Raw genomic sequence first — 128,633 nt, forward strand, 5'->3', positions numbered from 1 at the left:
CATCTGGAAAATGGAAAGTAGTGGAAAAATGCAGTGTCATGTGGTAGAAAGAGCACTTACGGTGGAATTAGGAGAACAGGATGTGTTTTTTAAACATTTGCAGATGGTATAATCCTGTCCTGAAACCTGAAGCAAATTAACTAACAGGCTCTTGGAAGCAACAGGAATGTTCAACGAAGTATCAAGTTACTAAGTAGAAATAAATATAATGCAATATAATCAAATAGAAAAGTAGCATAACAGAACTGAAGATGTTATTCAAATTAGCAACCAAGGCAGTTTGTAAAGGATTAAACTGAGCAAAAAAAGGCAGAGGGTCTCAGATTCTCCTTGGAGGCATAAAGGATGAAGGGTGGGAAGACTCATGATATAAAGATGTCATTTCTGGACTTGCAGTCAAGATGGAAACATAGGTAGACACACTTTGCCTCCTCATGCAACCGCAAAAAGAATTACAACTAGCCCTAGCTGGTGTGGCTCAGTGGATTGAGTGCTGGCCCGAGAACCAGAAGGTTGCCGGTTCGATTCCCAGTCACAGCACATGCCTGGCTTGTGTGCCATGCTCCCAGTAGGGGACACTCAAGAGGCAACCACACATTGATGTTTCTTCCCCTCTCTCTCTCCCTCCCCCTCTCTCTAAAAATAAATAGATAAAATCTTTTTAAAAAGGATTACAACCAAATCTCAGAACAAATAACATCCACAACTGTCAGAAAATCTGACTGTATGGAAGTCCAACAACCAAGGATTTAAAGAAGCCACAATCATCCAGATGGGTAGGAGGGGTGGAGACTCGGAGATGGGGCAGAGAGGCAAGGAGAAGTCGTGTAGCACGGAGAGGTGGCAATGGCGAAATGGATACAGGTGGTTCCACATTCATGTGTGGTGGATAAAAATCAATAGGGATACCTTGGGAGCAAGTAATCCCAGCCCCAGGCCAGACTGCACAGCCCAGGATTCCAGTGCCAGGAAAATAAATCCCCATACATTCTGGCTATAAAAACCAGTGGGGATTGGCACAATGGAAGAAACTGCGGGATTTTCAGGAAACTGCTTAAAGGGCCCTCACAGTCTGAAAACATACACAAACCAGCCCACTCTGGGATTTAATACCAGGGCAATAGCTGGAAGGGTGCCGGTCACATATGGGGAGTGGGTGAAGTGACTGGAAACTGGGCAAGTGCAAGGCAAACCCCCAGAAGTGAGGCAGCAGCACAGTCCCCTCTCTGAGCCCTCCACACACCTCAGAGCCACAAAGTGACGAAGTGGGTTGCCCCGCCCTGGTGATTACCTGAGGCTCTGCTCCACACAATTTATAGGTGCCTTTTACAGGGAGTCAAAGCAGCTGTACCTAATACACAGGAACAAACACAGGGAGGCTGCCAAATCGAGGAGACAAAGAAATATGGCCCAAATGAAAGAACAGAACAAGAACTAAATGAAATAGAGATAGTCAACCTATCAGATGCCGAGTTCAAAACACTGGTGATCAAGATGCTCAAAGAACTCACTGAGTACAGCAACAACATAAAGGAAGAAATGAAGGTTACACTAAGTCAAATAAAGAAAAATCTACAGGGAACCAACAGTGAAGGCTGGGAAGTTGGGATTCAAATCAATAATTTGGAACATAAGGAAGAAATAAATATTCAACTGAAAGAGAAAGAAGAAACAAGAATTCAAAAGAAATGAGGAGAGAATAAGATGACTCTGGGACATCTCCAAAAGTGCCAACTTCTGAATCATAGGGATGCCAGAAGGAGAAGAGGAAGTGCAAGAAATTGAAAACTTATTTTAAAAAATAATGAAAGAAACTTCCTGAATTTGGTGAAGGAAATAGACATATAAGTCCAGGAAGCACAGAGAGTCCCAAACAAGTTGGACCCAAATAGGAACACACAAAGACACATCATAATTAAAACGCCAAAGATGAAAGATAAAAAGAGAATCTTAAAAGCAGCCAGAGAAAAGCAGAGAGTTACCTACAAAGGCGTAGCCATAAGACTATCAGCTGGTTTCTCAAAAGAAATTTTGCAGGCAAGAAGGGACTAGCAAGAAGTATTCAAAGTGATGAAAAGCAAGGACCTACAATGCTGATTATTCTATCCAGCAAAGCTATCATTTAGAATGGAAAGACAAAGTGCTTCCCAAACAAGGTAATAAAGCTAAAGGAGTTCATCGTCACCAAGCTATTATTACATGAAATGTTAAAGGGATTTATTTAAGAAAAAAATCAAAACTATGAATGTTAAAAAGGCAACAAATTCACAACTATCAACAACTGAATAAAAAACTAACTAACTAACTAATTAAGCAAACAATTAGAACAGGAACAGAATCATAGGTATGGAGATCACATGGAGGGTTATCAGCTGAGAGAGGAAAAGGGGAGAATGGGGGAAAAGGTGCAGGGATTAAAAAGCATAATTGGTAGGTACAAAAAAGACAGTGGGGTGGTGAGAATAGAATAGGAAATGGAGAAGTCAAAGAACTTATATGCACAACCCACTGACATGAACTAATGGGGGGATTGCGGTAGGGAAGGGGGGAGGTACCAGGCAAATGGGGGGCAAAGGGGAAAATATTGCAACAACTATAATAACATATAAAATATACTTTAAAAAGGTCATTTCTCCTTAAATTAATTTATTCAATGCAAAAATCTCAGTAAAAAAATCACCTCAGCCCATAAAAATCTTAATTGATTTTTTAAACTTGAAAATAGGAGTCTAAAATTCACAGGAAAAGTCCCTGTCCTTGGAGGTCAGGCCCTCATAGCCAAAAGCTTCCTTCCAAGGGACGGCCTCGGTTTGGACTCTGGCTCTGCCACTTAATGGTCTGTGAGACCTTGGGCAAGTAATGTAATCTCTTCAGGCCTTAGTTTCCTCATCCACAAAGTGGGATAATCGTACCTTCCTGCTTCACAGAGCTGAAACAGAATCACACGGAAGTATTTGAAAGTGTTTCATAAATTGTAAGGCACTCTTTGTGCGATAACTATACTTTTTAAAAAAAGACGTTATTTATTTTTAGAGAAAGGAGAAGGGAGGGAGAAAGAGAGGGAGAGACACATCAATGTGTGGTTGCCTCTCCCATGCACCCTATTAGGGACCTGGCCTGTAACCCAGGCACGTGCCCTGACTGGGAATTGAACTGACGATCCTTTAGTTCATAGGCCAGCACTCAATCCACTGAGCCACACCAGCCAGGGCTATAACTACACTTTTTAAAAAATCCCTCAATGTTGCCAGATAAATTAGACAATCACAATAAGAAATGTTTTCATTACACTCATTTTGCAAAAAGGCATACCCCTTCTCTCTTATTCAACTCGGCTACTGATGATTTGTAACCACTTGATTCCTGCCAAGGAGAGAGAAAGTCTTATGTGAGCCGCTTGTGGCACTGGAGGGGCAGTCACTCACTTGGCCAGTCACTGGTCACGTGAACCAAGTAAGATGCTTATGCCTCCCAGCACCGGCTCTACTCCATCCCCCTCACCCTGAGTTCTCACTTCTCATCTGTAGAATGAACGGTTAAGGACTTCATGGAGTTTGAAAATTCAAAGTTTGGAGTTTTTACAGATCTCCGTTTGAACCCTGGTGCCAGCATTTACCCTGAACAAGTCATCTTTTGTTGTCATGGGTTTCAAAATCTATCAGACAGAGTGATAATACCACCAACAAGACTTGAGGATTAAATGAATAATACATACAAGGTGCCTGGAACATAGTAAATGCTCACTAAGTGGTAGCTGTTGCAATTGTCATAATAATAACAGTTATTATGTTAATATGATTAGTATTATTATTACTACGACTACCTCTAATGGCCTTTGCAGCTCTGAAATTTTAGGATAGTGTGTCAGGAAAAAGCTAAAACAGGGAGAAAAGAGAAAAGATTTCCTTAAGAGGACTTGAGTCAGTACTGCAAGTGGGACATATTTATGGAAGGCCGGCCATGTCCTCCCAGAGCCTTGTTTAACCTTGGTGACTCACGGCCACAGCTCAGCTGGGCCCTGCCTCTCCTGGAAAAAGGGGGAGAGAGCTGGGCAGAGCCAGATGGGGCCGAACAAGGGAGGCTACAGCTCATGGCCCCTTGGAGAGTCTAGTCCAGGAGTTTTTAACTCTTATAAAATATATATTCAACCGAGGAATTTCTTCTTCTACAGGTAATTTTTGAGATAGGCGCCACTGGTGGCCAACCCAAAACTATGCCCCTCCCCTTCCTTGGGGGTGGAACCCTGCTTTGGGTAGGCTCAGACAGCTATGAGGGTCAGGAGAGAATGACGCAGCCCCAGGGCAAGGGCTAAGTACAGGGGTGTCCAGCGTGCAGCCCAATACAAAATTGTACATTTACTTACAACATTATGAGATTGTTTTGTGATTCCATGTCGCAATATATTTAATGTGTGGCCCAAAACAACTCTTCTTCCAGGGTGGCCCAGAGATGCCAAAAGGTTGGACACCCCTGGTAGGAGGAAGCTTGATTATGAGTGGCTATGTGACACAATTCTGGCCTATGAGATACGAGGGCATGTCTGCACTGGGGGCCTCTGGGGAAATTTTTCCTCATTTCCTACCTACACTTTTGGTGGGACTACAAAAACAGGCCAGCCTCTATGGAGGGTATACTGGTTTCCAATTATGACAAATTACCACAGATTTGGTGGCTTAAAAGCAACAGAAATTATTCTCTTGAAGTTCAGGATGTTGGCAGGGCTGGTACTCCCTTCTGAGGTTCCAGAGGAGATTCTGTTTGTTTGCCTTTTCCACATTCTAGAGCTTCATTCCTCGCATTCCTGGGCACATAGCTCCTTCCTCCGCCTTCAAGACCAGCAATACAGCACCTTCGAAACCCTCTGTGCTCTGTCGCCTTACAGCCTTCTCTTACATGGTAAAATCTCCTGCTTTCCTACTATAAGGACACGTTTTCTTGTATTTAGGGTTTGCCTGGGTAATCCAGGATGCTCTCCCTCTCAAGATTTTTAACTTAATCACACCTGCAAAATCCCTTTTGCCGTATAAACTAACATCCAGGAATTAGGATCTGGATGTCTGTGGGAGCCATGAATCATCCTACCATGGGGGAAATTTTGGCACTGATTAGCAGAATTGCCTGTGCATTTATCTTTTTTTTAAAGTTAGGTTTATTGAGGTGTAATTTACATATCATAAGAAGTCACTCTTTATCATGTGCAGTTCTATGACAAACACACCTGGTAGAGTGATTACCATCACAGTCAAGATGTACAGTAGTTTCATCACCCCAAGAAATCTCTTCATGCTGCCCCTTAGAAGTAAAACCATCTTCTGATCTCAGTCGCTGGCCACCACTGATATGTACTCTGTCCCTACAGGATTACACTTTGGAGAATGTCATGTAAATAGAATTAGGGAGTGTATAGCTTTTAAAATTGGGCTTCTTTCTCTTAGAATAATATATTTGAAATTCATTCATATTGTAGTGTACTGTAAATTTGTTCTTTTTCATTGCTGGGTGATATTCAGTTGTAGAAATGTGTCACAGTTAATCCATCAGATGAAGGACCCTTGAGCTGTTTCCAATTACTGGCAATTATTAATTAAGCTTTTATAAATATTCAGGTACAGACAGTGTTTGTGTGAGTATACTTTTCATTTTCTTGAATAAGTGTGTAGGAAAGAGATGGCTGGGTCATGTTGTAAATATATGTTAAACATTATAAGGGACTGCCAACCTGTTTGCAAAGTGGTTGTACCATTTTGCCTTTCCACTAGTAATGTTTGAGAGTTCCAGCTGCTCTACATCCTCATCGGCATTTGGTATTGTCTTTTTTTCTCTCTCAATTTTAGTCTTTCTGATAGGTGTGCAGTGATGCAGCAGTCCCACTTCTAGAAATCTGTCACAGGGACGCAGTGGCAAAAACGTGAAAAGACGTGCTTATGAAGCTATGCAATGCAGCTCTGTTGGTAAGCCCTGGGGATTGGAAGCAACCCAAATGCCATCAACAGAAGACTAACTGGTCACTTCCAATCTCTTACGATTCCAGACAGAGCTGCATCATCTAGTTGACTGAGGCCAAATGGTGAGGTTTAGAGTGGGTACAAAGACTGGGGAGACTGATGACGTGGCCAGGTTCTATTGGTTGAGCAGGGAAAGCAAACACGCAGTGCAGAAGAGGGACATGAGACAGGACGCCAGTGAGGGGATGCAGCTCCTTGCTGCCCCTGAGTCCGCACAGGGGCACGCTCAAGTTCATTGGTCAGTGCAGTCTACCTGGGGAGTCAGGAATCAGCCAGACCACAGGTGCTCAGGCCATGGCCCTGGCAGAAAACCTGTGCCAGCACTCAAGGGTCCATTCACTCCCATGTGGTGAGGGACCCCATGCTGCATCGTGGTCCCGCCTTTGTCCCACACTGTTCTGTTTCTTACCAGGCCAGCACGTCTGGCACAGGCCCCGCCTGGTCTACCAGACAAGTGCAGCATGACAACTGTAGCCCTCCATCTGTGCAGCTTCTTGTTTCCCTCTGCCTCCTATTTTGGTTACATAGGTTTGAGAAAACCCTGATTCACACAGGTAAGTAGTTGTAAACTGAAGCGGTTTTTCACCATCTCCCATCGCAATGGTGGACTCAAGTCACTTTTCAATTAAGCTGATCCAAAACATTAAGAGAGAAGTGAGTAGAAAATTTTTCATTTGAGTTTATGTCCTTAATATAGTCCTGTTTGTGGATATTTCTTATTATTCATCTAAATCGGGAGAAAAGGAGCACCTAAGATTTAAAAAAGAGTACAAACGTATCCAAAATAAAATAATGTCATTAAATATACTCACGTGTTACACTGCAATCCTAATGAACCCCAAAGTCAGGCCCGTCTGACTCACAGGGTTCTGGTAACGAGTCACTGATGATACATAACTAAAGCTGCCTCAGGCCCCCAGCCCTGCCCCCTGCCCTCACACCCCCACACCGCTAGGGGGTTCTGACCAATGAGGGGGGTCCACTAAGACTGCAGTCTTCAGTTAGTCGGGGGAATACATGCTACACAATGGCCAACTCGTAATAACTAATAGTTTCACGAAAGTGAACACAGTGGCCCCATATTCTGTCCTTTATCTGACCTCCAGCAAGCCTGTGAGTTGGGTAGGACAGATGTAATTTTACAAAGGAGGAGGCTGACTCTCAGAGAAGGGCCATAACCTGCCTAAGTTAGTCAGTGATAAATAGTGGGAAAAATAAATATTACAACTCAGAACCCTTGGTCTTTCCTTAATGCATCCATCTATCCTCGCTCCTTCCTTCCCTCCCTCCATCCCTCCCTCCCTTCCTTCCTTCTTCCCTGCTCTCTTCTTTTTCCTTCCTTCCCTCCCTTCCTCTTCCCTTCTGCTTTGTACACTCCCACTTTGTGCACTCCCTTCCTCCTTACATCCTCCCATAAGCATCTGTGGATTCCTACTGTGGGCAGACCCTAGGCTTGGAACTGGGGATTAAAGATTAATGAGACATGATTACTATTCTGAAAGAATACAGCAGGGGAGACACATGTATCCACAGCCAAAGATGGACACAATGTGGGAGGCACCACAGAGGGAGGAAGGACCTCTGACTGGACCTTGAAGGGTAAGTGGCATCACCAGACAGAACTATTAGCGAAGGGAAGCGCATCCCAGGGGGGGGAAATAGAGAGCAAATGCTTAGGAAGGCATGAAAGCATAGCCTGCTGGTAGGAAGGGTAGGAGGAAAGTCCTGGTTCATAGGAAAGAGAAGAGGAAGCTGGTACGAGATCAAAGAGGGCCTTGAAGGCGGTTCCAAGAAGCTTGGAAGGTGATGGGGGCTGTTAAAAGAGTTTTAGGGCCCTGGCTGGTGTGGCTCAGTGGGTTGAGTGCTGGACTGTGAACCAAAGGGTCACAGGTTCAAATTGCAGTCAGGGCATATGCCTGGTTTGGGCCCAGGTTCAGTTGGGGGCACAGAAGAGGCAGCCACACACTGATGTTTCTCTTGCTCTCTTTTAAAAGAAAGGGGGAAAAAAAGAGTTTTAGGTAGAAACATGGTGGAATTGTTTGTAAGAAAGATCCTTTGGAGGCCATCTGGTGGTGGATAATTGGAATGAGGTTAGACTGGAAGCTCTGAGCCCAGTTAAGAGAAGAGCTGCAACAGTCCAGCCCGAAGATGTTAAGGTAGCATCTGAGGCAATGGAGAAGGTGAAGGAGTAGCTATTTCACAATGGTCTGAGAGCTAGAATTGATAAGACCTGCAGGGAGATACATAGGAGAGTCAGAGATAGCTCGGACGTGGCTCCTAACATTTTAATTCCTCCCCAAATAATGTGATCTTATCATCCTTTCTTTTCAGAGGATAGATTTATATTTATATGATCTCTCTCTGAAGCAGCTTTCTCAACAATCGTTCTTCCTCTTCCTGATTTCAGTGAACCCTAATTGCTTCTTCTTCCCAGTCCCTGTTTTCTGCTGCCTGGTCCCTGCATCACGGCCACGGTGGAAAATAGCCCTGCCCGGGGACTTTCCACTCTGGTCTCCTGTGATTGGAGCATCTGGGTGCGGGAACAAGCTGGGCCAATCAGAGTCCTTCTCTGGGGTCTTGAAACTGGGTCAAAGAATATGGCTCCCTGGGAGGGAATTGGAAACTTCCAGATGTTGGCCGATGGTTCAAGTTCAAATGGTTTTTTTTCTGAGAAGTAAAGAAAGCTGCTTTTTAGTGAGAGGGAATAATAAAGTATATGTTAGAGAAAGAGATGAAAGAAGTAAAGAGGGCTGTGTGTGTTCCCCACGGCCCTGATTCCCCTTGATCCTGAGGCCAGGATGTTTCTACCCGTGGGGTCCCTTTTGCTTCAGCTAGCTCTGGCCGGTGTTCCTGCGCCCAAAGGAACGTTAATACTTTTGTCAACAGATGCTGTTACAAAACTCACACACCAGTGATTGCATCTTCCAGAGGTGCCTTTGTGTTTGTGCAATTACCCTCTAAATACTTCCCTTTTCTGCTTCTTAATTCTTGTTTTTTGGGGGTAAATTTTTAAATTGAAGGATAACACACACAGCTGGTTCCATTTGCAATTATTTTGAAGTCACCATTCAAAAGTAAATAGAAGGCAAATTAATCAATTCTCTTCCAAACATTTACTGAAAAAATGTCCAGTGCCAGTAGGTAATAGGGGAATGGAGATACAATGTCCAGCCTGTACCATCCAGAGCACACAACCTATGGGAGGGGAAGGGTGGGCAGATGGGTGTGGACGAACACAAACAAAGTATTATTTGGAAAATTCTAAAGTAGGAACATTTATTTGACAAATATTTATTTAGTGTCCACTGTGTGACAGGCTCTGTGAAGGGTGCCAGGAAGTCAGCCCCATGGACCCTAAGTGCTGATGGAAGTACAGTATCCAAACTGATAAGTGGCTGAACTAAAAATCAATGAATCTGAGCTGGGCTTCCATGAAATAGAATGTTGGCAGGTGGGAAAAGTGAAAAGGGGCATTTTATGTTCAGGAACCAGGATAAGCAAAGGGGGAGCAATGGTTGGGAGGCTGAGAGAAGACTCCAATGACCAGAGGTGGGTTATGTGTTGGGAAGCAGGGCCGTGGCAGGAAATGAAGCTGGATGAGACCCTGGGGCCAGATCACTAAGAGTTTTGAGACTTACTGCTCACCAAACACCCATCCACTCTCTACATTTCCCAGTCTCCTTGCAGTTGATGGGAACCATGTGACTAGTTTCACCAACATGCTGTAAGTAGAAGTGCCATGTGTCAGTTCTGCGCTAAAGTATAAAAAAGCAAGCTCTCCCTTAGCTTTCCTGCCTTGCCACAGTGACCAAGGAGGCCACATGTTCTGCATGGTATGGATCCATGACAGTGACCCCTCCATCAGTCTGGGTCCATGCGTGATTCTGTGGAGCATATTCATGGGACATGTTCCATGAACAGGAAATAAATTCATGCTGTGTTAAACCATTAGGCTTTGGGGGTTAATTTGTTACTGCAGGCTAACTTAGCCTATCCTAACTAATACACCAGGCTGAAAATTGTGGCACTTACCCTAGAGTTAGAGTTAGAGAGTAGCTCTTAAAAAGTTTTGAGCAGGTTAGTAACATTGTAAGATTTGCCAGACACTGCCACCCAGATTATCCCTATCCCTATTGTCCCTGCATGACAGCAGTGTCATTAACCACTGTCCCATCTCTGGAGGGTCTGAGCTTGTTCAGTTTGTCTCCTACTTGACTCGTTCCCTTTCCCCCACCAGAACTGATGCCCAGAGCTTTCTGATCAGCACTCCACTGGGTCCAGGGCCCCATTTCCTTGCTTTAGGCTTATGGGTTTTGTCCTAGGCCATTTTGTCACCTGGAGTAATGGAGCAGGTTCATGTTGAAGTTCTATGGTATGGGTGGGCATCTGTCCAGCTGGGCAGGCATCCAGTGAGTTATCAATGCTAATGAAGGGACCTATTCACCAGCTGCCCATAGAGGAACAATGTATATGGGAAAGTTTGGTGCAGGGAATAGGAGGTTCTCTCTCTGGTCATGGGTGAATGATTTGTGACAATGACATAATTCTTGCCCGGTCCCCTTGTTTTTCAAACAATGTCCCTTGTAGCCTTCTTTGCAAGTTCCATTCACCTGGCTTAACTGAGCTTCATGTCTTCTTTCTTTTTGTAAACTGCCCCAGACGAACTCCCAAGACAGTGGGGTCCTCATCACTTCCCTCTCTTCTCCCTGTTCTCTGACCTCCTTCTACTCTTAAGAAAATCTTTCCCAGCCCTGGCTGGCGTAGCTCAGTGGAATGAGCGCGGGCTGGGAACCAAAGTGTCCCAGGTTCGATTCCCAGCCAGGGTACATTCCTGGGTTGCAGGCCAGAACCCCCAGCAACCGCACATTGATATTTCTCTCTCTCTCTCTCTCTCTATCTCCCTCCCTTCCCTCTCTAAAAATAAATAAATAAATCTTAAAAAAAAAAAAAAGAAAATCTTTCCCTTTTCCCGGCCTCCTCCATAGTACTTCCTCCTCTCTCTCTTCTAGTTCCTGTGTTCTTCCCTAGCTCTTTAACAGAAAACTGTTGATCTATTAAATCTAGAGCCTGGTTCATCAGCAATTAGTACAAACAAACCAAAAAAGAATAGGTTTCCCTTTGCTTAAGGGTGGGGAGGGCTCAACATTCAAAATGCACAGTAAATGAGGAAAAACAATTGTGGTAGGTCGGCAAGAAAAGGGAGGCAACTGCAAACCCTTTTAGTATGAAAACGGTCCAAGGCTTCATGTCCTGCCACACTCATCCCAGCAAGATTTGGCTTCCTCCCCGAAACAGTCACTTATTCTAAAAGCTTTCAGCCCTACACGTCTATGGAGAGCTTCTCAGTGCTGGAGGCTCATTCTTGTTTTTTATTCTTATTTAGTTCCTTCTCTTTCCTTTTCTCTCTGCCTACTTCCCAATGCCCCCAATGTCCTTCTCTCGGGTCCACCCCCAAGGAGATGAAGAATTACTTAAAATCAGAACTACCTTTTCACCTGAAGAAATCATCCTTTACTTTCCAACCATTTGAACCTTTCCCCTCCAGACTGGGCTCCGGGCTTTGGCTTTGCACACCCAAAAGGCCCTTAGAAGGTTTCTTCCCTAACACAGGAGCAGTTTTCTCCAGGAGATGAATTCTCCTGCCGTCCCTTTAGCAACAGTATTTTGGTGTCTCCACAAGTGTGTTTTCTGTTTGTTATTGTTATTATTTTGAGTACATACTACAGTTACATGGTTTAAAATGTAAAAGCAGCAAAGGGTGTATACAGAAAAATCTCCTTCTTGTCCCTCTCCACCAGCCACCAGTACTCTCCCCAGAGGCGACTGATGTTACAAGTTTCGTATGTATCCTTCCAAAGTGCTTTACACAAGTACAAGCAAATGTGTGTCTCTTCTTTCTGTTATTTTTATTCTTCACACATGCTGACATGCCATACACATGGCTTTGTACCTTGCTCTTTTCAGTGAAAAGTAGAGATATAGCTTGGGAATGCCCCATCTTACTATGTAAAGAGTTTGACCTGTCTGCGGTATTCAGTGTGTGCATGTTACATAATTTATTTAAATAATCCCCCATTGATGAACACTTATGTGATTTCCCATTTTCTACTACTATAAGCAATTCTGCCCTGATAATCTCAGATATTCCATTTTGCACCTTTTTGAGTACATCTGTAGAAAAAAATTCCTGAAAGTGGAATTGCTGGATCAAAGAGAATGACAAATATTTTAATTGCTTATCTTTGTGCCAAATTACAGTCTTGCTTGTTGTTAAGAGACTCTGCTTTCCCACAGAGAACATGTGTTTCTAGAAACTCCCTCCTGGGGCCATGTGGAAGTGGGAGGGGAGGGAGGGGACCTAGGAATGCCTATGAGGGAGGGGACATTTTAGGTAGACAGTGGCAGGGAGACTCCTTCTCTTTGGGGGTTGAGAAGGCTTTCCGAAGGTGAGGCTTTGGAAGAATCAGGAGCTCACCAGGCAGAGAGAGCAAAAGACTGTGTAGTCGTGCTGGTTGGTCCTGGGAGTTGAACCTAAAGGGAGAATTTGGGGGGAAGAAAAAACTGTGTGCTGCAAATGCGCATTGTCGAATTACCTGTAAAAGGAAGGGATAGGAAGCCATTTGGTAGGGGGTAAATGATGCTGATCCATGACCTCAATGGAAAAGTGAAGAGTAACAACAACAGCAATAATAATATGAGCCACTGTTTATTAAGAGCTACTGTGTGTCGAGCACTGGAATAAGTATTACACATTCGTTTTTTAAAAGCCCATTTAATCCGTATACCAACCCTCTGCATAAGGCACTATTATTTCTAGTTTACAGAGGAGAAAACCGAGGATCAAAGGTGACAAGTGACTTGCCAAAGGAAACATAACAAAGAAGGGGCAGAGCCAGAGTGCCACAAAGGTGTGTGTGACCCCAAAGCCTACGCTCTCGCATCCACTAGAATGCCTCCTCCCAAGGGCTCTGGGGGAGGTGTCATCGGAGATGAAGTGATTGCAGGTGAGAGAACAGCGGCTCAGGAGGGTACTGACTTTTTTTGGGAGGAAATGTAAAGAGGTTATTGCACCCTGGAGAAATGTTTGCTAAGTAATATAATGAGAGAAAAAAACGGGTGTATAATTATTTAAATATGATGTTCACAAACTATGTAAAAATAGAAATACTTATGAGTGTGCTGGCTACCCATCCAGAATATTCTAGGGCAGTCCTATGTTTAAAGTTTCCGATTGTTGTCCGTCTTCTATCAAGCGCTATGCTCTGACTTTAGGAAGCTGGGGGCGTATGGTTACTTTACTTACAGCTAAGGACTGTACTGAAGACATTTAAGTAGTTACTGCATATTTAATACCATGAGCATTTAAATATGTATCTATTATGGAACAAACACTGTGATGTTTTCCTAAGTAATAAAAGCAACATCTTTGGTTGTACTAGTTGGTCTTTGATCCCTGTTCCTGACACAGAGCTCCTCAATTCCTTGGAATTTCTTGAGTGACAGGAGCATTTGTTGTTCTCATGAAGACACTCCGGATGGACTCCTCGATAGCTGCAGGGCGGGGTCTGTTCACCAGAAAGGCTGAGCCGTGATTAGACGCTTGGAACTCTCAGCCCTCCTCCCCCATCCTCTGGGACGGGGCAAGAGCTAGCCAGAGATTGTGTTAATCATTGATCATGCCTATGTGATGAGGCCTCCATAAAAATCCCTGACCCACGGGGTTCGGAGAGCTTCTGGGTTGCCGAGCACACGGAGGTGGCACGACCAAAGAGGGCCGGAAGCTCACGTCCCTTCCTCCACACCTTGCCTGATGCGCCTCTTCCCACTGGCTGTGCCCGAGTTCTCTCCTTGGTAAGAAACTGGTGCCCTAGTAAGTAAACAGTTTTCTTGAGTCCTGTGAGTCATTCTAGCAAATGAGGAAACCCGAGAAGTGGTCACGGGAACCCTTGATTTATAGCTCGTGGGTCAGAGGTGTTGGGGGCCGGGACTTGCGATGGGCATCCGAAGGGGGAGTGGGGACAGTCTCGTGGGACAGCGCCCTTGACGTGTGGGATCTGAGGCTCTTTCCAGGTAGACAGTGTTAGCATTGAACTGAATTGTAGGTCACCCACTGGTGTCACAGAATTGGCTGGTGTGGGAAAAAAATACCCACCTACTTGGTGTCAAAAGTGAAGTTTTGTGGGAGTAGTAGAAAAGAAACAGTAGTTTCCCCTTAATACACACACACACACACACACACACACACACACGCTCACACAGTTCAGTGTTGCTACAGTGACTCAAACTTTTTCAAAATATGAAACTCGGAAACACCAAGAGGTGATATTTGATACAAATCTAGAAGGTTAAGGAAGCGGACATTTTGAGAGGGCATCTTAGCCTTACTAATTAATGTAAATTGATATCGATGTCTTGCCTATTCATGAAAAGGCTACTCCAGTCATTAGATTTCTGTGGTGATTGTTTTTTAAAGGTTAGCCTTGACCAACTCCATTCTTAATTTTTTTCAGCAGTGCAAGTGAACAGAAGCAAGGCAGGAGGCTTATATTTATTTCAAACAGTGAAAGTCACAGCTATCAACTTGTTTCAGAAAGGTTACTTGGGATCCCTTTATGTGATCATTTGCTCACCCTGCCTTCACGTTAGTTCTTCTCTTTATTCATTTAATTCACTTAGAAATGCACTTATTCCACATTGGCTAGTCTCCTCACGTGTGCTGAATTCTGTGCTGGGCACAGGGGGTTTGCTGGTAGAGCTAGAAACACACAGATGACTGTGACACAGCGTGATGCAGTGCCATTTCCGTTCAAGACGTGCGTGTTGAGGGTCTGCTCTGTCCAGGGCGCTGTGCTGGGCACCTTCACAGGCAGGAAGGAGGGAATATCTGGCCCTGCCCTCAGGGAGCCCACAGGCTAGTGGGGGAGACAGGAAACAACCGGGTAGCTAAATCGTTACAAACACCACCATTTATAGGGGAATTAATGGGGTTCTGGGACGAAGAGTAAGAGGACAGGGGAGCTCATTTTGGTAGGGTGGTCCAGGGTGTGCTGTGGATGCAGTCGTCAAAGGGGACTGTGGGAGCACAGAGGGGCAGCTAACGTTACGGCCTCTGGAGGAGGCAGGGGACGCTTTGCCAAGGAGGCGCCTCGAACACTGAGCCCGCAAAGGTAAGGAAGAGTTGAATAGGTTAAGATGGGCAATCCTAAGAGACAGAACTGGGGTACAAAGGTTTGGAGGTATCAAGGTGACAGAAAACAGGGTCTGTTGGGGGCGGTCAGCGGGGTACGGGGTTCAGGTGGGGCAAGGTGAAGCTGGAGAGAGAATGCAGCTCCAGGTCACGTGTGGCCACCAAGGCCAGGCTACAGAAGCTTGGCATTTGTCTGACTGGTGATGAAATGTGGAGCTCGCCAACCTCTGGCCTGGGCACAGAAGGTTCCCAGAGCTTTCCACAGGTGCCTAAAACCAGACGGTATCAGTGTGTTTCATGCCACGATTAAGTCGTATACTTTAACAGAGAGGGTGACAGGTTGCCCGCTGAAGATTTAACTTTTTCTTCTTTGACTCCAGGGGAAGATGAAATTAAATGTCCTTTTGCAGTAACTCACCTTTAACTACCTAAAAGTTGCTCCCTCGACCCTGCAGGGGGACATGTAGGGCACCAGGAGACAAAAATGGGGGAGGTTTGGAGTCCCTAATGATGTATATGGAGACACGTTTTGATGTGGAGCTCCAGGCAGGCTGGAACTCGGAGAATGGCTGTGTGAGAAACTGGACACAGGGCCTGGGCCAAGCGGTGAGGCTGCTGGACAGCTCCCGAGGCACCTGGCGTCTGCCCAAGGACTGGGCCTGTAGGGTCAACCGCCTGAGGTCAGGGTCAAAACAGCAAGACTGGTGCACAGGGAGAAAGTGACACTTCAGATTGCCTGCTCGGTGTGGGTGCAGACTGACCCGCTACTGGGGCTGCATCGGCCTCTGAGTGTGGGTGCCTTCAGGAGAAGACGAAAGCTCCTCCCAGAAAACGTCTCACTTCTCTTAATCAGGCATTGGGTTTCTCAAGCCCGTGGTTTGATTTGAGGAAAAATTGACTCAAAGTGATTGCATTCGCCCTGAGAGTTTTTGGAGACATTCTTATACATTAGAGATGTAAAATAAGGCCTCTAGTGACTTGACTTAAAGTCAAATGCTTTGAAGGACAGTCTACTAGACCTCACAGGCAGATGCCCTCTGGCTCTCCTTGGGCCAGGACATGCATGCTGAGCCCCGTGCAGTAGAGCCAGGGACTGGAAAAGCTCCTGGTATTATGAGCCAGGCATAACCTCTTTTAGAAATCATTACCTCTGTTGTCCCACTTTGCAGATGAGACAGTGGAGGCTGAGAGGAGTGTGACTTGCCCAGGATCATCCTGTAAGAAAGAGGCAGGTAGGGAGTAGACTTGGAGGTCCTAATTCCTTGGGCGAGGATATTTAGACTCCAGCAAAGTGCTGCCACTGCTGAAATAGTGATAAGAAACAAGGAAGAGGAAGAGGGAAGAAAAGAAAAAGGGAAGCCCAAAAGACTGGGGAGAAGGGAAAGGAGGAGGAGCAAAGTACAAGAGGAGGAGAGTGGAGAAGGGAGATTAACTTTTGAAAAGCCCATTGTTCCGTGTTGTGATAATATAGCTCTGTAAACGCTGCAGTCCAATGTGCAAGTACTGGCCCCTCCCACTCCACTGGTGACCTTCAGAGACAGCTGAATGCCTTCTGGTCGCTGAGCCCAGAGGAGTGGGGCAGGGCTTTCAGAAACAGCTGGGCTGATTCATCCAGAACAAAAGCTAGCTCTGCCTGCTAAATCCCTGGCAGGCCCGGGCTGCGAGAAGGCCAGCGGGTCCCTGTGCCCCTCTGGAGAAACTTCTTGATCAGGCTCCAACAGTGTCAGTCTCCTGCAGGAGAGCCTCTGACAGCTTCCCCCCAACCCCGTCCCTTCAGTCCGACATGTTCTCAGCCCCACGTGGGAGACGGTGGCTTTGCAGCGAATCTGGGTTCTCAGCTCTGCCATTTCCCAGCTGTGCTACGTAAGCAAGTGACTTCACCTGGCTCAGCCTCAGTTTCCCCATCTGCAAACTGGGAGTGAGAGTCGTTCAACCTGAGGAATTTGTTGTCAGATTTGAAGGAGATAAGGCCTGGGGCAGGCCCCCCTAAATCCTGTCATCCTCTTGCTCTCCTGAAATCCTCTTGCTGTCTGGTTTCATCTCCCTAAGTCAGTCCATGTGCCCTGCATCCCAGACACCCGGGACACGCTCACTCATCTTAACACCTCTGTGCCTTTCCCAACAGGACAGCATTTCCATAATGACGCCAGCTACTGTTCACAGAGCTCTTTCTATGCCCCACTCTTTGCAGCAAGCAGGTGACAGGGACAATCTCCTTTACCCACAACTCTCTGAGATGGACATGATGATCCGATCAGGAAAATGAGGCACAGAGGGGCATCCTCCAAGGCCCTGCTCACCTCCTCCTTTGCAGTCTCCGGGGACCCTGGCTGTGCCTGGGCCCAGTCTCTCATCCCCACCAGAGCTTCCTCTGTCTCAGTTCCCATAACACCCTATTGTAAAGGTCTGTTTCCTTGGCCACAGACCCTGCGAAAATTGAGTCTGCGGCTGATTCATTTGCATGCCCTTAGCGCCGAGCACAGGGCTCGCACATAGCTGGTGCTCAGAAAAGCAGTAAGTAAACAATAAGTAAGGAAAAGACAGAGAACATGAACTTCTTTTCTGGGTCCAGTATAAAAGAATACAAAAATAGCACTGCCTGGAAATTGTTTTTGGCGCATGTTGAAGGGGTTTTATGAATAACTTTTTAATTTTACTTCTACAGCACAGGAGTTTATAATCTTTCTTAAAATAGGTCTACATTTCTTCAACGACTCCAAATAACGCCCATATAAAGAAACAGTGGCATGCCATACATCAGTGCATGAAGTGTGGAGGGAAGGGACTAACCTCAGACCCTAATGCTGTCGAGATGAAATTAAGTCATTCCTGATCCTGAATGGGAGGCGTGGAAGAGGCCTTACCTTCCTCTCCACTCTCTTCCACTTTCGCTGTTGAAAGGCTCTGGGCTTTGGCAACTGACCGGTGTTCAGATCCTAGTGTACTGCTCACCCGGATCTGCAGGCTTAAGTGGGTTACTTACCTGTTTATTTATTTGAAATATTGGAGATTGTACCTAACCTAAAGGCTTAATTGAAATTATAATGCAGCCAGCATATAATAAGTGTTTAAAAACTGGTTGTTATCATTACAATTTTAGTTGTTTTTACCATGAGTGCCGTTATCATAGGGCCGGCTGCGTGTAGCCGCGGCCAGCAGGGACGAGCCTGGTGGAAAAAGGAAGGGGTCTGGGTGCCTTTGCTAGTTCCGTCAGGCTCAGGCTGCCCGGCATCTGACTGGCGTTTGTTATGGAGCACAGCTGTGGGATCGTGCCTGCTAGGAATCCAACCGTGTGGAAATGCAACAACTGTGGGATTTATGGCTGAGCTGACAGCGATTGTATGGAACCCATATTTCTAAGTTCTCATGAAAATGATGGGACAAACACATTCCTGCCCGGAGAGTCAGATGTTAGGATTGGCGGCTCTTGGAACTCAAAGCACAGCCCTCCCCTGAGTCCTTCTGATGCGTCCCAACTCACATTATCTGATCAAACTCAGCTCTCCTTTCCCTCATGTACTGATTAATTCAATACAGATTTCCTAAGCATCCATTCTGCGTTAGGCAGTATTTGACACTAGCGATGTATTAAAACACCAAGCAAACACACTCTCTTCTTTTTCCGAGCTCCCAGTCAGTGAGGGAGAGATACACATGAACAGGCGACCTCCATGCAGAGGGGATACATGGGGGAACCCAGGTATTGGGGAGTGGTGTGCTGGTAAATGTTAACAGCAGGCTCGGGGGTCAGGGAGAAGGAAGCCCTGATCTGTAGCCTTTGCTGATGTCTGTGGTGTAAATACTCCCCCCATGGCTGATTTCGGGTTCCCCGTGTGATGTTACTGAGGATGGAATTGGGAAGAGATGTGCAGTAAGTAGCATGCCATTATGTGGCATTTTTACTATATAGATAAATAGCTAAAATAACCTGAAGAGCATAGATAACATTATAGTAAAAATATTTAGGTGATTAGTTTTGAGGAGGGATTAGCTATATTTTATAATTTGTTTAATTACAAGTTCATGTAAATTAATTTTTGTTGAAGGCTGTGTTTAACAACTAGCTGTCAAAATCCCTGAAAGGAACATGTATAAAAGACCCATGGACAAAGTCAAAGGGGGGTAGGATTGAGGATGGGAGGTGGGGTTGGGTGAGGCAGGGGAAAGTGGTGGTGGGAGAATGGAGACAACTGTACTTGAACAACAATTAAAAAAAAAAAGAAGGAAGGAAAGAAAAACTCCTGGAAATTTAATAGCCGCTTCTGCAAGCTGGTTCTAGCGCACCTCTGAAGGGGCCCAGGCCAGGGCCAACAACGCGCTCCTTCCCTCCTTCCAGGCCCGTCTTCCTCCAACCCGCACACCTGTGCTTGTTCTGTGTCCTTAGCAGAAGGTGCCATCCCATTCTTCACCTCCGTCCTTCTGCTTTCCTTCCTTCCAAGGCCAACTGCCCCTTCTGCACAGCGAGGCTTGTCTTCTTTGCCCGGTGTCCCCTCCCATTTTCTCTCTATCCGTAAGTTCCGGTGCGAGCAGCCAGGTCCGTGCAGTGTGACCCTGCCCCTCCGGCTAGAGTCCATTGGATAACAGGTAGGCCTCTGGCCCAAGTTAGCCTGTAGGTCACACACAAAGATTTCAGCTCCCTGCCGATCAAAGCAGAAGTGCTTGTCTGATGTGAGACAGAGAGACAGCTGGGGTGAGAGTCCCGGCACCTTCTGGGGTTCCTTTAGTACTCAGGTCCTGCTTCCGGTCTGACCCTGAGGCCCGGCTGCATCTGTGCCCTAGGGTTCTGGGGGTACTCCAGGCTCTCCCGAGAGCACTCAGTTAATCCTCGGCACAAAATTCCTGCCTTGTGCTCTGCTTCTGGGATCTTGCTATAAGGCATTCGATGCTCAATAAACACGTATCCTTTCTGAAGCTAGCTTCTGGAGAGGTCTGCACCCAAAAAGCCCCACGGATCCACAAGTCTCCCCTGGCCGGCCCAGCCTTCTCTGCTCTGAGTTTCTCCACACCTACCTAGCTAGACATTTAGCGAAGGTCGCACTGGGTTTCTTTGCGGATGATGCCTACTTCAGAATGGTGGCCTTAGCCTGCAGAGATGACCAGTCCTCACAGGCCTGGTTAATTATTCAAAATTGTTATGTCCCAAACTCTAATTTCAAATTCTGATAGTCCGTCCAGCTTGGTTCCAGTGACTTCTCCTCATGCTGCCAACTGTGTTTGGGGTGGGTGGGGGTTATAATGAAAACATGGGTCCCTGTGGGTGCAGAGAGGCCTTCTCGGAAGAGAGGACCAGGCACCCCCAAATCGTCTACTGCATGGCCTGGTTGTGGCCCAATTCCTCACTCTCCGGGAGGAGGTGATCTTCTGGCAAAAAGACGCATCAGAACTCTTCCGTGAGCGGAGACCCGTGTCAGCAAGAACAAGAAGACATTCACTTTGAAGGCGGAGACCAGGGCAGACAGGCTTCACTGGTGCTGAGACCCGGTGGGGAGAGGAGTACAAAGAGTGTAGAAAGGAATAAGAGTAAGACACCAAGGCAGAAAGGACTTCTAAGCGTCCATGCAAGGTAGGCTTAACCCGGACTGAAAGGTCAGGCCAAGATAGATCCTGACCAGCTGTGGAAGTCACGTGTCCATAAGGAAAGCAAAGCACTAGGAATTTGGTTGGCCCTCCAATATAAGTATTTGTCATCATCATCACTGTCATCATTATTATTTTAAACGATTTTCTGGTGGCAGCCTAGGCTGCAGGCTTTTCTAGTGTTGACTGCAGCAATCACAGTGTTATGCGTGCAAGCCTCGCCTCTCTTGGCCTCGGTTTCCCCATTTCCACCGTGAGGGGTTGGACCTGATGTTCTCCAGCGTTTCCTCCATCCCAGTACGCTATTTTCCAGTCTGATGGAGACACAGATTCAGAGGTTTATCTTTGACTCGGAGAAGTTGCTGGGGTTGGAAATGATATGTTAGATAATAACAGGACATGTGTACGCCGGAGATTGTAATCAAAGAGCTCAGAGCCAAACAGTCTGCATTTCTGCTTTTCTCCTCACTTGCCCTGCAGTGGGTCCCAGGAAGCCTCTGGAAAAAGCAGAGAGTGGCAGAGAGAAGGTATGAGCCTCTCTAGGGGGGTGGGCACCCTGCTTTAGTTCTGAGGGAAAGTGGAACTGGACCGAGTTTCCCAAGTCAGGAAGGATGACAGAGTGTGACAAAGGACATTGAGCAAAGGAGAGAGGGCCAAAGACTGAGGCATGTGTGGCGTCACTTGTGTGAGCTCCGAGAGCGACTTAAAACCCTCTAGGCCTTGGCCTCCTCAAATGAAAACTGCACGGGGTAATGCCCGCCTTGTGTGCGGGTGGGGGTGGGGCGCAGTGGCAGGCTGGGGTTCCCCAGGCCCTGTGGCTTCCCTGGCTGCCACTCGTAGGAAAAACCAGGAACTGAGGGCTCTGTTCTTGCTTCTTTACTTTTGTGACTCTGATGGCCAGCAGCCCGCAGTGATTGAGTCGGTGCATTTTATCCTGTGCTAGAGGGAGATTTAATCCAGCTGAGGACATGTGGCTGCGGCCAGCACCTACACTGAGAAGGGACATCTTGGTCACCTGGTCCGGGCTCCTGTTGTGTGAGTCTCCTGACTTGGAGCCACAGAGCGGCTGCAAGAGCCCCGGGGGGAACCCACGTTTGCTGTGCTAGGCCCCCCTCCGTCACAGATGGCTCTCTCTCAAATGCATGTGAGGTGCTGTTGAGAAAAAAAAAAGACACTTGTTTACATTACCTTGCGTAAATCTGCCTGACAATGTGGATTTGCTGACTCACCTAGAATAATATCTGCCATCACACTAGCAAAAACTTCCATTTATAGAGAACCCACAGTACCTGCCATTGTGCTAAGAGTCTTTCTCTCACTGAGTCTTCCCAACCGCCCCACCAAGACGCAGTTTTACAGAGAGGAAATGGAGACGTCTACGGGTTAAGTCACTTGCCTGAAGTTACAGGACTAGTGTCAAGAGTTCCGACCCCGCGGCCTGACAGCAAAGCCTCCGATCGTGGTTTTAACTTAAGGGCAGGGACGCGCGTTGGCATTTCCTGTTTCTTCGTGCTGAATGAAGTTGGGAATCCTCCTTCCCATTTATTCCTTTCAGTGGGTCTAGCCGCTCTTCGCAGACCTTCCCTGCTTTTGCGAGTAGTTGGTTTCACCCGCTGAGGGCTGTGCCCCCCCAATCGGACCTCGCGCGGGCTGAAACACGTCCCCGCTGGTCCCAGTGCAACCGGGCTGGCTGCCCACCCCCAGGGAGCGCTCCGGCCCCAGCCCAGCCCCCGCGCTCCGCGGGGTCTTCTCACCCCGCCCCCAGGCTCCTGCGGCTCTCTCCTGCGTGCTCCGGGCCTCAGTTTCCTCGTAAAGGAGGGAGCTTGATGCCTTCCTCCGGCAGGTAGCGAGCGGTCCGTAAAGCGACTCTCGCAGACACTCGAAGAAGGTTAGCCTGAAGGCAGAGTCGCCATTCTCCCGGCGAGGGGAGGGGCCGGTGCTCCTCCCGGTCCCTTCCCCCTCAACACCCCCATCCCTGCCGCCCCGCCCCGAAGGCGGCTCTGGCCCGCGCCCTGCCCACCCCACCGAGCAGCCGCAGCGCTCCCGCCCCGCTGCCCGGAACCAGCTGAGCACAGCTGGACCCAGCAGCCGCCGTCGCCGGTGCCGCAGCAGCAGGTAGGGGAAGGGGGCGGCCCCGGCCCCGGGTATTTGGGGATCTCGGGTATCCGGGTGCTGCTTCTTTCTCCCCGCCCGGTCCCAGCTCGCCCGCGCCTGGAGCTCGGCCTGGGGCACCGGGGGAAAAGGGCTCCCTCTCTAACTTAGGTCATCTTTCAGAGGACCAAGGAAGTTTGGGTTGGGGGGCTAGGGCGGGAGAGGAGCGGGGGTCGGGCCCCCAATCACGGGCCCCGCTTTGCCCCAAGCATCTGAGCCAACCTTGATCCCGCCCCCACAGCTGGTGGAACTGGGCCCGGGGTCACCACTGCGCTCCTGGTATCTGACCCCGGCTTGCAGGTAGCTGCTCGTCCAAGGTGTGGGCGGCGGCTCCGCTGGGGAACCCGCTCGACGGATCCTTGACTGCAGGGTAATAGTGCCTTTGCCTGCTCATCCTGGGCGACGGGGATCCCTTAGCCTCCTTCCTCTTTCTGGACCCAGCACTGTTAGAAAGTTTTCCCTGTGCTCGTCTGAAAGCTTGCATTTGCTACCTGGAGATGCTGTCTCCTCTGCAGCTGCGTGTTTGTCCCCTTCCCTGACACAGGCAAACTCCTTTCAGAGCTGAAGGCCGTGATTGGAGTCTCCCTTTCTCCCTGGGCCCCCATCTGGTCTCAGGTCTGATCACTCCAGACCTGATTGCGAAGGGTCTGACTCCTCCAGGGCAAGCAGGCTGCCCTGGGCCATGCCCAAGGGCAAGCCTGAGCCCTCGGAATCTTTGGGTAGGCAGGGGACATGCTTTGTAGCCCCTCATCTGCCCAGAGCACTGAAGAGCCAAAGGCATTCAGAGCTGTGCTGAAGGTAACTGGGGCTTTGTGGAAGGCAGGGCTGCAGGGGGAGGTCCTGCTTCTGAGCTGCCTGGAGCACTTCTGAAAGACTTAATCCTGCACATCCCGTTCTCCCAGGACCACATTTCTGACCAGGGCACCGTCACCTCATGCAGCATTCCACTTTCCCATGAGCATAGCTTGAGGTCTGACCCCAACCCTGCTCCACAGTTGATAGAACCGAAGGGCCCTGAGCATTTGCGACAGGCTGGTAGTCACACAGGGAGGAGGGGGCAGGCCTGGGACCCAGTTCCAGCTGACTCCCTGCAGCTGGTGGGACCTTAGACTCTTTCGTGAGTGTTCCATTCACTAAGGGACTGACTACTGCCCCCCCATACACACACACTTGGGAGTGCTGATTGGTGTTTCTTGGGGGTGTTAAGGGGAAGAGGCTTGGAAGGGAGTAGGAAAGGTGGGAGGGGGGATGGTGGGCATCCAGCTCCCTTGAAACTGCATTTTCCTTTCTGAGGCCTCGCTATTTATAAATGCCAGGGAAATTGTAAACAGCCGGGAGAGCTTGAGTTGGCACCAGAGTGAGTTACACAGCAGCAAAGAGGGTTTCCGTGTGAATCAGGGAAGGAAACTTTACTCCAGAATTTTCCGATCTTTTTTATTAGGGACTGACATGAACTTGGGAGAGCAGGCAGCTCTCTGGAGGGGAGGCCGCAGGGTTTGCCTTCTGTGGCATTTCCTTCCTCCCTGCTCCCTTGGTTCAGTCCTCTTTGGGTCCAGTGCCTTGTCCTGTGAGGGCCCAAGAGCCACCAAGGAGGATAACGCTCTCTGTCCTCAAGACACCTCCCATCTGTAGTGGGCGACACAATCGTGTGATACTGATAGTTGCTTCAGCCTGTAAGAGGGGTGACTAAGTCTGTCCGGGCCACCCAGCCCTCAAAAATGAGTTCTGGTTTCCCAGGAGATAAAAGGATTGAGGGAAACGACATTCTAAGGAACCACAAGAGCTTGTGCAAAGGCACTGAGGCTTTCTGAGCAATAATCCACGTGGCTAGAATGGAGAATGGGGGAAGGGTGGAGTGGTGGTGTTGAGAATGTAAGTAACGATGGAAGTAGGCTGTGAACTAAGCCTTTGGACCTTATTTTAAAGGTAATGAGTCGAGAAAGGTTTTTGGCCAGAGCAATGATAAAAACTTTCATTCTGGTGGCTGATGTAGCAGATGCGTTGGAAAGGGCTCCCCTGGAGGCAGGGGGATCCCAAGGAGGCTGTTGGATGGTCAGGTGACAGAGAGTCCAGTTCTGAACCAGAGCAGTGGCCCCAGGGTGGGCCAGAGTGGCAGATTCTGGAACCCAGCTGAAGATCTCGGGACCGACTATAAATTTCATCTAAAAGCAGCCCTACCTGGTGTGGCTCGTTTGGTTAGAACTTACAGGTACTGGTTAAAGCTGCTAAGTTATTCTGAGTTTTGCTGTGTTATTTTTTCTTCTTTTTTAAGCAAAAAAATATTTGTTAAAGATTTAGTCCTGGCTGGATAACTCAGAGCATCGTCCCTATACACCAAGGTTGTGGGTTTGATCCCTGGTCCAGGCACATACAGAAATCAACCAGTGACAACAAATCAATGTTTCTCTCCCTCTCTTAAAAAAAGGAAAGGAAATTAATAAATGTTTTAAAAATTTAAAAAAAAACAAAGATTCAAACGTGGAGAAGAGTATCGAGTGACTTTCATTTCTCCAAACCCCCTTTTTTCCCCCAGAAGTAGCCATGGTTAACAGCTTTGTGTGCACTTGTGCCAAATTATTACAAGCAAGAGCTATAGATTGGATGCGTTCACACTTCCTGGGTTCCCAGTGCCAGTAGATCACTTCCCCCTACTCCGTCTGTGTGGGTAGTTTGGGTCTTTCAAGAGAAGTTGTCAGGCCATGGCAATGACTTACGCAAGGTCTGCAGTCCTTGGCTGAGGCTGTGGTCTCTGGTTGTCTTCAGGAAAACTTTATAGCCTAAACCTCCAATCTGAGGGTGTATATTTGCTGATTTGAGACTACAGGACTGAGAGGAGTTAAAAGTACTAACTTGGGAGTGGAGCCACAATGTTTGTTCTTCTGAGTGACCCGGGGCAAATGCTGGTTCTCTGGGCCTCAGTTTCCTCATCTGTAAAATGGGGGGATGTTGATCTGCATCATGAGCATAGAAAACGACCTTTTTAGCATACCCAGCACTGGAACATGAATTACTTTGTGGATTCGTCACAACCATTCCTCTGATCCCCTGTGTGCTATGATCCCCTTTTACAGATGAGGTAACTGAGGCTTGGAGAGGCTAAATAATGTACCTCGGGTTATAAGGCTACTTGGTGCTGGTGCCAGGATTCTGGAAGTCTGAGAGCCATGGATCTTAATCACTGCAAACATTCTCCTGAAGGTTCCTTCTAGTCCTGACATGAGAACTGATAGGGGAGTTCTGCTGTGGCTGTGGCGATGGCCATGAGTCAGTGTGCATGGCTCGGGAGCTCAGTCCTGCAGCAGAGGCCTGGAGGGGCCTCCCAGGGCCGTTTGAAATGCATACTTTTCTGTAATACGACCAGCAGGACTCCGGAGGGAGGGTCCGTTTTTCCTCCATTTCAGAGAACATAAGACTTGCCCAAGCTCACTTGTTGAGTTGGGGGCCCAGCCAGGACCAGTCCCCCTCCTTTCACCATTTGAGCCCGCGTTCTGGAAAACTTTCTGGGGGAGCCAGGAAAAGTGAACCCCTCTGCCCCGCAGTTATTCTCTGAGAAAATGCCTTTAGAAGCAAGAAAATGCAGGTCCCAAGAGTTATGCATTTTGGGGGGGAGGGAAAGAAAGAGACCAGTGTTTAGGCCTAAGTAAAAATATCTTCTCTCTTTGAGCTGAGTGAGCGTGTGTGTCGTGTTTCAGCCTGATGTGGTTTGTGAGTTGGGAGACCACAGGCAGCCTCAGTTCCTGCTGCTCTCAGCTCCCCCTCTCCCCGCTCTGCCCTGTGCCTGGGACCACATCAGCAATTTAAGGGTACAGCAGAGAAAAGCGGTGGGCGTGGGCCTGGTTTTGCCACTGACAAAGTACTGGGTGACTCGCGCTAATACATGCCTTTCTCCGGGCCCCAGTGTTCACTTGGCACTGGGGGGTGGGGTGGACAGGATAATGTCGGGCTTTCCTTGGTTCTGATGGCCGTTAGTCGGAGGGCTTTGTTCTCCATGCAGGAACGTGGGGCCTGCTTGTCCGCCAGCGCGGAGCAGCCCACAGCAGTCCCCACTGTTTAAGATACTTGCGCCAGTGCCAGCCGGAGATTCAGCTGCTGTTCATGAATTTGGTCTTCATGGACTGAATTGGTTGCCCTATTTTGCAGATGAGGAAGTTGAGGCCTGGGGTTCATTTGTGTATCCTATTCCCTGTTGTATAAGCAGTAAGAATCTGGCCATATATAGCATGCTTATTGTGTGGTCACCGTTTGTCTTCACTGTCTTATTTCATCTTTTAACAGCCCTATGAGAGAGGCGATAATGATTCCGTTTTACAGATGAGCAAACCGAGGCTTGGCCTAGAGGGCTGAAATGACTTACTTTCTTGGAGCTTCACAGGAGCCCTGAGATTGTCACGATGGACCTCGTTTTGTAGATGAGAAAACAGAGACCCTGAGCTGTGAGCTCTCCTGCCCAGGGGTCCCCTGGGGCCACATGGCCAGTTAGGTTCCTTCCTAGGCCCCCCATTCTCCTCCTTCCTGGTGACTTGCTCTTTCTCAGAAGGAGCCTCTGTGCCTTTGGCATTCAATGCTTGGGTTAAGGGATAGCACCTGGGCTGTAAAGCATCCCTGAAATTTGCTCTTCCCGAGGGGACTCCAGAGATGTTTTTTTTGAGCCATGGTGTCTGTCTCAGGCAACTTTGATGGAGGCGCCACGCCAGTGGGAGTGGATTCATTGCTTCTGCTTTTAAGCAAACAGCCTTATTACTTTCCAACCTCAATAAGGATGCTATGTGGGCTTGTTTTATTTGCCAAGCAAAGAATGTATATGTGGTATAGGTAAGCTCTCTGGGTGGAGGTTGGCCCTTTGTTTCCTTCCTATAGTGACAGTGGCTGGCTGGGCCCTTGGTGGGTTACTCAGTAAGTATTAGCTAATTTGGGGGGAGTAGCAAAGTGCTGTGTGGGTGGGATACCCATGGACTATGGGGTTTTTTTCCCTCCTCTCCTCTAGGGACTCTTTTCCTTTTTCTATTTATAACAAATGTTGATGATAGGAAATTTGGAAGATAAAAATATTAAAAATAGGAACTGTCTCTAATTTGGATGCATTTCCTTCCTGATATTTTCAGCACTTTTTTTTTTACCCCCACATAATTGTGGTCATGCTGCATTTATAATTTCCTATTCTGACTTTTTGTTTCTTTTAACATTATGGCATAAATATTTTCTCATGTTATTCAGGACTCTAAATTTAATTTTTAAAAAGTTTTTAAAGTATACTAAACCTAAGTAGATAAATGTATGTTTACTGCTGTTTTAAATTTTTTGTTCCAATAGTCCAGGAGATTAAAGAAGTGAACTTATACATTTTACTTACAAAAAAAACAAAACAGGCTTTACTTTTTATTATGAAAATGATAAGTGCCAGTCTGATTTTTAATCACTCTCTGTAATTGGATTAATGGTGTAAATACAGCACGGTTCATTGAACCCATCCTCTAGTATTAGGCACTTAGGCTGTTTATAAATGATGCTTCAGTGAACATCCTAGTGCATAAATTATTCTTCTCTCATTATTTCTTAGAAGGGTACCCAGGACTTGGAGTTTCTGGGTGAAAATGACATATTTTGCTACATTTTGCCAAATTGCTGTCCAGAAAGTTTGCAGCCTTTCTTACCCCCACCAGCCACGCCTGAGGGTGAGGGCCTTTTGTGGGAGCCTCAGGAGCTGGTTATCCACATTCTAGCTCAGGGCCCATTTACCGAAGCATCATACTTCATTCATTCATTCGTTGAGCAAAGACATTTTCACAGATCAGCATCAGTACAGGATAACAGTTAAAATCCAGGCTGACGAAGTGGAGAGAAGCTGGTTCTCATTCTGTGCGCAGTTTCTGCTTTGCACTTGCCATAAGACCTTGAACTTACGCTAGGTCACTGCTCCGCCTCCTCACTTAGAACAGAAGGGCTTGACTTTGTGTTCCCTTGACTTTGGTGTGAGTGTGGTGACCCTGAGCTGAAGACCTATCTTACCTCAAAACAGTTTCTAGGCTCTGACCTTTAGAGTTGGACCTTGGGAATCACCTGGCCCCACCCCCTTACTTCATGGCTGAGGATATTCACACTCAGAGAGAGCAAGTGAACTTCCTAAAGCACACAGCAAGGCCTCTGATTGCTACTCATCGAAACCAAAATGAATTCAGTTCTTATTAAACCTAAGGCCGGGGAAGATCAAGGAACCTGGCCGTGGTCCGACCCCTAGCTTGTCTGGGCAGTGCGGTCTTGAGAAAGTCATTTCCCTCTCTAACCGGTTTCCCGCATTGCAAAATGGAGCATGGCGCTTTCTCAAGTCTTCCCAGGTCTGCTTTTCTGCCAGCTGAAGGTTTGATTTCAAGATCCAATGGCAGGTGTGTCAATTGTGCATCCTAAATTGGGGTGCTTTTTGAGATCACTAGTACAGAGGTTAGGTCAGAGACTCCATATTAAGACTTAAAGACGCCCTGGCTGGTGTGGCTCAGTGGATTGAGCGCTGGCCTGAGAACCAGAGTCATTAGTTCAATTCCCAATCAGGCCACATGCCTGGGTTTGCAGGCCAGATCCCCAGTAGGGGGCGTGAGAGAGACAACCACACATTGAAGTTTCTCTCCTCTTTCTCCCACCCTTCCCCTCTGCCTAAAAATAAATAAATAAGAAAGACATAAAAAATATCTCCGGACCCTTGCCCGCCTCAGGGGTAGGGTTTTGTTAACAATGTTGCAGCTGGACAAAAGAGATGTTCTAGAGCATCTCAGACTTATCCTGCACACAGATCAACTGCGGGTTTTGTTAAAATGCAGACTCTGGGGTGAAGGCTGAGACTCTGCGTTGCTAATGACCTCGCAGCTGACACAGACGTTGCTAGTCCAGGGACCACAGTGGGAGTCGACATCCCTTCCTTGTGCAGAGCTCAGATAAGAGCCCAAGTTTCTTAAAGTCTTTTCTTTGAGACTCTTCCTACCCATCATGTTTGCCTCCCTCTTCTCTTCCCAGCCCTGAGTTGAACTATTTGGTCCACAGCTGCACGTTTCTAGAATCTGAAGAGCTCTTGAAATATTTTGCTGCCTAATTTCGCAGCAAGGTAGGACTGGTCCTTGTTTAAGAGAGAGTGACTCAGTAGGAAGCCATCCGAAGAGGGAGAAATGCAGCCGGAGGACCTAACATTTGGCTTAAACATTCCCAGCTGAAGTTTTTGTACTTAAGATTATAAACATTATTTTCAACCTACAGGCTGCAAACTACAGCCCTGGGGAGGCGCCAGACTGTTTTTTACCTCTGGGCTAAGAATGGTTTCTACATTTTCAAAAGGCTGTTAAAAAAAAAATCCAAACCCAAACAAGGAAGAAGATGCAAAACAGAGGGTATAGGGCCTGCCAAACCTAAAATATTTACTGCCTGGCCCTTTACAGTAAAAGTCTGTTACCCCCCTGATGTAGCGTGACCAAGGCTTTCTGTTTTTCTGTGGTGAGCAAGAGGCCTAGCCCCATCGCTTGGAATTTAGTGAGACCAAGGTGTAGGGCAGGCAGCAGCCTGGTTTGGTGGGAACTGCCCAGGCATCTCAGCTGTGTGACCCTGTGCACGTTATTTCGCCTCTCTGAGCTCACGTCCTTCCTTCACAAAGTGGGACAATGGTATCTGCCCGGCAGAGTTACTGTGAGGATGAGAGATGATGTGTGTCGAGCTCAGCACTTGGTAAGTGCCCAGAAGATGGTAACCGTTGTCCTTGGGGCAGCCCTTTGAACCCTTCTGGCTTTACTGGACAGATACCACGTTTCTCCCACCAAATCTGAAGGTCCCCCGCAGTGAGCTGCAAGCAGTCTTTTAGGAGAAAAGACACTTCTGTTCCAGTCGCCCTCACCCCACCCCCAAGGCGAAAAGCTCCTCTTCAGCCACCTTCTAGACAGATGGGGTTCCAGGTGGCTTACACACTTTTGCTGATGGGGCGCTCTCTACCCGAAGGCCAGCCTTTGCCCTGGTGGGCAGCTCTGGCTCTTAGAAAGCGCCTCCTCCTCTCCCTGCGCTCTAAGTTGTAATTCAGCAAACAGGCACCTGGCTAGCCTGGGCTGGGATCTGAGGACCGGAAGGAGCCGCCTCTCTTTCTGGCTCCGTCTAGGGCATGTGGGGAATGGACTAGACTCAGCGGTTTGTGGACCTTGTTTTTAAGCCGCTGCAGCTTTAAGGTCTGAAAAGGAAAACAGACCAACTTGGAGTTAGCCGGGGCTCATTCCAAACCCCACGGAGCTGGAAACTGGAGCTCCCTGTGTCCACATCCTGGGAAAGGGTGTAATGCTCATTTTGCCCACAGATGGCAGCACCTGTACTCTTAGCCCGCTCTGTGTGACAGCGGAGACCAGGGGCCTGTGAGATCTCAGAGCAGCTTAGCTTCCAAGGGGAAGGAGAGGTTAGAGGAGATTTCCTGGAGGAAAGCTGGGCTTGATCATGCGTGGAAGGAGAAGAGAAGAACAGAGATGAAAGCGAGGTCTGGAACAGAGGAAGCAGCCTGGGCGAAGATGATGCGAGGCTGCAAGGCACAGAGTGTAGCTGTGTCTGGCTGCACCTTGGGGTGGGGGGTGTGGGTGGGAAACAGGAACTGAGAGTCGAGGCTCCAGGGGCCAATGGGGGCAGATCATAAAGATGTCCAGAAGTTGGTAAAGGGTCTTGGGCTTGATCTGGGGGCTGCAGAGAGCCAAGGCGGAACCTGAGCAGAGCAGCGACACGGTCCAGCCGTGCCCTGAGGAGACCGCTCTCAAGGAAGGAGAGAGGAAGTGGGAGGACCAGTTAGGAAGCACTGCAGTCACCCCGTGAGAGGAAGAATCGTTTCTAGAGAAAGACTCAGCAGTTTGACTAACAATCAGAGAAAATGTATGCACTGTCCAAAACCGTAGACACAGTTTTATCTCATTTAACCCTTCTGGTGAGTCTGTGGGGTGGGTGCTAACCTAATACCTCGTTTATAGAGAAGGACACTGAGAGGCAGAGGGGTGCAGGAACTCAGTCGAGGTACATAGCCAGTTAACCGAAGGACCATTCCGCCTGTCCCAGAGTCCGCCCGCAGCCACTGCTCTGAAGCTGGTGGTAAGCATTGTAAGCGGAGTTCAGGCATGCGATGAGGTTGCCGTAAATGTTAATGGGACTTTATGTTGGATTAATGGAGGCATAAGATCTAGGATGATAGAGGTGAGAGTTCTGCTTGCCCTGCTTTGGATAGAGCTCATTTGTATGTTTAAATCTGGGTCTTTTTTAAAAAAGATTTTATTCATTTACTCTTAGAGGGGAAGGGAAGTAGTGAGAGAGAGAGAGAGAAACATCAATGTGTGGTTGCCTCTCACACGCCTCCCACTGGGGACCTGGCCCGCAACCCAGGCATGTGCCCTGACTGGGAATCGAACCAGCAACCTCTTGATTCACAGGCCCATGCTCAATCCACTGAGCCACACCAGCCAGGGCTGGGTTGTTGCTGTTGTTGTTTCCAGGGACAGGATTCATTTGGAGTAGGTCAAAGAAGTGGGTAAGGGAACCAGACATCCTGGTCTCAGGAGAAGCTGGAGGAAGCGGCTGTGTAACTTGCAGAAAACTTAAGGGCCGGGAGCACTGTTTTCAAGTCTCCAAGGAGTTTCTGGGAAGCAGGGTGACGGACCTGTGCTGGGTGACCGCAGAGAGAGAGAGATTTCAGCACATCCTAATGACGGTGTGTCTAGCCGGCCAAACTCTCCAACAGTGGGTCTCGAAGCCTCGGCAGGGAGCAAGGTCCCATTGTTGGAGGCCTGCAGACAGGGGCTGTGTGCCCCTCGTCGTGGGGGCTGGGGAGGCGTGGAAGCGTTCAGTTTGATCAGATGATCTTGAGCCCTTGACACTGAGAGTCTTTGCCCTTTATTCACAGGTGGTGCTGACGCCCATTCTTACAGCTTCTGCCTTGATCCCAGCACCTCCCCTGGCACAGCCCTCTTCACCCTCACAGCCCTGCAAGGTAGGTAGCGCGGCGCAGACCCCGGAGTCCATGCAGACCCCGAGTCCTCCTAAATTGGGCTCTGACTGCCCCCCCCACCCCCAGAAGTCTGAAGGGGACAGTGAAGCCTTGCTGGTCTCCATAGTGGACTCAGAGGTAGTTTCTGAGGTTTTTCTAGTAAAGCTCAGAGCACATTTCCACCCATTGTCTCATTTGCTTCTCACCTGCCCCTGAGAGGGAGGCCAGGCAAGGGTGATCCTGCGGGGGAGCAGCGAGGGCTGACCGGGCTGGGTGCCAGGGTGCCTGGGCCCCCCCGCCTGGCTGTGCTGCTTGCTGGCTGTGCAGCTGCAGGACAGTTGCCTTCCCTACCAAGGCCTCTCTTGGCTCTTCTGTGAGAGGGTGGGTTCCCCTGGGGAGGAAGGAGGTGCACAGATTCTCCCTGGAGGCTCTGGAGAGGTGAGAAAACCTGGGGCGTGGCTGCCAAGTCGCCAGCTTGTTGACTGTAGGAGGGGCACCTGAGACTGTGTGTGTGTGTGAGTCAAGGTGAAGGTGGATGAGTCATACCCACCTGGGGACACGGGGGAGCTGGCAGGGTGGGGCCCACCTGACTATCAGATTCACAGGTGACCTGACGAGGTGGGCTGAGATCCAGGGGCCGGGGTGCAGAGTGCTGGGCAGGAGACTCAGGGCACTTCCCAGCTTGGGACTCGGTTTCTCTGCCTGAAAAATGAGCGTGTTGGTCTCCCCTGCACCCCTAACGAGTTGTCGTGAGGACTGCACAAGCCCGCAGATGCTGAAGGACTCTGTGAGCTGTGAAATGGGAAGTATCACTGCTAGGGACTCGCCCAGCGTCCAACGCTGGAAAGGAAGTGAATTTCTAATAGGGGACACCATGCGGAGAGCCTGGAAAACACCCCTCCAGCCCATGACATCACCTCGGTGGCCAAAAGGAGAAGGGGCCGAATGCCTGCACGCTTACTCATCGGCGGCAGGCCAGCTGGCTTCCAGGGGGGACACCGACCACATCCAGGGCTGTTCCGCTTTCCCGCAGCTTAGATGAAAGCGCCTTCTGATAGTCTCCAGAGTGCTTTGCCCTCAAAGCCGAGATTCCTAGCAGGCCTGCTGGGCCCGGGGAGGGGACGTGTCCCCCTTCAGCCAAAGCTTAATGCTACCCAGAGAGGAGGGATGGAAGCTGGTCTTGGTTCTGCAGATCCAGCTTTTGGGACTGAGCCCAAACCGCTCCAACTCCTGAAGCCAAATTGCCTCTAAGTCGTCTGTCACTGAGAAGAGTTACGCTCCATTCGTGCTTTTGGTAGCAACGACACAGGGGCCCGTCTTCTGCCTTCCCCACTTGTGCAGACCCTGCAGGGCCAGGTAGGCTCAGGCCCAGCTGTTAAGTAGGCTTGGCCGGCTTGCCGCCTGCACTGTGCCCACCCCACACCCACTTCTGCTGAACTTGGGCTCAACCAAGGAGGCTGGAGTGGGCTCTTGCTTGTCCAGACCCAACGGTATTTCTTTAGATCTCCAGGTACCACCTCCCTGGAGCGTGCGATACCTTCTCCTTTTAGAAGTTCTCTCTCCTTTTTGCTCCTGGGAGGCTGTGCCATCCAGTTTGTCTCCTATTTCCCTGACCTTCTTTGGGCCCTGATTTTCTGCCTCTGAGTACCAGGATTCCGGCCGCCTTTCTTGTCTTGAGTTATATGACAGCTCCACTTGTTCACTGACTCATTCATTCATTCATTCATGGGTACATTCACTGGACAGAAATTTAGGCCTTGAACTGAGTGTTAGAGAAAAGATTTTCCTGTCCCTGACGTCCTTATAGTCCCGGGTCTCACAGTACGTCGTCATGCACATAACACATTCATTTCTTTAGCTGTAAGGGAAACAGCCAGGGTCATGAGATCACATGGGGTTGGGTGGGGTGATGGGTTTCTATCTGGACGGATGAGGGATGCATTCCTGAAAAAGCCCAGACCTGAAGAGGGAATGGACGGTGGCTGGGTAAGCAGGGAAGGGCGTCCCCAGGCAGCAGGAACAGCATGGACGAGGCTCTGAGGCAGGACGTAGTGGGTGGAGTTGGTGGGGTTCTGAAAGGACGGGAATGTGATGGGAGGAAGGGCCTGGAGACCGCACAGGACTTCAGTTATGCAAGTCCCTGGGGACCTCGGTCAGAGTTTGGATTTTATCCAAGGCCAGCGGGAAACCATTGGAAAGTCTAAAGTAAGGGAGAGATTTGCCCTGATTTCATTATTAGAACCTTGGAAAGAGATAGACCCAAGACCTGAGGGTGCAGTTTTTGGTTCTTCCACACTGTGGCGTCCTGATGCTGCGCCTCGGTACTAGGCTTGAGCAATCCTGGGATGTGCCCTTCCCAGCGTTCTCTAGGATCCTTGCCTTTTGTCGTTGCTGGGCTTCCGCGTGGAGAGAGGAGAGGAATCAGGCCTGCCCCGCCCTTGGAGCTCAGAATTGTGGTGGTGGCTGAGCCTGGAGTTCATTGCGCTAAGTACGAGGGGAGCCAGGGAGGCCTTGTCTTCTTCTGAATCAAGCACTAGGCAGACAGGGCGTGCTGGGCATTCAGGCAGGGGAGTCACGTGTGCAAAAGTTTGGCCACTTGGAACCACTGTGGTTGGGGACTAGTGAGCAGTGCGACCACAGCAGGAATGTGGGGTTGAGGTGGAGAGTGAGGCTAGGAGAGGCATTGAATGCCAGGTCTCCATCCCTTGTGTGCCAGTGAGCCTTGGACACATCCTCAACTAGGAGCGACTTGATTGATGGATTTGAGAGGGGAGGGTGGATTGGGCGGGAGGTGGGGAAATGCTATAAGCTGGTTGGAAAGAATGAGTACCACTGGGTGAAGCCTTGTCACTCCCACCCGCCTACACATACAAACACAGTAAAATACTCTGCCCCTTTTTGTCCTTGGCCCTTGTTGGGTTGGGCAACTCTCCTATCAATTGGCTCACGGGAGCACTGCAGCACTGGGGTTTGGCTATACCCTGGGCTGCAGAGGCAAACAGGTCTGACCCTCAAGCATCTCTCTGGCCCCAACTTGCTATGTGCCCCTTGACATGGCCCTTAACCACCCTCAGCCTCAGCTTCCTCATCTGTGAAATGGGGGTGATTACAGGGTTTGGGGGGAACTAAAGTCCTAAGCATATGCCTGTGCACAGGGATGGCTGTTTATCTTTATTTCCCTGGTGGTTGCTAACGGCCCAGTCATGTCCTAATCTGCCCTTGGAGAAGTCGCCTGCAGCCATCGTCTGTGATCTGAATTGAGAACAAGGTGTTCCCAGCAGCCTCGAAGGAGGCCTGGAGTGGGACGCTGAGCGGTTTGGAAGTGCCTTCACGCTTCCCCACTGGGGTCTGGCACGGGGCCGGGCTCAGAGGGCCGGATGGGGCTTCATTTGTCTCTTTAGCTGCAGCGCTCAGCACAAAGCTGGCCTCTCGTGGTTCTCGTAAATCCTGAACAAAATAGTTTTAAACAAGCAAAAAAAAGTCATACACCTTGGGTGTCGTCTTGCCGGCACTTTATCTGATGGCTGGGGCCCGGAGAAGGACAGTAGCTCATCCAAGGCCACCAGCCCTTTAGTGGCAGCGATTGGACCTGTTCACTTCTCCCTGGCTCAGATATGTATTGCGATTCTAATTTTTAAAATGCCAATAACAAAGATTTCACGTTAGCTGGGGGAAGGGTAACAGTGGAGTGGATATTTTGGGTGTAGGGCGCCCCTGCCCCAAAACCATGCCAGAGAGTATCTGGCTACAAAGGCCTTAAGACAGGGGTGACCAGCCTGTCGGCATCTCTGGGCCACAGTAAATACATTGCAACACGTAATCACAGAAACATCTCATAATGTTTTAAGTAAACTTACCATTTTGTGTTGGGCTGCATTCATAGCCACGCTGGGCTGCATGCAGCCTGCAGGCCGTGGGCTGGACACTCCTGCGAGGGTATCATTCGATCTTCTTAGTTTACATTTGGGGAAACTGAGGCCCAGAGAGAGGTAGTAGCCTGCTCGGGGTCCCCAGAGAGTGGGAAGCAGAGAGGCAGTCACAAGGCCCACTTTCAGTAAGAAGCAGTAAGATGGGTGTCTCTTACCCCCAGCCCGCTGCCTCATGTTCAAAGAAAGCCAGTGTGAACAATGGTTTCCTGAGGAAGTTTTGGTTTTTAATGATGTCAAGGGAAAGGACCGTTTCCGGAACTGTGTGTGCCCACGTGATGTCTGGAGTTGGGCCTGGCACGGCTGCTTCAGACGAAAGCCACAGGGTCCTATTTATAGGCCGATGTGATTAGGTTGATGTGGTCAGGAGAGGCCTGCCTGCCCTCTCTGCCCAGCCCAGCGATGGCGGAGGAAGAGGCCCTCGGGGGCGATTCCGACCCATGGGTGAGTAGCAAGGGACCTGGGGTGGTCCCTGAAGCTAGCTCGGAGAGGGGGTACAGGGAGGCCTCGGGGGAGGTCCCAGTCCTGACTCCCGGGTCCGGGGCCAGCCGGCCCTCTGCAGAGACGCAACCAGTTCCTATCCTGTTCTCCTTCTGCTTAAAAGTCCTTCTCTGCCTCCGATCAGTTCAGGATTCCTGCTCGCCAGGTCCCTTCCCCACCCACCTCTGCGCCTTTGCTGTTGCTGTTCTCTCCACCTGACTTGCCTGTGCCCAGTTCCCCAAAGACGAACCTGCGTTCATTCTTCAAGGCGCTGCTCAAATGCTCCTCTTTGTGGCTTGTCAGGTCCCGGGTGCTCCCTGGTTTGTGTCACCAGAGTGATGACTCAAGTTCATGTGTGCTCTCCCCTGGGCCAGGAAGTCCTGAGGAAGGACCTGACATAGAGGAAGAAAAGGAGAAAGGCATTTGTGACCGAGCACCTACTCTGGTCATTCATTCACCTTACATGTCTGATGAGGTATGATCTGTGTGCCACACTCCACACGGCAGGTATGTTTTAAAGGTGTGTAGGAGTGAGAGTAAGCCTTCCGAGTCAGGTCGTCCTGGATTCAGACTCTGCCCTGCACTTCCTAACAGTCATCCCTGGGCTGAACCTCTCTGCGCCTCACCTTTCCCATGGTTTCGGGGAGCATTGTCATCAAGATAAAGTTTCTAAGTACTTAGGTTACTCGGTCCATAATGAGCTTCTGTGTGCCTAATAGGAACGACTTACAGGTGGGGAAACTGAGACTCCGTGCAGGGGAGCCCTTTCTCTAGGCCCCCACACAGAGCCAGTGGCCAAGAAGAGAGACCAGATCCTAGTGTCCGACTCCGCCCTTTGTTCTCCTCCCTCCCTCTCTTAGCCCCCTGGGCCTATTCTGTTCCCCAGATCGGGGAAGCTTTGTTTTTGGGGATTGTTTTTCCTAAGAAGTTTCCTCTGCGGTGCCACGGATGACTCAGAGCCCTGAGTCACCAGGAGGCCCGAGGGCCAGGGAGGAGTAGGGCGGGGGGGAGGAGGGAAAGGAGAGAAGGGACCAGCAAGGGGGTCCCAGTTCCAGCTCTGGCACTCCCATCGCTCAATCGGCTACTAGGTCAGACAAGGCACCTCCCTGTCCTGCCTGGCCTCGGTTTCCCCAAATGTGAAAGGCGACGTTGAGCTTTGATACGTGGTTTCCAGTCCAGGCTGAGCCTCAGAATCCCAGGTTCCCGGGCCCCACCCTGACCTGCAGCAGACTCAGAGCTGGGCGTGGGGCCTGGGAATCCACGTCTCCTGGAGCTCCCCAGGTGCTTCTGCCTCGCTCCTGATCTGCAGAGGGGCTGGGAACCGGGCTGCGCAAGGCTCCCTCCGCTGGGCCTCAGAGGGTCTGTGCAGCCCTGCCCCCGACACCCCACCACCTCGGAGCCCCTTCTTTGCCGAGTTCTTTGTCAGAGTGGCACACAGGAAGTGTATAGGCTTTTCTTCTCTTTAAAGCAGTTTTGTTGAGTATCATTTCCCTAAATTGTTGAAGTAAATTTATGTGTAATTTACATACCTACAATTCACCCGGTTTAATTACTTCAGTGATTTTTAATACACTTACAATGTTGTGCCTCCACTCCCACAGTTCGGTCTGAGAACATTTCCATGACCCCTAAAAGGTGCCCACGCCTGTGTGCTGGCTGTCCCCACACCCACCCCTGTCACCCGTCACCAATCCGCTCTGTCTTTCTGAACGCCCAGACCTGTGCGCACCACCCGGCTTCTCCCTTTCTGGCTGTGTGACCTCATGCAGGTCACTGCCCCTCTCTGAGCCTTGGATTTCTCCTTAGTCGGAGAGGGAATAATGATATCCTCCTCGTAGCCTGTTGTTTGAACTTCACTAATGTGATCCAGTGTGTGCTGCGCAGTAGGAGCTGGGGACGTGGGAGCCTGGCACGCGGTATGCCGGGCATCTGTGCCGGGCGCTAGGCTAAGCACCTTCAGTGCATTATTTCTCACTTCCCCCAGCAGCTCTTGTTAGGTGAGCGCTGATACAATTTCTGAGGCACTGAAAAGGGAGGTAACTTTTCCCAGGCTGCATAGGTGACGGCGCATAGGGTTGGGGGCCTGTCCCAGGCCTCCTGCCTTAACCTTTCCACCGCAGATGGGAGTCCTGGCTCGAGGGACACCACTTGTGGGCCCAGGGCACGGTTATGGCACACACTTCCAAGGGACAGGACCTGATACAGTGGACATGGGCTTCCAAAGAGGGTATGTAGTACAGAGTGCGTATCGGGCAACAGATGTGACATGGTGCATGGAGCATGATCCAAGGAGTAAGTTACATGGGATGCAGTACCTGGAACATGCATCAGAGCAGACACGCAGGACAAGGCTTGAGGAACACAGGGCCTGGGAGGGGGCACAGAGAGCATGGTGTATGTGACGCTGGGTGTGGTACATGGTACATGACGTGGGGATGCGGTACCCACAGTATAGCACTTGCAATGCAACAACAGGGCACAGAGAGGCCTTTTACATGGCAGTGCCTGGGGCCCCAGCACACAGTGGCAGGGGCCAGTTTTCTCTTTCCACAAGGGCCTATCTGTGTTCCGCCGCCTCCTCCCTGTGTCTTCGCATGCCAAACAGTGGGTGTGTCCTAGAGGACTGGGGCCCAGTACCTCCCACCACCTACTGGCTCAGACAGGGAGCAAGTCTTGGGGCCAAGTCCATGGCTCAGGAAGAGCCTGCCAGGCCCCCAGAACCTGTCTCTCAGAAGCATCCATGAGCCCCAGCACTTGGCTAGCCAGAGCCTAGTAATTTTCCTGTAAGCCATCTTCCCTCCCGCTCCCCTCCCTGGCTGCCGCTGCTGGCTGTGAGCGCTGCATTCCAGTGCTCTGGGAGAGAGTCGGCTCTGCCACTGGGGCGGAGGCGCAGGGAGGAGGCAGCTATTAGCAACCTGGTGGTTCCCAAGCCCTCCTGGCTCTTGGCGCTCACTCCTTCATCTTCCCATCTGCACAAGAGCCTTCAATAGCTTGATGCACTGAGGCTTGGAGAGGCCAAGAGCTGGCCCAAGGTCACACAAGTCAGAGGCAGAGCTGAGGCTAGACTCTGGCTGTCCTGCAGGCAGGAAACTGAGGATGTATAGAGGCAAGGTTAGATGGCGCAGAGGCTGTTGTTGGGGGGTGGGCAGGTGATGCGGCTGCAAGAGCACATGGGCACCATATTGTAGAGGGCCTTAGGTGCCAAGCTGGGGGTTCCTGTCTGCTTTCAGTGTGCACTGGGGGCCGTGGAAGGGTCTGGAGCAGGGAATGATGCAATCTCCAGGGATAACAGGAGAGCCGAAGGCAGTGAGGAGGCTGGTGCAGTGGTTTCAGAGGAAAGATGGGGACCCAGAACCAGGACCTCCAAGTGCTGGATTGTGGGGGTGGGAAGCGAGTGTGAAACAGGCCGTGCACAGGGCTGCAGCCTCGGCCTCAGCCCTAGGTGCATTCCCCGTGGGATGCACAGGGTAGGCCCTGCCTCTAAGAGTGTCACTGAGGGTTCTGGAAGCCCCCAGAGGGACCAGCACCTGGAGGACGATGCCGGTGACTGGTGTCTCCCTGGAAGCGAGGCTGGGAGCACACCGGGGGAGAGGAGACAGCACCGTTCTGGAGCCCTGCTATGTGCCAGGCACGGGGTTCCGTGTGCCGGGGCTCCTTGAATCCTTCCATCTAGATGTGCTTGTCCTCTGACCCGGGAAAGGAGCAACGCATTCCAGTACCCTGCTTCTGTTTGCACTTAAAGGGGGAGAGTACTTTGAAAACCTATTAAAGTGAAAAGGATTAGTCATAATGAAAAATATCTTTGAATCTCTGGAAGTTCTATCGAAGTTAAGAATTTGAGAGCCATTGCAAAGAATTTCTCATCATGCTATAGAGCATTTGTAGTTTTTCCGTAACTGATCTGTACTAGAATCAAGTGCTGGCAAGCCTGTGACACGGTCTTGTCGTTCTGTCCCCAAGGACACAGGCTCGGAGAGGTTGAGTCACTTGCCCAGGGTCACCCAAGTAGTACGTGACAGGGCTAGGGTCAGATGGTGACTCCAAAGCCCTTATTCTTTTGGGTGAGGCAGGCCAGAGGAGAGGGGAATGTGTCATCAGGAGAGACTCATGGGGGGGGGGCGAGGAACAGAAGGCACCCTTAGGTGCCTCCCCATCCCCGGCACTAGCACCAGCCACCACCCTGGGTCTCTGGGCCTTGACTGGGACCCTTCAGCCCTCCCGTTCTCTGGATGCAGGGACGCAGAGGTAGAGGTCAAGGGTGGGTATGTGGGCCAGTGGCCTGTGTGTGTGCACAGCCTGGACAGACGGTGGGGGCTCGTCTTTGGATGTTATGCTTACTGAGCACCTGCTGTGTGTCCAGCACGGTGCCCGGGGCTCCCAGACACCCCACAGGGTAGAAGTCATCGCCCCATCTTACAGAGGAGGAAGGAAGGTGGAACTCTGCAGAAGGGCCACTTGCCAAGGGCACGTACACCCCAGGCATCCCCTGTGTTCTGTTGGCTGGAAGGCCATGTACCCCTCACCCCGTTGGTCGTTCTTGGCGTCCTGAGCTTACAGAGGCTCAGCCCCTGCTCCTGGGGGAAGGAAAGTGGCATTTTCGAACATCTGTTTTATGCCAGGCATGGTCCTAGGATCTTCCACGCTTATGGTCTCATTCAACCCTTTCCACGTGCCTTTGAGAAAGGCATTTGTACTTACTTTTATACCTAAGGAGCTTCAGTCTCAGAAAGAGAATCTTACCCAGGCCCCTCTGTAGGTACATACTCGGTGCCCAGTTCCGTGCTTAGCCCCAAATGTGCTTGACCTTATCAGATTCCCACCACAGCCCTGGGAAGGTGTGGTAATCCCCGCCCGAGGAAGCAGAGGCTCAGAGGGCAGGAGCCACGTGTTCAAACCACGTGGTTAGGAAGCAGTGGGTCGGGCACTTATACCCAGGTTTTCCTGGCCAGAGCTCTTCCCACCACAGTCATGCGCATTGTTTTCCTGCTCTTGGAAAGCCCTTCCTCTGTGGTGCAGGGAGCGGCCTCCCAGGCTCCTGCTCCTTCTGGCTCTGGCTAAGGCATCTGAGGCCCTGTCTTCCAGGACGTTTGCTGGTGGAGACCCTGTTCCACCTTCTGCTGGTCCTGTGGCCGCAGTGCCTGCGTCTGGGTCTCCATGTCGTGCTGCTGATTTGTTTGTGCATGGGCTGCCCTACTGGTGGGCTCCAGGGTGCCAGAGGGGCCAGCACAATTGTCTGCAGTCCAGCCTCCCAGGAACGGAACAGCGCTGGCTCACAGAGAAGGGGAAACAGGGTGAAGTGGGCCCTAGCAGGCAGGGCCCTGGGCTCACACCCGTGGTCAAATCTGGCTACTTCCAGGGCACGGGGTCAGGAAGTGGTGGGGCCTGGCCCGCTCTGAATGTCCTGCCCTGGCTCTCAGCACTAGGTGGGGTTGCCTCCGGAAGCTGGTCACAGGCCAGTGGCTCCGGTCCCTGGGATAGTTGGCCCTCTGGAGGTGGCTTCAGCCAAGCCCCACTGCCGTCTCCCCAGTGACTGTCCACACCCAAGACAGACTGTGCCAACACAGAGAGCCAGCTGGCCCTTCCAGGGGGCCCTGTCGTGTCATGGAGACAGGCCTCAGCCTAGGCCTGATCACCAGGAGACCTAGGTTCTAGGGCTGCTCTGCCAGGTACTTGCATGTGATTCTGAGAAGTCACACTGTCATTCTTGGCGTCATCATCTACAAAGAGAAGATGGACCAATGGACATGCTGTTAATCAGTCCTACTGTGTGCAGTGTACCCCAGCCATCTCCCTCCAGAGCTCCTGACTGTCCTGCAAGTGGGCATCACTGTCCGTGTTGACAAACGAGGGACCCAAGGCTTAGAGAGGGACAGTAACTTGTTCCAGGTGACACAGCCGGCCCTGAACTCAAGAATCTCACTGTGGAGTCTGGAACCTTTCTCCTGCCCCACTTGCTCTCAGGTGGCGCGCCAATGCTGAACAAAGGCCTCTGCAAAGAAGCAGGAAGTTCGAGAAGAAAGGGGCTCACTGGTGGGGAGCTCCTATTGTGTGCCAGCCCTTGGGCCCCCTCACTGCCCTGCGAGCTACGTATCATTCTCCCATTGTATAGACAAGGAAACCGAGGCCCTGATCACAAGTCCACGGGGCTCTCCAGACCTCACTGAAGCCCTGTCCAGTTTCACTGGGTTTCATAACTGGTGTCTCTGATAACTGACCACTGTCCCAGTTAGCAAAGCCCTAGCCGGAGGGGTGGGTGTTCCCATGAGGGCTCAGAGAACAGTGTGAGCCAGCAAGCAAACAAGCTCCGAGAGGGGGCCTCCCATGAGTGCCGGTTTCTGGGAAACTCAGAACAGTGTTTGGGGCAAAGAGAAAGAACAGGGCGGTGTCTCCTAGGTTGGCCGGGGGCCTTTTGTACACTGTGGCCCAGAGGGGAGGGTGAGGTCGTCTCCTCCAGACTCTGGGAGGTCCAGAGAGACGTGGCAACTAGCCCAAGGAGCCAGAGGGAGCAAGGCTGGAGCTGGCTGTGGGGGTCCTGGGGCCAGCTACAGGGGAGGGGTGGGAGCTATACAGCTCCTTCGTGCGGGCAGACACCAAAAAGCTGCCTACCGTGTGTGTGGCACTGGGTGAGAGCCGGAAGCTCCCCAGACCAGAGGTTAGAGAAGGGAAGGGACTAGGGTGCACGCATATCGTGAGGGGTGGCAGGGCCAGGCGGCCTCCGCAGGCACGGAAACCATACCTGACCTGAGTGCCCGTGAGTGCCGTAGAGTGTAGCTGCCACAGTCCGTCTTCCACTCAGTGGCCACAGCCGGGGGTCTTCCTGGGACATGCCTTTGCCCTGGGTGCTCACACAGGTGTGTGGAGGGCTGGAGCGCTTCCTGATGCAGCCTCCTGCCCTGACCCGGGAGGTGTGGTGTGGACGGCTGCCCCAGAGACTCCTGGCTGCCCGGCCTGGCTTGGGCTTGACTGGTTTAGCAACTGTAACCCTTTACCTGGAAAGGACACTGCTGCTCCCTGCATAGACCGGACGGTGCCAGGAGGTCCTGCTTGATCTCTCCAGACAGAGGCGGGGACAGGAGCTACCACACTATGTTTGAGTCGCAGCAATGCCTCTTTCCAGCTGGGGGACCCTGAGCAAGTGACCGAATCTTCCCGAGTCTCAGTTTCCCTGTATGGATAATGGGAACTTTAATGCTCTTTTTCCCTGGTTGCTGTGAAGAGACTGAGTCTTGGATCCCCTCATCTCCCGCCTTCCTTCCCTCCCTTCTCCCAGAGATGTCTGGGCCCAGAGGAGAGGTGGCATGCTGCCACTGGTGGTGGTGGTGGTGCCTCCCGCAGGGCAGGGGCCCTGGACTGTCAGATTCGGAAGGACCTGTGGATGGGAACCCTGAGGCTCAGAGATGTATAGGTTCTGGATGCGGCTGCACGGCCAGTATCTGGGAACGCCGCAGCTGGGAATAGCATAGCGGCCTACCCATCTTTTGCAATGGAGACCTGAGGCCCAGAGGAGGATGGTGACTTGCCCAAAATCACCCAGGATGTCAGTGGCAGAGTCTAGCCTAGCACTGGGGCCTCTTCCTTCCTACCCAGGGACCTTTCTCCTGTACCCCAATCCCCCCAATCTCCTGCACTCAGCAGGCAGGGGGAGGGAGCAGCATATAAGACCATGCTGCCCCCACCACAGGCCTCCACACATCTCTGCCCCGCAGCAAGAGTTCCCAGGCTGTGGGCTCTCCGAGGGCAGGGGCCAGGGCCCGTTCGCCGGGTCTCCAGTGCCGAGGGCCCCCACTCCAGAGCTGTGTGGCAGGCAGAGCCGCACGGCATTTGCGATCATTAATCAGAGAGCCAGTCACCCTGGACTGCTTGTCAGGCCCCTGGGGCCAAGGCCGAGCCACAGCAGCCCTCTGTTAATCACCAACTGAGGAGGTCAGGGCCACGCTGCTTCAGGAAGGGGCTGCACAGCTGGGCGAGCAGCCGGCCCCGTGCTCACGCTGGGGGCTGGGCTGACGAGGAGATTCCTTCTTCCTATTTGTCTGGGTTTTCCAGATTGTCTATTGAGCAGGCATCACTTGAAGCATATTTTTTAAAGGTAGTATTTCTAGATCAGTGTTTTGTTAAAAAAAGAAAAAAAACACCCATGACATTAGGTACATACTGGTAAGTTGTTTTTAACCAACCCCAGAGCAAGTTTTTTATTTTAAGGAAGTATATTAAGGTATAATTTACCTACCATAACGATTCACCCATTTAAGCGCACAGCACAACACTCTGAATTTTAGTAGAGTTTTCGGTTGTGTAATCATCTCCACCATCCAGTGTTAGAATGTTTCTGTCACCCTCGAATGTGTCGTCTCGCTGACTCCAGGGAACCTGGCGCTCACTCGCCGCAGCCTCTGGCAGCCTGCGCAACTGTCTCTCCTTTCATCCCGTCCAAGCAAACGGCCTTGACGGTTTTCTGTTCGTCTTCCTTGACTTTTCTAGGGTGTATGCAAAAACAGATAGCCTTCTAAAAAAGAGGAAAGGAGCTAATAGATGCAATGGTTTACTTTCTGTGCTTGGAGATCTCTCTGTGGTTACGGAGCGCCTACTGTGTGCCAGGCACGATCAGATCTGGCTCATTCTGAGTTCACAGCTGCAGAGTGGTCCATTGTATGGCGGCTCCGTAATTTATTTAACCAGGAAATCTGGGTCCCTTCCAGTTTTCTCCAAACAATGCTTCAGTGAACACCCTTGCTCGTGTGTTTTTGTGTGCCTTTGTAAGTAATTCTGAAGGAAGTGGGTCTGTGGTTGCACTGTGTGTTTTGAATCTGGGTGGTCAAATTGCTATCCAGGGAGGTGAAAGCTGGTTTACACTTCCATCGGAGCACGCGAGAACTGTGGGGTTTTTCTAATCCTTCAAGCCTCCGGAATGCCTTCGGAGAGGGGAGGGCTCTCGGAATTGAGGCCCGAGCTGGCCCACTGCAGGCTCCACAGGCCCTGAGAACTCAGCATCTCTCTGCAACCACCGTCCGCCCCCCGCCCACCCTGACAGGCACTCTTCCACGTGGCACGTGGGCCCCCGAGACTCCTGCCGCCCTCCCGGCCTCCTCTCCTCTTGCCCGCTGTGTTTCAGGCCGGATCCCCCCACCATTCGCTGCATGTGGCCTGTGTTTGCTTGCCCTTTGCCCACGCTGGTCCCTCTCCGAAAATGCCTTTTCTTAATCTCCCTCCTCCCTGTCCTTCAATGCCCAGCCGGCAAGTCCCTTTCTCCACGGAGTCTTCTTATAATCCTCGCACTCTGGAATCTTCTTTGCTCTGTGTGAGTTCCCGTAGCCCTTTATCCGGCCCGCAGGCCCTCTTCAGCAGGAGGGAGCTACCGTGGAGGGTGGAGGGCAAACTTGAGCCTGGTTACTTGGAAGCTGGGCTGCAGGAGCAGCTGGGGTGGGTGACTGTTGGCCGTGGGGCGGCGGGGATGGGAGCTCCCCTGTACCTAGCTGTCAGCCGGGCTGTTTTCACACGCAGAGACCGATAGAGCCCTCAGAAACTACTGTACCCCTTGGTAGGTGAGGCGACTGGAGGCGTAGGGGAGGAAAACAACCTGCTCACAGTGGAGGTGGGAATCAAAGCCAGGTCCCCAACTCCCCAGCTCTCTTGCCTGTCATGGCAGGGGACTGTGAGGAGAGGGGGGTGCTGGGACCCAACGGGACCTTGGAGGTAGAGAAGTTGGGTCCAGCAGGGTGGTGGGAGGGGGGAGAGAGGGGCTGGCCGGTGGGACTAGGAGAGTCGGGATCATACTTCTCCTGACCCAGGGACCGTGTGCCTCAGCGTGGGAGGTGCAGGGATGGGAAGGGGGCGGAGGAGTGGGGAGAAGCCTTACAGCCCTGTCTTCTCTTGGGGAGCCAAGAGATGGGACCTAGACCCCCCCAAAAAAAGTCCCACCCCCAAAACAAAACAAAATCGGAAACAACTACAAAAAGCAGCAGGCGCTGGAACTGAAGACCTGAAGGTGAACCCTGACATCATCAGGGGTAAATACTCTGCCCCTGGGGAGAAATACGGGGGGTTGAGAGAGAACAACTGGGCACAAAGATGGTACTTGAAGTCTTGGTAAAAATAAACATTTAAACAATAAAAACTTTCTTGATTGTCACACCTGGAGCCAATGCAAAGAAATACTGAAGAAAAAGGAATAAAAACTTTTTAAAAAGAAGAAAAGCGGGGGGTGGTTTTGACTGGAGGAAAGCCTGCAGCTGCGGGGGGGGGGCGGGGGGCGGTGGTGACAGGTCTGCCTGCCCCTGCCTGGGTCCTGCTGGCCCAGGGGTGCAGGCTAGCCCGTGCTGCCTGGGTGGTCAGGCCGCCCCGCAGTGCCTGGGCTCTCGAATGGTGGCTGTCCCGTTTCCTGGGGCTGCGCGGGTGGGTTGTGTACCCTGCACGCAGTGATCCATCCCCTCTGTAAGGTGCGGCCGTCGCCATACCCACGCTGTCAAGGATAAAGGATGTTATGAAGGAAGCGTGGAAAGCTTTCAGTAAATGCTGGAGATGTTAGGTGTGGATGTGGGAGTGGTCTTGCGTGGGTCACACAGGAGGCTGAGCCGGACTCCCTCACTTTCGTGAAGGCGCCCATTTAGTGTGCACAGAGGCAGCGCCTGCTGCCTGCTAAGCTCTGTGCCCGGTCTCCGCCCCCCTGAGCTGCGGGGGTGGGGGGGTGGGAAAGAGTGGCCGGCACGCCCGATTGGGTTGGTCCGGTGCGAACCCAGCTGTCTCCAAAATCCAGGCCAGATCCCCGCCCCTGGCGGGCCCTCGGGGGCCGGGCTCGGCCCTGCCCCCGAGCTCTCCTTGCGGGGCGGTCCCGGCTCGGGCGGGATGGGCCAGCGACTACTTAAGAGCAGTGACCCGGACGCCGCGGGTGCCGGCTGGGTCTCCTGCAGTCGCTGCCGCCATGGCTCCGCGAAGCTCCGCGCCCGCGATGCTCTGTGCCCTGGTCCTGGCGCTGTGCGCGCTGTCGCCGCAGGCCCGCGTGGCCACCGCGTCGCGGGGGGGATCGCGGGTGGCGACCCAGGCACCGCAGACTCAAGGGCGGGTGAGTGCCCAGGGGGCCTGGGGGCTCCCGGAGTAACTCTCTATTGTAAGTTCTTGCAGATACAGCACTAGGAAAAGGGGAGTAATTCAGGTCTAGAATGGAAAAACTGTTTTGTTGCTTTGTAAGTATCTCTTGCTGCTTCCGGGGCTCCCATGGATGCGGGTGGGAGCCTCGGGGACCTGGCTGTTTCCCTCCCTAGAGGCTAACCTCGCCTTGGCCGGACTTCTTTTTCTTCCCCGTCTTGGGATTTCTGACCCATCCCTGCCCCCTGATTTGTCCTTTTCTCCTCCAGTGTCTCTTTCCCTCTGCCCGATTTCTCTCCTTCCCTCTTCTCATTTCTCCCATTTCAGATTTCTCTTTTTCCTCTGATTTATTTCTGCCTTGCCAATATTTTCTCCCTCTTCCGTGTATGATCTTGCCTCTGCCCGCTTATCATCATTACGATTATTTGTTCTCTCTGATATCTCAGTCCCGTCTGGTTTCTCCTCTCTCCTGTTGCACTTTTATGTTTCTCCACCCCTCTGCCTGAGTTCTCTCCGTCTGGTTTCTCTGACCTCTCCCACCAGATCTGTTCTCCGGCCAGGGGACCCGTGCCTGCTGAGTTCTGCCCTTTGGCCCCAGGCTAACAGTCCCACTCTGCCGCATCTCCAGCCCTCCTGCATGCCTGACGGCCTTTCCCCCATCCTTGACCACCTGGTCTCCAGCAGGCTCCTGCAGACCCTGGCTGCATCCTCTCCACCTTTCCAAGAAATGGAATTTGGGGGTGGGGTGCCCGGGGGGGGGCAGGAGGGAGGAGGCAGACAGCGCAGGAGGCCACTTGGGCTAAGTCATTTAGACCCTCCTCGGGGTGTGGTGGGGGCATGGGTGGGGCATGGGAAAACCTTCCCGCTTCCAAAGAGCCAAAGCCAACAGGCTGCGTGGTCTGGGCCAGTCTCCCCCCTTCTTTGGGCCCCAGTTTCCCTATCTGCAGAATGCGGTTGAATGATGAGCTCTCCTAGGAGCCTTCTAGTTCTAAGAGCCACTGAGGATGCTGGGAGGGAACACAGTGAGCCCCTGGGGACCCCCAGATTTACCATTTCCACCTGAGGGGGTCTCCCCGTGCTCCCAGAGTTGGTGTTCTTAGAGCTTGGGGCAGTTCCTCCTACACCACTTCCTCGCTGGGGACCCTGGGCAGAGTCACTTCGCCACACTCTGCCCCTCGGTTTTCCCAACCAATTGGCACTCAGAAGGGAAGAAAAGAGGGAGCACCCTTTGCCTCCCCGTGACCGGGGAGCTGAGCGGGAGAGACGGACGCTTGGCCAAGGGCAGAGCCTAGAGCCTGCACTCCGCTCTGTCTGCTCTCTCACCCTGAGCGCGAAATGGGGGGGTCCGCTTGCAGAAGGGGCCAGGCCTGCCTTGGGGGTGGGGAGACTCAGAGGCTCAAGTGCGATGCTCTTGGTGCTAGAAACCACCCTCCCTCGTGCCCTGGGCTCGCTCTCCCCGCCAGGGCCTCGGCCCCTGATCAGGCTCTGCCCCGTCTCTTCCAGCCCAGCAGCATGGTGGTGGAACACCCCGAGTTCCTCAAGGCGGGAAAGGAGCCTGGCCTGCAGATCTGGCGTGTGGAGAAGTTTGACCTGGTGCCTGTGCCCACCAACCTTTACGGAGACTTCTTCACAGGTGACGCCTATGTCATCCTGAAGACCGTGCAGCTGAGGAACGGGAACCTGCAGTACGACCTCCACTACTGGCTGGGTGAGGCCAGACCCCAGCCCCGTAAAGCACAGCACTTTGCGGTGTGGTGTCCCAGCAGCCGCACGGGAGCTAAGTGGCTGCTGAGCATCAAGTGTGTGCCAGGCCCGTGGCTAGGGATTACACCCCACCCCCCCAGACCCTAGAGCCAGCCCGCTTGAGTTGGAGCCTTACTCTGTCCTTCGGCAAGTCACTCAGTGCCTCTGTGAAGTGGCCATGATGGTGGCACCCCACTATCTCTCAGGGATGTTGTGAGGGTTAAACAAGCTCAAGTTAGTACAGCATTCAGAATTTGGGGTGACCTGGGGACCCTGAGCCCCCTCCATAGCTTCCCTGGCCCAGCTCCAGCCGTGCCCCAGTTTACCCTCCAGAGTCGGGGGCCTGGCATCCCTGCCACAGCTCTGCTGAGTGACTTTGTAAGTCCTTCCCCCTCCCTGAGCCTCAGTTTCCTGATCTGCATTGCTGCTCCCAGGCACAACTTCATGCTCAGCAGGGTTGAGTGAGTGCAGGGGGACAGGTAAGGAGGTGCGTGTAGGAGGGTATGTTGGAGCTGGGAGGACTCTTAGAGACCACGGAGTCTGGCACCGGCCTCCCAATTATACAGATGAATTAACTGAGGCTCATCATGGAAGGCAGGGGTTTGCCCAGCTTCCACAGCCACTGCTGGGGGCTCTGGGCTCCTCCTCCCCCCGGAGGCTGGGACTACTCCCCAGAAGCTGGGCTTATGCTGCTCTGATGTCCCCTAGGCAATGAGTGCAGCCAGGATGAGAGTGGGGCGGCCGCCATCTTCACCGTGCAGCTGGACGACTACCTGAACGGTCGGGCCGTGCAGCACCGCGAGGTCCAGGGCTTTGAGTCAGCCACCTTCCTCGGCTACTTCAAGTCTGGCCTCAAATACAAGGTGGGTCCTGGGCGGTGGGGACAAATGCACCAATGTCAGACTCATTCGGGTCCACTCTCCTTTCAGCCTTGTGGGGTGGTGTGGGCACATAGGTCAGAGCTCAGCCTTTACAGTTGGCCGGCCCTGGGTTTGAATCCTGTACCCTTCCTGTGTGACCTTGGACAAATCACACTCCCTCTCTGAGTCTCTGGTTCCTTATTTAAAATGAAGAGAAGAAAATTCCCGATCACTTTACAGCGTTGTCTTCCTAACCTCAGCAGAAAGCGGGGGCCGTGGGTGGAGACTCAGCCTCTCACTTGTCCTGGCCTTGGGCCTAGTCCTGTTTCTGTGCCCCCAAACTCTTGTACCCTGCCAACAGAGGGTTCCAGGTTAGGTGTTTGAAAGGACACCCTGGATCACATTCCTCTTTCTGTTCATTAGAGTTCCCCTTGAACTCGAACTCTAAGGAGTCTGAACCAACACAGATTTCTCTTCCAGGTCCCAGCCAGGTGGGGCTGAGCACAATCAAGCTAGGAGCCCTGGGAGGCTGTGCCCTGATATGCAGTGTGATGTTTGGCAAGCCGCTTGGCCTCCCTTTCCTCTTTGGTTACAGGAGAGCGAGTTATACCTGCCCTTCTGGCCTTGGAAGAGGATTTAGTGGAGGTGTAGCTGGGAAATGCCTCGCATGGGGTTTGGCACCTTGGAAGGGCTCAGGCAAAGCTGTGGTTTTACGAAGCTGGTGTTCTCTTTGGTGGGGACAGGGAGGGGATCACAAGCTTTGATGGACCTTAATATCAGAGTCCAGATCTCTTATTTCCAGGGATGGAGGGGGAACTGAGGCACAGAGTGATTAAAACAACTCGCCCAGGGTCACACAGCAAGTCAGTCCCAGGGCTGGGACCAGAACCCAGATCTCCTGTCTCCCAGCATTCTTTTCATTACACCAGCCTGTCTCTCAGGCCAAGTTGATGTTGTTGATGCGTCATGTGATTTTATAAAAATCATTGTCCCTCTCTGGGCTTCAGGGTCCTGGTGACCCTGTCCGCCCAGTGAAGCACAGGGAATTGGATGATGGGAAAGTGCTAGTGAGGCTGAGATAGCAAAAGACAGGGTGTGTGCTGGGCTGGGCTGAGCTGGAGTCCAGGAGCTCACTAGCGCCCCCTGTCGGCCAGTTCACGTGTGCCCACAGCTCCTGCAGAGCTGTCCAGCTCTCCCTCCTTCCTTTGTCCCATTCTGGGGCTGTGGTACCTTGAAGAAGGAGAGGTGAGAGGGTCCCCTGACCTAAAGAAGTACCCGGCCTTTTTGCAGCTCCTGGAGCAGGAAGCAGAAAGAGCGCTTGAGCAGGAGCCGGAGAGACTGAGGTTCTGGTCCCAAGGCCACACCTCTCTAACTGTGAGGCTTTGGCCAGTTGTGTGCCTCTGGGTGTGCGCGCTCACACATTCCCCATTTGGGATTCGTTCAGCAAACATTTATCGATTATGTAACAAGTGCCTGCTTATTGTTGCTGTTTTGTGGACAAGTTAAGCAGCTTGTCCTCCGACCTCTCCCACCAGATCTGGTAAGTGACGGAGCTGCGATTCAAACCTAGGTGTGAAGGGCCAGCACGGAGCTGGTTCAGAGTGGACACTTCAGGGTCCCCTGGTCCAGGATCTTAGCTCAGATGAGGCCTAGGAATCTGCATGTTTAGCAAGCCTGTTCCATCTTGTGGGGATTTTTCAGGGACGTTTTTGGCCCATACTCTGAGGAAAGGGTTCCCAACCCAGGCCCAGATTTGGGACTTCAGTCCTGAAAGTTCCTGGCTCCTGGTGCAAATGTGAGGTCCCAGGCTGGTCCTGTTTTGCACCCTCAGCAAGTCCTCCGGCTGCCCCCGCACTTGGCAGGCTCAGCCCAGGGTTCTCGGCCTGGAGCCCTCATCAATTATAGATCCCCGAGGAGCAGAGCTTGTTATGCAAGACTTGTTCCTGTGAAAGCCTGCACCTCAGAGCCACTTCTGTGCTCGGGTGGGAGAAGGGGCAGGGAGGGGACAGGAGCCATGAGAAGGGCTGTCATGGGGCCTGTCTCGTCTTGTTCTACAACCTGCAAATCCTCTTTAAAGAGCCTGCACTTTTCAGAATCCATTGAGCGGCCCTCCTCCTCCTCTCCCTTTGCCTGCTTTTCCTGGTTTCCTCCTTGACTTCAGACAGAACCCCAGAGACCCCTTGGGCTGGGTTATTTGAAACCCTTTGTTCAAACACAATCTGGGCTGGCTGATCCTAGATACCCCTGACCTCCGGGAGCACAGTGGGAGACTCGCTGAATCACTCGAACCCTTCCCCTGCCGCTCCCAGTTCTCAGAGGAGGAACTCCGCCTCAGAGGGTGGAGGGGACCAGCCCCAGGCACTCGTGTTCCTGTGTGTTATAAACAGTTCACCATTTAAAAAATGTAAATCTTTATATATGTTTTTCCTTCTTCTGACTGCAAGGATGATATGAGCTTATTGTAAAGTGTCAAACATTATAGAAATATAGGTTTTCAAAAGTAAAAGTCCCCCCATGATTCTGCTCTTGGTAATGTACACTGAATGGTGGACAATTTCTCTGTGTGAATGTATAGGCACATATATTTGAAGAGATACAGAACTGTCTATATTTATGAGATATATATATATATATATATATATCATTACTTTAATTTGGTAAGTGGCTTTTAAAACAACTTGTCCTATTAAATTTTGTTCAAATAATTTGATGCTAGCATCTACCCCCATAATGATTAGACCATACAAAGCAATAAACAATCCTAAAGATGATAGTACAAATAGTATCAAATAGTAAAAATTTCAAAAAATTCCTGCCTCCTGTATTTGTAGATCCACTGTCTTCTAAGAGCTTTCTTTTATTATCTTGTTAACTTGCCTCTTCAAATCTAATTTTATAGATCAGGAGAATTCATTCATCAGGAAGTGCATGCCCAGAATTATTAAAAATCAAGTATTCTTTTATTGTATACATTTATATACAGATAATGTTTTGGAATCAAGATTTATGACACAAACCACCTCTTAATTTTTTTTTAAATAACAAATAAAAGGCATGCTTGAACAAATGAAATATTTTAGAGATGCATAAATGCATAAAAAAGAAGTTCGGGGTCTTTCTTTCCCTCTACTTCTTCGTCTCTGAGGAGTCTGTGGAAATGGTCAGACTTTCTAGATCCACTGTCTCTTTACCTCCAGCTGAAGGAAGCCCCCAGGTCCGGGCTGCCCACAGACACGCAGGAATGACTGGGCTGGCAGACTTAGGAGTGGCTGGGTCCCTGGAACAGTGGGCTTGGGGGTAGAACCCGGCACTGCCACCAACTAGTTGGGACCATGGACACTGGACTTAACTTATGGGTACCTCAGTTGCTTTGCCTGTGAAGTGGGGTAATGAGACCCCTACCTGGGGCTCGTGATCACCACACTGCATGTCCATAAAGCAGGTATCCTAGACTTTGGCAAGGACTTAGTCAGTGGCATCCCATTACCAGGTGAGCACAGGGTGGCACACCTTTCTCCCAAGCTGCCCTTCCTCACCTGCTCCCCAGCAGGAGGGCCCTTGAAGCAGGGCAGAAGGAAAGTCCCTTTGAACACCTTGGCAACCCTGCTGAGCCCAAGGGGATGCTCTTGAAAGGTCTCATGCTGGTACCAAGAAAGGACACGAGAGGGTGCTCTACTTGCCACAGAAAAGTGTAATTTCTACTTGGCTCTGAACAGTGGCTTGTTCCTGCCTCTCATCCTGGGTGACCCTAGAAACCATTGCTCTGAGAAGGCCTGATGTCGGGGAAGGAAGAACCTATAGATTCAGTCACATCTGAGTTTGAGTCGTAGCTTCAACTTTTACTCCCTGTGAGATCTTGGGCAAATCCCTTCATTTCTCCCCTCATCAGTAAGATGGGGATAGTGACACCTGTCTCATAGATGACTCATGCAAAGTACCCAGAACAGTGGGCATTGCTGTCACATCACAAACACTTGCATGTTGCTGCCGTGTGTAGACATAATAGGAGCCCAATTAAACTTGCTCCCTTTGTCCCCTTGCTTTCATGGCGTCTGTGTGGCGAGAGTCAGACTTGGCCTCACTCTGTGAAGTGAGGCAGCAAAGAGGGGGTACGTTTCTGGCCGAGGTGGAAGCCCTTCCTCCTTTACCCCCATGGAACCCTTTTCTTGAAGGATGTCTTAGGGGCTAGGGTTCCTGAGAACACCCTTTGGGAAATGCTGGTCTTGAGAAAGGAACGTTTGCAGCTTTTTGATCCAGGAAAGAGGCCCTGGAGGTCCTTGCAGTGTGAAATTCAGAAGGGTGGCAGCAAGGTGGTATGGAGTCTGCTGGAAGGCCACTAGTCCATAGGCCGGGACTTCCTTCAACTCGACCCTCTCTCTTCCTTTCCCCATACCTGCTTCCCTGGACCCATCGGCCGGACTGATGCTGTCTGCTTGACCCAACAGAAAGGAGGCGTGGCATCAGGATTCAAGCACGTGGTGCCCAATGAGGTGGTGGTGCAGAGACTCTTCCAGGTCAAAGGGCGGCGTGTGGTCCGTGCCACTGAGGTGCCTGTGTCCTGGGAGAGCTTCAACACTGGCGACTGCTTCATCCTGGACCTGGGCAACGTGAGTCCTGCCCTGCCCCTTCCCCAGGGACACTGTGGTACTCCCGGGCCGGCCAGGCCTGGCTCTGGGGAGGTGGACACACTCATGTTAACACATGCAAAGACACAGACAGGGAAAGCCACAGACACAGGAGGCCCATGCACACACATGCTCCATACATGAATCAGACACACGGGCAAAACCTCAGGTACAGATGTGCCTGGCACTCGTAGGCGCCCACATGTGCACGCTCAAACCCAAATGCTCGTGGGCACAGACCTCCTGCATGGTGCACTCAGACTTCGATTGACGTGTGGGCTCCTTGCTGTCTTGTGTTCATATGTGTATCTCATGTACCCCTTGACATAGGGTCACTCACTTAAAAATGCATGGCAAGCATGTGCAAAAACTAGAGGCTGTTGCCTGCCAGGCATGGGCCTGGCACCATTATGAATGTCAACACTCGTAAATTTGGGTGTGTTGGTGAAGGATCCCCATGTGTATGTGTCACTCGTGCAGTTGCACACGAACACTTGTTTATGACACTGTGTGTAGGATGCACTTCCCAGGCCCACCTTACAGGTGCACAATGCTCATTTCTCCCAGAACCACATGTCCTCACACCTGCAGATGAACACGGACAGACACCGCACCCCAACAGCATGCATACACATGGTGTAATGTCCATGCAAGAGCAGGCACACACTTATTTAGTGTGAAATTTTTACTAAGGTGTAACAGGCACACGGAAGAGTGTGAATCCTGCGTGCACAGCTCTGTGGATTTCAGAAAGTGAACACGCTGTGTAACCAACATCCGGCTCAAGAAACAGAACGTCATCAGCCCCCAGAACGCCCCTCCTGTCCCCTTCCAGTCCCATCACCCCCAAGGATAACCTCCATCCGGAACTCCCTCAGTGGCAAGGGGTAGTTTTGCCTCTCTCTGAACTTCACACACATGGAACCTTGCTATTTTATGTTGGACTTCTGCCCAGCATTCCATGTCTGAGATCCATCCGTACTGTAGACTGATCAGTTCCCTTGCTCTGCAGGGTCCCATTGGCTGGATGTGCCACAGTCCATTTATGCTTTCTATTGAGATGGCACTTAGCGTAGTTGCTGGTGAGGGGCGTTTACACGTGGTGCTACTCCGATGTCCTTACACGGGTCTTTCAGTGGATGTCCTGGGGAGGGATTGCCGGCTCCTAGGCTATCGATAGACCGAGCTTTGGTGACTAAGGCCAGATGGTCTTCCAAGTTGGAAGATTTGTCCCGATTTCTTGGTTGACATCAGGTTGTCCCGATTTCTGCTCTCACTAGCAGGCAGACCTTTTCACACACATGCTGTGTGTAGTTGTACCTGTGAAAAACACTTGTCCCGAGCCATGCACTCACGTAGCCTGGTGCACACTGCTTGTGCTTGGGTGTGTGCACGCACTCTGCAGTCCCCTCCTCACCCTGCACTGGGCAGGGCTTCCAGGAACGCTGGGCCACCGCCTCACCTGGGGTCCCTGTCTCACAGGATATCTATCAGTGGTGTGGCTCCAACAGCAACCGATTTGAGAGGCTGAAGGCCACGCAGGTGTCCAAGGGCATCCGGGACAACGAGCGGAGTGGCCGGGCCCAAGTGCACGTGTCTGAGGAGGGCGCCGAGCCCCAGGCGATGATCCAGGTACCGACAGCCATGTCCCCGGGGTGCGGGGTGGGGGCCAAGCGGGAAGACAGGGTGCTCTTCACGTTCTTCCATTTAGCAGGCGAGTTTGAGGTGAATTTGCTCCTCTGCCACGCTGGAACTCTCCAGGGAGTGGGGAGGAGCAGCTTCCCCGACAACTCCCAGGCTCCCCTGAGAGGTGGGCTGGAGTCCGTGCCCCGGCGTTTGCTGGGGTTGTGAGCCACGCGCTCCAGCCGGGAGGGCCAGACCCCTGAAAGGGGCCGGGGAAGAGCATCTCCGCCGCTCTTGAGGACAGACCTGGTGCTGGAGCCTGGACAGAAAACACAACCAGAGCCCAGTCCCCTCTCGTCTCTTCTGCCCGCTCCTCCTGGCAGTTTATGGCCCCTTTCGTCGACCGTGTGACACGAGTGTCAGTCATTTTGCTTTGTGCACATGTCGATGGGGCCAACCTCACCAGGAAGTGGAGGGGACCATGAGCTCTGCCCCACGCCACTTGGCTCCTGCATGGGGGTGTTGGCTTCTGGTGTTCAGGGAGAGCGGGAGGGTGATTAGGATGAGGAGGGGCCCAGACACAACCAAGGCTTAGGAGGGGTGGTAGCTGGGGCTGTGAAGGGTCAAGGTAGCCAGGATGGAAGAGTGAAATAAGGAGTCACAGGTTCGAATTCCACTTTGCCACCTCACAGCTGTGTGCATAAGTCACCCCATCTCTCTGGACTTTGGTTTCCTCTTCTGTGACACGAGAGTGGTGATCTGTGCCTCTCAGCATGGTGTGACCATGTAATGGGGTCCCGTAAAGGCATGGGTCAGAAGGTGTGCTCCGTAGCCGTAGTTCTCGTTCTTGGACGCCGCAGGAGGAAATGGGGGAGTCAGTCTCTGCAGGGCTGTCCGGGAGACAGAGGAGCAGGGCCGACGTGGTTGAGCTCTACACACGAGCGGAATGTGAGGCGGTGCAGGATGGTTTCAGAGGTTTTTCCCCTCGGTGGAGGGCCACTGTGGATGCCCGCGTGGTCTCTGCCTGCCTGTGGAGGGGTCTCTGTGGGGGACCCAGGCCTCTCCCTGGGGAAGGAGGCCGCTGGGAGCTCACAGCCACCCTTCCTTCCCTCTCTCCATCTCTGCAGGTGCTGGGCTCCAAGCCCACTCTGCCCGAGGGTACCGATGACACAGCCAAGGAGGATGCAGCCAATCGCAAGCTGGCCAAGCTCTTCAAGGTGGGCCTCCTCTGCTCCGTCTCCCGGTCGGGATGGGGAGGCGGGACTCGGCCTTCCTGACCTCTATGAGCACAGAGAGCGTGCCTGGGGGGCCCGGCTTCTGTACGTCTCCAGTGGACACCCGCTATCTTCCTTTGCCTCCTGCACCAAGAGCAAGAGAATGCCGTCGACTGCAGGCAGATCTGTGTCGGGCTCATCGGCAGCATCTGGGCAGCCTGCATCCTCTCCCTGGGACGCTGTTTCCCAGTCTATAAAGTGGGGAGGGAGGCCGTGAAGGGAGCTTTGCAGGGTTTCTGGGAGTCCGCAGAGAAACCGGGCGGGAAGTGTTTTGGGAAAGTACGTGGGGAAATACTACAGAAATGGGCGTGTGTTTGGGGGGTTATGGTTAATGACTTTACTTATAATTCCTTCCCTGTGGTTTTTGAAACTGAACGGAGGCTGCTCTTGAGCTCAGGGCCTCTGGCCTGCGTAGCTGTGCCACTCGGGTTGGGCCCCGGGCCTGTCTGTGGTAAAGTGACAGACTGGGGCACAGATTGTCATTACCTCCAAGGAAAAACCACATTAGTGACTTTTATCCTGACCAAGTAATACGTGTTCACTGTGAAAATAAAGTAGCAAACAATACTCAGAAGTATAAAGAGATATAACATACAGGTGATGTGTAATAGAGTTTTGTACTCGAAACCTAAATAATTTTATTAACCAATGTCCAATAAATTATATATAGACATACAATTATATAAATTAATATATATAATTAATATATATATAGCTATAGAGAAAGTTTCACTGATTTAAGATAACCAGTACTATTTTTTAGATGTGTTTTAATTACAAAATTAACAATACTTGAATTTTTTATTTTTTTAAAATTTTTTTTACAATACTTGAATTTTTTTAATACTATTATAATTTTTTTTTTAGATTTTTTATTTATTCACTTTTAGAGAGGGAAGGGAGGGAGAAAGAGAGAGAGAGAGAGAAACATCAATGTGCGGTTGCTGGGGGTTATGGCCTGCAACCCAAGCATGTATCCTGGCTGGGAATCGAACCTGCGACACTTTGGTTCGCAGCCCGCGCTCAATCCACTGAGCTATGCCAGCCAGGGTGCAATACTTAAATTTTAAAAAGTCGGCTTCTCCTCCTCCCCTCTCTGTAGGTTACCACGGTTACATAGTTACTCTTTAGTGAAAGAAATCCAGATTACCTCTTTGTGTGTCTAATTATATACTTTCCCATCTCTACTGGATATAAGTGGATCCAAGCTATTCATGCTGTTCAGTGGCTGTCTTTTCTCCCCTCAGCACTGTCGTGAACTTCTGTCTTTACTAGAGACCCACAGGGCCCTTGAGAACAGCTCTGTGGTGTTCTCTGCGGGGAGTGGACAGATTTCAGCATATCCCTAACGATGGACAGTAGAGGATGTTTCCTCCTTTTCCGAGGCCAGGCAGTCCCTCTGTGCACTTGGGCTAAGGATGGCAGTAGAGCAAGTTCCCACACAAGGTCACAGTGAGTTGGTGATTGAAAGTACTGGTTCTAGAGTCAGAGTCCAGAGTTCGAATCCCAGGCCTGGTACTTTAATTACAAAATTAAAGTACCTTTAATTTTGTTACTTAACCTCTCTGCACCTTGGTGTCCTCGGGAATAAAATGGGCATAGTAGGGTTGTGGTGAGGACAAAAGGAGTTCTGTAATTATACGAGTTATCGGTGCTGGCACACACTACGTACTCACATAATATTTAAAGTTCTGCTACATATTACTGAACTGTACTCTGGAAGGGCTCCCAAATCACCCTACTCAAGTGTTAGAATGTGCCTGTTTACCCAGAGCCTTGTCCACACTGGGTATTGTGAATCAAATTTTAGCGTGTGGTACGTTTTTTTGGTTTAGTTTTTATTTAATTTAATGAACTTTTTTGGAATAGTTTTAGGTTTGCAGAGAAATTGCAAAGATAGTACAGAGGGTTCCCATATACCCTTCATCCAGCGTCTGCTTCAGGTTTAGCATAACCAGGTGCCTTTGTCAAAACTAAGACATTAGCATTGGTTCAGCACTATTAACTAAACTATGGACTTTAGATAGTCCATAGGAATTCATATTCCCCAAGTTTTCATTCCAGATTCCAAGCCAGGCCACTGCACTGCATTTAGATTTTTTGCTTTTATTTATTTTTCTTTGACTGGTGAGACTGACTGTCTTCTCAGCCAACTGGACAGTCCTTCTCTGAGGCCGCCGCATCCCTGCATTTTACCCCCTGCCCTTTCCGTGTGCAGTGTCTACGTGACACCCAGTTGTAGGTCACGGAGGTGGTTGGACAAAGCAGAAAAGGAGAGGGCCGAAGTCCAGGTGTCCCTCTGCCCTGCCGTTTGCGGTGGGGGTTGGAGAGTGGGCTAACTCATATGTCGGCTTGGGGACACCCTCAGGGCAGGCTGAGGCGGTGAAAGTCACTCACCTTCTGGGCTCTCCCTTGCCCCCTAGGTCTCCAACGACGCTGGCACCATGTCAGTGTCACTCGTGGCTGATGAGAACCCCTTCGCCCAGGGGGCCCTGAGGTCTGAGGACTGCTTCATCCTGGACCATGGCACAGATGGGAAAATCTTTGTCTGGAAAGGTAACAGGGACTGGCAGGTTCTGCCAGGGCCTCGGGCGGGAGCCCCTGCAGCCCGGGGGAGTGCTGTTCCAGGTGCCCCGGGGCGGCGGCAGGCTCCTCAACGGGAACCAGGAGTCAGGCCACAACCCCAGCTTTGCAGTTGACTCACTGTGTGGTCTTGGGTCCTTTGCTTGCCTCTGTGGGTCTCAGACTTATTTGGGCTAAAATCAGCATTTCCAAAATGTGTTATAATACCAGTTCTCAGACAGGTTAATTGGCATTATATAAAAATATATATATAGCTTTGTGGTCAAATAAGCTTATTGTCCAAACTGGGTTAAATTATGTCCACAGGTCAGTTTACTGCAGGACTCGTAAAATGTCTTTAACTCGCTAATGTATGCTGGGGTTTTCCACGAGGGCGATCTGGTCTCTGCTGGGGAAGCGCTGTGCTGGGGTCCGTGGAACTCTGTGTGGACTGTGTTGGGAGCTGATTGTGGGAGGCTCCCAGACAACGTTGTCCTAGGCGCTTCTGAGTGGACGCATCAGTGTTGCCCTCAGATGTTCTGTGATTGGCCCCAAGGAACAGGACAGAAGGGGAGGGAGGCCATGGGCGCACAGAGAATGGCAGAGAGAAGGACCAAGAGTTGAGCATTTGTGGCTATCGTCATCGTCATCGTCATCATTGTCATTGTCATCATCTGGGCTCCTTGGACTTGGGGACTGAGGGCTGATGCGCAGGCACAGGGCTGCTCTGTGGGTCGGGACAGACGTCAGGCTGTGGAGTCGAGGGGGCCTCCCCCACACCAAACCAGGGAAAGGTGGCCCAGCGGGAGGACGGGTCTGAGTGTGTGTGGTGTGCAGGCTTTGGAGGCAGTGGGGCAGAGATCGCTTTTCCCCTTGCTGAGTGGCTCTCCAAGGCACCTCTGACCCAGGCCCTCATCCTCCGTCTGCTGACAGGCAAGCAGGCCAACATGGAGGAGAGGAAGGCTGCCCTCAAGACGGCCTCTGACTTCATCTCCAAGATGAACTACCCCAGGCAGACCCAGGTGAGTCTGGAGTCAGGTAGGAGAGGGAGGGCAGGTCCAGTCGGTGTGAGAAAGGGCTAGAGTAGGGTGGGTGTCCTCCCTCAGTGTGGACTGGGAGTCTGAGGCTCCCCAGGGACCCCTGCGGGTGGTCCCTGTCCTGGGGGTTTCAGTCCAGTCACGTTCTGCTCTTCCCTGGCCTCCTTCAGGTCTCTATCCTTCCTGAGGGTGGCGAGACCCCGCTGTTCAAGCAGTTCTTCAAGAACTGGCGGGACCCAGACCAGACAGATGGCCCAGGCTTGCCCTACCTCTCCAGCCACATTGCCAATGTGGAGAGGGTGCCCTTCGATGCCTCCACCCTGCACACGTCCACCGTCATGGCCGCCCAGCATGGCATGGATGACGACGGCACAGGCCAGAAACAGGTAACCGCGGGGCTGGGGGGCATGTCCAGATCCCACCCTTGTTCCCTCCAAAGTGCGGACACTTTGGTTGGGCCTCAGAGTCTGTAGGAATTTGCTGCCGGAGAGGAGCCGTGGGCCTCACAGGCAGGAAGCCATCCCGGGAGCCTGGTGCTGAGAGCACCCTCAAGGAGGGGCCTCGAGTGCCATGTCCAGGGCTGTGGACTTACCCCTGTAACTTGTGGGTGCTTGTGAGCACAGGTTTTTTCTTTTTCTTTCTTTAAAAGTAGAAATGTGTCGGGCTCAGTTCTGTGCTTTCGCAACTCTCTGTAAATCGATTGGAGGCAAGAAAATGAAGGTGGAGACCCTGCAGAAATTGTTACAATAGTTTAGGGAAGAGATGGTGACCTTGACACCAGGAAGGTCACAGCGAAGATGGAGAAGAGTGGGGTGGGGGTCAGAGATGTTTATGAGGTAGAGTCTGCTTCTGGAAAACATGGATCCCATTCCACATGGTAGAAATAGCAAAAAGTTAATTTTTATTTATTATTGTTTGTGTTATTGGTATTCTTCATTCATTCATTTGTTCATTCATTCATTCATTCATTCATTACTTGAGTGGGAGGGGAGGATGCAGGGAGAATGTCCAGGGTAGGGCAGTGTGGAAGGAGCCCTGGCAGCCTTGCTGTGTGACATTGGGCAGGTTACTTAACCTCTTTGAGCTGCACTTTTTTTTCACCTGTAGAATGGGGTTTAATCCCATTCCATCACCTTCAGGAATTTTCAAGGTCCAGAGATGGCAGGCTTCTGTTTCCTGAGACTGAAAGGCTTCAATGTTGCTGTAGCACCACCAGGTGGCGCTGTAGGGCCTCGTGGCCACCTGGGAAAACAGCTAGGAAAAGAGATCTGCTGGCAGGGATCCACCCTGAGGTCACTTAGTGATGCCCCTGCCTCTGGAGGTGATCTGTAAAGTCCAGACAATTCAGTCATGATGCAGATAATGTGATATTGGTGACAACAACAATAATAATCCTAATAATAAGAGCAATCACCCTGTGTCAGGCCCTGCTAGACTTTCACAAATAAACTCACTTGATTCTTACGACAGCCTCCCGAGGTGGGTCCTCTTATTATTCCCAGTTCTCACGTGAGGAAGCTGAGGCTCATAGGCAGTTTAAGCCGGTTGTGCCAGGGCACACAACCTCGGAGGGGGTGGGGGCCGATTTGGATCCGGACCGTGTACTGACCTGCTCTCTCAGCCCTCACGGGTCACGCTCGCTCGGCGTGCCACCTTGCCGCTGGCAGTCCCTGGGCCGATTGCTCCGAGGAGCATGGACGGAGCGGGGCAGGGGTGCAGTGTCAGGGTTCGGAGCAGGACACACAAGTGGCTCTGTGATTTGGGTAACTTATTTGACTTCAGGCTGAGCCCAGGTGGAGCCATCTATAAAGTTCTTGTCCCGTGGTGGAGCCTCGGGGTGGTTTCCCAGCTGGCCTGAATCTGGGGGTGGAGGCACCCCTCCATGCTGAGACCAGCTTTGCCCCAGCAGATCTGGAGAATTGAAGGCTCCGACAAAGTGCCAGTGGATCCCACCACGTATGGGCAGTTCTACGGTGGCGACAGCTACATCATCCTGTACAACTACCGTCATGGCAACCGTCAGGGACAGATCATCTATAACTGGTGAGGGGCTGGGGCCGCATGCCGCGGGGTGGGGTGTGGGAGGCACCAAGCGTGGGGGGCAAACAGGGCCGGGAGATGTGTCTAAGGGCATTGGGAGGCTCCCATCCGAAGGGCAGCGCCTGAGCTGGCGTTTGTGTAGCAGATTCCCTGCTGCTGCATGGTTGGGTCAATCCCAGCCTTTTGCTATTAGGAGCATCGCCGTGGTTGCTCTTCAGAGAATCGCCTGCCCTCTCTGCATGTCAGTTTGATTCCCCGTAATCGGGAGGTTTGTGGGCTTCTCAGGTCCAGGCCCAGGGTGAGACTGAGGACTCTGTGTGAGCCCTGGTGCTAGGCGTCACTTCCTCTTCCAGGCAGGGCGCTCAGTCCACCCAGGACGAGGTCGCTGCCTCTGCCATCCTGACCGCCCAGCTGGATGAGGAGCTGGGAGGTACTCCTGTCCAGGTGAGCCCGGTCCACTGCCCCTTTGGGTCACACCGCGGGCCTTGTCCATCTGTTCACTCATCTGTCTGACTGTCCATCCACCCCACAAACACTGATGAGGGCTCCCATGTGCCTGGCACTGCGCCTGCGGCCATGAGCACACAGACCTGCCCCTGCCCTGATGGGGTTTCCAGTCTAGGGAGCAGAGAGACGTTCAGTGCGTGCACACACACACACACACACAAATGGGTGCATCTACACACTGGAGATCAGTCACACGTGGGGCGTGTGCGGCTAGTGGAAATGCTAAGATGCTGTGGGAGGGAAGCAGGAGAGGCAGCCTGGTGAGCAGCTCGGACCTGCCCACAGGGGCAGCCTCTTAGGACTGAGTCCTGTCTTCACCTGTGGGCACCCCTGGGCAAGTCACAGAGCCTCTTTATACTTCTGTGTTCTCCAACGGGGGATAACAACAGCCCCTCTGATCTGAGTGCTGTGTGGCCATAGGGTTAATCTTTGTAAAGCACTCAGCACCAAGCCTGGCCTGTAGGAGGCCGCTTATACGTGCATGTTGAGTCCAAGGACTTGGATCGGAGCTGGGATCTAACTGGATTAGAGAAGGCCCCCACCCTCACCCTCCTGAGAGAGGGACTTTTCAGCTGGGGCCCAACAGACGATTAAGAGCTGACCAGGTAACGAGTAAAAAAAAAGGGAAGCACTTTCTGGGCAGAGGGAAGAGTGTATGCAAAGGCCCCGAGGTGGGAGGAGACACTGGGTGTTAGAACGATAGGAGTCTGGAGAACCCAGAAGCCAAGGCGAGGATGCTGACCTTGGCCCTGAGAACGAGGGGAGGTTGTTGAAGGATAACTGATGTGAGGTGACTTCAGGGTCTGAAAGGTTCTCCTGGCTGCAGTGTGGGGTCCTGGAGGGCAACGGAGCCAGGCTGGGGAGATAAAGGGGAAGGACTTCTCCTTCCTCTGTTTTACACTTGGAGCAGACAGGGCTCTAGGTTCAGGTCCAAGGTTGGTGCCCTGAACTCTGTGACACTGGAGTCACCTGGGTACCGGGCACCCCATGGGATGGATGATCACTGTCTTAGCTCACTTGACCCCAACAGCAGCCTTGGGGGCAGCCTTCCTGGCCCCATTTTACAGGGGAAGATCCTGAGAGATTGAAGCACGAGCCTGGATTCTCACCACCAGGGCGGTGCTGGGGCCTGGGCTCTAACCCAGCAGTGGTGGGTCCTACTGGGAAGTGACCACAGTGCCCCCAGCATGCACATGAGATTTTGCTGCTAGATTTAGCTCTCAGGGCCACGGCAGGGACCTGAGTGGGCGCAGGGGCAGGAGCGGATGTGATATATCTTGGTGGACACCTGCAGCCTGCCTCTGGGGCGTTCTGGCCGTGCAGGAGGGTCCCTCCTGCTCTGGAAGGCTGTGTTCTCACCACTCCACTGGCTCTTGTGCCTGGAGCTGACATCACTGTCCTGGAAGCATGTTGTCCACGAACCATCCCTGCGCTTCCATTTAAGGGAGTATTTGCAAACGTGGGCTCTCTTGCTTCTTGGACTAGACTCAGGGTCAGCAAGGCAGGTTCTCTGGGGAGGGGAGAGCGACTGATGCAGTGCCCGGGAGACCACAGGTCAGAGCGGCCTCTCCAGTTTTCCTGGAACTCCCCTTTCCCCGCCCAGCCCTGTGTGCTCAGGGCCAGCTCCACACCACACACACGTGCACGTGATGGGCTCGTCTGCGGGGTCGGCCTGGGCTGTGCTGGCCCGGGAGGGAGGGTGGGTGGAGTTCCACACGGAGGGACGAATGCCCCTACTTCCCTGACTTGTTCTCCCGTCTTCCCGCCAGAGCCGTGTGGTCCAAGGCAAGGAGCCTGCCCACCTCATGAGCCTGTTTGGCGGGAAGCCCATGATCATCTACAAGGGTGGCACCTCCCGTGAGGGCGGGCAGACGGCCCCCGCCAGCACCCGCCTCTTCCAGGTCCGGGCCAGCAGCTCTGGAGCCACCCGAGCTGTTGAGGTAACTGACGCCCAGGCTGTGCACCCCAGGAGGGCACGGCTTCCCCAAAACCTCCCAGGCTTGCCACACAGATCTCTGGGCACAGGATTGGGAGGGGTTGGATGGGGGTTAAAAGGCAGCGTTTTGTACCTTCCTGCCCTGACAGCAGGATTTTATGTCTTAGGCTTTACCCTGTTTCAAGGAGGCCCAGTGCCCCTTGCATGTCTTCTATAACAGGGAGCTCACTACTCACAAGTAGTTCGTTCTTCACAATCTGGACACTGTGCCTGATGGAATTTCAGTTGGCTACTGTCCCTTTTGTGGTGGAAGGTGCACACCCAAACATAATCCTACAGGACGGTCTGAGCAGCCTAGGGGAGAAGGGGACTATCACCTCCTCTATTCTGGGCATTCAGCCTCTGTTAATGCAGCCCTGAATTCTAGAATCACCTTGGCCAGCCACAGGGCACTAGCGACTCTGGACGTCAGCCGAGCCTCTCAGTGTCCGCAGTCTGTGCCTTCAGCAGCTGGGATAGTGAAGGCACAGCAGCTGGGGGCTTGTGCCTGTCCAGGTCCCCACCTGGGTTGGCCCTGCCTAAGGGTCCTGGGCCGTGAGAAGGCTGAGAGCATTCTGCCTGGTTCCTGTTAACCAAGCACTGTCCTCCCAGATAATGCCCAAGGCTGGTGCGCTGAACTCCAACGATGCCTTCGTCCTGAAAACCCCCTCCGCGGCCTACCTGTGGGTGGGCGTAGGAGCCAGCGAGGCGGAGAAGACCGGGGCTCAGGAGCTGGTCCGGGTGCTGCGGGCCCAGCCTGTGCAGGTGGCAGAAGGCAGCGAGCCAGGTAGGAAGGAGCAAGGAGCCTGCTGCTCGCCGTGGGCTGTCAGCTTCCCTAGGTTCCTTCTTTTTGGGGCGGGGGGGGCTCTATATCCTGCACCCCTCCTCAGTGCCTGTCTGCTAAAGAGCATTAAATAAGGGGACTGGATGAAAGGAGGGCTTTGGTGAGTGAGAGAGGGGCCTCCAGGAATCGGAGAGTGGGGAGCTGAGCCTGGGCCGGGCAGTCAGGGAAGGCTGGGGGGGGGGGGGGGCGTCGAGGGGTCAAGCGTGAGGAAGAAGCTAGGAAAGACTGAGGCAGGAGTGACAGCCTCCCGGGGCCAGAGGCCTCTTCTGACCCGTGGCCCCTCTGTGTCCAGCGGTGCCACGGGCCTCCTCCGATTCCAGAATGGAGGTCAGGAACACCTTTCTGTGCCACCTTCTGCTCTTGCTTTTGAGCTCACTGCCTCCTGCTTGGTGCTGAACAGGCCCGGGGAAGAGCAGCCTGTCCAGTGAGACCTTCTGAGAGGACAGGCGTGCTCTCTATCTGCCAGGCCCAGCTTGGTGGCCGCTGGTCACGTGGGGCTAATGAGCACTCGGAATGTCCCTGGGGGGAATGAGTGAGAACGAGGGACTGAATTGTCCGTTGTATTTGATTGTAATGAACTTAAGAATTAAAGAGTCCTGTGTGGACGGAGCAGGTACAGTGGGAGGAATGGGGATTGGAGTCGGGGGAGACGCGCCACTCGCGCACTAGCTGTGCGCCGCTGAGCGTGCGGCTGCGTCTCTGAGCCTCTGAGCCGCAGCCCGCCCCTCGGCTGAGTGGGGATGGCGGTCGGCCTCCAGCCGGAAGTAGTGCCGACTGTGCGTCTGCTCCCACGTGGCCCTCACTGGGCTCCGTGTAGTCACCTTGGAGCTCCTCTTTGGCCCCTGGGATTTTTAGCTGGAGGGTGGGGACCAGGAGCGGTGGGTGCTGTAGCGCAGGGTTTGTCCCAGCGTCTGATGAGAAGGGCTGGCGAGGCCAGCGTGTCAGTGGGCTGTTTGTGTGGCCTCCCCTCACAGACAGCTTCTGGGAGGCCCTGGGTGGGAAGGCTGCCTACCGTACTTCCCCACGGCTGAAGGACAAGAAGCTGGACGCCCACCCTCCTCGCCTCTTTGCCTGCTCCAACAAGATCGGACGTTTTGTGGTGAGCCCCGGCTTTCCCTTGGGGAGGAGGCATGTGCGGAGGACTGGGGCCGGAGGCAGCAGGGGCAGAGAGAAGCAGATCTGATGGCCCAGCACAGAGGAAGGAGCCCCCTGCTGGCCAGAGCCGGCTCTGCAACTCCTTTGTAGGGAACCTTCCCAGGGAGGGAAGAGGGCTGGCCTTGTGCTTTCCATTAACCTCTTCTGTTCTTTCCCAGATCGAAGAGGTCCCTGGCGAGTTCATGCAGGAAGACCTGGCCACCGATGATGTCATGCTGCTGGACACCTGGGACCAGGTGTGTAAAGGACAGAAGGTGAAGGCTCTCTGGGCCTGAGGGAATGGGAGGACCTAGACTCCCAGCTCTAAGGTGGTCAACTGAAGGACTTCAAAGTGCCAGGTGTTACTGGAGACACAGGAGCTGCTGCAAGCCGCTTCCCCTTTCCGGTTCCCCCTTTCGAGCCTGCTCTTGCACAGGTGGGAGGAGTGGTGCCTACTTTGCATACCCCAGCAAGGTGAGAGGGAATGGAGATAAGCCCCCTTGCAAAGTAGGAGGAAGCACTGAAGCACTGAAGCACCATACAAATGCAAATCAGATGGCCAGCATTCTCTCCCAGGCCTTTAGAAGTGTGAACTCTGACTCTAAAAATGTCAGTGAAGAAAGTTGCACGTAGCAGCATGTCCTGTGCACGCGTGAACTGCCCGGGTCACCTGGAGGTTTCGACATGCATGTCCTGCTCTAGAGGACTCGGGGCTCTCGCTGCTTCATCGAGTAGGCCAGGCCGTTGTGTAGGACCTGGCGGTGGGGGGGTGCCATTCATGCACCCGGCCAGTACAGGGGGGGCACAAGCAGGTTTATGATTGCATGCAGGTTACGATTATTACAATTGCTTTATTAACTCTGTGTGTTGCCTACCCACAACTGTAAACCTACTTTTGCCCACCCTGTATTACCTGGTGGGGACCTGCTTCGTGGCAGACACTCTTCTAGATGCTGGGGACAGAGCCGTAAAGAAAGAAGACATTTCTCTGCCCCCACAGGGCTTTCTTCTTGTGGCGGTGGCATTTAGTGGCCCTTGCTGTCAGGTCAGCTGTCCCCAGGGTTGTCAGGGGCAGAGACGGCAGCCGCACAGGCACAGGACACCCTTCTCCCCACAGGCGTCTTGGGATCCCCGGTTGGGAGGGCAGCACCAGAATGTTTGCAGCTCGAGCCAGCCAGCCGCTGTCACTACCCGCTCCGTTGGCTGCCTGATCCATTCGTGTGTGTGTGTGTGTATGTGTGTGTGTGTGTACGCACTCCGCCAGCTTTTGTGAAGTGCTGCAGTGTGGGGGTCCTAGGATGAGCAAAAAGGACCGCCCGCCCCGGAGGGGCCAGGGCAGTAGGGAGCACATGCAAACAGAGCCGTAAAGTGGTTTTTTATTGCCCAGCACTGTTTTATCAGTGACGGGTGCTCTTTGAAATATTTTAGATATACATGAACATGGGTGATATGTAAAAAGCAGGTGAATAGGTTTTCTTTCTTGTAACAAAACTTGTAAGAAGACTCAAAACGGCAGTTGTGGTGGTGAATTGTTCTCATTCCCAGCTTCAGGCCCGTGTCGGCCCAGGCACACAGAGACCGGCGCCTAGCAGACTCTTTCTCAGTGGATGTTTGTCAGATGAATTCCTCCTGTGAGCCTATGTTTGGCCGCTCACTTGTTGACAGATAATTGCCTGTAAAGTAAAGGGGTAATTCATTAGCCTCCTGAAGGGGATCTCCAACTCAGGGCACCCGGTTGGCGGTGTTAACAAGTGACGCAGGCTGGGGTGGGAGACATGAAGGAGTGGTGGAGTCTGAGGCAAACTGGAACTTCCCATCTCGAGGGGCACCCTCTGCTCAGCTTCCTCCATGTGAGGGGGAAGGCCCCTGGTGGCCAGATCCCCCAGGTTTCCCAGAGAAGTCGTAAATCTAGATTTAACATAGTCAGCTGGCAGCTAAATTTGTCCAGAAAGATGTTACAGACCGACATAGGGTGACGAGCGGGCAAACAGAACGTGTTTGTCCGTCACTGGTTTGCAGCATCTGTTCCAAGTCCTTCTAGTCGTCTGTGGGCTCTGTCAGCTGGGGGTGTGCCCAGACCCCGCGCCTGGAACCTCCCGGGACTCCGCCGCCGCTGGTGAGTTTGGCCAGCACGCCTCATGCACTTTTTACTTCACATCTCCCCTCTAGGTCTTTGTCTGGGTTGGAAAGGATTCTCAAGAAGAGGAAAAGACGGAAGCCTTGACCTCTGGTGAGGACCCAAGTCTGCCCTTGTGTCTGTTTCACTGGAGGGGTGGGAGCTTAGGAGTTCGTGCTGGTGGGGTGGGGTGGGGTGGGGTGGGGTGGGGTGGAGACTTCCTTACTCGAGGTCCCTCCCTCATGAGCTCTGCCTGCAGTGGGGAGAGAACAGCCCAGTTCCTTCAGAAAGCCCAAGTTCCTGCCAGGGAAAGGAAGGAAGCGATAACAGCTGCTTCGAGTTCCCGGAACGCCCAAGGCCTTGAACTAACTTGTTAGGGTTTAGGTGACAGAAAGCAGATCCCTGGCCGCTCAGTGGACCTGATTTGGGGGCTGGGAATCCCAAACCTGGTTTTTTAGTATCTCCCAGCAGGGGGCAGCAAGAAAAAAGTGATCCCAGCTTTCTAAGGCAGGAGGTTAAACTGTAACCCGTCCCGTCCTGTGCTCCCGGGCAGGGGGGTGGAAGAGTCATGTACCATTGCCTTTCAGGGGTAGTGGTGTCCAGTGAAGAGACTGGGCCTCAGGGACAGTAGGGCCAGAACCCCCTTAGGTCACTCCCGCTCTGAACTGCCCCTCCCTGGCGAGGGGGGCACTCAGGGTCTCTGGGTTTTCTCTCCTTGCACGTGCGTCTGCAGCCAAGCGGTATATCGAGACGGACCCAGCCAATCGCGATAGGCGGACCCCCATCACCGTGGTCAAGCAAGGCTCCGAGCCTCCCTCTTTCGTGGGCTGGTTCCTCGGCTGGGATGACAACTACTGGTCTGTGGACCCCTTGGACAGGGCCCTTGCTGAGCTGGCCGTCTGAGGAAGGGCGGGTCCCATCCCTGTCCCTGGTCAGTGCCTTCTAGAACTTCAACGAGACCTCATAGCAAGGCCACTCAGATTTGTGTGTGTGTCTGTGTTTTTTTTTTTTACAGTAGCCAAAAACAGCCCTGCAGAAATTCAGGGTCCCATCAAAATTGTCTCAAGTATCTGTGCTTTTGGGAATTGAATTCAATAAAAGCTTTTCTGAAGTGTGTTAACCTGCTGTGGCTCAGTGTGTCCTGGTAACGATTCTGAGGATCCCCAGGGAGGGGCTCCGTTCACCCCGTGTGTTAATCCTGGTCCTTCGAGAAGCAGGTGCTAAACCGAGATGAGGTGTGCACAGGTTGTACCGGGGAACCGCCCGTGTGGGAGGAAACAGAGGGACCCGGGGAGGGCAGAGGAGCCGCCAGACCCCGGGGCCCGTCTGAGCCCAGTGAAGGGGAGGGAGCGAGCTTGGGTGGATGCAGCTCACACAGCTGCAGAGTCCAGGAAGGCTCGAGGAAGCTTCTGCAGAACCCTTGAGCTGCAGTAAAAAAATGTTTTTTATTGGTATGGTCCCATCGTGGTGAATTTTTTGTGTGTGTGATAAACTAGACATAACATAATACGTATCATTGTGAGATCACTTATACGTGGGTGACTCAAGAGGCTTTAAATACCTTTACCGTGTTGTGTAGCCATTCCCAGACCATGGTCATCGTCTCCAACATAAAATCGGTGTCTGTTACACAATAATTTCTTGTCCCCATCCCCGTCCCCCCACCATTCTCTTAGCCCCTTGTAACCTTCCCTGTACTTCGTGTCTGGATGAATATTCCTGTTCTAGGTGCCTCGTATGAGTGGGGTCGCAATATGTGTCCTCTGTGTCTGGTTTATGTCACTTGGCACGTTGTTTTCAAGATCCATACGTTTTGCATCGCATGTAAGAAAATTTCATTCCTTGTGACTGCGTGACATTCCTCGGACTGTGTGTGGGTGTGCCCCTTTTTCCAAAGAATCAAGTTAGGCCACTTCGCTTTTATGAACGATCCGCGTCAGTGCAGTAACGGCTCCTGTGTGAAAAAACCTTCAGATTTCCTTTGGTTAACGGAAAGACATCCTCACCCAGGTCTCTCGGAAAGGCCAAGCAGTGTGACTTCGACTTTTGGAAAGCAGAGGGTACTCATTGCTTTATGCCTTGTTAGCACAGGAAAGGTTTCATAGGAATGCCCTGATTTCGGACAGCGAGGGGAGCCCGCATAGCACATTTTATTCTCCTGCTGATGGACAACCGGGCCCTTTCCGCCCCTGGCTGCCGTGAACAATGCTGCCGTGAACGTCGGCGTGCAGGTGTCTGTTCAGTCGGAGTTGGTGTGAAGCCAGGACCTGCTTAGCCAGCGAAGGAGTCCTGAGTCTGCAGGGAGGGCCATGGTGTGTCCTGTCTCCCCGGGACAGTCCTTCACTGCGAGGCGTAGCCTTGGAGCGCTCGTGGGGATGGCATTCAAAGCCGACAGCTGGGGCTCCTTCCGTGGAGGGGAAAGTTGGCAAGGTGCACCCTCATGGCCACCACACTGTGGAACACCTGCCCCAAACTTCCCAGCTTCCTTCAGTTCCCACGAGTCATTCTGCTGCCCCGAAGCTCTTGGGAGGTGTCCCTGGAGGCTCCCAAAATCTGCTGCCTTTGGGGTTTGGGGGAGGGACATCCTCTGTGCCCCCCTTGGTCCCCTGAGCCCTGACTCGCTGCTGGTGCTTGACTGTCACAAGGCCTCTCTTGGACCTTCCCAGGGACCTGCGCCTGTGCACCTGCTGTGCGTGGAGGTTCCGAACCATCCGAGGAGCCGCTGGGGACCAGGCCCCATCGCCTCCCCTCTATCCTTCTGGTCTTTTCTCGCCGTGTTTTCCCCATTTTGCCCCATGCAGCCCCCCCCCAGCCCCGTCCCAACCCAAGTTATGAGGTGACAAAAACCAGTGTGAGGGTGTATGTGGTGGGAAGAGTGTGTATGTATTCACACTTTCGTTTTCAAAGCTGGCCGGCCACCCAAATTGCCCAGGGAGCTTTTTAAAAGGATTCCCCGGGGGCCCTGCCTCCAGAGAGGCCAATTCATTGCAGAAGTGATGCAGGTAGTGGAGAAGTTTTCCAGGTGAAGCCTGGGAAAGTCCAGTCGAGTCAGGTGGCGTGTGCCCGAAGTGCAAAGACGGGAACTGTAACAGGGGTGTTACCCTCAGGGACAGACCGCAGACTCTCCCTGGGGCAGCGGGTGGGGGTGCTAGGCCTGAGCTGAGAGTTTGTGAAGGGCCTCGAGTGCCTGGAGAAGGGGTTTGGACTTGACCTTGTAATGCCTGCCTGCCTGCCTGCCTGCCTCACCACACCTGCGCGGTGGTCAAAGCAATCGACTTGACAAATGGGAAGATCTGGAACAAAAGCAGCATTTAACACCTGGAGCTTCCGGGGCCTTCACCGGAGGCTGCTGGGGGCCGTTTGGACGAAGGCGGCTCCACCCCGGAAGCCTCCGGGAGGCGGGGCTCCAAGCGGACCCGCCCACGTGCTCTTTGTTCGCACTGACTGGCATCCAAGGTGGTTTTTTAGGTCCATTTCCGTGCGTTGGGGGCTGCAACTCGGAGAGAGCCCTGCAGTGCTCTGGGAAAGGGAGTTTTCAGAAACAGCTGAATTTCCTGGACTTCGCATTTTCCTCGGGGGCAAAGTAATGAGTCAGGGACACTATCAGTCACCTCAGCCAGGCAGTTAGTTTCCTTTCCTGACGGTTTCTGAGAGACCTCGGACTCCATCTGCGATGGGGAAGTCACTGTGAAAGGTCATGAAGGGTGCCACAGGGCTGTGTCTTAAAAGAGACGGCCCTGGCCTGGGATCCTCATGTCCTATGTCAGGCAGCTCGGTTCGACGGATATTTATCGTGTACATTGTGCCAGGCAGTGTGCAACACTGGATGGAGAGAGCATAGAAACTGTCTCAGGAGCCCCAACTTCCCCACCTGCAAAGTGGCACTGGTGTAGTGAAACAGCGCCCAGCTGGAGGTGCTGTGATGTGGTGCTGACCGGCTGGGCTTTGGAGTCCAACCTGAGCTCGTCCTCGCTCCCCCGCTTACCAGCAGTGCGACCTCACCCCCACTCCTGGTAGCTTCCTTACCTGCGGAGTGGAATCAGATCATTGCTTACACACTGGGACTCTTTATGGGGATGAAGGGGGGTGTGGCTTAGTAACATGCCTGGCCCATAGTAAGTGCAGAAAAATGGTAGAAAATAAAAAATAAAATCCCCTTCTTTTTCTGTGTGTAACCAAAGAGCCTAGCCCACAGCAGGACCTAACATACATCCACGGAGGTAAGGACTGTGGGTTAGAAAGGTCAATTTTGCCCGTAAGCAATGGAAAACCAACCTGAACCAAATTAAACGGTAAGCACACTCACATGCCCTCCTGCACGATATAGTTCACTGTCTGGGGGTGGGGGGGAAGGGCCTTCACGGTTAGCAGAAACCACTGGGCCTGTCTAGGGGCCCATTACTCCTCTTGGCTCTGCCGTGCCCGAGCTGGTCGTGGGATAGCTGCAGGGGTTCTGGCTCTCACAGCCACCCAGGGCGATGCCCAGAGAAAAAGAGAAAGGGTTGTTTCTAGTTTTCCCAGAAAAGAGAGGAGGAAGCGTTCCCCGCTCCACAGAGAATCTCTCCTCTGGTCTCAAGAGCCCATAGAGAGTCACGTTACTATTTCCGACCGATCAGGGGCCAGTTAGATTGATCCGGGTGAAGGGATCCAGGATCGGGGGTTGAATTCCTCTTCCCCTGGAGGGAGAGCACTAAGGCCAAGGCACCTAAGCAGAGTCATGGTTCCTAGGATGGGGGAAGGGGGTAAATAGATGATCGGGCGATGGCCACTTCTGTTGGAGACTTTTGGGGGGCCAGGTTGCTGAAAATGATCATTAATAGTAATGGTTCCTTAGTCTTGCGGCCTCCAGTAACTTCCAGAGGAATTGACTTCCAGCCTATTGTTTCTAGAACCTTTAAGGGCAGATTCCCAGCCTCCATTGTAGTAACTAACTTTCCAGAGCTTTCTAAAACCTCAGTTTTATCATTGGTTTCAATTTCCTTTCTCAACAAACTGTTCTGGCTATGTTCTGGGTGGATTGAAAAGGGCTGTATCCTATCAGCAAGTGTGAATCTTTTAGGCCACAGGTGGCAAACACAAGGCCTGTGGGCCGCATCTGGCCCTCCACCTTGTTTTATGTGGCCCAGCACCTTGTTTCTACCTGGCGGCAGTGCCAAACTCTCACTTGTTAAGGAGTAGTTACATTTATACACAGTCCTAAAATTACATTCGGCCCTCTGAGGACAACCACGAGGCTGATGTGGTCCCTGGTGAAAATGAGTTTGACACCCCTGCTTTAGGCAAAAGCCAGCCTGGCCTGAGCCCAGCTGCTGAAAAGTTTAAAGATGTTAGAGATTATCTGGTCCAGTGGTTCTTAAATCCCTGGACGGGCAGCGTGGTGGGGTCAGTGCATCCCCTGAGGTTGCAGGCAAACTGCTGCTCTGTAGCTCCCACAACACTCTCACAAGGCCTGAGACCCACACAGGTGGAGTCCAACGTCTCACGTAACAGGTGAGGCAGATGAGGCTCAGAGGGGGGTCTGGGGTGGTGGGGAAGGCGCTTGAGGGCAGTGATTTTAACATGGGGATGTGTAGAATCTTATGAGATGCTTCAGTGATTTTATGAATATTTGATACTATTTTTAAAGCAATAATAAATATCTGACACTTGAAAATGGAGAAATTAACTGAATGTGGAGACTGATTTAAGACTGTAATTGTCTTTTGTAACGTTGACTATTGTTTTTTAAAACAGCCTCATGGGTTGACGTGAACAAATGTTAGATGTGTGAATTTAAGAATTCATCCTGATAAAAGACACTTTCAATCTTTTCCCAACGTACAGTTTCCCTTGGAGAAAAAAGAGGGTGGGGGAATTGCTGCTAAAAAGAAGTTTGGAAACTGCGGGCTCACTATTTACGAGCTGAGCAAGCCTGGGGAGACCTGGTGCAGTGAGCGCCATGGAAACCGCACGGTGCAAAGGGCCACGGAAGCTCGAAGGGCCGAGGAACCTGGGTTTCCTCCAGCTCAGGCTAGTGTGGTGTAACCTTTGATGGTTACAAACCCCCAGTCTACGCCCCTCACTTGGACTCCACTTTGGCCTCGGTCTGAGGGCCTAACGCTGAAGTTCTAATGAACTCGGACAGCCCTGCAAAGTCGTTTTCTACAGGTACAGTGACCGCCGCTGGGGGTGCGTGTGGGGCGGGGGTGGAGGCAGGCACTGTCCCGTGAAGATGCATTCTGACACCTCGAGTCTTTGGCATTAGACAGTCCATGTTTACTCCCACCTCTGCTCCTTACCAGCCACGTGACTCTGGAAGTTTTAACCTTTGAGCGTCAGTGTCCTCGTCTGTAAAATGGGGACCATGAAGTATCTCCACCAAGCTGTCTTGAGGATAAAATGACAGAATGCCTGTATGAGTATTTGAGCACAGAGCCAGGTACCTGGTGCTCCACAGATGGTAACCATCGATTCAAGACGGTTCTCCAAAGGTGGAACGTTGCAGGTGGCGCCCACTGGTTTTATATCATCGATTTTGCCTTTGTAAGTCGAGGGTCTGCCCAGGTGAGCAGCTGGGTGGCAGCAAGAAGCGAGTCCTCTCTTGCTTGGATTAAGGCAAAAGGAAATGAAACCAGCGGAGGTTTCGGGGGTGCAAGGACTCAAACTCCCTGGGGAAGTGTGCGGGGCGGGGGTCAGGTGCACCAGAGCGAGAGGTGCCAGATGGGCTGCACCCCATCTCTTCTCTTCCTCTGGCCCTTGAGGAGCACGTGGTAAGGCCACGGCAGGCAGCACGGACTGGGGCATCTCATGCGCCACCTCTGGAAAAGGAAAACCATGTGCGCTGGATGCAGGAAGAAGCAGGCTCTCACCCCAAGAAAGTTGGTGAAAGTGCACTCTTTATTATTATGTACAGTGTTGGGAAGGGAGGCCACTGGGGACAAACTCTTGCGCTCACACCCTCACCCCAGGCGATTTCATTTCAGACTCCTGGGCTATGAATCCACAGGCAGAAAAACACAGACTGTTTGGTGCCTGGGGACAGGGAAACTCAAGGGACCGAAAGCATTGTTACTCTAGGTCTGGGAAGAGACTTTCAGCTGGAGTATGTGCTTGTTTTCTGGTCCTCGGTAGTTGTTAAGGGCGAGCCACCTCATAAAAGAGATAAAATCATTGTTTTCGAATTCTATACATCACTTGAGTTTCAAGTCGAAATGCTCCCTATACATCTAATAAACTAAGCCAGGATCCATGGTGGTTCAAGGTTTTCTAAGATAAGCTTGGGAATGGGGTGAAGGGGAGGGGACACTCATTGGCTGGGACTGACAGGGTACCCCGGCTAATGACAGGCGCGTCGAGTGGCTCTGGTGAGGGAGCAGCTGGCCTTAGACTTCTGGGGCTGGACTCGGCCGCGAAGGGGACGCGTCACTGTCAGCCAGCATTCTAGGCTGGCACGGAGAACGCCAGGTTGCTCAGGCCACGGGCATCTGAGACACGGAAGGTGCTTCCCAGGATCACAGACGCAGCAGCTGTGGTTCAGAAGGGCTGACCGCTTCCTCCTTCAGCGTCAAGAACGTGGAAGCAAATAAAGATCTACATCCGTTTACTTCAGATATCCTAAGCCTGACTGTGCCTTCCCACACTCATGGGATGTATGTGCTTAACATGTTGTGAATTCTATGTACCTCTTAATGAGTGGGATCTGTAACCAGTATATTTCACAGCGTACAACAGTTAATACATGCAGACAGTGAAATATCATGGTCTTCCGAAGATATTTTAGAAAGTATTAGTCCTTAAGCTATTCAAGTGGCTATAAAAACAACTATTTATAGAACTCAGAAAATTTTATTTAAAAAAATCAAAACTATTTAGAAACTGTTTTATGAAAGTGGGCAAACATGAGGCGGCAGCACTGTGTGGCAGGCGTCCAGCTGATCTGAGTCACACACTGCAGCAGGTTCATTTACTCACAGAGAGACCTCAAGAAGTCAACAACAACAACAACAAAAACCCCGCCACATTATTTTAAAAGGACCTCTACAATAGCGGATTTAAGTCTTTCAAAGGTTAGGGCAATCGCTTTCATTGATCTTGGCCTTCCTCCGGTGCTGCCGAGAAAATGCCTAGTTTCCAGGGAGGATTATTTTGAAACACAGTTTGGATTTAGAGTAAACGGATGTTATGAAATTTTCCTTAGGTATGATTCCCCGGGAGTAAGGCACAGGTGGCCCAGAGAAGCTGGCTGTGGCCTGGGGCCACTGTTTTCTGCAAAGCACGCCTCCAGCCAAGGGCGTCAAGGGGGTGGGTTCCTTTGCCCTGGCTCCTGGCTGCGAGTGTAGAACTGCTCAGTGAAAGTCAAAAAGGGTGGGGGGTGGGAATTTAACCTATCACATAATGATGTAAAAATATGAACTTCTTTATATTTAAAGAGCAAGAGACTGTCTTATATAAATGTCCCTCTCATACACAGTATTTACAAGCTAACAATCTTTATCTGTTTCAGGTCACTACACATTCTAGGAATATCACACTCAATAGATGGAAAAGGAAAGGGAGGGAGAACGGTCAAGCTGCCCTCCCCACTCTCTCCTTATGGGTTAAAGGCTAGTTTGGTCCCTGCTTCGTCCTCAGAGGGGCAGAGCTCCCCAGTGGGTGAGGCCGGTAGGCCTCAGTGTTTTGCCCCTATGATGCCTTGCAACATGTCTATGGGCAGAGGGAAGACAATGGTGGAGTTTTTCTCAGCGGCAATGGTGGTCAGTGTCTGAAGGTAGCGGAGCTGCAGGGCTGCAGGAGACTCAGTGATGACCATGGAGGCTTCTTTCAGGGCCCTGGATGCATTCATCTCCCCCTCGGCTGCAATGACCTGCGGGCAGGGAAAGGAGAGATCAAACCGGAGACAGTGGCAGGTGGCCGGCAGGTAGCACAGAACTTCCCAGGCAGCACGCCAGCGCCAGCGAGGTTTTGAGGGGGAAACACTGAGAGATGACTGAGGACCCACGGGGAGGGGAGGGGAGGGGAAGGGAGGGGAAGTGCTTCAGAGCGACGGGCACAACTCACTGGTGCTGGGGGGCTGAGTGTGTGCGGGAGGAAAGGGGACAGGGGCCGAGTCCCGGGTTTCTAGGTCTCGGCCGCCTGAGAGTGCCACTGGGTGAGATTGGAAATGTAGGACACGGTCCTTTTTCAGGGTGAGGGCCAAGTTTAGAGGGTTAAACAACTTAATTTATCCAGGCAAACCCATCATGTCCTACTGAAGTCTCTGAGAAGGGGCAAGTGCCAGGTATGCTAGAAGAGAATCATGTAACTGTGTTCCGAGACAAGCACAGCAGAGAAAGCATGAGTAAACCCCTGCCACGAGCACAGTGGGATCTGATTTTTCCCCACGTCATCTCGGATTTCCAATTAGATTTTTTTTTTTTTTTGGTCTGGACATGGACCAACTGCAAACATACCTCACCTCCCACCACCGATCAATACACAATCTCTTGGCTGGGAAGTCAGACCCACTGGGCCGGACACACACTTTGTTCACAGAAAAGCTGCCTTGAGTGAGCTGCCCAAGATGTGAACCCAACATCGCTGCCTCAACGTAGGCCAAGGACATACATTGTGGACAGGATTTTAGAAAGCGAAACAGGGTACATGTGGGTAGGTGGGGCTTTTGCCAAATGCACAGTAATCCTGTATCAATCAACACCTGATATTTCTGGACCACTGTTTTAAAATCTGGCATTTTCAAGTCTGTCAGGTTACTGCTGTCTCCCGCTGCGGCCCAGGTGGGCTGGTCCGGAAGAAGGGCAGAGAAAAATGATCTGTATTTTTGCACTCCACCCTCTCACATAAGAGATGGCCAAGCCCAGAAATGGGAGCTTGGAAGCACGTCAAGCATTCCTCTGAGAGTTATGACAAAGGAAGGAGATTGTATTTCATTCAAGTCATGAGGAGTTGGTCTAAAAACTTTCAAGAATTCAGCTAACTAACTGGGGGGAGAATCTGTCCTCTTCTGTGACTGGCTCCTTTCTCTCAAATTCTATCCGTGAGCACTTGCATGTTCATTCACTTTGTTGTAGAGTATCCCCTTCAGGGGAACAAACCACACTATCCCACAGCTAGCAATGGACACTGGGGTGGTTTCCAGTTGGGGCAATTATAAGGCTCTGCTGTACTGCAGGGAATGCCTCTTTATAAACACACCTGTGCGTTTCTGTTAGGTGCATACTGCCAGCTAGTTTTACAAAGGAGTCTCACCAATTTATACTCTTACCAACGAAACAGAGTTCCAGTACCTCCCTCACCCACACTTGGTTCTTTTCTTTCTTTCTTTTTAAAGCCATTCTGGTGGATGTCTAGTGTGGCATCTCCTTGTGATTTGAATTTATATTTTCCTGAAGCCTAATTAACAAAGGAACTTTTCTCTGAAGTCTCTTAATCTGTAGGTTTGCCTATCTTTGCTGTTTATTTGTTGAAGAAACGGGCCTACCCTATTTTCCGTGAGAACTTGAATATATGGTTTGGAATATATGGCCTTATGGATGCTGCAGAGTCACTGCATTTCACAGAAGGGCTGGACTCACGACGATTCTACGTGTGGACCCCGGCCTGAAAGACAGACGAGCATCACCGCCGGGGCCACGGGACTGCTTCCGGACCAACCCTCCGGCCCCGGGCCAGTGGGAGCAGAGCAGTGTAGAATTTTAACCAGCTTCAGTAATCTCTTCTTACTGTTTTCAAAGGAAGTAGGAATTCTCTTTCCTAACTGGTGAGAACACTTGCAGATGAGGCTCAGTCCACCCTGGAAAGTTCCAGAGGAGGCCATGAGGGGCAGAGGGGACTTCTAATCTCTACCACCATTAACAGACTCTGTGACCTTCACGTAGCTTTTCTAGGCTTCAATTTTTTAAATCTGAGCAGTGGATTGGCACATAAGTTTCATTTTAAGAGCCACTTCCAAGCAGCTAGGGGTTGTTACCAGAAGTGCTCCGGAAGGCCAAGTCTAAGCCCAGTGGGGAACAGCGCCGTGGTTAATTACCAGTGTGGGAATTCAGGGTGGGGTGGTGGCATCTGGGCCGGGTATTTGTCACCCTCCGAAGATGGCCCCTACGGACCCCTGGGGCCCTGACATTCTGTGTGTGGCAAATTCTGCTGTTCAGTGTGACTTGGAAATGGGGCTTTTGGTGAATGACATATTGTAGGTACAAGTGATTCCTAATTTTTTAAATAATTAGATTCTAGTAGGGCATGTTTAATATTATCAAAAATACAATTTAGTCTTCTACGTGTGATTATTTGAAAGAAAGCACTTGAAGGATCTGAGTGTCACCAGGGCAGCCTCACAAGCATCAGTGATCACATCAGAAAAACCCAAAATTTCTGGTTAGCAGGAAATTCTGGGTGTATTGTGTCAAGTGAACTATTACTCTATTTGGGGCTGGTTAAGGAATTACAGTGACCCATTTGTGGCTTACGAGGCATCCTAAGGGAAGGGCGGGGTGCTGCGGTTAGCCAATTACCACCAGCTACTGCTAATCTTCTAACAACAACAAACGGGTTTACTCCTGGTGTCTTGGAAGATCTGTCAGGTCCACAGAGGCCCCTCCTACCAAACTGCCCCAATTCCTCCGCACAGGCATGGGCAAGGGGGCTGTGAGCCCTGATTAGCACCTGACTTTACCCTTCAGCCACGGCTGGGCCAGGGACAATCTCTCTGCTGTGGATTTGGAGTCCGGGCTGGTCTGTCTCCGTCAGTGTTCGACTAGAGCCAGACAGTCTCTCCCTCGGACCGTCTGCAGCGCGATGAGGCCCGGGAAACAAAATGACTCGCTCCCTTCCGTCCTGACTCCAGTTCTGATGCAGCTCGACTCTACGTCCCGCCCTTGGGTTTGCCTGGCGAGGCAGTCCTGCATCCTTACGCAGCATCACCTCCCTAGAGCCTCTTTCCTAGGTCAGGTTAACAACTACAGCCTCAGCGCTTCTTCTCAAAGGGGGTCACGCATCTACGCAGGGTTGAGACACAGGCAGAGATGATGACAGAAAGGAAGGGATGAGGGGGGCAGACATCAAAAAAGAAAAATTAGCCCTGGCTGGTGTGGCTCAGTGGACTGAATACTGGCCTGTGAACCCAAAGGTTGTCTGTTCGATTCCCGGTCAGGGCACAAAGAAAGAAAAATTTTTAGAAAGAGGAGAGAGAGAGGAAGAAGCAACAGTAAGAAAAAAGAAGATCCAGAGAAAAGGGAGAGCAGGAAAGGAGACAAAAGAAACGAATGGCAAGCAAACCGGTGAGGCTGCCCATTTGCTCTGATGTCAGGACTGAGAGCTTGTCCCCTGCAGGCGGTGAGGAGAACAAAGCACAGGACACACAGTAAAAGAGTGAGGGAACGCTGGACGTGCTGATATGCTGCCCATGAGATGCTGAGTGAAAAAAGCAAGGTGCAGAACAGTGTGTATGGTGCCACCTACGTCTGTAAAACAAACAGGCCGACAGCCTAACAAGCTAGTCAAATAAAACCCAAACAAACCAGAAGCGATAATCTGGAAGTAAACACACCAACCTGTTAAGAGTGGCGACCTCTGGGGAGATACAGTGTGAAGCGACTGGGAGGGCTTTCACCTTAACTCGATACTTCAGGAGTATTTCTAATTTTTATAACGAACATGTTTTTTTTTAATTAAAAAGAGAATTCAGTAGGAAAAACAAACTACAAAAAAAAAAAAAGGTGACCTTGGCTCGGGCTTCCCGGGATGCTTCCGCCTCCGCGGCCATGGCCCTCTGCAGCTGCACGGGCAGTTTCACGTCCTTAATCTCCACGCGCTCCACCTTGATCCCCCAGTCATCCGTGGCGTCGTCCAGGGTGGTCTGGCAGGAAGAGGGAAGGCAGGCTACAGTGGTCAATGGTCGGTCCCGGTCCTGGGGCCTGAGGTCGCTGGGCACACTGGGACCTGGGGTGGACCTGGCGCTGGCTCACTGGGAACCTGGGTCTGATTCGGTTGCTAACATGCTAACACAGGCAAACCTTCTCTAAAAAGGCAACTAGTGCCCTGGCTGGTGTAGCTCAGTGGATTGAGCACGGGCTGCAAACCAAAGTGTCACAGGTTCGATTCCCAGTCAGGGCACATGCCTGGGTTGCAGGCCATGGCCCCCAGCAGCCGCACATTGATGTTTCTCTCTTTCTCTTTCTCCCCCGCTTCCCTCTCTAAAAATAAAGAAATAAAATCTTTAAAAAAGGCAGATAGTGATTACTGCTTTTCAGTCTGCTGCAACTATGTAACCCTGCTCTTCTAGATCAAAAGCAGCCGTGGATACCACACAGATGGGCGTGGCTGTATTCCAATACGACTTTCCCGATTAAGACAGGTGGTCAGCCAAGCCCCAAGCTGATGTGACTCTGCGTGAGCCACGTTCCTTCTTTGTGCTTCGGCTTCCTCCCCTTGCAGCGGCGGGAGTGAAGTCGTACTGTTTATTCCCCATGGTTATTGTTGGTATCGACTAAGGTCACAGATTTCACACGCAATGAAGTCTCAACGAGTACCAAGAGGTCAGGTCAATAGTGCTCTCGAAGAGGTCAGGTGTAACGGATCATCTATGACTCGAGCAGCACTGGAAAGCATGCGACTTCCCAGGGCATCACGGGGCTCTGAGAACACAACTTCACCGACACTCGCACTACACAAACAGCCTCTGAACTACTATGCTAAAGAAAGGGTTAATACTAATTCTGGAAAGATATATACACTGGATGGGAAAAACAATGCACACATCTGAGTGTTACTACCCATGAGCTATCTGTGTGGAAAACATCCCCTTCCATCAGGTGTGGGAAAGCCTTTCTGTGAGGAAAGAAAGGCCAGCCAGTGGTCCCCCAACTTCCGTGGGTAAGTTCTCCAACAACCATCGAGTCTCTGCTTCAATTCGAGATTTCTAGCGAGCGGCACGCCTCACCTGCATGTTGTGCGCAATTTCTTCTCTGTCGGAGAGGATCTGGGAGAGGTTCTTGGTGCCCAGCACGTTCCTCAGAGTAGTCTGCGCCAACAGACGGGTGGCGGAGTCGGCGTTGGTGATGTTCGCCACGGCCAGGGTCGCGTTCTGGACGCGGTAATAGACCACGCCATCCACACTAATTGTCACCGAGTCCTTAGTGAGGATCTACGATGTAAAGAAAGCGATTTTATGTCTGCCTGCCAACTCTTTCTTTAATATAACTGTCAGGAATGCTATTTCATAGAACATCTCGTGACACCGGCTGACTTTCAAAGCCACGGCAGAGCACGCCCGTCCCTTTGAACCTCGCTGCAGTGACTTTACTGATTCACATCATTATTCCTCTATTAGACTATGAATTTCTTGAGGCATCTGTCTTCGTATCTCTAGCTCCAGCAGAATGCTTGATACATAGCAAGTTGTCAATAAACAAGAGATGAGTTAAAATGAAACGGGGTCCTTGGAATACAGTGATCAATGGGGAGCATGGCAGTGAGAGGAGACCTGGAGTTTCAACTCTGCCTGTACTTCCCTCGGTGACCTCTAGCTTTTAAACTGTTTGACCCAGCCCTGGCTGCTCTGGCTCAGTCGGTTGGAACCTTGTCCCGCAAACTGAAAGAGCACAGGTTCAATTCCCGGTCAGGGCACCTGCCTAGGTTGCAGGTTCAGTACCTGGTCGGGTGTGTACAGGAGGCAACTGATTAATGTCTCTCTCTCTCTCTCTCCCTTTCTCCCCTCCTCTCTCTCCAAAATCAATAAATATATCCTCAGGTGAGGATTAAACAAATTTAAACTGTTTAACCTAGAGATTCCTCATTTGTGAGATGGAGCTAATAAGGCTGCCCAGTTCTACACAAATTTCTTTGAAGATCAAATAAGAAAATGTTGGTGAACAAGGCCCTTTTGAAAGTCTTCAGAGCACTAACGTGAAATATAATTCTAAATATATCACTCTAACTTGAAAGAGAAGTGGGAGATTTGTCAATAAATGTATAGTGCATTGCCATCTTCTGTGAAAAGTAATTCTTTCCCATGAGGCCATGGGAAAAATGTGTGTCATTTCTAAACAAATTCTTGACTCTGTGACTCGGCCACGGCCAGAGCCTTCCAATGCCGCAGCCTCTCTGCCGACTGTTTATCGCAGGCGGCGCGTTTATCTCTCTCCACAGCGCGTTCACAGGGACGGGAAAAGGGACTGCCTGCCAAGTTCCAATGCGCTCTGCGTCCACAGCTGGCAGGAAAGCAGAGAGCAGCTAGCGGGCAGAAGCAGGCAGTGACTCTGCCAGATGCCTGCAGTGCTGCAGAGGAAAAGCCCGAGTTCCCAGCTACCCCGAAAGGGGCTCCTTCTGGGAGCCAGTCCTTCCTGAAGCACAGGAAAACGTGCAGAGGACACAGCGATGCTCTCGCTCTTGTTCTCGGGGGTAAAAATGACTTCTGGTGTCACCACACCTGTGTGGACTATGAGGTCTGACCTCACCAACTACTTGGCTCAGTCCCAGCAAGGAGCTTCCAAGGCTGGCTTCTGGCTTTCTGTGACAAGAGGAGGCAACGTGGCCAGGCCCCACCACCCTGCTGGATACCTGGCTTTTGGCCAGGAAACACTGGCGGTATTTTTCTGGCCCTCTCCTCATTATGTTTCTAGGCCTTCTGTCTGCAGTAGTTATGATGCCTCCTTAGAAGTACCAGCACGGCCGTCTCTACCTCAAGGGCCACGAAGGAGCTGATGCAGGATGCACATAGCATGGGGTTGTGGGAAAAGCGCTGGACCCGGAATCCAAAGAGCTGGGTTTTCGACCTGCGTCTACCGCTGTGGCCTGGAGGAATCTCATCGTCTCACAGCAACTAGACGCTTTCTAGGGATCCTGCTGTTTCAACTGCGATAATGTTTGTGAAGTCGTTTGAAAAAGCGTGAAATAATGACTAGTCTAAAACATTATATACTTTATCTAAAATGCCAAATAAGCAGTTTGTAATTCTTTGGCTTTGAACCAGTTATCTAGAATAAAATCAAGACCTGTAGGGAGAAGAATAACATACCAAACAGGATTTTCTGTCAGAAAACCCAGAGAGAAGAAATGTGGTAGAGTAAAAATAACAGTAATAATGCTAACCTGTGCATTATTATATTATTATTATATATATTATTACGTTATATATAATGTAATATACTTACATTAACATTACACTGCGTTTTATAAAAACAAGCACTTACACAGCCCTTCACTACCAGCCACTGTTGGAAGTACTTTGCGTATAACTCATTCAGTTCTCTCAAGAAGCCCTTAAAGTAGATCCTATTATTACGATCTCTACTTTATACATTAGGAAGCTGAAGCCCAGAGAAGTTAAACGCCCGGCTCAGGGACCCCAGCTAGAAGACGGTGAGGGCAGACAGGCGGAGCCCACGCCGTAACCCCGCCCACGCCGCGCTCACTGCCCCGCACTCTCACACGTGCTACCTCGGTCTTGCACTGCAAAGGGCCGCCTTACCTCCTGAGGCGGAATATCGAACGAAATGGTCCTCATGTCCACTTTGATGAAGCTGTCAGTGCACGGCAGAACGAAAAACAAACCTGCAACCAAGACCCACAGAAGGTTATGGGGAGAGACCAGCACCTCATCGGCTTCCCTTCCCTTCAGGTCTCACAGCATCGACCTCATCCACTGTAAGTCATGAGTTCATCTCGGCGGAGGAGTCAGAACCTGGGATCGTTATCCTTGACTCCTCTCGCCTACTCCCGGACCTGAGCGGTCCTCACCAAGGCCTGTAAACTGCGTGGCCTTTCTCCACTGTGATGTCACTCTGTTTTCACTTAGACCTGTGCAATCACTTCCCAGGTCATCTTTCTGTTCCTTCCAGCGTCTCTCCTCCAATCTAGTCTCTAAGCTGCAAGCAGAGGGCTCCTTCCTGAAGTACAAACCGCTGAACGAGCCATGCGAGGTTTGCGGGACCTGCCCCAGCAAACCTCTTCAGTCACCCCCTCTCCTCCTGTCCTCCGCTCCGAGCAACCCGCAGTTCCTTGAATCTGGAACACTCTCCTCTATACTGCCCTGTACACGCTGCTCTTTCTGGCGGGAATACCTCCCCTCATACCTTTTTATGCCTCAAGATTCAGCCCAGTTGTCCCCTCCGGAAAGCCTTGTCTCATCCTACAAGTTCGGGTCAGGCACTCTTCTCTGGGTTTCCACAGCTATTTGGATCACAATGCTCATCACATAGAATTGTAACTATCTGTCTCCTTGCTGGTGTCCCACCACTAGACAATAAGATCCTTGAGGGCAGGGACTGTGTTAGAGCAGGTCCCCCCCCAACCTCCAGGCCACTGGCCACTATCGCTCGGGGCCTGTTAGGAGCTGGGCCACACAGCAGGAGGTGAGCTTGAATGGAATGCCCTGGAATCACACGAAACCATTCCCCCACCCTGGTCCATGGAAAAATTGTCTTCCACGAAACTGGTCCCTGGTGCCAAAAGGCTGGGGATTGCTGTGTTAGAGTCTCCAGTGAATTCCCAGAGCCTGGACGCTGGGAACTTAAATGAAGTTTGCCAAAAAATAACTCAAAGCCTTTATTTTATTTTTTAAAAGAGTTTATTTATTTCTAGAGAGATGGGAAGGGAGGGAGAGGGAGAGGGAGAGAAACATCGATGTGCAAGAAATACATCGACCAGTGGCCTCTCTCATGTCCCCAACTGGGGACCTGGCCCACAACCGAGGCATGCGCCCTGACTGGGAATCAAACCACTGACCTTTTGGTTCACAGGCTGGCACTCAGTCCACTGAGTCACGCCAGCTGGGGTTCAAAGCCTTTGTTTCAGTGGAGACTCTCATGCTTAAACTCACACAGCTTTAGCTATTCCTGGCCTACGACAATCTTATCAGCTCCAATGGGAAGGGGAGGGGAGAAGAAGGAAGGAAAGAGTGGTTATAGCAAGACTGGCTAGCACCCCTGCTATTGTTATACAGCTTCTGTTATATGAAGAACTCCTTTCCAAGTCAACAGAAGAGAGCCTCATAAGGGAAATCACATCAATAAAAGAAAGAATTTCAGTCTCCAGGTAAACAACCTAGAATCCCAGTACTGACCAGGTCCTTTGGCTCCGCCTTGTAAAATGCGCCCCAATCTAAAGATGATGGCTCTTTCGTATTCTTTTATGATCTAGATTAAAAACATAAACAATAATTTAGTATAAGCACAAATATTTATATGCATAGCTTTTTAAAAATGTTTCTTCTCTAAAGAGGTTACATGACTCCATTTCCTTCTCTATAATCCAGATTATATCTACAAATAATATGTCTAATGGTTAATACCTCCAAGTATGATATTTACTTACTTTTTTTTACTAATTATAGAAGAGTTATTCATTGTATAAAATTTATAAAGTATAGAATAGTATACAGAAGCAAATCTATAACCTCACCCCTCAGCTATTAACATTATTATTCAATTACTCATGCATCATTAATACAGAAAAAAAGCTAAAGTTCTCACATTTGTCTCCTAATTTCTTAAATTATAATAATTCTTTTTTTTTAAGATTTTATTTATTTTTAGGGAGGGAAGGGAGGGAGATAGATAGATAGAGAGAGAGAGAGAGAGAAACATCAATGTGCGGTTGCTGGGGGCCATGGCCTGCAACCCAGGAATGTACCCTGGCTGGGAATTGAACCTGGGACACTTTGGTTCCCAGCCCGCGCTCAATCCACTGAGCTACGCCAGCCAGGGCTTAAATTATAATAATTCTTAGAGCGCATTTATCTTTCTAGGAATATATAAATGATAGTCATCTATCAAAGTATTAATCACTTTATAACCAGCATTTGGGAAGCACTCACTATGTGTCAAGTATTGGGATAAGTATGTTTAAACACATTAACTCATTTAATCCTCACAATGGCCCGTTTTACAGGTGAGGAAACATGGCAGAGGTCACACTTTCAACAATGGAGCCAGCAGTGAATCTCAGCATCCTGACTCTGGAGAGTTTCTCACAGGACCACCCCACACTCCCAAAGCCAGAACACTGTGGATGGCGCTCTCATCTAACCCTCAGGAAGGACGGCCTGAACGGGCTGAAAAGAACTGGTAAGATTCCCCTGTAATAGCTGACCAGCGTGAATTTTCCAAAGGAGAGATGGAGGGAAAAGAAGTACAGGCCACCACAACCTCTGTCTCTCCTACACATGCATACACAAAGTGGGTTTCTGTGGCTAGGAGTTGACACTTTTGCAGACGTGAATGAAATATTCTTTACCTTTATGCACAACCATATTGAAAATGGAAAAGTTGCGAGTGTAAACAAGAATGAGAAAAACACCAAAATCCATCCACAGATTCCAAGGCCTGTGTAGGGGCTCTCTGTGGAAACAAGAAAATACACAGCTCTTACCGTTGTTACCAGCACACTCGGCACCGCCTCCATCCCTGCTATTCACCAAACACCTCTGCCTGGCATCACACCGGATGTTTCAGGCAAACCTTCCCATCTGATCCACACAGCAACCTTAAGTGCAGGTTTTCCTAATCTACTTAACATAACACAAGTATTTTTCACATTATTCTTTTATTCTTTTTAATTAAAAATGTGTTTATTGTTGTTAGAGGAAGAGGGGAGAGAGACAGACAGAGGGGAACACCAATGTCGGACAGAAACACCGATCAGTTGCCTCCCCTACGTGCTCGACTGGGTTAGGTTAAACCTGCAACGTGGGTGTGTGCCCTGACCAGAAATCGAACCCCCAACCTTTTGGTGTACAGGACGACACTCCAACCAACGAAGCCACACTGGCCAGAGCCACGTTATTCTTTTCTTTACCCAGCAAACATTTACTAAGCACCTAATATCGATTATGCCCTGAGCTTTGCACTGAAGTCGTAAAAGTGAGTAAGCCCCAGTCCCAGCTATCAGGAAGGTTAAAGTTTAATGGGGAAGTTAAACAGTTTGGTTGTCCGAGGGCCTTCTTGTGGGATGTAGTTTCCAGAAAATACCAATGAAAAGAAAGGGGAAGGAAGGAAAAGGGCATTTAAGCCAAGGGCACAGCATAATTAAAGGGGAAAACCATATCATATATGATGATAAGCTCATGTAGAGCCTCTTTTTAAAAATGACACCTGTAAAATATTTCTCTAGGTACATGCACCGTAATTGATTAGCCAATTCCTTACCCATCCTTCCAATTGCATCATTAATTTTGGTTAGGTTAATATCAAATGTTGTATCATCATGAATATAGAAATACAATTCAAAGCTAAACCATGCCATGAAGCACAGTTCTCCTTTCCTGTACAACTGTTTTTCCTCTTTTGGGAGTCCATGCCTTGTATCTTCCCTTTGCTTAGTTTTCCGTGTACTTAATAATTTAACCTCAAGCTTTTCATCAATCGTCCAAATCTTTCCGAAGGGTCGGGCACGCTATGAATTTCACCTTCCGACAAAGAGTCTCTCATGAAGCCCTGTCTGGACTCACTCTCTCCCGGCAGGTGCGCCCCGCTGTCCGCGATGGCCTCTCACCAGCATCCTGGGAAATTCCCTTCCCGTCTGGTATCCAGTGTCTTCCTCATTTTTAGTTTGTTTTTCCTTTTTTTTTTGTGAAGGACAGAGGGACTGACTAGGCCAAGAGATACTATCATTTTTCTTATCGACCACGGAAGCCTTCTGCTCTATTTCCAGGAATTGTTTTAATAACGGGAGACTGGCAAGAGGGGAAGAGATAGGCCGGGCACGCATCACTGCTCGGAAGACAGGGCAGAGATGGCGGTGAGACAGGGCTCTGAATAAACAGGAGGCCAAAAAATAAGCAGCGCTAAGGCTGGGAGCATGGGAGAAAGAGAGACACAGGTCTAGTGCTCCAAAACACGCAGGATGAAAAACCAGAAATACAGGGTACTTTGGTTACCTGTGACTTCGTAGTCTTCTGATCCTGTGTCATAGTATGAGGTAAACATCCTTATGCATACTTATGCATCCTTATGCATACTCAGTTAATTCTGGAGGTTTCTAAGTTATAATTCTGGGGGTATACCACATTCACTGAGAGAATATTCCAAGCAAGGCCACAGTGCTGTTGTGGAGAAGCCTTGATCAGGTATTATTAGGGTAACTGATAATAATTACAGTAGCCATTTTTAGATGGTTCATCATACACCAAGTGCATGGGGCTAAATTACTTAAGATGTGTATCTAATGTACTGCTGCAAAGCCCTGAAACGTATTTTTAATTGCGTTTTACGAATGAAGTAAATGAAGCAATGTGACTTTCCCAGTGTCAGGCAATGGAGGACCTGGGATTCAAACACAGGTCATCTTACTCCAAAGCCCATGTTCTAAATCCATTCACTCTGACCCTTTGCCTCTGAATTAAAAAAAAAAAAAACACCTCATTAAAGAAGTTTGTGTTTGGAGCACTTTCGTAAGTCGTATTCAAACTGGGAAAGCAAGGCAGGAGTTCTAAGAGTGAAATCTGATATTCCTACAGAGGAAGTCCTCTTAATTCCAGCTCTGTCTATTTATAGAAAAAGCCAGTCTCAAGGCTCTTTGCCAGACTCAGGCCTAGATTTCCAAAGTGAAATGAAGTCTGAACAAGGAACAGATTGGCTGCAGAGACTCATCTGACGGCTTTCTGAAGACCCCTGCATTGCCCAAGTCTGCCGTATCTCTGTCCCAAATGTGCTGGACTATAAACTCCCTCGGGGCAGGGATGTTTATTATTCATTTTTTAAAAAGATTTATTTATTTTTTTTTTTAGAGAGGGAAGGGAGGGAGAAAGAGAGAGAGAGAGAGAAACATCACTGTGCGGTCGCTGGGGGCCATAGCTTGCAATTCCCAGGCATGTGCCCTGACTGGGAATTGAACCTGCGATGCTTTGGTTCGCAACCACGCTCAATCCACTGAGCCACACCAGCCAGGTTATTATTCATTTTTATATTCCCAATGCCTAGTCCAGTAACCAGCATATGGTGGGAATAAAATCAAATTTTGCTAAGCTTTCCAGCTAGATATGTCCTTGCTTCCCCTGAATCTTCATAGCACTTTTTAAACCTCTCTTATGGCACTGGTATTTTGCCTAATACTTTAGTGTATTGTGCATTTATATCCCATACTAGATTGAGATTTCCTGAGAATAGGGAGCATCTCCACTTCCATCTAAATTCTGCTACTTCTTAGTTGTATGATCTTCACCTCTTTGAACCGTAGTTTCTCCACCTATAGTGTAAGGATAATTGACTGGTTTTGTAGGGTTGAAGCAGAGCTCAATAAATATGGAAGGCAGTTTTCTGTAATCCCCGTTTTACTCAAGTGTTCCCAGTCTCACAATATAAATGAGAAAATAGGTAGCATTGACCCTCTGTGCTAAAGCCTCTTAAACTATTTAATTTTCCCCTCACTTCATGCCTCCCTCCTGCCAGGCTAGGCTTAGACATTCAGAGACCCTCAAAGAAGTTCATTTACGTATTGAGTCACTAAATGATTGAATTGTTGTCTCTATGAGGAAAAGCTAGAAAGCTTAGCCCAGTTTTTCTTTTTGGGGGCTTAGTTTCCATCGCCACATTATGCTTTTGAGAAGCTCAGATGAGTACACGGAATTACACGTCAAGAGGAACAATTAATTAAGCAGATATTCTGAAAACTGGGCCTGGTCCTTCACCAGAGTGTATGCACTGGGGAAACGGCATCATTCCATATTATTCTAGTGCCTTTAACATAAAACTATCCTAGTTTCAACTCTTAAAATTCTTCCCCACTTGGTTATAGCTTTCAAATGTACACAAATCACATTCCTCAGAGAAATGAGGTTTAAACTCCACGTGGCCATAAATGAACCCTAGTCATCTACCACTTATGGGCTAAATGGTAACATGTTCATAACTAAATAGTAATATTGAATGATATTCCATTATCTCATATAATGAACATTTTGGTTGTGTCCAATTTTCTCAGTTAGAAACTGCGGCATTGAATATACTTTTAGCAAAGTTTCCATAATCCTTATTATGTATACTAATTTTGCTGAAAAGATGACACTGCATTATTCTTAAATTTATGTTATTCTGGAGGTAACTTTTACTACTACTAATAAAAGCCATTTACTGAATGTTTATTACATGTCAGCCACAAGCCCTAGCTCCTTATATACATTATTTCTAATGTTTACAAAATTCTGTAAAGTAAGTATAAAATATTGCCCCAGGGGCCCCAAAGTAATAAAGCGAAAGATTTTCTGGGAGGAGGCAAGAGAAAACAAAAAAAACAAAAACCATGAAACAAATGATAAAAACAAGTTATACAGTAATTTTTGTTTGGTTAGCTTCCAGAAAAGCAGTAAAATATTCTTTTCAAAATAATAACGGGCATAACTTCAGAGCACTGGATGGTGTTAATGATCCCATGTCAGCTGGTTTACCTTAAGGTCTTCTGAACTTGGCCCTGTGTACTGGGAATCACATGGAGTGATATTATACATCCCATTTATTAATGCGTCTTTATTCTGAAGTGTAAAAAGTACTGGATTTCCTCTTCAAGGAAAGGCCAGGAACATGTCTTACCTGAAAGTCTGACTCAGACTCATATGCATCACTACACACACACACAAAGAGATGAATTAGCCGAAGAATGACTGAAATACCTAAACAGCAAGCTGTGAAACCAATCTTTTCCTTCTTCCTTCTTGGAATAGAAGTGAAACACTTCACGTTGTAAATTTCCAAGAACAGTGAGAGTGGGGAAGGACAGGATGGCCAGGAACTCAGCCTCAGAAACACAGGCTCTGTGGTTCTGAGAGTTCTTTGTAAGGGGAGACAGTAGGTCAGACAGCAATTTTTGAATTTTTCTTAAAAGCACATACATTCGGGATATGTGTTCTTTTTGACCCGTACTATGCCTCATCAGAAACTCTGTGTCAGGGTTTGGAAAGCTCTTCCTGTAAAGGGTGAGGGAATACACATTTGAGGCTTGGTGGGCCTTCGGCCTGTCACATCCACTGAAGACTGTGCCACTGCAGTGCAGCAGGGGCCGCAGACGACAACACTGCATGAACGCGAGCAAGGCTGCGTCCCAATAAAACTTAACTTACGGACACCGAAAACCGAACCTCGTGTGATTTTCATGTGCAACAAAATCTGCTTCTTTAAAAAACATTATAAAAGTAAAAACCAGTCGTAGCTTGTGAGCCATACAAAAACAGGCAATTGGGTAGACTTAGACCTGTTTCTGTTCTAAGTCGTACAGCTACCTCTTGGAGGAAGAGGACTTCATAAATGAAATACATGTGGTCGTTTCCCAGGTATCAATTAACGGTACGCTTCCCAGACTCCCAGTTACTCCTTCCTTTGCTTGTTTTGAAACAAGGTGTTTATCAGAACCGATAAATAAAAATTCAAGGTGGAAACAGGCAAAAGGGCAGATGAAGTAAGTGAAGATAAAAAACACCTTAAATTAATCAAAATTTTGCTATACTCAATTTTTCAAATGACTGGCATTTTAGGGGAAAGAGACAAAAGAAGTGAAGGAAACAAAAGGAGGAAAGGAAAACTAAAAGAAATGGAGAAAAGGGGTTAGAGAGGAGAGGGACAATGAAAACGAGTGTGGTCTTCTGCAGACAAAGACTAAAACCGCAGAGAGGAGAAAGGGGCAGAGGTTAGCGCCCAGTACGGTCACAGTAGAATGTGTGTTGCAAACTCGATGGTATTTGCTTTGGAGATCACAGCTTGCAGCTCCCTTGGGCAGAGGTTTTCAAAGCAAACCAGCACTCGCTCCAGCCCATCTTTTAAGTGATTATTTTAATTAGGCACGGTTTACAGTTCTTCGAATGCCCTTATCCTTAAACCTCTAGGGAAAACATTATTCTTTGGGCTAGAATGGCTGCAGGCCAGATGATTTCAAGTTAAGAATCATGACTGAAGACTGTAACTTTTCCTTCCTATTATTAACCATCTATAATTATAAGTACCAGATCAAAAGAACTGATACTGATAAAGCATTATGTGAGTTGAGTCACAAAATTTAAAATGTGTTTTACCATGAGATATTAAGGAGAGGAAATGGGCTAATCCTTTCAAGAAAGATTTTCAATAAAAGTTGAAACAAACAGAATCCTTTGCTTAGCCTGAAATAAAGAAATTAAGTATAAATATTTTCTTTCCCAAGCATCTTGAAGATTTTCTATAGCTTTCCTTCATTCACATGTTTCTAGCCGTAAAATAAGATGAAAAAAATTGGTGAGAGTATCCTCAATAATTTTAAATTCAAATCCCTCAGTCTTAAATTGGCCCCTGTCTCCTAATTTCCTGTAGCGCTTCATCCTCCCTAAACAACACTGAACACATTTGTTAATTATTCAGTGACTGTCTTCTTCATGAGACTTTGGTCTCGTTAAAGCCGTATAGCATGATGGCTTCAGAGCTGGCTCTGCCACGTATTGGCTGTGTGATGCTGGGAAAGCATCTTAACTCTCTGTGCTTTAAACTAGGGCAAATAAGTGTGCCTCTTCAGGTAAAACTGTCATTATCTGCGGATGACATGATATTGTATATAGAGAACCCTAAAGAGTCCACCAAAAAGCTACTAGAACTGATAAATGAATTCAGTAAAGTAGCAGGATACAAAATAAATATTCAGAAATCAGTTGCATTTCTATACACCAATAATGAAGTATCAGAAAGAGAAACTAAAAACAATCTTATATACAATTGCATCAAAAAAAAATACCCCATCTAGGAATAAATTTAACCAAGGAGGTAAAAGACCTGTACTCAGAAAAATTAAGACACTGAAGAAAGAAATCGAGGAAGATACCAATAAATGGAAGCATATACTGTACTTATGGATACAAATAATTAAAATAATTAAAAATGTCCATACCACACAAAGCAATCTATAGATTCAATGCAATTCCTATCAAAATGCCAATGGCGTTTTTCACAGAACTAGAACAAATAATCTAAAATTTTGTGTAGAAACATAAAAGACCCAAGTAGTGACAGCAATCCTGAAACTAAAAAAGAACAAAGTTGAAGGTAACACATGACCTGATATCAAACTATATTATAAGGCTACAGTAATCAAAACAGCATGGCACTGGCATAAAAACAGACACTTAAATCAATGTAACCAAATAGCCCAGAAATAAACCTATGCCTATACGGCTAATTAATCTATGGCAAAGGAGAAAAGAATATACAATGGGGTAAAGATGATTTATTCAGTAAATAATGTTGGGAAAATTGGACAGATACCTGCAAAAAATTGAAACTAGACAACCTTTTTATACTATATATAAGAATAAACCCAAAATGGATTAAAGACTTAAATGCAAGACCCGAAACCATAAAAATCTGAGAAGAAAACATAGTCAGTAAAACCTCCGACATTTCTGTTAGTGATATTTTTTTCTGACATATCTCCTTGGGGAAGGGAAACAAGGCAAAAAAACAATGGAACTACATCAAACTAAAAAGTTTTTGTATAGCAAGGGAAACCATCAACAAAACAAAAAGACAACACACTGAATGGGAGAAGATATTCACCAATGATACATCTGATAAGGGGTTAATATCCAAAATTTATAAAGAACTCAGATAATACCAAAAAAGCAGACCCAATTGAAAACTGGGCAGAGGACCTGAATAGACACTTTTCCAAAGAAGACATACAGATGGCCAATAAACATGAAAAGATGCTCAATATCACTAATCATCAGAGAAATGTAAATTAAAACCATAATGAGATATCACCTCACACCCATCAGAAGAGCTATCATCAATAAATCAACAAACAAGTGCTAGCAAGGATATGGGAATCCAGATTGGTGTAACCAGCACTGGAAAACATTGTGGAGGTTCCTCAGAAAATTAAAAATGGAACTGTCTTATGCCCCAGCAATTCTACATCTGGGTATACATTTAAAGAACCCCAAAACACTAATTCAAAAGATGGTATGCACCCCCATGTTCATTGCAGCATTATTTATAATAGCCAAGATTCGGAAGCAATCCAAGTGTCCATCAATAGATGAATGGACAAAAAAGCTGTGGTACAGCTCTGACCAGTGTGGCTCAGTTGGTTGAGCGTCGTCCCACAAAGCAAAAGGTCACTGGTTGGATTCCCCATCAGGGCACATGCCTGTGTTGTGGGTGCAGACCCAGGCTTGTTTGTTGATTTATTGATGATAGCTTTTTTGATGGGTGTGAGGTGTGTATGGGAGGCATCCCTCAGGGAGAAGGATGTTTCTCTCCCTCTCTTTTTCCCTCTTTTCCTCTCTATCTAAAAATAAATAAAAAAATTCTTCAAAAAAAAAAGCTGTGGTACGTATGTACAATGGAATATTATTCCATCTTAAAAATGAAATCTTACCACTTGTGACAGCATGGATGGACCTAAAGGGTATCATGCTAAGTGAAATAAGCTAAACTGAGAAAGACAAATACCATATGATTTCACCTGTATGTGGAATATAAAGAACAAGATAAATGAACACACTAAATAGAAACAGACTTACAGATACAGAGAACAGACTGATGGATGCCAGATGGGAAAGCACTGGGGGACAGAGGGGAAAAAGCTGAAGGGGTTCTACAGCACTAATCGGTAGTTACAGAGTAGGCGTGGGATGTAAGGAAAAGCACAGAGAACGTATTTAATAATGTGGTCACTGTCTGTGGTGCCAGGCGGACACCTGAATGATCAGTGGGAACAGTTTGTAAGTATATGAATGTCTATCCACTGGGTTGTACATCTGGAACTAAAACAAAATTGTGTGGAATGCAAACTGTCCTGGAAAAACTTTTTAAAAGGCAAAAATATTTTCCTATAAAATTGAAAAAAAAAAAGGTACCTCTTCAGAGGGTCAGTGTGAAAAGCAAATGAGCTACTGTAATATGGAGGGTACCTAGTGCCTAACGGTTACTCAAAAAACATCTGTTCAGAACATAGTTGTTGAATGAGTAGAGCAACTCTGCCGTTTCTTTGGGAGGAAGGAAAGACGGCCTCTTATGTAAGACAAACTGAAACGACATGTCAGCAGACGGGATCCAGGAAATCAGTTCCCCAAAGCTCTGTCCCAAGCAGTTGTCACACTGCTTTCCTCTAAGTGTCCTTTTCTCTTTTTAAAGTCAGACCCTTCCACCTGAGAAGTCAGAGAATTCAGAAAGGCGGAAGAATGTGCTGAAGATGGCCCATGTTGGAAAAACAGAAACAGTTATGTTCAGAAATATGTGAGGGGGAAACAATTTCATAATGGTATTCAGTTAATTAAATCTAGTCTAGGCCTGAAATATATTAAAACAAAACAAAGCCCTCCTGCTTCTTGGTGTTTTTTTGTTTCTTTTTCTGCTCTTTCCCTTGGACATCTTAAAAGTATACTTTTTTTCTCATAAAAGTCTTTACAGAATAACATCATTTTAATTAAAAAAAAAGAACGGGAAACAGAAGCATAAGGGAACTAGATCATAAGGTTCCCAATTTTTTAGCTGAGGCTGAACAGCTAAGCAGTGGCTGAGAGCTTGCTCCGATTCCAATTCTACCACTAATTTCTCATTAGTAAAATGAGGAAAAAGAATAGTACTTACAGAGTTCTTATGACGATTGGATGAGAAACTATGTAAAATGCTTGATAGTTAGGCAGTGTTCACTAAAGAGCAGCCATTATTACTACCACAAATTTAAGGTCATTATTGATATAGTTTATAGGAATGAGCTTTTTACTAAGTGCATTACCTTCTGGGACCTGCACACCACAGAGAAAATATCAGGACTAACAATCTGCTGGGGGACTCCGTCTCTGGAGAAGAAAACAGGTCCCACTGGGGGAGGTAAGTCAGATTTCTAAACTTTCTTGGACCATCTTCATATCTGTAACTTTTTAAAATTTCTTATATAATCACCAGGCTTTCTAAAAAAATAACTAACCTTTTAATTTTGTTTTCCTCATTAAATATCTTAATAATTTACACTTTCAAGTTGCAACAGAACATTCGCATAAAACTTTTCATTTGATACTCAAAACCTGGGGAGATAGACATTGCAGTAAGGTTACTGTATTTGGCCATGTAGGGTGTGCACCCACGTTTTCGGCCCAAACTTTCAGGGAAAAAATTGTTCATTTTAATTTTTTATTTCAATTATTTGTTTGTTTATTTATATTTACAAACAAAACCAATGATCATATTCCAGGGTATTATTTTGCATACGGATATGACTATTGCTTTCTAGAGTTATACTTTTAACACATAAGCATACATAAAAGAATTAAAAACACTTAGCTTCTGGCCAGGATGGGGGCAGAGGTAGATATGTTCACGTCTTCGCACAACCAAAAGAAGGATAACATTGAATTTAAAAAGAAAAAACAACCAGAACTGCCAGAAAATCGAACTGTATGGAAGTCTGACAACCAGGGAGTTAAGGTAGAAACATCCATCCAGACTGGTAGGAGGGGCAGAGAAGGGCAGTGGGGACAGAGAGGACTCAAGGTGGGGCAGCAGCTGATGGACCAGGTGGTCCCACATTCGAGTGTGGATAAACTGGAAGGGATAGCTGGGGAGTAAGATGGACCATGCAACCTGGGATTTCAGCATAGGAAAAGAAAGCCCCCAAACCTCTGGCTATAAAAACCCATGGGGGTTGCAGCAGCCAGAGAAACTGGAAGTCTGACAGGAGAGTCTGATAGAGGGGCCCATAGGATCCTAGAACATGCACAAGCCCACCCACCTGGGAATCAGCACCAGGGCAGCACTTCAAAGAGCTTGATTTGCTTGTGGGTAGCAGGGGAAGTGACTGAAAGCAGGGTGAGAGCCGAGCAAGTGGCATTGTTCCTCTCTGACCCCTCTCCCACATACAGTGCCACAACCGAACCAAGTGGGCTGCCCTACCCTGCCAGATACCTAAGGCTCTGCCCCTTACAACGTAAGAGGTGCAACATAAGAGACAAAGAAATGTGGCCCAAATGAAAGAACAGATCAAAACTCAAGAAAAAGAACTAAGCAACGAGGAGATAGCCTACCTAACAGATACAGAGTTCAAAACACTGGTAATCAGGATGGTCAAAGAAATGATTGAGTAAGGCTGCAAAATAAAAGAAGTGAAGGCTATCCAAAGTGAAATAAAGCAAAACATACAGGTAACCAACAGTAAAGGGAAGGAAACCAGGACTCAAATCAATAATTTGGAACAAAAGGAAGAAATAAATATTCAACTGGAACAGAATGAAGAAATAAAAATTCAAAAAATGAGGAGAGGCTTAGGAACCTCTGGGACAACTTTGACCGTTTCGACATCTGAATCATATGGGTGCCAGAAGGAAGAGTAAGAAATAGAAAACATACTCGAAAAAATAATGAAGGAAAACTTCCCCAATCTGGTAAAGGAACTAGACATGGAAGTCCAGGAAGCTCAGAGTCCCAAAGAAGTTGGACCCAAAGAGAAACACACTAAGACATATCATAATCAACTTACCCAAGATTAAAGATAAGGACAGAATCTTAAAAGCAGCAAGAGAAAAGGTGACAGTTACCTACAAAGGAGTTCCCATAAGACTATCAGCTGATTTCTCCAAAGAAACCTTGCAATCAAGAAGGGACTGAACAGAAGTATTCAAAGTTATGAAAGGCAAGAACCTACATCCAAGATTACTCTACCCAGCAAAGCTATCATTTAGAATGGAAGGGCAGATAAAGTGCTTCCCAGATAAGGTCAAGTTAAAGGAGTTAATAATCACCAAGCCCTTATTACATGAAATGTTAAAGGAACTTATCTAAGAAAAAGAAAAGGATTAAAACTATGAACAGTAAAATGACAACAAACACAACCATCAACAACCAAACCTAGAAAAACAGAAACAAACTAAGCAAACAACTAGAACAGGAACAGAATCACAGAAATGGAGATCACATGGAGGGTTATCAGCCAGGAGGGGGCAAAGGGAGAATGGGGGAAAAGGTACAGGGAATAAGAAGCAGAAATGGTAGGTACAAAATAGACAGGGCGAGGTTAAGAATAGCATGGGAAATGGAGAAGCCAAAGAACTTAAATGTATGTCCCATGGACATGAACTAAGGTGGGGGAATGCTGGAGGGAGGGAGGGTGCAGGATGGAGAGGAAGGGGAGAAAAAAGTGGGACAACTATAATAGCATAGTCAATAAAATGTATTAAAGAAATATTTTTCTGCCCTGGCTGGCATAGCTCAATGGATCGAGCTCAGGCTGTGAACCAAAGTGCTGCAGGTTCGATTCCCAGTCAGGGCACATGCCTGGGTTGCAGGCCACAGCCCCCAGCAACCACACATTGATGTTTCTCTCTTTCTTTCTCCCTCCCTTCCGTCTCTAAAAATAAATAAGTAAAATCTTTAAAAAAAAAGAAGAAATATTTTTCTTTAAAGTAACCAGGGAATTATTAACTCTGTCTTTCACAGTGTAAATTTAAACCATCAGGTGGTACCAAGAACCTATTTAATTATTACAAAAAAATAGATAAATACCAGCTTTTGTAGACTTGGTCCCCTGTTTGAATTAAATGATGACTGTCGATGCTTTAACTAGATTCATTATTGAAGAAATTACAAAGTTCTGCCCAATCTGATGGCTGTAGAACTCAAATAAACAAATCAGTCCCTGGCTTCTGCTTATTTTCAGGCATTTTCTCAAAAGGATTTGTTCTGTTGATAACTCTTACTTATAATACATTTCTGGGCAATCCACTTGCATTGTTTCATTACGAAATGAATGTACTGGCTTTAAGAAAAACTAGTCTTGCACTAGGTTTGGTCATATTTATGTTCCTAAGACTGTCAGCTTTTCTATCCACTGCTTCCCTCAGAAGCAGCCCACTGGAGCTGCCTTGTTCAAGAGGTCTCAATAGAGCTGGACACTTTCTTTGTTTTTGTCTTTTACCTTCAGTGAAATACGGATGTTTGACAAGGTCCTCAGTTTGGATATGCATTTTGGAGGTAGCTCTAGGACAGGAAAATGGTTTGGAAAACCAGAGAGCCCGAGTCTGAAACCTAACTCTGCGTCATGCAGGGGTGTGTGTGATTTTTGCACCCGGAGCCTCAGTTTCCTTGCTGTGAAGTATTGGATAATGATATCTTCCTTGCAGAGCTGTTAGAGGCTTGCAATTACATAATGTTTGTAAAGCACTTGGACTGCGTTTGCCAAGTAGTAAGCACTCAGTAAATTCTAGTAATGACATTCCTACCAGTGTCAGATCTCTAAGGTTTACATTTTTTAAAAAAGTGGACACATAGATAGAAACAAGGTGGGGTGGAAACGGGAGGGAGGTGGGGAGGGCTGGATGGGAGGGCTGGGATGGGAGGAAAAGGCAGAAAACTATACTTGAACAACAATAAAAATAAAAATAAAAATAAAAATAAAAAATATGTGTTAAAACTGAAATAAAAAAGTGACTGCACTAATTGAAGACCTTTTCACTAATTTTTCCACTGAAGAACAAGAGGATTTCTTTTAGCATTTGCAATAGAGACAGGGATCAACCTGCATGATTATTGCACTGGTAAGAATACTGTCATCAATTGTGTAGTTGATACATTGAAATAATCCAGTGAAAATAAAACAATGAAAGTTAAAAGGCATAGAAAGCAAAATTTTATTTGCATGTATAATTTTCTGAGACGTTGTATAGTTTTCATTATATTCTTAAAAGATTTATAAAATGAACTTTGAAGTGAAAACTGGTCAGTGACGATGAAAAACAACTAAATGAACACTAAGTACAAGGATCATGTTTATTCCCAAAGAAGTTCTGTACACAGATTTCCCACTGCAGTTTCACCCACTTTGAATGCGGATAGTCCTTGAGTCTCCCACTGGAAAAAGGACCTGCCCACCTTCCTATCTAGAAAAACAGTGAATGGCCCAATTTTTTTTTATCTTCAAGTTTTAGAGTCAAACCCAGACTTAAAATATGGCTCCATATAAACTGTGTGACATTTAAGCCATTTAACTTCTTTGAGTGTCACTTTCTTAAAGTTTATCCTCCTTGTTACTCTCCTGATTTGGGAAGAGAACTCTGCAAGGTGCTTACCAGAGAACAGTGAGGGACAAAGATTTCAGTAAGTCTGATGCTCCTGGGAAGGAACTAACTAACGACAAGGATCACCGGGAAAGGCAAATCGGGCTTATACAGGACGAGTGGACAAGGCCAGCTTTATGAATACTCAGAATAGATGAGTTCAAAATACAGGGTCCAGCAGAAGTAACACCTTGCTTGAGTGTGGTTGGTAGGGTCACAATATGGGTGTAATAATTTACAGTTTTAATTTGAACGTTTCACCTAAAATGCCATATGGTGTGCTTGAGTGTGATTTTGTTATGTTACAGAAGTACATGCTTATGATTTTGTAATAAAACATTTTGTAATAAAAAAGGGGTGTTACTTGTGCTGGACCCTGTAGCATTCTTTGTGGCGGTGTTGAAAAACACTCAGCCCCCTAAATTTCTTTCACTGTCATCCTGTCTGAAATTCCATCCATAGAAATAATTCTTTTGGGTTGCTGAGAGGCCCTGGGAGGGGACCAATGTCTCCTGAGAGGTTGATGCCTTTCTTTTTGAACTCCCTACGGAGTTAGCCAATAATGGTTCAAGGTGATAGCCTTCTCAAGGGCACTAGTTCCGTCACAGGAGAACTAAACTGAGCCACTTACAGTTCCTGCCTTCAAGACTGGGAAGGCCCCTGGTGGATGCGAATGAGAGTGAGGGAACCCAGAGATCTTAGTGAGGGACAAAAGCCAGGTCCTTAGGACAACATAAAGTGGAGGGGACAGAATGGGGTAGAAAGTGAAGCTGGGAAGAGTTGCGGGAAGAAGGCCAACAAGAGACTTCTCTTCTTCCCCAAATACGGCCCACTCTGAGTCAGGAGCTGGGCGCGAAACCTCACAGGTCGGTCTTGCTTATTACAACACATGGAACTGGCCGGGAGTTTCAGTAGGGGAGCTAAGTTCTTTCCAATGCCGGAGACGGCGGGGGCGGGGGAGGGCTCACGCCGGGGGGTGCGGGGTGGACGAAGGCTGGGTGGAGGAGGCGGCCTCCGAGGGGATAGGGAGGGGAGGAAAGAGGAGTGGGCAGACAGGGAAGATGCGGGGTCCCGGGTGTGGAGTGCAGGTGTGAACCCCGCCTTCACCACTCGCTGGCCCCGAGTCACTTTTGTATCTCCCTGTCCGCGTGCGTGGCAGGAGATAAGGAACCAAAAGCTCTGGCACAGGGCCTGGCATTTGGCAACCACTGGATAACGCCAGATGCCCCCGCCCTCTCTCCGGACGACTTCGCGTACTGGAAACGCGCGCTGCTGTTGGCGCGTCCACTGTGTGCTGACCACGCAGCTCTGTTCACTCTGCACCCTAGCATCCCTAGACCTGACCCACAGCCCGTGAAACAGGGTTCGTCATTCTCGGCGTGCAAGTGAGGAAACCGCAGATTTAAGTAGCGATCGCACTGCTAAGCAACGGAGACTAGCCTGGGAGCTCCCGGCTGGGGACAGGGGTAGGGGGCGCAGGGCTTACCCTTGAAGGTATCAGGGCCCCTCCGGGTTTGGGGGTCCGCTTCGTGCCTCTTCTCAGACATGCTGCCAGAGCCGGGGTCGCCGCTATCCAGTCCGGACGCGATCGCCGAAGCCAGACCCGGTGCCGCCAAGAGTGCCTGGAGATGACCCGAGTCTGGCAACTCAGTCCGCAGTCCCGCCCCTTCCCCGCGGCCAGGCCAATCGACGGCCAGCATTAAAGAGGACACGCCCCCCCCCACGGTCACCCACCCGCCCTCCCCGCTCTGACTTGGGGTGAGCGCTTCCCGCTTAGTCCCAAAGCTAAGGGGCGTGGTCGGGAGGGCGGTGAGGCGCCCTGGAGGCAGCACTGGAAAGAAGAAACCGGAGGGAGGTCAACAGGCAGGGGTCAGCGGCTGAAGGTTTTGGGGAAACGGCTAACTGGATGGCCCGAGGAACAGTTGGGAATAAGGAAAAGTTGCGAATGAGGAAAAGGCGCCCTTGTGGACAGACGAATGAGAAACGAAAATGGCGCCTTCCCTGAACTGGTGGGTCTGGGCTGAGGAAAGGAAGCAGAAGGGCACGCGGTGGCCAAAGCGAGGGCGCTGAGACAGTCCCTGATCTGCAGGACCAGTGGCGTGAGCGGAAGGAACCGACGCCACCGCCCTCAAGTCAAGCGAGTGGACTCGAGTGACGTGCGTTTATGAAAACTACGTCCTTTGGAGCACCTGTCGCCTGCCGAGCTCATTGTTGGGTACAGTGGACGAGGCACAGACCCGGCGCCTCCCTCAAGGAGTTTACAGTCTAGTGGACAGACAAGCAGCAAACACACTAACCAAACCATTCCACGTGGCGAAGAACGCGGTGAAGGGAACCAGAGAATAGCAGATGGCATCAACTTGAGAGGATGAGGGGAGGCCGCTGTAAGGAGGTGGCATTGAGGTGTGACCTGAAGGATGAGAAGGTGTCAGCCATGGGAAGGGGGACAGGTGGCGAGGGAAGCCGGAGGTCGGAAAGGGCATCCCAAGCAGAGGGAAAGCAGATACAAGTTACTCCCAACCTCAAGCTGTTGAGTTGTGGCTCAAGACTCACATTTGAAAACCAGGCAATGTTTTATTCTCCATGAGTTGTCCTAATGCCGAAATGTTCAAACTATGTTGATGGACATCACAAGGTGCACTTTTAAGAACATTTTAGTTTGCTTGTTTTTTAAAGATTTTTATTTATTTATTTTTTAGAGAGGGAGACAAACATCAATGTATGGTTGCTTCTCTCGTGCCCTTCGCTGGGGACCTGGCCTGCAACCCAGGCATGTGCCCTGACTGGGAATCGAACCAGTGACCCTTTGGTTCGCAGGCAGGCAGGCCGGTGCTCAATCCCCTGGGCCATACCAGCCAGGGCCAAAAATATTTCATTTTGAAATAAGTACAGATTCACAGGAAGTTGCAAAGACAGCACAGAGAGGTTAATATGTATCCTCTACCAGGTTCACCACAATGATTACCTCAAATAGTTTACAGGAAATTGGCAGTGACACAAGATCTGTATGTAGCTCTATGCCATTTTATCACGCATAGATTCATATAATCACCACAGCAATGAAGATAACAGAGCTATTCCAAGTGAGGGGCACTTTTTTTCTTTTTTTTTTAATGTGCTCAATATTTGGCTATTTAACACCTAACACTTTGCAATGTTTGGGTAATATGAGATGGTAGACTTTCTGATTTTAGCTCTGGAGCCTTGTGGCAGCCAAGACGGAAATGAGTACGCCCAATTGTGACAGGTGTGCTGTAGGGTGCAGAGTCTACTGTGTGATAAAGCCTGATGCAGCGCCCTCAAGGTGCGTTCCAGTCACTTACGGACAAAGCACTTTACATTCCTGGGATTGGTGTGCATTCTTGATTTATAAGCCTCCTGGATAAGATAAAGAGGGAAGTATAGTACTCTAATGACCTGTCTTTTCTAAATCACCCTTGAGCAAGCCTACAGCTTCATTTTTTCCATTCCGCAATGGATAAGCCCCAGAGACATGAATTTCCTGTTTATATTGTGGTTCCCAGGAAAGAGAAGCAAATGCAGTGGAGGAGAGCTTAACTGCAGATTGCTTATTGTGAGAAGGTATTTAGCTTTCATTTTTGCTGGAAAGGAAAATATTTCAAGAATGAATTTCATGTTTGTATTCCTGCACAAGTAGGGACCTTTGCGCAAGTCTAGGCAATGCCAGCAGCATCACTTCTGGAGAATCAGAAAAGATGCTCCTCCCTTTGGGACAAAGACTCTGGTAAACACGTGTTGGCTCTGGTTTCGGATTGCGTCAGTTTGGGAGCTGATTGCAGGACCCAAAACTGAGAACGAGTTTTAACTTGATTTTTAAATTACTTTCAGAATGGGTGAGAGTTTCCAGATTTTTTATTTCAGAATGCTGAATTTCACTTGCCTATGAAACTGGCGGATTCTGGCTTTCTCATGCATATTCTGTATAAATGTATTGATTAAACACATTTAAAAAATAAATATTAGTGTATCATCCTCTCCCTTGGGGGAAATTTTTAATCTTAAGTTTTCTCTCTGGAGTGATTAGAAGTTAGAATGGGTTTTGAAAACTATGCTTTAGAAAGAGAGACATATAAAATTACAAATTTGAACAGAGAGAATTACTTATAAGCTTAGCACCTCTAACAGACTTACTATAATGTCGATGCTTTTTCCCCTTTAGCTGTTATTTAAAGGATATTTGCATATAAGTTAAAATCAGAGTACTTTATATATTCCACATTTCTCTTATGTTTTATTTTGTTTGCTGTTATTACCCTAGCATATTCAGGGTATCAAATTAAGTGTTGATTGATGGTGATCATGATTACATTAAGACATGGAAATCAGTTTAAAAACAGACATGCACCATGAATCCATAATTGAATAAGTCAAGGAAATTTAATTAGTCTTTTTCCTGTGTCCACACACAAAATGCTTTAATAAGAACAACAGGAAAGTCCTTGCTTATTTTTTTACTTTAAATTTTAAGTCCAGGCTGTTCTTGGTGCCTTTGGTGAAATCAGCTAACCAGATACTTTTGAGGGAACAGCAATGCCAGCAAGTTCAATCTGTCTGTGGCATTTTCCCCAGGATGGAACTAGTAACTTTGATCTGTTTCTCTATGTGGACTAATTCACATTCATTGTACTACAGAAGCTTTTTTATTTTAATCTTCTTAGCTCTTCTCATAAGGAAGTTACTTCAGGAATTGAATCATAACAAGCGTTTCAGCAGAGGGTTTTGTAGGTGTGGGTGGTGGCAGCAGATGAACTTCACCACAGCACTTGGTAAGGGCACGGGGAGTCCAGGTTCTCAGGTGTTATGAAAATAAAAAAGCGTCACTGAAGCATCGGTGGTATTTAATAGAGTGATGTATGGGAAGAACTTTATTGATCTGCTTTATTTATTAGTTGACTTGGCAAATATTTATTGAACACCTACTATATGCCAGCCATTGTTCTAGGTGCTTGAGGTACATCAGTGAACAAAAAAGACAAAAATTCCTGCCCTCGTGGAGATCATGTTCTAGTATTCCTTTTCACATGTGCTGGTTTCCTAGGACTCACATAACGAAATACCACAGACTGAATGGCTTAAACCAGTGATTTTCAACCTTTTCAATCTCATGGCACCCATAAGCTAATTGCTGAAATTGTGCAGCACACCAAAAATATATTTTTTGCCCATCTGACAAAAAAAGGTATAGTTTTGATTCATTCACACCAGATAGTTATTGTGTTGGCTGTTGTCATTTTTATTTGACAGTCTAAGGGAAAGAGGTCAGTGCCCCTGACTAAACAGTCAGGTATTGCATGTTTTAAAAATTCTTACAGCACATTTGTTGAAAATCACTGGCTTAAACAACAGAAATTTATTTTTCTTACAGTTCTGGAGGTGAGAAGCCCAAATCAAGGTTCAGCAGAGTTGGTTTCTTCTAAGGGACCTGAAGAAGGATCTGTTCCTGGCCTTGCTCCTTGACTTGTGAGTGTATCTTCTTCATCTTCACATTGTCCTCCATGTGTCTGTATCCAAATTTTCTCTCCTTAGAAGGACACCAGTCATATTCAATGAGGGCCCACCCAAATGACCTCATTTTAACTTAGTTACCTCTTTAAGGACCCTAGCTCCAAATTCAGTCACATTCTGAGGCACTGGGGGTTAGGACTGTAATGTATGAGTTGGGAGAGGGGACATACAGTTCAGCCTACAGTATCACACAGTATCACACAGCACTGTGGTGTATCCCAATCTTTGTCTTGCTTGTTTTCTCATATCTACATCTCTGAAGTATTCAAATCCATTTTTGCTTCCCTGAAAAATGTATCAAGGTAACCTGAAATTGTGTGCAATTATTTTTCTAGACATGATTAATTTTTAAGTAAGTAATAAAAGAAAGGTCTTGGTTACTGAAGGTATTACTCTCTTTGGAATGGTGCTCCATCTAGTGTCCACCGTATTCTACTATTTTTGTCAAAGTGACATAAATGAATAAAGGGGAACTCTGTTGGAGAAGGGGTTCTCTATTCAACAGATTATTATTTGCAGGGCACCAAGGATTCCTGGTAAAAAAATATATTTTCCAACACTATATGTGGAAGGAAAGAGAGGCCTATATAATGGTATTATTTTTAATAAATCAAGTAATATCATTACCATCATTTACCGTCACCACCAATTGCTATTTATTTTTATCCCACGAGAAAACTCTTGCCTAAGATCTCACAGATTGTAAGTGGCGTTTGCCCCAAGTCACTCTTTCATGACTCTGAAGTTTAAGTTCTTAATCATTCAGAGTAGAGAAAAAGAAATAAAAAACTCAAACATTTCATAATGCAATACTCAGTACCCAGTAATAAAACCCAATACTCATTCATCATAAAAACTCTCAAACTAGGAATAAAGGAGAACTTCCTCAACTTGATAAGGAACATGTACAGAAAACCTACAGTGGCCCTGACTGGTGGGACACAGTGGGCTGGGCATCAACCAGAAAGGTCGCTGGTTCAATTCCTGGTAAGGGCACATGCTTGAGTTTCGGGTCAGGTCCCTGGTTGGGGGAATGCCAGAGGCAACCAATCGATGTTTCTCTTGAATATCAATATTTCTCTCCCCATTTTTCTCCCTCCCTCCCTCTCTCTCTAAAAATTAATAAAGAAAATATTTTTTAAAAAACCACAACTTAAAAATCTACACCGAACATCATATTTAACAGTGAGAAACTTGAAGTTTTCCCTTTAAGATCAGTAGCAAGGCAGAGATGATTCCATTCACTACTTTTTTATTTTTAAAATTACATTTTATTGATTATGCTGTTATAGTTGTCCTGATTTTTCCCCCTTTGACCCTTCCCCCAGCATCCCCTACTCCCTCAGGCTATCCCTCCACCATTGTTCATGTCCATGGGTCATGCATTTAAGTTCTTCGGCTACTCCATTTCCTATACTGTACTTTATACCCCCATGGCTATTCTATACCTATTTGTACTTCTTAATCTCCTCACCTCTTCACCCATTCTCCCCTCCCCCTCCCATCTGGTATCCATCTATTAACTAACTTCTTTTCTCTTGCTGCTTTTGAGGGTCTTTTTTTATCTTTAACCTTTGGCCTTTTAATTATGATGTGTCTTGGAGTGGGCCTCTTTGCATCCATCATAATTGGGATACTCTGTGCTTCCTGGACTGGCATGTCTATTTCCTTCACCAAATTAGGGAAGTTTTCTTTCACAATTTTTTCAGATAGATTTCCAATTTCTTGCTCTTTCTCTTCTCCTTTTGGCGCCCCTAGGAGGCGAATGTTGGACGTCTTGAAGTTGTCCTAGAGGCTGTTTACACTGTCCTCTTTCTTTTGAATTCTTTTTCCTCGTTGTTCTGCATGGTTATTTTTTGCTTCCTTATGTTCCAAATCATTGATTTGATTCTTGGTTTCATCTGCTCTACTGTTGTTTCCCTGTAAATTGTTCTTTATTTCAGTTAGTGTATCCTTCATTTCTGACTGGGTCTTTTTTATGCTGCTGAGGTCCTTACTAAGTTCCTTAAGCATCCTTACGAACAGTGTTTTGAACTCTGCATCTGAGAGATTGCTTATCTCCATCTCGTTTAGTTCTTTTTCTGGAGTTTTGATCTGTTCTTTCATTTGGGCCATGTTTCTTTGTCTCCTTGTTTTGGCAGCCTCCCTGTGTTCGTTTCTATGTAGTAAGTATAGCTGCTTTGACTCTGTGTCTTTGTAGTGTGGCCTAATGTAGTAGGTGCCCTGTAGGGTCCAGTGGCACAGCCTCCCCTATTACCCAAGCTGGATGTTCAAGGTGCACCCTTCGTGTGGGCTGAGTACACCCTCCTCTTGTAGTTGAGCCTTGGTTGATGTTAGCCAGGGATTTGCCCAGGCTGTCATCTGTAAGGACTGGCTTTCACCACTGACCTCCAACCTCTGCCATCCATGGAGGATCAGCTGTGCAGGGGCAGGTTGGTGGTGCTTTGACATGATCTGTTGCTGTCCACTGGTGGGTGCACTGGCCCTGGGGTTTCCTGGATGGTGCAGGCCAAGGTCAGCTTCCCCTTGCATTTTGACTGGGGCACCCTGTCTGAGCTCTGCTACTTGTGCTGAGCTTGGAGATTTCCAGGTGAAGCCAAATTGTAAATCTAATCTGGCTCCCACTAGGGCTCACCGAAGCCAGCTGTTGCTTGTTTGAGAGGCTAAGATCAGCCATTCTTATGGAAAAGCAGCCTGGGTGGACCTGTAAGGTGGGTCAAACACTGTTAGCCAGGTTGATGGAGTCTCAGATATGGCACCAATTTACTGGCTCTGTGTGTGTAGGGGGGAGGGTTTAGCAAAGGGACAGTGGTCTCTGCTCGCTTGGATGCCAGACACTAACGTTTTTCCCTGTATACTACTGGTGCCTTTCAAGCTGCTACCCTGGAGCTGGAGCTCAGAAGGAGTGAGTCTGAGTAGGTGAGTCCATGTGTGGGTTTTTGAAGAGGAACTGCTTAGAGATCCAGCAGTTTCTTCCATGGACTCAATCCTTGCTGATTTCTGCAGCCACAAATTGTAGGGACTTATCTTCCTAGCACTGGAATCCTGGGATGGGGGGCCTGGTGTAGGTCTGGAACTCCTCGCTCCAAGATATTCCTCCTAAATTTTTATCCACGTGGGTGTCAGATCAGCCCATTAGGCGTCTGCAACCCTCCTACCAGTCTGGATTGATGTGGTTTCTCTAATTCCGTAGTTTTCAGACTTCCATTCAACTTGGTTTTGTAGTTGTCAGACTTTCATTCAGCTCGATTTCTGATGTTCCTGAGTGATGGTTGTTCTATATTTTAGTTATACTTTTTAAAAAACTTTTCTTTTAAAAAATAATTTTATTTTAATTATTGTTCAAGTACAATTTTCTATGTTTTACTCCCATCCCAGACCACCCACCCAGCCCTCCCCACCTCCCTGCCATTTATTTCTACTGGCCCCTAGTTTTTGTCCATGTGTCCTTTATACTTGTTCCTGTAAACCCTTCCCAATTTCCCTGAAATTCCCCTGAAATTCTCTCCCCTCTCTCCTCTGAACACTGTTAGCTGGTTCTCTATTTCAGTGTCTTTGGTTATATTTTGCTGGTTCCTTTGTTTTGTTGATTAGGTTCCTGTTAAAGGTGAGATCATATGGCATTTATCTTTCACCGCTTGGCTTATTTCACTTAGCATAATGCTTTCCAGTTCAGTTCCATCCATGCTGTCACAAAGGGTAGGAGTTCCTTCTTTCTTTCTGCTGCCTAGCATTCCATTGTGTAGATGTACCATAGTTTTTTGATCCATTCATTTACTGATGGGCACCTAGGTTGCTTCCAACACTTGGCTATTGTAAATTGTGCTGCTATGAACATTGGGGTGCATAAGCTCTTTTGGATTGGTGTTTCAGGGTTCTTAGGATATAATCCTAGCAGTGGAATCGCTGGGTCAAAAGGCAGATCCATTTTTAGTTTTCTGAGGAAATTCCATACTGTTTTCCATGGTGGCTGTAGTTGTACTTCTGATGTGGTTGTGTGAAGAGGCAAGCCATGGCTCCACATGCCGCCATCTTGACTGGAAGTCTTCACTACTTTTTTCAGTGTCATACTGGAAGTCCTAGCTGATGAATAAGAGAAGAAAAGGAAGTAAAATGTATACAGATTGGGAAAGGAGGAAATGAAACTGTCTTTGCAAAAGACATGATTGTATAGAAAATTGGTATGTGTACTCATGTTATTACTTAAGGTAGCAAAAGAAAGGAGGAAGTTCAGTAAATAAAAGACCTAGAACAAATAGTTGCACATTTAATATATGTTGTCTTATGCAGTTCATCAATTAATAAATGGACATAAGGTCATTTAAATGATTTGATCCCGACATATCATTTGTGACTAGCTGAGCATAAGGTATCTTCAAACTGTCCTTGAAATCTGTTTTCTTGGACTTTCAGACATAAGGGCCTTGATGCTATTGGATGCAGTTAGTGTATTATTGGGAACTTTGTAGGTCCTATTTGTACACTGTATCTTTATTTTTAAAAAACCTTTTTTCAAGAAGTCAACAATGGTCATTTTAATATCAGCTATTAAGTAATGCAAGCATAGTAATGTAGGATTTCATTTTTCTATCTGTTACCTATATTTTTACAGTACTAAATTCCCATAAATCATAACAAATATTCATGTCACCTTTTTTCATATTGACTAATCTCTTGTTATAGAAATGAGTGCCATATTAACTACTAAAAAATAATAACTACCGTGTCTTAAATGCCTACTATATGCCAAGAATCATATTAATTGCTTTATCCAATTATCTCCTTTAATTCTCTTAAAAACCCTGCCTGATAGATCTCAAATGAGGAAACTGAGACTCAGGCAGGTCAAGTAATTTTGTCACATTCACACAGGGGGCCAGTGTAGAGTAGTGGTTAAGAGCATGGGCTTTGCAGCCCTGTTGCCTGTAATAGAATCTGTGTTCCACCATTTCCTAGCTCCGTGGCCTGAGGCAAGTGATTTCACCTCCTTAAACTTCACTTTTTTTTGTCTATATAAGAGTTAGTGAAATAATCCATGTAAAATGCTCAGCATAGTGCTTGGTACATGATAAATACTTCATAAATGTTATTGGTTACTAAAATAAATTGTACACAATACAGTTATATATTATTTTTATTATTATAATACACAAGTGACACCAAAGCTTCCTCACTACCCTCTGTTCAACACAGCCTCTGTAAATTTTTAGTCATTGATGAATATAGAACTAATTATCTTTAAATTGCTTAGGCTCTGTAAAAAATTTACCAGTTCATCAGTCAGGTTAGAATAGACTATGCTGCATTAATAAACAACTTTCATATTTCAATGATACATAACACAAAAAGTTTATTTCTTACTCCCATTTTATGTCTTACATGTCCTCTAAAACTCAGGATAGAGTAGATCATACTGCATTAATAAACAGCTTTTTAAGCCCTGGCTGGTGTAGCTCAGTGGATTGAGCAAAGGCCTGTGAACCAAAGAGTTGTGGGTTCGATTCCCAGTCAGGGCACATGCCTGGGTTGTGGGCCAGGTCCCCAGTTGGGGGCATGTGAGGGGCAACCACACATTGATGTTTCCTTCCTTCTGTTTCTCCTTCCCTTCCTCCTCTCTAAAAAATAAATAAATAAAATATTTAAAAAACAGCTTTCATATTTCAATGATATATCACACACAAAAAAGTTTATTTCTTACTCCTGTTTTATGTCCTTTGTCATCATAGTCACCAAGGCTGCTCAGCTGATGGAGGCTCTACCTTGACACGTGCTTCTACCATCACCAAGGCAGGGAAAAAAGGGATATGGTGACTTGTACACTGTCTCTTAAAGACTTCTGCTTGGAAGTGACACATGCCATTGCTGCTTAAATTTCTTTGACCAAAGCCAATAATATGGCTAGGTCTAACATCAAATGAGCAAAGGAAAGTGCAGTTTCTGGGTTTAGGAAAGAGAGGGTAATTAGACATGAGTGAATAGCATTAATGACTATGTACCAGTATGGACTTTTTAGTTTTTTAATTTGATATTTATCCTTTTGATTTCTAAATCTGCTCCCATCCCTTCTTACATATATATGAATTCTTCAGGTAGAAACCTAAATATAGTTTCAGAGAAACACCTCTTTCAGAAAGATATGTCAGAGTTAGCTGGAGACTATCTCCCTGTGTGATTCTGACAAAATTACTTGACCTGTTCAAATCTCAGTTTCCTCAGTTGAGTTCTCTCCGTACTTAGCAACCTAAGCAGTTTCGGCTTTCCACAGCTTTATGCTCCTATGCAGATGAATCCATAAGCTCTTAAGCTTTCATTTATTTCACAATGTCTCATTTGACCATGGTGGTGGGGTTGTTGGTTTTATTGTTTAAAATATATATTTTTAGTATATATTTATATATATTTATTTTATGTAGAATACATTTTATATATACAATTTATATATAAATTGTGTGTGTGTGTATCTGTGATGGATTCTTCAAAACATCTCAAAGACCCATGTGGACATTCAGGACTCAATTGCCTTCTCCAACACAAAACATCAAGTCATGGTATTATCCTTTAACTATTTAGCTTTAAAAAAAAAATTGGCTATTTTAAAAAAGATACAGTGAGTATCTCGGTTACAGAAATGTGTTCTGTTCTAGAAATTGAAGTAATTTACATAATAGGAAAGCTCTCTTTCTATGATTTGAAAATACTTTTAAAGTGGTGTCCTGCTTACTTCATGGAGTTCCAATGATACTTAAAATACTGGGAAAATGTAGCTAATAAATTAATTAAGTTGATATGTTTTTCTGGATAATACAAATATTTTATATAAATATTAAAATGTTACTGCTTTTCTCTTTTTAAAGCTATGATTGCAATTGGGGCATAAAAATACTTGCATATTTTGACAAGGAACTATCAATGTTCAGGTCTATTTATTGATGGAAGCTTACTTCTTGACTTGCCTTGTAAAGTATGTATATTCTGCTACTTTGGGTGAAATGCTCTGAAGATATCAATGAAATCCCTCTGATCTAGTGTGACATTGAAGTCCACTGTTTTCTTGTTGATTTTCTGTCTGGAACATTTATCTCTTGCTGTCAATGGGGTGTTAAAATCCCCTACTATGACTGTCTTACTGTTGATGTTGATATCTCCCTTTATGTCCATCAAGATTTGCTTTATATAATTAGGTGCCCCTATGTTGGGTGAGTAAATGCTAACAAGGATTATATCCTCTTGTTGGATTGCTCCCTTTATCATTATGTAATGTCCTTCCTTGTCTCTTATTACAGCGTGTATTTTAAAGTCTATTTTGTCTGATATACATAGTGCTACCCCAGCTTTTTTCATTTCCATTTGCATGAAGTATCTTTTTATATCCCTTAACTTTTAGTCTGTGTGTATCTTTTGTTCTGAGGTGGGTTGCCTGTTGACAGCATAGATATGAGTCTTATTTTTTATCCATTCAGCTACCCTATGTCTTTTGATTGGAGCATGTGAGCCATTTACATTTAAAGTAGTTATTGATAGGTACATGTTTATTGCAATTTTATTCTTTGTAACAATGTTCCTCTTTTTTTTTCTTCTTTTTTTCATGGTTTCTATGTTCTTTTTCATGCTGTTGAAGTTCTTACTAAGTTCTTTGAGCCTCCATTTCATTCAGCTCTTTTTCTGGTGATTTCTCTTATTCTTTCATTTGGGGCATGTTTCTTTGTCTCCTCATTTTGGCTACCGTTTTGTATTTGTTTCTATGTATTAGGTAAATCTATTAAGTCCCCTAATCTTGGAAGGGTGGCCTTAAGTAGTACATGTCCTGTGGGACCCAATGGTGCGACCTCCTTGATCACCTGAGTTGAATGTTCCAGGAATGACCCTTGTGTGGGTATGTGAGCCCTCTTGTTGTAAATGAATCTTTACTGCTAATGACTCATCCATGCATAGGGTCAACCCTGAGTCTGGCTGACTGTGAAGACTGACTCCAACCACAGTGTACGAGCTGCTATGCAGGTGCTGACCACATGCAGCAGAATTTGCTTCAGCAGGGACTGGTGCCTGCTGAGACCTCCCTTTGGATGTGCCACTTGTGCAGCTAGTAGATGTTGTCTGATGGTGACCACTTGGTGTGTCTTTCCTGGCACCTCTTGGGAGGGACTCTGGTGCAGTCCAGTGTCAGATACTGCCTGTGCTAGGCCCTGGACAACCTGTTTGGAGCTACAGAGCAATCCACAGTTTGTAGATGCCTCTGCTGGGCCTTGGTGTGCATGGGAAGGACCAAAATGCACACCAAGGCTGGCTTTCACCAGCACTGAGCCTGGGGTCAGGTCAAGAAAAGGCCCAAGGTACCTCAGGATCTACCTCTGCCTGCCTCTACCTGCTGGCTGCCCATTAGGCTCAGTCACTGAAAGAGCCTCTGGTGGTACTCGAGTTACATGAGGTAGGTCTCAGTGAGTCACTAGGAAGGCGCGAGTGGTGTTCACCAGATTGATACAAGTTCAAACTCAGTGCCAGTGCTGGGTCTGAGACCATTCAACAAGACTCCCAAGGTATATCAAGTCTAGCTGCCCCCTACCGGTGTCCTCAGATCTTTGTGGTATGGTGGGGTCTCAGGGAGCCATCAGGGTGAGGCCAGCAGAGTTTATCAGGCCCAAACAGAGCAATATTTGGCCATGTGAAGGGAAAGCTGTGTACTGGTCAGTCTTGAGAGGGAAAAATGGCCCTCACCCTAGAGCCACGTAACTCAGTCTGTCCCAGATTCTGCCAGGAGCCTGAGCTCAGCAGGGTGGGGCTTGCGGGAGTCAGGAGGATGGGGACAGAGGATCTCCCATGACATAGAGGCACTGTTTGGGTTGGGGGAATATGGGAAGGGTGGCTCCTGCCTCAGAGCCACACAATTGAGTCTGTCTTGCATTCTGCCCAGACCTCCTGGGGAGCCCATGCTCAGAAGGGCAGTGTCACCGGGATTCAGGAGGGTGGGGCTGCCAGCAGCCTAGGAGGGTGGTGCTAGAGGATCTCCCATGAGTGGGAGGAGGCATCCATCAGGTTCTCTGGCAAAGTGGATGGGGGAGATGTTCCACACCCCAAAGCCACAAAACTCAGTCACTGACACTCCCCGAGTCTGCCCAGAGACACACCTTGGCCCAGTCAGCTGACTTCTCAGGGATCCCAGAGGGTGGAGCTATTGCATCCCCCAGGCTAATGCTGTAAGGAGGGCAGTGCTGCACCCAAGAAAGATGGTGTCTGTGGTCTGGGAGAGGGACTCAGCACAAAGGTCCTGGAGGCTGTCCCTTCAGCTCTCTCCCCAGAGCCACAGACCCTCAAATGACTATTCAGCACTGCCCTCCCTCCACCAGAGCCCAGGGTGAGTGGCTGCAAACAAGAGTTTGTGCATTGGCCCTTTAAGAAGACTCCTGTGTCACTAGCAGGCTCCAGTCTTTCCCTGGTGGACAGAATCCTTGCTGATTTTCACTGTCAGGTATTACCTGGGTGCCTGTTTCCAGCTCTGGTGCTCTGGGCTGGGGAGCTTGGTGTGGGGCTGAGGCCCCACGCTTCTCAGGGAAACCTTTGCAGCTGAGAAATCCCTCTGGAATCTCAGCCACCACCCATGGGAGCAGGGCCAGCCTTTTTCACGTCATCTCTGCCCTTCCTGCCACTCTCAGTGTGGCCTCATCAGTAAATTCTTGGTTATAAGACTTCTGTTCAGCTACTCTTAGTTGGTGATTCAGGCTGCTTGTTCTATATGTTAGTTGTAATTCTAGTTTGATCCTGGGAGGAGGTGAGTGTACCTACTCTGCTGCCATCTTGGATCTTCTGGTGCTGGTTTTATTTTATGAGTTGTTTGAAAGGTCTTTCTGCACCTCGGTCGCTAGGATCTTTGTTGTTATGTTCCTGTCTCAAGAGACTCAGTCAAGGAAAACCAGATGGACAAAAACACACAATATGCACTATCATAAAAACAAGTTTCTTAGAGGAATTGGCATTTGACTTTATTAACTCATTCAGTAAGAATTAACTAGGAGGGTGCTATGGTGCCAAGGACAGCCTAGATGCTGGGGGTACAGTGATTAGTAAGACAGACTTATAGTTCCTGTCTCCATGGAGCTTGCTATCTAGTGGTTTCCAGACAGTGGATTGCAGGCAACATGTCCTCAGGGAAATGGTTATTCCACAGTGTTAAGCAAAACGCAGAGACCTCCTTTCATATCCATGATGATAAAGTGGCATTCCATACTATGAAATGTGAAAATAGCTAATGAATTTATCTTTTATAGGCCAAAGGGACTGTGCAGTCACTGAAAAGGAAGCTCTGGGGAGCCAGATTGTTGTTGCCACAGATAGTTTAAAAGAAAACAGGAGTGATTGGGCCATGATGGATGCCTTTCATTGTATAGGATAGTCTAGAGCAAGCAGGTGACATACTCACATTGCAACGTGTTGCCTTCATGGAATGAAACTAAAGCCCCTATGGGAGAGCATTGAAAACAATCTCTTATAGCTTATAGTCACCGGGCAGAGGTAACTGAAATCCAAATTCAGAGATTAATACTAAGGTTTGGAAATTATGTGAGTATTAGTACATGAATTCACCTACTTTGCTAGGTATTTTATATGAGTGTTAGATTAAGCTAGATTAGGGAAGAAGGGTCTTGACAAATGGAGTAACAATATGTGAGAGAAATCAAGTTTTAGAAACCCTAAACTCTTAAATTCATCTAAAACAGTAGTCTCAGCTGTGGCACTGTTAACATTTGAGACCAGATAATTTTGGGGAGGGCCAATGGGGAGCTGCCCTGTGCACTATAAGATACTTGGCAGCATCCCTGGCCTCTACTTACTTACAAGATGCCAGTAGCACCCCAACCCCAAGTTACTGCAATGAAAAATGTCTTCAGACATTGTTAAATATCCCCTTAGGTGAGGCAAGGTAGGAAGTTGCCTGCAGTTTGTGAAGTAAGGTGTTACCTGTTGTGCAATCCTGGCTTGGAGAAATCTTGACTTAGTGAGAGAGAAAACTAAGACATTCTTGTAAGCCCTGTCTTTCATTATTGCTTATCTGGTAACCAGGATTTCAACTTACCATGTCTCAGAAAGCAAAAAATGTGGGATCAGAGTAGGGAAGGTTCAGTATATGTCCACAAGAACTATAGGAATTTGCTAATGTATGTCATGAAACTGTAGGGGGTATTTGCAGGAATGGATTTGAGGATCCTAACCAAAAAAAAAACAAAACCCACAAAACCAAAACCCCAAGATGGACTTTTTAGATTAAACTGAATTAATTAATAAGATTGCACTTGGCAGAGATTTGACAGTTAGTGAGGCTGGAGCTGTGGTCCTAACAATGTACTAAGCCCAAATAGCACTGAAAAGCTAGAAGGAATTTTGCATAAAAGAAGGGATAAAAAATTATAGAGCACGGAGTGCAAGATTAGATCTATCACACAAACCACCTATGTACCGCCCCCCCCCATGTCCTCTGACATAGTCCAGAAGACTCTTTTAGTTTTGCCACAAGGCACGGATTAGTGAAAGAAGTTATCAGAATCTGTAGACGGCCCTTGACCGGGTGCCCTCTCTAGGCCGAGAATGCTGCTGGGAAGGGCTGCATGTGAAAGGAGAACCCGCAGCTCAGGGAATAAGTAGTGGCCATGGTCACCAGACAGCAGGTGAATGTGATGATCCAACTTCATGGAGGTTATCACCAGGGTTAAATTAACTTATCAAAATTTATTTTTATTGTAGGAGTAATATGTGAATATATCTTATTGTTAAAAATCCAAGACGAAGTCCTAGAGTAAACAATGTCATGTCTTGTGGGTACAAGGAAACAGACCCCTTCTAACCCATCCACCAGGGCCAAACAAACAAACAAAAAATCCAAACAGAATAGATAAAGCAAACCTCCTGAGACTCTTCTCCTTTAATCTCTCTTGCTTTCATGAAGTGTTCCCCAGAAATTCTCCACAGCAGAAGAGGCTCTTGATACCAGTCCGTTGAAGATGGCCCACTCTGTAAAGGCCACTTCTGTCTCCAGCCGAGGTAGTGGTTACCGAATGGGCCTGTCAGCACGGTGGCCGTGGTGTCAGTGATGGAGGCTACGCGTGGGCTTCAACAACATGGACTTCTCTTGTCCAAGGCTGTTGTGGTCCGTGCTGTGGTGAGACTCCGTCTGTCAACAACCACCAGTTCTGAGGTCTGGACTTAGCATTACACTGCTAGACATCCAGCCAAGTCTCCGTTGGCTGATATAGTGGATTCCTTCCATTGTGGGGAATGGGGAGCAACAATTTTAGATTGTGTCTGGTGACTTCCCTTACGGTAGGTGAGGATTTGTTTCCCATGCTGTCATCCTCTCTGCTTCCTTTCTCTTTCCTCTCGACATAATTTTTGGTTGAGTTAAATAGCCAGTGTTTATGTTATACCTATGCAAGTATTATTCATAGACAAACATAATGTATTGTGATCATATTTCTTCCTTCTTTTTGCTTCTCCTAAAGTTAAAAATTGCTTATTTAAAAGATTTTTCTTTCTTGTACAGGTTGCTGATTTAAATTGCCTTTTGGTGCAATTTTATGTGTCCCAGGACAAATACTAATGGAGGCCCATGTGCCGCATGTCTAAATAGTTAAAAGTTATAAACCAAACAGCTAGTAAAATCTTGTTTTTTCTCTTATCTTGACATTTGTTAGTGATGTTTGGATGAGTAGTTAAGGGTTGCAAAACTAATGAATTATATTTTTTTCTAAAAGTTTTGTTTTTGTTTTAATTTCAGCAAAATATTATACTGAAACTCACATACATTTTTATTTATTGACAATAATGCCACATTAGACCTTTACTGAGTCACTGTAGGCCTTACTTATTTTTCTTTTAAAACATTCAAATTTAAAAGCAAAAATGTAAAATTAAAAAGCAAGATACTAATTTTAATCAATGAATATAATTTTTTAAAACTTTATTTATTTTAAGTATACTTTATTGATTATGCTGTTACAGTTGTCCCATTTTTTTCCCTTAGCCCCCCTCTGCCTTGTACCCGTTTCCCTCCAGCAGTCCCCCCCACATTAGTTCATGTCCATGGGTCGTGCATGTAAGTCCTTTGGCTTCTCCCTTCCCTATACTATTCTTAACATCCACTGTCTATTTCGTTCCTACCAATCATGCTTCTTGATCCCTGCACCATTTCCCCCTTTTTCTCCTCTCTCCTTCCTAACTGATAAACCTCCAAATGATCCCCATACCTATGATTCTGTTCCTGTTCTGGTTGTTTGCTTAATTTTTGTTTTTATTCTTTAAGATTCAGTTGTTGATAGTTGTGAGTTCGTTGTCATTTTAATGTTCGTAGTTTTGATCTTCTTTTTGTTAGATAAGTCCCTTTAACATTTCATGTAGTAATGGCTTGGTGATGATGAAATTCCTTTAGACTTACCTTGTCTGGGAAGCAGTTTATTTTCTCTCCCATTCTAAATGATAGTTTTCCTGGATGGAGTAATCCCAGTTGTAGGTCCTTGCTTTTCATGACTTTTGATACTTCTTGCCAGCCCCTGCTTGCCTACAAAGTTTCTTTTGAGAGATCAGCTGAGGATCTTATGGGAACTCCTTTGTAGGTAATTCTCTTTTTTTCTCCTCCTGCTTGTAAGATTCTCTTTATCTTTAATTATTGGCATTTCAATTATGAATGTGTCTTGGTGTGGTTCTCTTTGGGTCCAACTTGATTAGGACTCCCTGTGCTTCCAATAGACTTGCATGTCTGTTTATTTTCTCCAAATTAGGGAAGTTTTCTTTCATTATTTTTTCACATAGATTTCCAGTTTCTTTTCTGTACCATTTTGTATTTCATAAAACATTTTGATCAGTAAAGAAATTCAGTTCACAGCCAGAGTAAGTAAGGCTTCTAGTGTTGGTTGGTGTGATCGGTTCAGATTATCGAAGGTAAATTGGGTTTAAAGGGAGGCTTATATGGAATAGAAGATGCTTCCCTTTACATGTCCAATTGTTATTAAATTTAACAAAAAACAGGTCAGGCTTCAACACCTCAGGAATCAGTTTGGGTCAGTTGAACAGGCAAAGAACCTTAACCGGCCTATGCTAGCCAAAGGCAACTGAAACTTGAATGGGGCGGGGGGGGGGGGGGCGGGCAGGGGTTAAAATATACACTATAGTTTCTTGAAAATTTGTGTAAATCATGACTATTGCCCTCTGCATATTTGCTCTTTCTCTTTCCCGCTTGTCTTTCACCTCTTTAAAAAAAAATTTTTAGAGCAGTTTTAGGTTTACAGTAAAATTAAGAGAAAGGTACAAAGATTCCCATGTACCTCCTGTGCCCACACATATAGAGCCCCTGCCCCCCGCCAGTAGGAACATTCCCTACCAGAGTGGTACATTTTTTACTGAGGACAAATCTACACTGACACATTGTGGTCATCCAAAGGGTTCATTCTTGGTGGTGTACATTCTGTGGGTTTAGACAAACATATATTGATGTGAATCTATCATAATATCACACAGAGTATTTTCACTGCCCTAAAAATCCTATTCATCTCTGCCCCACAACCCTAACTATGACTGAACTTTTTATTGTCTCCATAGTTTTGCCTTTTCCAGCATGTTGAAGTAATAAACTATATACTCTTTATCATCTTTTGTTTTTCTACAGTTTTATATGTGTTTTGATACTGGTTTTGTTTACCATTTAGTGACTAGGTTGCAGTTTTTTATATGCATTTTTATAATTTTTATTACTCTTTCAACAGGTATTGCATCTATGTGGCTCAAAAACCAAAATGATGTAATGTGTATATTGAGAATTCTCTCTCCGTCTCTGTCTACCTTGTTCTCCATGGCTCTGCCCCTTATTAATAACCACTTTTATTAGTTTCTTGTGTGTCTTTGTGGTGCAAGTCCAAATGTATGTTCTTATTCTTCCCCTTCTGACACAGAAGGTCACATTATTTATACTGTTCTATGCTCTGTTTCCTTCACTGAATAATAGATATTAGAACGTAGAGAATTTCCTTGTTCTTTTTTACAGCTCTGTGGGTGTCCCAATGTTTGTTTCACCAGTTCCCGGTGGAGAATGGGTTGGGTTTATTTGTCACATTTGCCTTTGAATAGCTTGTACAGCCCTCATTCTGTAGGTTTGTAGGCATATTTGTATTACATTTCCAGAAGTGGGAGAGCTGCAGAATGTTGACTTAGTATTACAGTATACCTAATGTCATCTCTTGTCATCTGTTTTAATAGTCAGGGACAACCAGGAAAACAGCAACCACTTCTAGTAACAGCAACAGAGAAAATTCAGGGACGTGGTTACCAGGTGGTAGAAGAACTGAGTGCCTGATTGAGAAAGTGAAGCAGCCCAGAGACTAGTAACAGCAGAGGAGCCACTGCTTGTCACTGGAGAAACAAAAGTAAGAAGGCCGTGTTACTGAATCCCAGAGCTGGGGGGTCCCTCCCGGAGGCTAGGACCTCTCCAGTGGGAGCTGGGCCCCTGAGGAGCCGTAGGCACTGTCAGAGAAGGGCCTGAGATCAAAGAGACAAGGAGAGAAATATCCCGGTGTATTCCTTTCTTCCCTTGTCCTCCAGTCCTGCAGAAATCAGCTGGCAGTGAGCCGGTTAATAGAGGTCTGTCTCTTTATAGTACAGAGCAGAGCAATGGAAGGACGAAAAATGGATTTCAGGACATGTGGGCTCAAAATCTGTATAGTCCACTGCTTTTGCTACTCAGCATTTAAGTTCACCCTCTACCCATGTTTCATACCTTCATACTTCTGTCTGCATGTACAAAGACACTCTCTCTCCCCTTCTCCCCAGACAAGACAGACTCCAAGTCCTATCAGCCATTGCAACCTCAAGTTCAGGATCTACTGGTGATCGTCATTTCTCTTCAGCAGGTCCAGATGTGACTTTTTGTGGCCTGGGAACTTATGAACTAAATTGCAAATTAAGTTCCACTAACTAACACTCCATACAAAACTGTAAGAAGAGGGGAAGGGAAAAGAGTAGAAATCATTGGTTAAAATGTACATAATGGAAAGGTGCATCCATGCTGTAGTCTTCGTTGCTGTAAGAAGTCACAAGGTCATCGTTGACATTTATCACTTCCTCTGCCACGTATTCCACGTTTCCTTCATTTCTAGCTAGCACTGCAGGTCGTTGGCAGGCTGACTGTGTCGGGACACATTCAGAACAATGAAAGACACACTTGGTATTTCAACACAGAGCATTTAGTATAAGGAATTGGCTAAGCCGTTTTGGAGAGCCGAAAAAGCAACAAAGGAAATAGTGAGCTAAGCCAGAGACAGGAACTGAAGATGAAGCCCTGGCGCCCAGGTCAGGGGGCACAAAAGGAAGCTTGCAGGAGGGGCCCCTCAGACCTCTGAGGAGAGGCCCCTTCCTAACTGCTGCTGATATGTTTGGTTAGGCATGATGAGGCTGATTCTAGAGGGGTCCTCCCCGCAAAAAGCTGAACATTATCATTGATAACCAACGGACAGGGAAGGAATGCATGTTTTCTCCCTTATCTGCCTTGCAGAATTGAACAGGAAGTCGACTGGCAAAGTAGAGATGTAGTTCTCACAGTCTGCTCTAGCATCACAAAGCAGGATTAAAGGTGTGGGTTTGGACAAACAGACGGATGGTTTACTAGCTGAGACAGCTCATCACTCGGCCTTCTCACTATCTATATATACAACTTTCTACATCTGTTTCAACTTCCCGTACAGCATACACAATTTGCAGCTTTTCTTTAACAAGACACAATTACCTTTTGTAGAAATAGGCACTCTCACCTTCCCCCCAAACAAAAGGTCCCAAATGTTACTACATTAATCTCTGGATGATGTTAATTACTCCTCAGGTTTGGTTAGAGCCCCTCTTGAATATTTGCTAACCTTAAGATGAAATCGTAAAGTTAACCACTGCTATTGATTCTTAAAACTACAGTGGCAAAGGAGAAGAAAAAATTGTTAACATACACACAAATGCATAAGCACACATACATTGAATAAAGAAGAAAATGACATTTAGGTATAGACCTTTTTTCTGTCTGGTCGTGAGCCTGCAGTTGATCTTCGTCACTTCCTTCTCCTGCTCCTACTCACTCCTGTGTTCCCTTTGCCCTGAGGCAGCCCCTGCACCAGGTGGTGCGATCCCAAGCGTCACTCCCGAAGGCTCTGAATCTGCCGTGGTCTTGTCTTTGTTGTTGTTGTTGTTGTTGTTGTTGTTATTGTTGTTGTTGTTGTTGTTATAGTAGTTTTCCACTTTTACTGTGAGAATGTGGAGGAGAAAATGAATGTACTTGACCCAAAGGAGTTAGATTTGGTGACTGACAACATGTGGAATGGGAGGAGAGGACAAAAGTCTGTACGTGTGTTAGAATTTTTACACTAGGGGATGTAGCTCTGGTTTGGTTGGAGTGGAGCTCAGATAGATCTGGGCTTAACGCAGAGTCCCCAGCTGTCCTGGTTTGCCCCACACTGAGGGATTTCCTGGAACCTGAGACTTCCTGTGCTAAAACTGGGAAAGTACCTGGCAAACTGGGACCAGTTGGTCATCCTAGTGTAAAATGAACTGTCACGGCAGACGAGCCACGGGAGCTTCTTGGCATGAGCACTGAGCCAGTTACCTCCCGGGATAATCAGTCATTAGGAAGTGGGCACTCAAGATGCCTTTAACATGGCCCAGTAAGAGAGCTGTTAGTGATGCAGGGAAACAGTGATTCTTACTTAATACTCCACGGTCGCTGCCCTTGAAATCTGTCCCCAGCCCTTGGAATCCATGGATCTAGTGTGGTCTAAGGGGAGAGGATGTCGGAATTAAAATCTGCGACTCCCTCTGACAGAGTGCAACCCAGAGGGGACATTCCTTCTCACCACACACCACACCACACCACAGCTCTGGACACGGGAGGCCTCACTGGGGGCTTCAGATGAAGGCAGGTTGGGGCTGTGAGGGATAGGGAGGGAGAACTCGGTCATGCACCTGGCTTACTGCAGACCTGAAGCACTCGGCAGGGCAGAATGACACTCATGCAGGTGGGGCGCACACAGTGAAGTCTGAGTTGCTCAGCAACTGTAACATCAACAGGCTGGGGAGGGGGAGGCCAGAGGAAAGTTGGCAACACTTTGGCTTTTTCTGGACGCAATTCCAGTCAGGAGGAAAGGGTAGGTTGATTCAAGTGACTTTTTTTGTGATATGGTGCCATCTAGTGTTAACCATCTGTTCTCCTTTGTCCTAGTTGGATTATTAAAAGAAAGCAGATGACTGAAGAATCTGGGAAAGTTTCCAAAGTCATCAGTCATTTGTTTGTCCATTTGACAGGTACTGACTGAACACCTTCTACATGCCAGTTACTTTTCTAGGCATTGGGCTTACAGCTGTGAGCAAAATGGCCAGAAATCTGAATTCGTGGAAGCTAACATTTTTGTGGGGAGATAGACAAATCAAATAAGAAAAGATAAGTAAAATATGTACTGTGCTATATAGTCATACATGTTAAAGGGAAAAATAAATCAAGGAAGGAAGAATTGAGTCTAAAATCGGGGAGGAAGGAGCCTTATAACTTTAGATCATGTGTTCAGGTTGGCCTCACTGAGAAGACTCCTTCTGAGGAAAAAAACAGAGGTGGTGAGGGAGCGTCTGGGGCAGAGGAAGTAGTCAGTGCAAAGGTCCTGGGGTGGAAGCGAAGCGTGTCTGGCGAGTTGAGGAATGGCAGGGAGGAATATGCTGAACTGGGGGGAAAGTATTAGGAGGTGAGGGCCTTGGGGATCTCAGTAAGGGCTGCCACGTTTGCTCTGCGTGAGACAGGAAATCATAACCGAGTTTTGAGCAGGGCGGGACACAAGTATGTTCACAGCCGTGAGTATGTGAAACAGAGTTTATTCTTATATCAGTATTTATTAATTACTGTATATTTTTCATACAAACAACTGGAAACCTATTTTTGCCACACGGCGTATAAATGATAGCCTATGGTATATGCCTTTCCATAGATGTTTTTATGCTAAATGTTATTAATTTATTTAGAAAACATTTTTGCTGAAGTTTTCTGCTTTTCATTTGTTTTGATATAATTTGGAATGGCTTATTGCAGCATTTGTTATGATGCCTGCTCTAAAATCTCTGTCAGATTATTTCAGCATCTGGTTTCTCCCTGTATTAGCATCAGCTGACGGCCTTTTCTCCGTTGGGTTGTGACTTTTCTGGTTCTCAGTATGATGAGTAGTTTTTAAAATTGTATTCTAGGCGTTTTGAGTATTAAGTTTTGAGATTCCAAAACTAATATCTTTTTTTTTCAGCAAGAGAACTCACCTGTTTATGTTTACTTTGGGGGGCTGTGGTTCCAGTGACATACAGGTTTCAGAGCCTGTGCATTATTCTGGTCCACTTCGTTCACCTGGTGCCACCGTGGCTCCGGCTTGATCCCGCTG

General features: G+C 48.5%; 2 protein-coding genes and 2 long non-coding RNA genes across 8 annotated transcripts; 1 reads left to right on the forward strand and 3 right to left on the reverse strand.

The window, feature by feature from the left end:
* Positions 1-13,734: 13,734 nt before the first annotated feature.
* Positions 13,735-71,838, forward strand: GSN (gelsolin). Of its 5 annotated transcripts, none has more exons than XM_045840997.1 (18): positions 13,735-13,856; positions 32,810-32,896; positions 49,882-50,086; positions 50,830-50,984; positions 55,427-55,588; positions 57,089-57,238; positions 58,357-58,446; positions 60,927-61,059; positions 61,999-62,087; positions 62,273-62,488; positions 64,012-64,145; positions 64,496-64,586; positions 66,419-66,589; positions 67,237-67,411; positions 68,443-68,567; positions 68,782-68,859; positions 70,772-70,832; positions 71,452-71,838. In XM_045840997.1, the coding sequence occupies exons 3-18, from the start codon at positions 49,891-49,893 to the stop codon at positions 71,619-71,621; spliced, it is 2,196 nt and encodes a 731-aa protein (XP_045696953.1). In that variant the 5' UTR covers positions 13,735-13,856; positions 32,810-32,896; positions 49,882-49,890; the 3' UTR covers positions 71,622-71,838. The 5 variants fall into 5 exon arrangements, with proteins under 5 accessions (XP_045696953.1, XP_045696952.1, XP_045696950.1 ...); XM_045840996.1 differs by lacking the exon at positions 13,735-13,856 and adding an exon at positions 22,831-22,884; XM_045840994.1 differs by lacking the exons at positions 13,735-13,856; positions 32,810-32,896 and adding an exon at positions 37,169-37,263.
* Positions 19,209-22,135, reverse strand: LOC123820248. The gene is made up of 2 exons (XR_006785919.1): positions 21,785-22,135; positions 19,209-21,266 (listed from the first exon to the last, which is right to left on the reverse strand). It is a non-coding gene; the product is annotated as an uncharacterized LOC123820248 (long non-coding RNA).
* On the reverse strand, positions 36,997-44,369 carry LOC123820249. The gene is made up of 3 exons (XR_006785920.1): positions 44,036-44,369; positions 37,550-37,691; positions 36,997-37,148 (listed from the first exon to the last, which is right to left on the reverse strand). It is a non-coding gene; the product is annotated as an uncharacterized LOC123820249 (long non-coding RNA).
* A 7,331-nt stretch (positions 71,839-79,169) lies between the features above and the next one.
* Positions 79,170-105,333, reverse strand: STOM (stomatin). The gene is made up of 7 exons (XM_045840967.1): positions 105,176-105,333; positions 89,925-90,028; positions 88,753-88,825; positions 87,160-87,242; positions 84,631-84,834; positions 83,413-83,547; positions 79,170-79,560 (listed from the first exon to the last, which is right to left on the reverse strand). Exons 1-7 carry the CDS (start codon positions 105,234-105,236, stop codon positions 79,366-79,368), a joined length of 855 nt encoding a protein of 284 aa, XP_045696923.1. The 5' UTR covers positions 105,237-105,333; the 3' UTR covers positions 79,170-79,365.
* Positions 105,334-128,633: the final 23,300 nt, after the last annotated feature.

The sequence above is a fragment of the Phyllostomus hastatus genome, unplaced genomic scaffold (genome assembly GCF_019186645.2).
Source record: "Phyllostomus hastatus isolate PE091 unplaced genomic scaffold, TTU_PhHast_1.1 phas_contig_34, whole genome shotgun sequence".
NCBI classification, from domain to species: Eukaryota; Metazoa; Chordata; class Mammalia; order Chiroptera; family Phyllostomidae; genus Phyllostomus; species Phyllostomus hastatus.

Excerpts from the sequence above, each read along its gene's own strand:
- GSN (XM_045840993.1), top strand. The coding sequence starts at position 48,215 with ATGGCTCCGCGAAGCTCCGCGCCCGCGATGCTCTGTGCCCTGGTCCTG. Across the intron at positions 64,146-64,495 it reads GGACAGATCATCTATAACTG|GCAGGGCGCTCAGTCCACCC; the intron begins GTGAGGGGCTGG and ends TTCCTCTTCCAG. Across the intron at positions 68,860-70,771 it reads TGCTGGACACCTGGGACCAG|GTCTTTGTCTGGGTTGGAAA; the intron begins GTGTGTAAAGGA and ends TCTCCCCTCTAG.
- STOM (XM_045840967.1), bottom strand. The coding sequence starts at position 105,236 with ATGTCTGAGAAGAGGCACGAAGCGGACCCCCAAACCCGGAGGGGCCCT. Across the intron at positions 88,826-89,924 it reads CAATATGGTTGTGCATAAAG|ATCATAAAAGAATACGAAAG; the intron begins GTAAAGAATATT and ends TTTTTAATCTAG. Across the intron at positions 87,243-88,752 it reads AGGCGGAGCCAAAGGACCTG|GTTTGTTTTTCGTTCTGCCG; the intron begins GTCAGTACTGGG and ends TCTTGGTTGCAG.